Source organism: Cornus florida, unplaced genomic scaffold (genome assembly GCF_030987335.1).
Source record: "Cornus florida cultivar Cherokee Brave unplaced genomic scaffold, ASM3098733v1 CherokeeBrave_3.0.0_Hap2_Chr02, whole genome shotgun sequence".
Classification (NCBI taxonomy): Eukaryota; Viridiplantae; Streptophyta; class Magnoliopsida; order Cornales; family Cornaceae; genus Cornus; species Cornus florida.
The window spans coordinates 16,146,347-16,255,390 of record NW_026775572.1 but is presented as its reverse complement, the minus strand read 5'-3'; the positions used below and the strand labels follow the sequence as shown (position 1 = coordinate 16,255,390).

General features: G+C 35.7%; 6 protein-coding genes and 1 pseudogene across 6 annotated transcripts; all 7 read left to right on the top strand.

Moving 5' to 3' along the window:
- Nucleotides 1–11,679: 11,679 nt before the first annotated feature.
- On the top strand, nucleotides 11,680–18,321 carry LOC132293880 (translocon-associated protein subunit alpha-like). Its single transcript, XM_059791531.1, has 8 exons — nucleotides 11,680–11,914; nucleotides 13,216–13,371; nucleotides 13,495–13,545; nucleotides 13,790–13,878; nucleotides 16,505–16,582; nucleotides 16,723–16,923; nucleotides 17,541–17,612; nucleotides 17,811–18,321. Exons 1-8 carry the CDS (start codon nucleotides 11,854–11,856, stop codon nucleotides 17,859–17,861), a joined length of 759 nt encoding a protein of 252 aa, XP_059647514.1. The 5' UTR covers nucleotides 11,680–11,853; the 3' UTR covers nucleotides 17,862–18,321.
- Nucleotides 18,322–20,104: 1,783 nt separating this feature from the next.
- On the top strand, nucleotides 20,105–22,323 carry LOC132293879 (proline-rich protein 4-like). The gene is made up of 2 exons (XM_059791530.1): nucleotides 20,105–20,308; nucleotides 20,511–22,323. Exons 1-2 carry the CDS (start codon nucleotides 20,125–20,127, stop codon nucleotides 22,034–22,036), a joined length of 1,710 nt encoding a protein of 569 aa, XP_059647513.1. The 5' UTR covers nucleotides 20,105–20,124; the 3' UTR covers nucleotides 22,037–22,323.
- A 3,374-nt stretch (nucleotides 22,324–25,697) lies between these two features.
- Nucleotides 25,698–28,047, top strand: LOC132293876 (proline-rich protein 4-like). The gene is made up of 2 exons (XM_059791527.1): nucleotides 25,698–26,036; nucleotides 26,627–28,047. The coding sequence occupies exons 1-2, from the start codon at nucleotides 25,871–25,873 to the stop codon at nucleotides 27,769–27,771; spliced, it is 1,311 nt and encodes a 436-aa protein (XP_059647510.1). The 5' UTR covers nucleotides 25,698–25,870; the 3' UTR covers nucleotides 27,772–28,047.
- A 1,160-nt stretch (nucleotides 28,048–29,207) lies between these two features.
- LOC132293878 (uncharacterized) lies at nucleotides 29,208–68,913 on the top strand. Its single transcript, XM_059791529.1, has 32 exons — nucleotides 29,208–29,757; nucleotides 29,861–30,034; nucleotides 30,746–30,841; nucleotides 31,668–31,737; nucleotides 36,355–36,491; nucleotides 42,656–42,796; nucleotides 42,879–43,036; nucleotides 44,678–44,846; nucleotides 44,957–45,055; nucleotides 45,247–45,312; nucleotides 45,404–45,463; nucleotides 45,579–45,736; nucleotides 47,417–47,618; nucleotides 48,845–48,964; nucleotides 51,821–51,906; nucleotides 52,019–52,129; nucleotides 52,711–52,809; nucleotides 53,689–53,777; nucleotides 55,976–56,124; nucleotides 57,329–57,472; nucleotides 57,568–57,675; nucleotides 58,151–58,261; nucleotides 59,267–59,374; nucleotides 59,459–59,569; nucleotides 60,175–60,350; nucleotides 60,467–60,929; nucleotides 63,963–64,070; nucleotides 64,305–64,363; nucleotides 65,115–65,499; nucleotides 66,108–67,655; nucleotides 67,921–68,128; nucleotides 68,553–68,913. The coding sequence occupies exons 1-32, from the start codon at nucleotides 29,620–29,622 to the stop codon at nucleotides 68,651–68,653; spliced, it is 5,952 nt and encodes a 1,983-aa protein (XP_059647512.1). The 5' UTR covers nucleotides 29,208–29,619; the 3' UTR covers nucleotides 68,654–68,913.
- A 1,814-nt stretch (nucleotides 68,914–70,727) lies between these two features.
- Nucleotides 70,728–71,519, top strand: LOC132293877 (peptidyl-prolyl cis-trans isomerase). Its single transcript, XM_059791528.1, has one exon. It carries the CDS (start codon nucleotides 70,809–70,811, stop codon nucleotides 71,325–71,327), a length of 519 nt encoding a protein of 172 aa, XP_059647511.1. The 5' UTR covers nucleotides 70,728–70,808; the 3' UTR covers nucleotides 71,328–71,519.
- Nucleotides 71,520–75,201: 3,682 nt separating this feature from the next.
- Nucleotides 75,202–77,689, top strand: LOC132293875 (peptidyl-prolyl cis-trans isomerase-like; annotated as a pseudogene).
- Nucleotides 77,690–89,072: 11,383 nt separating this feature from the next.
- On the top strand, nucleotides 89,073–99,675 carry LOC132295709 (peptidyl-prolyl cis-trans isomerase-like). The gene is made up of 3 exons (XM_059794001.1): nucleotides 89,073–89,237; nucleotides 89,423–89,478; nucleotides 99,047–99,675. The coding sequence occupies exons 1-3, from the start codon at nucleotides 89,073–89,075 to the stop codon at nucleotides 99,489–99,491; spliced, it is 666 nt and encodes a 221-aa protein (XP_059649984.1). The 3' UTR covers nucleotides 99,492–99,675.
- Nucleotides 99,676–109,044: the final 9,369 nt, after the last annotated feature.

Sequence of the window (109,044 nt, the reverse complement as noted above, 5' to 3'; positions counted from 1 at the left end):
ATAACACTAGTAAAAAATATATTACAAATTCAATCAACAAATGTAAAATAAGAAAAAATTAATTTATTTTATTCTTATATTCATTACGCAAGAAAGTCATTTCATTTGCCCTTCAATTTCAATTTATTCCAATTACAAAAATTATAGTACCAGGGGATTTTTTTTTATTTTTTTATTTTTTATTTTTAAATTGTACTTCATTTCGTATCCAATCAGTTCCCTCTCTATCGAAATTTTAACAAATAGTAATAAAATCTCCAGTTTATTTTTATTTTCCCTTCCCCTTCTTCCAAACAGGCAAGAATTTTATTGATCAAGAAGTTAACAAAGAACATGAAAAGTGTTGCACTAACTTCTTAACTAATATCTTTACAAACTTTGAATATAAGCAATCACTGGTCACGTACTTAATTTAAATGCAGGTCTTATATTCAATTAAACTAATTAATAGAAGTACCTCCAAACAACTTCCGAATGGAGTTATGACTAATTCATAATTCATTTTAAATTTTATCTGTTGCAAGAATTTGGATCATTCCCAATGTTATTTTCGTCTTGTGTATGACTCATATTTAATACAACAACTTTAAATTAATAATCCAACAACTACACTAATACATTAAAATTTTAATTTGACAGAATTATAATATTGTTGTTAAATATAAAAGAGATAAAATGTAAATTAGTTGGAATACGGAAGCATAAGTTTGAAGCATAAGTTTGAAGGTTGATCGCCGCCGCCGTGACTATGATAAACTGGTAGATTGTTTAGCAGAAATTGAAAGATTTTGATACCATGTTAACTATTTTTTAAAAAAAGGGAGTAATAATCTTATAAGTAATTTGCAGTAGTTTCATCCAAAATAAGTGAACAATACACCAAATTAAAAATGAAAATCCACCCACCCTAGCACTACACAAAAGTTGGAGGGTTAAATCAACCAAAGCATGTACCAACAGTTGAGCAGAGGACAACATTCATGACACGGATAGAAAAAGTAAATGATCTTAATTTATATGACAAAACAAGCACAAACATTGGCCAAACACACCCGCTGATCGAGTTGCGTAATCTAATAAGATGATGAATGTTGCTCTAAGATGACATTGGCCGAGGGATCTATTCGAAACAGGGTTGCGGTTACATGATGGCGGGGAAAGGGTTCCCCGCAACGCCAGCTAGCAGTAGAGTTGTCAAACCCTGATCGCACCACACAAAACATCGCATCCCCCAAATAAAGGAGATTAATCATGTGATAATAACTACAATTGGCATTGGGATGATGGAGGCGCAGGAGTGGCAATTCCCCAATTTTGAGCATTTCTATGTTGGAGTCAAGATTATAACCGCACAAGTGAGAATTGAAATGGCAAAACCACATAGATATGTCATCAGCAAACATATGAGGTTGTCTTAGGAAGATAAGATTGGGTATTTCGGTCGTCACAATCCTCTAGTTATTGTTAGGAATGTTATTAGTAAAATACGACATTGACGTTGATAAAGAGAAGAAAACCATCTAACATAGTTACATGAGATATAACCTGACAAAATGGTCATAAAACTAAGAAGGAAGGAGCACCAATAAATTTACAAGGATCATCCTTATCTGGGTAGAAAACCTCTAAATCATGACCGCACAAATCCCCACTGAGAACAAAAACCCTGTCATCAAAGGGCGCTACAGGCTTAATGATGATGGGTAGTAACTTTGGAGTTCGCATATGTTGATTTGTAACTCCCAAAACACGAGTGACAGTATCATATATAAAGACACTACTAGACCGTTCATTTCTACTGACGGAACCAAGCATATAAATTATGGATCCGAAATAGAAAAAAGCCATACCAGGGGGAAATTCACTTCCTAAAAGGAGCAGCGGCTCATTTAGCAGGGAAATATTATTATTTGAAGAAGAATCTTCAGTACTAGTTGAGCTGTTCCAGTTATTAAGGGAGTTGGCATCCATCTTTATGCGGTAGAGCCCGTAACGATACTCTGGTGTGTCAACATAAACAACGATGTAGAGAGCCTTCTTTTTTTCCATGTCGATAACATTCTCACACCAGGATCACTGTGGAATGACTTGAGGAGGATAGAACAAGGTCCGTTTGGTGCTATCTTATATAATAGGATAGGATGGGAGAATGGCTTTGAGTCAATGATTGGAACTCTTGCCAAGATGGCAATTAGAAAAAACGTGCAGAACTGGGAAACCTAGAGCATGATAGAGAGATCTGTAAGTAACTGTATGTTGTATTTATATAAGAGATTATATAAAGGTCCTATATAGGAAAGGTGAGTAATGAACAAGTAATCTATATATATTATTATGATAAGTGTATTGATATACGGTAATTTGTAGTATATAAGAAACATCAGTAAATGAATAAATTTGTAATTTAATAATTTCAACACATCTTTATTACCTCATAATCCGAGTGGGGGTGTATCCAAACCCTTTCGAAGGGGGCAAAAAATTTTCCATGGTGGCAAACGGCAGTGGACAAAATTCAGGTACGAGCGTCTCCCATCCCTTTGTTATAACTGTGGTAGGGTTGGACACAAACTCCGTTTATGCCCGTGGAAGATCGAGGAGCCAATTAAGGAGCTTCAATACAGTATGTGGTTGAAAGCTGATGGTAAAGCAGGGCGGTTAACAAAAAACTGGCATTTTTCGGCTTTTAAAAGTTCTGCATCATCTCCCAGTTCTCCGGCGTTCCGTCTACTCCAGCGTCGTGAGGGCACATCGACGACGTGCACAGTGGTATAAGCGTTGATCTCAACAGTAGTACACAGCTTTTATCCACTATTCGACCTTCAAGTCAAAGCCCATCTTAGCTTACAGCAGTGCTAGATATTGGAGAGGGGCCAAGGGACGCGGTCCTATCTTTTCTTCTTCAAACGAGGTTATCTGACCCAGTTAGTTTCTTATACCAAGGTCCTGCAACCCAAGATAAGGCTACTGCGAGTCCTGTAGTCTGCGCTTCTCAAGATTCTCCCATGGGTTCTCACTTTGTCCCTTTCTTAGCTTCTGAAGCCACAGCTCCTCAAACATGGAAGCGAAGGGCAAAAACGAAGAAGGGGATTACCTATAAGGATTTGGGGTTAACCCTAAAGAGGGAATCGCATGGTAATGATCAAACTATTTTTTCAAAAAAAGTTAAAGTAATAGTTTTTTGTGAGGATAGCAACAACAACACGGCATAGATTGTTCCTCTCTTTTCCAATTCGGTGGTGGTAGCCAGGCTAAAGTGGCCCCAACCTCCTCAATGAGAGTTCTGGTGTAGAATTGTTAGGGTTTGGGGAACCTCTTCACAATTTCCCAGTTGAAGAGGCTTGTGAGCCTTCATTCCCCTCATTTGGTTTTTTTTGTCCGAAACAAAAAATGCTTGTGATAGAGTTGATAAGGTTAGAACTTTGTTGGATTCTTATGAATCGTTTATGGTGCCTTCAGTTGGGAAATCTGGGGGTTTAGCTTTTTTATTTTCCAAGGAGTGGCAGATTAAGATAATTGACTTATCAGAATCCCAAATTACCTGTGAGGTTATTGGTGGCAAGGGAGCTTGTAAATGGTTCTTTACGGGGGTGTATGGGTCTTGTACGGAGTGCGAACGGTGTCAACAATGGCAATATATCCATAGTCTGAAATATCAGTTAGTCCCCAATTGGATTTTAATGTTCTGCTGCATAGAGATGAAAAAAGATGAAGGATGTTTAAGTAAGGGTGGATGCTTAAGGATTTTAAACATTTTGTTGAGGATTGTAATCTCATGGACCTGAAATTTCGAGGGTTTCCTTTCACTTGGCAGAATAACATGGACTATGGTAAGCTTATTATGGCACGGCTTGATCGTGCTCTTTGTTCAAGTCAGTGGTTTCAATTATTTCCTCGTTGCAAGATTCACCACATTACGGTTCAAGGGTCTGACCATAATGCTCTTTTACTCAATCTCAATGATTTAATTACTCACATCAAGTGCAATTTCCACTTTGATGCTCGATGGGTGCAGGATGAGGAGTTCAGACATATTGTGGCTTCAGTTTGGGCATTACCTATTCTGGGTTCCCCTTTGCAGAGTATTCCCCAAGAATTATCTCACTGCCAAACGAAATTGAGGTACTGGAAGAGAGGTAAGGGTAATAATTCTCTTGCTAAAATCAAGATCTTAGAGGCCAGATTAAAGCTTTTAAAAGAGCAGGTGGATGGGTATGATCCAGTTGAAGGTCGCCGATTAGAACGGGAGTTGGGCATTGCTTGGAGAGATGAGGAATTTTTCTGGCTTTAGAAATTAAGGATTGTTTGGCTACAGCATAGTGACCAAAATACTAAATTTTTCCATTAGAAAGCTCAAATAAGACGGAAGAAAAATGAGATAATTGGGTTGGAAGATTCTATTGGGCGATGGCGGGATTCTAAAGATGAGATCCAAATGGTGGCGAAAGACTATTTTCACACTCTTTTTTATTCCATTCCTGATTAGGATGATACCAACTTCTGGAGCTTTATATAGCCCAAAGTTACTCTAGAGATGAATCAAGATTTATTGAAAGAAGGAACGAAAAATGAGCTTAAAGCAACTTCTGGAGGTGAGAGCCGGCTCCATGGAAGTGGGAGCCGGCTCCCACAACAAAGTAGAGCCTGCTCTAAGAAGTCCTAGAGCCGGCTCTAGGCTGGAAAAGAGCCTGCTCCAAATTCTGGAGCAGGCTCCCTTGTTCTTTTTGGTTTATTTTAATTTTTTTTAAGTGTTTCTACGTACTATGTTCACTGTTTGGCCAATCTGGGTTATTAATCGGTTTTAAAATTTTAGTTGGGTGTTAAATAATAATTTTAACTTGTAACTAAGGTCTTGAATTGCATAAATTTACCCCTTAGTTTAAATGGAATTAACAGTACGCTATTTAACAACTTTGCGTACAGTTAACGGCTGGAAGGAGATTTGTTGATTAATTTTAATCTGATGGTTTAGGGTGCTATAAAATGATTTTAAATTTATGTTTGATGCACGATGAAGTCTTTTAAAGTAATATATTGGACTTGTGGCATAGTGGGGGCTCTGTGCTAAATGTTACAACACAGTATAAGTATATGACTTAGTATTCTGTTACCGGATGGAGGGAACTAGATCGCTTAGTTTAATTTAGCGATTTATTGAACTATAATATTATTATAGAACTAATTTTAAATACATGATAGGGTCATTGTTTTTATTAAATTTGAACTATGCATGTGTTGGATGTTAATTGTTAGAATAGTTTATTCTCCGATGCAATTACATGGATTATTACTGGATTTTATTTGCTAGATTGTTAAGATTCCTTCTGCAAGTATTGGATGGTGGTTTTTGGACTGTAAATTATTGAACTGTGATATATGTGTTGTAATTTACATGGATATGGAGGATTGTATGTACCGGTATGGGACGGTGACATACTAGGGACGGTTTAGCTCAAAACGCATAAACCTAACCTAATGGATTAATGGAATGGATTGAAAGATATCGAATCCTAATTGTGACTAAGTCAGATCAGCTGTAACCAAGTTGGATGACTTCCTGGATTAACGGATGGTAGTTAAGTCATATCCACTGAATAAGTTGAGTGATTAACTAGTTGGTTTATTATAGGTCAGTTTAATAAATAGTTAAACTGCTTACCCTGGATTTGGACAGACTTTATATATATGTTTATGGTACCACGAGTTGAGCTTGAGTCTCAGACTCGTTGGTTAGGGTGCGTATATGCAGGGGATGCGTAGCTGGTTATAATAGGTTGAGGTGTACCCTGTTAGGTCTAGGTATTCATGCCCACATTTGGGTGCGTATTCGCATGTTGCCTTCTATTCAGGTTGAGACCCCTATTATAGACTAGTGAATGTCCCTTAGTGTGGATATATTTATACGTATGGACTAGATAGATATTGTGAGGTGTCTACGGTGTATCTGCGTATCGGGTCACTGTATGGATTGCAGTTAGATTAGAACTTGCTCGTGGGTCTGACCCACTCCTTTATTATTCTTTTCAGGTACAGGACGGTTCCAGCCTTAGCGCTTGATCGTGCTTGTCGAGGACAGTTTCACTTTCATCTGAATACGTAGGACTTCTCTCGATGTTTATAGTATTATCTATTTTCAGTTTCATTCTCAGTTGAACTTTTAGTTAGGGGTCCATCAGTGGATTCCCAAGTTGTAACTTTGAGGTTTTGGAGGATTGGAGTTTCAATTTTCAGTTGTACATGGAGGATTTTATAATTAATGTTTCTTTCAGTTTTATTCTACCTTTATTGTTCTTTTTGTCATCTGTGTTCGTTTTAAAATACTTCAATTGTTTGATATTCCCTCGGGTTCGGGCCTGGGCCTGATCAACCCGTGTCTCAGATCCGAGGGGTATCACAGGATTGCATTGGCTCAGTATCTTACTCGATGTTACTTAATAGGCGTGGTGATTTTTTTCCCCCTTTCAGAGGCATCAGATAAGCCGATCCGCTTTCCCCCTACCTTTTTCTCTTATGTACTGAGGGGTTGTCTCTTTTATTCAATGAGTTTGAATGAAAAAATCAGCTAGTGGGGCTCCAGATGGGGTGGGGCTATCCTCCTATCTCTCATCTCTTTTTTGCAGATGACGCTCTAATCTTTTGCTAGGTTAGAGATCTAGAGGTGCGGAGAGTAAAGTGTATCCTGGATAGATATGAAGCGCTTACTGGTTAATTAGTTAGTTTGGAAAAGTCGTGCCTCTTTTTCTCTCCAAATACTCATTCGTCCTAAAGAGAGTTTTGTCTTCAGTTTTGTCTCCCATTTATGCTGGGTAGATCAAAGGTGGCAACTCTACAGTTCGTATCTGATAGAGTCTCCAAGAAGATTAATTTTCTCAAAGGAATTTTGCTCTCCAAAGCGGGTAGAGAAATTATGGTGAAAACAGTTCTTTCAACCCTTCCTACTTATTCCATGCATTGTTTTCGACTTCCCAAGAAGAATTGCCAGTTGTTAACTAGTGGGTTTCTCAATTTTTGGTGGAGTGGCGTGGAAAAATCTAATAAAATTAATTGGATCTGTTGGGACAATTTGTCTCACTCTAAAGACACTGGGGGGTTGGGTTTCAATAATGTGGAAGCTTTCAATTTTGCTCTCTTAGCTAAGTTAGTCTAGCGGATGGAATTCGGGGATGGATCACTTTTGTACAGGTCTTTCAAATAGAAATATTTCAAGGCTTGTAATTTTGTGGATGCCCCTAAAAGTCCAAGTGGGTCTTGGATTTGGAAGAGTATTTTGTCTTCACAGGAAGTTATAAAGAGAGGTATGGGGTGGCGCATTAGTGATAGGTCTACTGTGAATTGCTGGAAAGATAATTGGTTGCCCGACATCTACAATCAATCGGTTTTTTCCAAACAGAATGGGGCTCTCTCTTTATCAGTGGCTGATTTAATTCTTCATGATGTACATCAATGGAATACTGAGTTGGTTAGTCGGTTATTTAATCAACGTGATCGAAATCTTATTTTACAAATTCCTCTCAGCAACACGGATGGCTTGGATGGAAAGATTTGGGATGCTTCAAAGAATGGTAGCTTCTCTGTGAAAAACGCCTATTATGTGGCGTATTCTCTTCTAAATAAAAAATTCACTTTTTCCCCTGAGGATGGAGGTAGTTTTGAGGCGGGGAGAGGTCTCATGTGGCGGAAGGTTTGGAAAATTTATGTTGCTCGAAAAATCCAATTTTTCTTATGGTAGAGCCTTCATGAGAGGATCCCTGTGAATGAAATGCTAGATTTTCATGGGGTGTCCGACGCCGCTTTGTGTCCAGTTTGTGAAGTTGAGGTTGAAACGGTGGACCACCTTCTATGCATTTGTCCGTTTGCATGCCTCGTTTAGAAATTTTGTCCTATTCATCTGGACTTTAATGGGCAAAATCATTCTTTTTAGCCTAAAAGGTGGGTTTCTTTATGTAATAATTGATCGGATTCAGCGGGTTCGGCTGAGTGCATGGGTTTGGCAGCTTACATTTGTTGGATGATTTGGAAGTGTTGCAATGACTTGGTTTTTTCGGGAAAGAAATGGGATCTGCATGAGGCTAGCATGCAGGTGCTCCACGATTTTCAAAATTTTTTGGCAGTAGTTAACTGTCCAACGTTCTTGGCTTTTCCATCGGTGTTAGTTTTGCCTTTTTCGATACGGTGGAAGGGGCCGGAAGTTGGATGTTTTAAAACTCAATTTTAATGCTTTTTTCAATTTTTCCTTGAGGCATTGTGGAGGTGGCATGGTCCTGCGGAATCATTTAGGATATCCAGTCAAGATGCGTCAGTGTTCTTTGACAATGTGTGCAACCCGTCTATGGCGGGGAGTCTTGTGTTAAGGGAGTCTTTAGCTTTGCTTCATTAATAGGGTTATCACAACGTCGCTGTGGAAGGAGATCGCTGTGGAAGGAGATTGTCTTCCGGTTATGAAGTTGCAGACTTCAACTGTGATACCCCTCGGATCCGAGACACGGGTTGATCAGGCCCAGGCCCAAACCCGAGGAATATCAAACAATTAATATGTTATAATGAACACGGAATACAAAAATGAATTAAGAAATGAAATTAAAGCTGAAAGGAACTAAAAATAGAATCCGCAAAATATTATAATTATTAAAATCCATCAAATCCAAACTCCAAAACTCCATCAGTTTACAACTCGGGAATCCATCTCTAGTGGACCCCTATTAAACATCCAAACGAAAAATAAAACAACTGTAATAAGCATCAAGGAATAAATTATGGAGAGAATCCTACATCGTCGGAAGAGTGAATAGAGACCTCTGCTCAGCACGAACACGTCTATGCTTGGAACTGTCGTGTACCTAAAAAATAGAAGTGGGTCAGGCCCACGCGCAAGTTCTATACTTCTACAATCCAAACAGAGGCCCGATACACATGTGCATCCTAAACAATTCAACAATAGCTAATAGTCCGTAGGTATATATATATAGTCACACTAAAGGACTCTCACTGGACTACAGGCCGGTCTCAACCTGAATAGAGGTAACGTGCTAAAATGCACACGAAGTGGGCATGTGTACCTAAACCTAAACAGGGTACACCTCTAACCATTGTATCCAGCTATGCATCCCAATGCATATACGCTCCCTAACCGTTGATCCTAAGACTCAAGCTCATATCGAGGTACCATAACCATATATTTAAAATCCATCCTGTATCCTAGCAGTGCCGCTCAACTAATCGTTGCCATGACACTACAATTAGTAGGACTTAACTTTTAGTTAGTCCAATTCTTAATCCAGAGTAGGTAGGTTTTGGTATTTTGAATCCAAACCGTCCCTAGTATGCCACCGTCCCATACCGGTGCATACTCCAACCATCCAGCAGTTGATAAAACTTACACTTAAGGTAAATATCAACTAAATCCATGTTTCCAACAATTGATACTGACAGTGATAATGGAAGCATGAAAACAAAATTATAGTATTTTCATAAATACACTTAATGTATAGTGTTTCATAAAATCCGGTATAGTACTAAGTTTAAATCTTAATAGCATATAACATCCAACTGTTGATATTACCGTCAATTAAGATAACTATCAACTAGATCCATTATTCCAGAAATCGATACCAGCAGTGACAAGATAAGTATCAACAACCGAACCACAGTATATACACATGCTTAGTTTAGGTAAAACCGGTATACTATTACGTGTAAATCTTAATAGCTTTCAACAGCCAACCGTTGATAGTACAAGTATTAAAGTAAATATCAACTAAGTTCATAACTCCAACAATTTATACATACTGTAATCATGAAAATATCAAAACAGAGTTACAGTGGGTATATAGACATGCTTATCCTATAGTGCTCCCGAAATCCAGTAGTGCTAAGTTTGATTTATAACCTAGGTCACTCGATACCAACTCATCCAAAATAACTATAATTCAAGTACATGATCATATTATGAAGTGAAACATGTTTTAATTATATTATCCGTCTCATAAAATATTTCTAACAGAATTTTTAAACTCTAAACAGTGTGTTCATTGATTTAACTATTTGCTGTCCAAGCTACCCAAGTAATTAATTTATTAACACCTCTTGAGACTTAAGTAGCTGTCTCTAAGCATCATCCACACACTCCATATACATCCCCAAACCCAACTGAAACCACAGAAACCAACCCCTGTAACCAAAACTGGCTGGAAACTCAAAAAAAATGAAAAATACATAAAGGAGATGTCTCCCAAAAGTGGAGCCGCCTCCTTTAGAACCTGGAGCTGGCTCCCCCACTTGGGAGCCGCCTCTACTCAAGAGAAGCCGGCTCTCTCCAAGGGAGAGCCGGCTCTCTCCCTCTCTGTCCCGTCTCTTCGCCTTCTGTCTCCGTTTTACGCCTCTGTTACCTCACGCCATGACTTCCAGAGGCTGCAACCCAATCCCAGTACATTCCCAATCCATCCTTAAATCTAGTTAACATTACATACATAGCTTTAAACAGAGATTTATGCAAGCAAACATCATGTTTTAACAGTTTTACAAAGCATAAAAACATACAGATAAAGTTCAGTTTAAGCACGAACAGAGAATGTTTTAATTGATTCAATTAATCCTAAAACTGTTTAAGAATGCAAATAACACGAAACCTAAGGGAGAGAGTGAGGATAGAACTTGCCTTACACCGACGTTCGTCTATAATTTTCGGCGAAACTCTCCTCTGTTTGCTCTCTGTTTTCCTGCCGTCTCTAAAACTGCTCTCAGACTTACGATGTTGTAAACTTCTTCTTAAAACCCTAGGCAGACATCCTAAGTGAGTATTTATAGGCCACATAAATCCTAAGTTCCCTCAACCCTAATCGGATTTGCTTGGCCCATACAGAAGTTTCAAGTTTATACAATGACGGTTACTGTGTATACCTAATGGAACGATATAACAGTTACGTTTGTTTTTTTTTTTTTTTAAAACAAATTAACCATTTTACTTTAATTACCAATTAAACTTTATACCAATTAACCAAATAAAACTAACTAAAACATTTAACAAATAATTAAAATTAAATAACACACGTAAGAAAATAAAGTTAACTCAATAAAACAATTTAAATAAATAAAGTCAACAACCAGGTCAACCTATCAACGAATTATAATTAAAACATTAAATAAAACAATTAATGAAAAAAAAATAATTAATCAAAATACCAAGACTATCCTTTTAAAAATTAGGGATATTACATCAACGGCTGCTCTGAAAGTGGTGTTTAACGATATTGGTATGTTACTTAGTTAGTGTTTGGGTTTTACTCTTATCTGGGTTCCTCGTGAAGAAAATTGTATTACTCATCTGTTGAACAAATTTGCTATTAAAACCAAATGTGACGATTTACAGTGGAGTTAATGGTTCTTGTGGTTGTTAAATGTTGTTCACCCCAATTTACAGTGGAGTACATGATTCTTGTGGTTGTTAAATGTTGTTCACCCCAAGTATGTTGTTTCTCCTTGATCTCTTCTATATTAGTTTGTGATAAAAAAATATATATCTATATTAGTTTGTGATAAAATATATATATATATTATTTTATTATAAACAATTTCATAAATAGACGCGCTAATATTTTTTTAAAATAATGTTTCATCGTTCGGTGGATATTAATATACGAATGAAATGCGGTGGGCACCAGTAATATAATTTGTTCGGATTATTGTTGTACACTAGAGCCCCATAAAGGGTCCTTGTTTGGCTTTGTGTCTCGCCTCCACGCGTTAATGATTCGCCACACCACACCGGAAAACGAACTGAAACTCGCACTCGCCTTCTTTGTTCACTTCAGCGCCGGATAGGATCGCCTTCGTTCATGCGCGCTACCTCTCCAAGCAATGACGATTAGGGTTTTCTTCATTATCGCTCTCCTCCTCCTCTCCTCTCCCTTCTCCCAAGGTTCGCATTTCATATCATAAATCCATATAGACACACAGATTGAACTGGTATTGATGAGAATATTATCTGCACGTATATGCCCTAAATTAGTAATCCATGATATGTCACTCGCATCTTCAAAATCTATCTTCATTGCAATCCTCTTGATCTATGACAACGAGATATAATTCATATGGTTTCATTAAATATATTAAATTTAATTCATGCGAGATTGTTAATTTGTGTCATTTTGATTATCGTTGATTATTTGTATTTGGTGGTGAATCTTTGTGTTGATTTGTATGTATTCTTTTGAATTTTGATACATAGTACATTCGATTCCGTTTTGATTCGGTTTCAAGATGTTGATGGCTCTTATCCATCGGTTATTGCATGCATTAAAGTTCATGTTGCATGCATGATGGTTCTCAGAAATTCCGTTTGTTTGACATTCTTGAAAAACTTCTCTTTATCTTAACTCTATGCTTGGTGTGAGTGAATGGAATCAAAGTGGGAATGGAATGCTTTTGTTTTCATTCCCTAGTTTGGTAACTTACTTTAAAGTTGGAATGATGATTCTTGTACATTCTCCGAGAATTGCGATTCTCACTAATTCATTACATTTTCCAACTAAAGGAATGACCATTCCATTCCCACTTAAAAAATAATAATAAAAAATAAATAAATAAATAAAGCATTTAATAAAATGTAGGCTATATACATACATATATATATATATATATATATATATACACATATTTATATATGTTTTACAAAAATATAATGTTTCTCTGTGCTGCAACCAAACATGGGAATGAGAATGATCATTCCATTCTCATTCTATTCCCATTCCATTCTATGTTTCATTTCATTCTCACTTTATTTCATTCAACCACATCAAACTAGCCCTAAGAGTAATGGTTTTTTTTTTTTTTTTTTTTTTTTTTTTTTTTTTGTGCTATTGGACTCTACAGTTTCTTTTTGTCAATGTTTTTTTTTTACAGTATTCTGGAAATGATGTCTATTTTTGTTAATAATATTTGTTTATTAATTAATTTCATGTTTTCTTTTGCTAATTGTTATTTGAGTTGATAGTTTCAGAATTGTGGTTTTTTTTCTTTGCAGAGATACTAATTTTTATTTAATTCATTGTTCTTTAACTTATTGGTTTTCTGTCAATGTGATATATGATATTGTCCTGGAAATACTACAGTTTCTCAAAGTAATTGTTCATTGAATTTGATTACTTGTTACATTCACGTGTTATTGATTTTTGGAAATGTTTTGTAATTTATTTAATTAGTTCTTATGTTAATCAATAGTTGCTCAGTGTCAGTCGGATTCGGATACTGAAGCTGCCGAAGAAAGCAGTGATGTTGGTATTATTAGTGAGGATGTCCAAGAGTTTGGCAGTGGGAGCTTCAATTCAGCTCCAGGAGTGGAAACAATTTGTGTTTTCCCAAAGAATCCTTCAAGATGTAATAATCTGATATGTTACATACACAGAGTTCTTCACCTCTGAGTGATTCCGTTGTTCTTTTTATTTTGCAAAATAGAGATACCTTTTGAGAGACACTTTATTTTGGTTTTTCCTTTTGCAGTGGTGGTTGCAGGGGAAGAGAGTGAACTTCTCGTTGGAATGAAAAATGAGGGTAATAAATTGGTTCTCTTTGCAGTCTAATTTGTTGATATTTTAATGTTTCATCCCAGGTTGGTAGAGTGGTAGACCTTGATATTATTGGTAGAGTGTTGCTGTTTAAGATGTGATTTTATGAAATTTCAATATTGTTTTTTATTGTGTAGTTGTGTTCTTACGTGCACTTTTGTAACTTTATTTAGTGTTATCAGGTACCCGGAGTGCTGATCTCACTTATTACTTTTTGATTGTTAAAACAGGGGAATCGAGTGTTAATGTCATAGCAATTAAGGCCAGTGTTAATTATCCTTTTGATCATCGTATGCTGATTCAAAATCTTTCTTCACAGGTAATTATGGTATTGGTCTACTGACAGTGCATGCCTGATTTTCGCATAGGGGATCTAAACAAGTTGTTTGATGCTTAAAATTTGATTAATACAACATTGATGACAAATATGTCTCAAAGTTGTTTATATTTGGCTTTTTATTTCCTTTCGTATTTTTGGTTCTCCTGAAGAAATTTGGAGGTTGTGTTTGTGAGCATGCTGACAACTCCCAACAAATTACCCGGAGCAGTCTAGGTTAATTTAGGTGCTAGAAGGGGGTGGACTAGGTATAGGCCTAGCATTGGGCATTATTTGCACAAACTATAGTTAAGGTAGGGGTTTGAACTCGGTTCTCATGCTTGACAGTGAACATTTTATGAGTGATTCAAGCAATGACCCCAATGAAAGTTCTAAGTGGCAACAATATATAGGGCTTGAAATGGATCGGGTTTTACCAAGATCCAATCTGAAGTCCAATTTAACGTTCTTGGATGTTAATTGTGAATACGAATTCTAAAGTGTGTTGAATATGGATATTCCTTGAAATATCCAACACGGAACCTGTTGGAATCTTGGTATTTTTAAGCATGAAACCAATCGGGATTTAACTGGTATGTAGCCCAAATAAAGCATAAATTATTAAATTCGATTAATATCTTGTTTAGATTATATGCGTCAGATGTCTAGATATGGATCCTATCCATAGGATCCTATCGGGATTTAAATCCAGTATCTGGATATGGATCTTGACATTAAAATATGAATTTGAATTCAGATTCACTAATTATCAACAGAAAGGTCATGGTTCAGCCTGAACTCACCTAGCAAGTTAGCCTGTGCATTTTTTTATTGTGTGGCAAAAACATCAGATGGTTAACCTTGTGCTCTTTTGTACAATGAATAATTACAAAAAAAAAAAATTGGGAGTTTTTTTTTTTTGCAAGATCTATGCATTATAAGCCGTCGAAGGCGGTTTGAGTGATTTATTTTGTCAAAAGAATGTCTTTTGGAGACTTAAAACAACTCTTTGCTCGGACAAGCATCAGTGTGGTGACTAATCCATCAATTTTGATGTCCATAAAAAGAACCATTGTTTTGAATATATTATTAATATAATTTAAATGCATAATGTATGTAAGTTATAAATGTGTACTTAGAAACTAATCTTGTAATAGATTTAGTATATAAGTCATAAAACTAATCTATATATATATATATATAAGAATATGTATTAGTTATAAACTTGTAAAGACTACTATGTAAGTTACTTATAAAAAAAAAAGACTACTATGTAAGTTATATATATATATTCTTTACAACTTATAAATTGTAAGTTTTATATAAAAATATTCAATAAGATATTAAGAAAGGGGGGTGAATGCCGAGAACTTTTTTACATAATCATGAATCCTGCTGGTGTGTTAGCTAAAAAATACCTGGCCGGCCTGCCCACCCGGCTAGCCAAGCTGGGCTTGGGCTTAGGATTCTCCTCTCTGGGACTCACCCTAACTGTTGATCATTCAAAGCCCAACAGGGCCGAGGCCCATTTTCCTGGGTTGGGCTGGGTCTGAACAACCTGTTGCCTATACTTAGGGTTCACATGAATCCGCTGCATTTCATCCTTTTGCCAGTAGAATTCTAAAAAGCATTTGGTCAAGACAGGTTTACTTCATAGAACAACAATAATATATTTGGGTCTGTGAGCAGATTGTGCCCAAATTTCCGCGAGAAACTGTCTTAACGGTTATAGGGAGCACCGGAGCAGTAAATTATATTACCTTTTGTGTTCCAGCAGTTGGTATAATACAGTGGTATACTGGTCCGATCTTACTCTTTATGTTGACTTCTCGTGAGAGTACTTTGTGTTCCTGTATTTTGAGTCTATGTGATGTCGTGTAGAAAGATTTGATATTCTTTGAACTAGCTGATTGAAACCATAGATCTAGAAGCTCACAAAAGAATTGGCCTTTTTCTTCTATAACGTGTTCAACCAACGGATGACACGCGGCCATGAATCGTTTGCCTTGCCAAAGTGCAAGGTGGTCCCCTTGGCCATACGTATATAGGTGGAAGATTTAACATGAGCTTTAGCATGGGTAAGCATTTCAAGATCTATACCCCCTCTAAAAGATTTGGTGCTCTCTCACTTTCAGCATTCGGACTTTCATGGGTTACAACTTAGAAGTCAATAATGTAGGTGGAAGACTCCAAAAGTAGGAAACTTCAACAGTGACAACTAAGACTATTCTATCCCCCCTAAAAGCTCCATAAAAGATCCTGTAGTGTAATATGACTGACATTACACAGAGTGGAATGCTACTACCGTCCATATCTAGCTAATGTTCTAAAATACTCTTGACTGAACACACACACACACACACACACACATATATATAAGAAAACATGAATAGAATTGAATTATCAGCATGTTAACCTTAAATAGAATCAAATTGGACTAAAACTTGAGTAGATTGAGGTCCACAAAATGCTCCATGTGAAATTCCTGAATTGCCTCTTTTCTTGTTCACACTTCACATACCTTGCAACAAACTGCCTTCTTGTTAATGTCAGTATAATGTTTGAGCTGTTACTATTATAATTTGGCTCAGCCAGTTGGTTACTCATTTATATGTTTTCTTTTTTCTAGGCGTTTAACAACGCATCAGTTCCTCCTTCAGGTCAGGCTGCTTTCCCATACATATTTTCTGTCAGCAAATTTTTGCAGGTATTTGAATTTCTGTGGTAATCCTTGCATCCATATTGTTTTTTGGAATACTCAGTATTTTAATTTTGTGCTCCTTGTCAATCCCAAAATCTTTTGCTTGAGCTTAGGCATTTACTATATAATTATTCTCTCTGTTGCAGGCGGGAACATTTGATCTTGTGGGCACCATTTTTTATGATATAGATCAGAATCCATACCAAAGTACGTTCTACAATGGTACCATTGAAGTTAGTGAGGCTGGTAGTCTTGGCATTGAGTCTATTATCCTGTTCGTCCTTGGAATCACTCTTGTAGCCCTTCTTGGGTTGTGGATACGAAGTCAGATACAGCATCTTTCCAAGGTACTAACTTTTTCCCATTCATATAATTTACCGTGTATAATAAAAACTTGTGTCATTTACCTACTTTTGTGTCAGTTGCTTTATGCATTTAATCTGACACCTGACAAAGGAAGTATTTTTAATTGGATAATCTAAATTTCACCATTACATTATTTTAACTTTTCCTTATCTAAAAATGCATCCGTTCATTCTTGGAATGGACAATTTGAAAGGAAAGTGGATTTCGGAAGGGGGGAAATCGAAGGGTATAACTAGAAATTTGTTTGTATAAATCTTTTTGTTTTATTTTTGTGTGGGGGATGGGTTTTGAAAGTGGTTTCTGAATTGCTGCTGGGGGTGATCAACATGCGCCATTGGGCTCAGATCCGGCAAAAGTTTAATTACCTGAGAGAGACAGGCAGCTTAGTTATCCATTTTTCATCTGTTCATGACATCATATATTATTCTGGACCCTTCTTCTACTCCATAATAATTTCTGTATCTTCTTTTTGCTGACACTTACCTGTTCACTTCTCGTAATGGTTTTCATTTTGTATTTAACTATGCTCTAAATATGTTTCCTCTTTGAAACAATTGCTTTAATTTTTTCGTCTTCTTATATTTATGTTAATACACAGAAAGCTAAGAGGGCGCCGAAGGTAGAAGTTGGAACTAGGACCACTGATTCCTCGATGGATGAATGGCTCCAGGTGTGTAGTTCAAGCATTATCACGCTTAATTTTTGTTGTTGTTTTCCTAATCTCATTTACTGGGAAGAGTTTTGGATATGAATTTTGTATTCTGATATTGGAGTCATGGGTTTAAATGATTCTTCAACTTGAAATTGAGAATTTTAGTAGTATTGTTATTGCTAACTGACATAGTTCCTTTTACCTCCTCCTGTTCAGGGAACTGCGTATACTCAGTCAGTGTCCATAAAATCGAAGAAGAAGAAGTAGGTCCGATGCTCTCCTAGTTTAATTGCACAAATTCCGGAGACTTTAACAATGTCCAAGGGGTGAAGTGGTTTTGTTTTTGAACAAACCCATACCAGAAAAGACTTTACTCTGTTGTAGCTTGAGGATGAAACTTCTACATTTCATTTTCTTGGAGATTATGAAAGTGGAGCCATCCTTCAAAGCGGAAACTAACAGAGATGTGGGGTAGGAAAAATTACATTTTTGTTCAGGTGTAAGAGTTTTTCTCCTAGTAGACACTGACTCTCTTTTTCAATTCAATTATTCTTGGTATGTTCTCTGAATGATGAGCTGTGGAGTTTGCGAGAGATTAAAATATATTGTTGGGTGATTTTCTTGGCAGTTTAAGTTTTGGGATAATTGATGTTCTAAGATAGGACAAGTTTTTTATATATACCATTGGTCAATTCTTTAATGGGGTAAGGTTTTGGAGATATTGCTATTCTAACAGTGTTATATATGATTTCCTAGTTCATATGACCTAATCTTATGCAGAAAAACGAAAATAGCCATTACCATTAAAGTTCATTTTGAGGTGACAATCTTGTGAGGGTTCAGGCTGTTCTGCTCCTTCCTCTGAAGTGCCTTTAGCGCTGTTTTGAACCTTAAGATTACGTTCCGGTAACTTAATTGTGTTGAGAGAAGCAGTTTAGGGTTTGATTGTGTGAAAGACTCCCATAACCCTGGAAACTCTATCTTTAACATTAGTGATGCTATTGTAATTGTGTTGAGAGAAACATTATTTGATGAAAAAATATTGTTATCAATGAAGTGATGCTACAGTAATTACAAGGAAAATCATATATAAGACAGATGCAGTTCCTTTTTTGGCTATAAAACATTAAGGATTTGTTTGGATTTCCTTTTGAATTGACTAACTCTTTAACGTAGGAAATTCATTATATTGATCGTCATCATATCCATCTTACAAATGAAACTTCTTGTTTTCTAAAAATATGAAAATGCCTTTGCCAAATTTTCGAAATGGCTTCATTCAGGTGACTAATGGAATTAAAAAGCTTACCTAAGACTTTAATGTTAGCGTTCAAAATTAAGAGAAGTTCAGACAGAAATCAATTTTTGTCGGATTATCTGGGCATCCTGCATAAGTAGTTTAAATGACTATAAATCACAGTAACTGTATATATCACTCAACCAACCAGCTCACTAAATCATTACCAGCAAAAGTTGCTTAATTATGACATAGACATCTCCAGTTTCCAAACCCATAAATGTTTGTCATCTTGATTCTTGAGGGTTACGTGTAGAGAGATTGTTCATATCTTGAGTCTTGACATAAAAAGCGTCACATGCCAATAATGCATAGTGCTTTAATTTGTTGGTAATATATTTATCTTTTGACTTGTATTTCTCTTTTTGCTGGGAAATATGGCCCTCTCGTGTCTTTATCGGTTAAATGGAACTATGGAATTGGACTGTGACCAACCCTTCCTAACACAGCTATCTTAGTCTCGGTTTTGCATAATTACGAGAAAGTGACAATTCACTCATTATCAACATTGAACTAATTATTGAAGAAAGGTCTGTGAAATTGTTCTCGGAAATGTTTTGGACAGTGTCACTATAATATGATCGCTTTCTCGTGTGGGTGATGATTCATATCATTTATTGAATGAGGTTAAATAGTGGTAACTACGCTAACAATTAGAGAAACAAGATTAATTGAAGATATTGTTTACTAGTGCTAGATATATATGAGGTGCATGAAATGGCCTATTAATAGTCATCTTAGTTTGGCATAGAGGTGTTATTTTACTTTGTTTATTCACGTGAACTTGATAGGTTACTTTATCTCCATAACTGCCTCTTAAATCCCAACTGTGTCACACCAGAACTCAATAATGGTGAAGGCACTAGTATTTGGTTCTTTAGGCAAAAGCATGGCATTTAACCAATTTAATTTTGTTTTTTTCTAAACCGAAGTAATAATGAGAGACCAGAGATTAATTATATGTACAGATGGATATACATGGATCAACATAAAAAGACGGAGCCGTGCAGTTGAGATCTCATTCAATGAAGATAATGCATATATGGCTATTTGACCTATCAAATTAATTTGATGCTTTGCCAGCTCTGAGAGCTGTTACTAATCTTCCAATGGGTCCCTAACCTCATGTGAGCCCCTTAAGTGCATGTGGTTGAGCCTCTTAAACCACTTCCCACCCTAAGACCATTATATATAGCAAGGTCAGCCTTTGGGAATGAAGCACAGAGCTGGCTTATGGGGAGTTCTCAAATGGAGGTTCATTCACTTCGTCGAGTGGCTCTTCTCGGGTGCTGGTTGTTCTTGGCATTTGCCATCGGCTTCTGCTATGGCGTCGATGATCAGATAGTTCATGTAACAGGGAATGTAGGCTGTTCAGATTGCGGTGAGGTTAATATTATGCCCACTCAGGCCTATTCAGGTATGTTAAACTGGTTTTAGATGCCGCATCTGTTGTTCTTGATCATATATGGTTTAGCTTAAATGCTCAATGTATGGTACATCGTCAGTTAAGCAATAAAAAGGTCTTCACTGTCTTGATTTGCATTCAAGCCAGTAAATGTGTCGCACTGACAATATAACAGTTAACACTATAGTCTATACGACTGCTTTACTCTGTGCAGGACTTGGCGTAACCATTGATTGCAAGCCCAAAAATGGAGAGTTCAAAACAAGAGCAGTTGGAGAGCTCGACGAAGGAGGGACATTCAAGGTCTCTCTTCCTCGGGAGATGTTAAAAGATGGAGAATTGAAAGAGGAATGCTATGCACAGCTTCACAGTGCATCGGCAGCGCCATGCCCTGCTCACAATGGCCTTGAGGACTCCAAGATAGTCTTCAAGTCTAAAACCAATGGAAAACACGCCTTTGGCCTAGCCGGAAAACTGATATTCTCGTCGGTTACTTGCACTTCAGCCTTCTTGCGGCCTCATTTCAAGCACCCTCCTTTACCCAAATTGCCACCTTTACACAAACCTCACCCATGGAAGAAGTCATTGCCCAAGTTTTACCTTCCACCAAAGAAAACCTTTGGTCCAAAGATTTTCCCTCCATTTCCTCATCATCACCTCCATCCAAAGTTCTTCCCCCCAATTTATGGCAAGCCTTTGCCTCCACCAACACCTATTCACGAGAAGCCACTTCCACCACCAACACCTATATATGAGAAGCCACTTCCACCACCTGTGCCAATATATGAAAAGCCACTGCCTCCACCAGTACCTATATACAAAAAACCACTTCCACCTCCTGTGCCAATATACAAGAAACCACTTCCACCTCCAGTACCAATATATAAAAAGCCACTTCCACCTCCTGTACCAATATACAAGAAGCCACTTCCACCTCCAGTACCAATATACAAAAAGCCACTTCCACCACCTGTACCAATATACAAGAAGCCACTTCCACCTCCAGTACCAATATACAAGAAGCCACTTCCACCTCCAGTACCAATATACAAAAAACCACTTCCACCACCTGTACCAATATACAAGAAGCCACTTCCTCCACGGGTACCTATATACAAAAAACCACTTCCACCTCCCGTGCCTATATACAAGAAGCCTCTTCCACCTCCAGTACCAATATACAAGAAACCATGTCCACCTCCCGTGCCTATGTACAAGAAGCCACTTCCACCTCCAGTACCAATATACAAGAAGCCACTTCCACCACCAACACCCATATACAAAAAACCACTTCCACCTCCCGTGCCTATATACAAGAAGCCACTTCCACCTCCAGTACCAATATACGAGAAACCACTTCCTCCACCGGTACCTATATACAAAAAGCCACTTCCACCTCCTGTGCCTGTATACAAGAAGCCACTTCCACCTCCTGTGCCTATTTACCAAAAGCCACTTCCTCCACCAGTCCCAGTGTATGAGAAACCACTTCCACCTCCAGTTCCAATATACAAAAAGCCGCTTCCACCTCCGGTTCCAATCTATGAAGAGCCACTTCCACCACAGGTTCCAAGTTTGGAACCAATCTCTAAGCCTCTTCCTCCATTCCCAGAAATCCCTCCTATATATAAGAAACCCTTTCCAAAAGTCCCTCATTTTCCCAAGTTTCCTCCTAAGCACTTTCATCACCCAAAGGTCGGATACTTCCCTCCCTTGCCACCTTACACTCCTCATTCTTAGATTACTCTACTAATCTTCCCATGTCTATGTTGAATATCGCTAGCTTTGGGTACCATTGAAGGGCTTGGAATGAAATTTTACGATTGAAATAAAGCCTTCAAGGTACATAGAGAAAGCTGTTCTAAAGAACATGAGACTGAGGAGAGAAACAAAGAGAGTATGAATTGATAAAATGAAGGTTGGCTTGTGTGAATTGATCTTGACATCTTCTCAAATGCATTTTGGAGCTTGTAAATTTCCAAATGAACTTGCCTACAAAATAATACTACGTCCAATATTTTATGTCACTACAAGTACTTATTTGTTTACAACTTCTATATGCAATCAAATTCAGATAGCAAACAGAAAAATTAAATTTGTTGTTTCATTTTATTGGAAAATGAAAATTGGTTTTTGGGTAATTATATTTTATAATTCAGATAATTCTAAGGATATGTTTGCCAGTACCGAATCGGCACTTTGAATTTTGGTTTGGAAAAAATTTAATACAAATTTTGAACTACATTTTCTTCAATTTCAAATCTAAGACACCGATTTAATATTCCAAAGCATAATATAAATATTTTTCTCATAATAATTCTAAAGTATATAGTTCTTGATCATGCAATTAAAGGGTTGGATGATCAGTGATGTTTAGACTGTGGATCCCATGAAGTAAAGAGTTGTGCAATACTAATGTTCTACCCAAAAACTTACTTCACCAATCATTGCTACATGGAAAGTTTGTTATCGTACTGTCTTATATAAATAGTTGTACTAAATGTAGTAGATACATAGATTTGATAGTTGCATTTTGAGCCTATAATAAAGCATGAGTGGTGATATACTCACTGAAATTTCAACAAAAATGGGGAGCCAAACACTTCATCCAGCTGATGCTGAGACCTATGTGAGAAGCTTTCCATTTCGGTTAAAAATGGGGAGGGGGAGGCAATCGCTTCAACACCAATTCCATGAAGTGATTTGTAGATATGAACTAGACTCACATGTGCCCCAAAATGTTGTAACATTTTAAGTGCCTCTTTCAAGAAAGAAACATTCGTAGAAGCCTAAAATCTGTGAGCGACTCCAGCCAAGTAAAATCTAAATGTGAAACTGTTGATATAGTTACATTCCTTATATTGCGAGTTGCTGAAGTTTGAGATATACTTAGGTCACTCTATATCATGATTGGGTTTACAAGATCTACTGGAGAGAAATTATTGGTTATAAAGGTTGTGCCAAGTTATTGGGACAACCGATCAATACAAACACTTTGTTAAAGTAAAATGGTTGGAATCATCACAATATACTAAACTGTTGAGAGAACATTTATTTAGTAGAGTATTTGTAATGATTGGTTGTGCCATTGTAATCAATAATTTCTCCTATTACTGAATAAATACCAAAACATTATGGAAGAATTTATATATAACTAGTTAACAAGCACTAAATAATGTTTTTTGCAAAGAAAATTTACATGCCCAAATCCTTCAGAGGGGTTAATTGAGGCTTTGAGAGGTTGTATGGTGGGGGCCCAAGTCCGCGATGTTTGGAGGATTACGCCTTTGTATGTTTGGTGGTGTATTTGGCTTGAGAGGAATAAGAGATCTTTCGAAAGAAAAAAGAATCATATTTCTATGCTTAAGTTCTCTATTCTATTTTACTCTTTTTTGTTGGATTGTAGGAAATATCATAGATCTTTAGAGGAGATGGTCGAATTTTTGGGATCCTTGAATGTTTAGAGGTCCTATTTGACCTTGTGTAGTTCTCTTGGAATGTGCTTCCCTTTGAGTGCTTTTATACAATTTTATTTATAAAAAAAAATAATAATAATAATTTCCAATAACTAGTTAATATTAATGTTGTAAAGGTCCAATTTAGCTCATTGTCAGGACAACCAGTAAGTTGTTTATAGAATTGAAAAAAGGAAAAATTAATGATGTATATTGTACCAAAAAAAAAAAAAAATCAGCTAGGGCAATTGCCCCAACTGAGTATAGATTGTATCCGTCTCTGCTCCTTAATGATGTATATTGTACCAAAAAAAAAAAAAATCAGCTAGGGCAATTGCCCCAACTGAGTATAGATTGTATCCGTCTCTGCTGTGAGATCTGAATTATCTAATTTTAATGTATGTGAAAATTTAAGGGATGTACGTGTCATTTAGCGATTCCTTAGAAAACCAACCTAATAAAATTTTCGAAAATGTTATTTAGAGCAAAAATTAAAACCGAAAATGCCAATCGAATTTATTTATTTATTTTCTTTAAACGCATTGAATAAATACCTTGAGAATCATTATTCCATAATTTTCCGTGTCAAAGACAAATGCTAGCAACAGCTCATGCTGTTTGATGCTAGCCTCCTGTAGGATCAATGATGTCTAGTGACCAATAATAACATGACTCGTCGGCAACTACCACCAACAATAGATCTATCCTATGAGCCTATGACTTCAACGACGGGCTTCTTTGGTTGTTTTCTTTAACCGATCTGGGCTTTTCTTAAACTTGGGCTGGGCCTCAGCTTGGAAAATCAATCTGGACCAAACAAGACCTCAGGCCTATGCTAAATTAATAATACCAAAAAAAAATGTTGGTCATGCATTAGCAATGCAAAATGCAGTAACTTAGCCGCTTTGGGTGGGAAGGCACCCTTCCGAATCCTCGAAAATTAGTCAGATTTTTTAGGAGCTCTAAGAGTTGGTGTCTTCGGGACACCCCGGGTTAACTAAAAAAAAAAAAAAACAAAAAGGTAATCACCTGAATTAATCCAACTAGACTAAAGTGGCTCTGACCAAATTTGTTTGAAGGGTTTTCAAGAAATGCAATTTTTCAGGAAATGTTTTCATTATATATATTTTTTCTTGTCTTGGTAATAAATTTTAATGAAAATGAATTATAATTTTAAATGACACAACTTAATTTTAGCCGATTAATCTATATGCAGATTCAAAATCGCACCGTATCACGTAGCAAGTACATTTGCATATCAAAGAATTAACACTCATTAATCAAAATCTATCGTCAAATTAAATTTTTTAAACTCAATAGGAACTTGTGAAATTAAAAATCAAATTAATGTTTCCTTTTTAAGCAATATTAGGAGAAGTAAATAATGGTTACACCCAACAACCACTGAATGTTGACATATGACCTAAGTATGTGAAAGACTTTATTTTTGTGAAAGCTACAAAAAATAACTGGTAGGTAGGCTTACAAATAATAAAAAAGAGATTCAACTGTTCATTTTAATGCCCATTCTCACTGTCCATTAACTTCTCATCAACTTGTCATCTGCTTGGGTCCCTAACTTCATCTGCTACAACTACTGCAGTGTTGGCAAGTTTCTGGGAACACCTTTTTATCATGTAAATTGTCTTGTGAAGACTCAAATTAATGAACACTCAAAACCCTAGAAATCAAATTACAGAAGCTTATAGCTTCATAAGGGTACTTGTTGATTCACCTAAATTGATGAGCATTTAATTTCTTAGGAGAGATGCTATTGAGATCTGGTAGGTATATAATATTTACAGATCATACAAAGAGATATGCACAAGCTCGTTTGAATGCTCATTCAATTTCATATTTACTTCTTCGATCAACAAAGCCGGTGTTCACTCCTTTTATTTAATTTCTCGAAATAAATTACATGCTTGGGTCCCTGTAACTTCATCTGCAACCATTAGTTTTGCATTTGCAAAGCCTCTTGAATCACTCCCATATCTTATAAATGTTGTGTCAGACTCATTTCATCTCTCAACCCATTGAATCACATTGTACAAACTTATAGCTTCTCAATTTCTTCTCTCTCTCATACTATTGAGTTGCTTAAAGTTTGGCACTTTTAATGAGGGTTCTTCCCATTTGCAGAGGAGCCATTTTGGGCTTCTGGGTGGCTTTGGTTTTGGCTGTGAGTTTCTGCTACGGCAACAATGAGACGGTTGAGGTGGTTGGAAATGTAGAATGTGCAGATTGTGCAGAGAACAACATTAAGGCCAGCCAGGCATTTTCAGGTACAATATAATGTTTGCAACATATATGCATTGTTCTTGATCTTGTGATGGTCGAGTTTGATAGTGACAATGCAGTACTCCTGTCTAATAAAAACTTATCATTTGCTTTATAAATAGAAAATAATTACTCACTATTGAACGGGTATACTACATTGTCAGTACTCAAGGGTACTCAATAATTTGTCGTTGTGATTAGTATGTTTAATTTTTAGCATCACAACTTTACTTACCATGCATGCATCTTGCATCATCAGAATGCCACATCATTTTTTGTTTATCCTTCCTTCTGTTGTATGGTCCTGCATTTGGAGAATATAATGAAACCATACTTTTGGGATCACATTGTGAAAGTAGCTCAAGTATGGCATCACATCATGATTTGTGATCCAAATTCTGGACCCCACTATTTTAAGCCAAATAAACTAAAGTATTACTGTATCATAATAGTTACGAAAATCCATTGACAGTGAAGAATTATAGTAACTCCCAGTGTCTGGATCTGAATTTATTCACTCATTTTTTGTTTTGCATTCGAAACACTGGTGGGTTTATAGATCTCTTCCTCATGATAGTCCATTTATTTTGTGCAGGGCTTCACGTTGCCATTAATTGCAAGTCAAGTGATGGAGAGCTCAAAACAAGGGGGATCACTGATGTTGATGAAGAAGGAAAATTCAGAGTGTCACTCCCTTACGAAATTCTAAAAAATGAAGAATTGAAAGAGGAATGCTTCGCACAGCTTCACAATGCATCAGGTGCACCATGCCCAGCCCACAATGGCGAAGACACCTCCAAGATAATCCTCAAGTCCAAAGCCAATGGGAAAATCACCTTAGGACTGGCTGAAAAACTTAAATTTTCCCCAGTCATATGTGCTTCCACAACCTTTTGGCCTTTCGTCAGGTTCCCACAATTTCCGATTTTTCCAGGAACACCAGTTGAATCTTCTCCACCCCCAACACATGAGGCTCCTCCTCCAGCTGCACCAGTGAATTCAATTCCACCACCAGCCCCGGTACCTGAGATGCCACTTCCGCCGCCAAGTTCAGTCCCACAGCCTAGTCCTATGCGTAAGCCACTTCCTCCCCCGGTGCCAATTTCTACGAAGTTGTCTCCACCACCTGTTCCTGTTTCTCCAAGTCTACTTCCTCCACCCGTTCCAGTTTATAAGAATCCAACTCCGCCACCAGCTTCAGCTCCAATCTACAATAACCCACTTCTACCACCTGCTCCTGTTCCTGAGGTGTCCCCTCCTCCAATTCCAATTTGTGAGAAGCCCTTTCCACCACCTACGCAAAAGCCACTTCCTCCTCCAGTTCCAATTTTTAAGAAGCCACTTCCACCACCTATTCCACTGCCACCTCCATATAAGAAACCCCTTCCACCACTTCCTCATAAGCCATTTCCTCCACCAATTCCTCAAGTTCCACTTCCTCCATCAATTCCAGCACCTAAGAAACCTCTGCCACCAGCCGGTCCAATATACAAGGAGCCACTCCCCCCTGCTCCGGCACCAAAAGCTAACCCACCCGTAAACTCTCCCATTCCATCTCCACCGGCAACACCTAAACTTTCATCTCCCCCTCCAGTTGTTACAAAACCAAATCCTCCAATTCCTAGAGCTCCTCCTATCCCTAAACTTCCTCCTATCCCCTCAGTTCCGCGGAAGTACTTCAACCAACCCAATCCCAGTCACAAAGCTCCTCCCATTTCACCCCTTTCTTCTCATGGTTAACTGTGGTACCTTGGGTTGTTCCCAATATTGCGTATGTGAATGTTGCATCGTCCGAAAAGAAAGATATTAATTGACATTCTAGGTGAAAAAGGGCATTGAAGGAACAAAGAGAAGCGAAAATGAAAAACATGCTTGAGAGAGTGATCATGATCATTGACATAGTGGAATGATTGTAATCGTGTGTATGAATTGTTCTGTATGTACCTTGCGAAAATATATATATATGTATGTATGTATGTTCTGTATGTGTTAATTTATTTTGGGCGCGGTTGTTAATTTTTTGAGTGGACATGTCTTTGTGCAAAAACACAGGAAGCACAACACTAGTTAACATTTTTCTTCTTACATGTTGATTTGTTTCCTAGCACGGAAACACACAGGAGGTGAAATTCCAAAAAGTCATAACTGTAATTTGAGGAGCCCAGACAGAAGATGAATTATGGCTAAGGTTATGCTCCATTGATACAAAGTATTGAAGTTGATCATGGAAGGTTACACACAAAGAATAGTATGGAACTGTTTGGCTGAATAGAGAAAAAAAAGATATTGCAATTTGACCATTATATCTTTTTAACAAATTTCTACCACATCAAATGGTTACATACAAATATACATGCTTAAATTTATTTTATGTATATTTATTATGTATGGAAAAGCAAATCTCTAGCACATTCAGGGAAGGTTTTTTATTTTTTATGAAAGGTCTCGTGGGAAGGATTATCTCATTCTTACACTTACAAATGAAAAGGCCCAAGATAACTCTATTATATAATTGACAAAATTATTTTTTCATGCTATTCAATTTGACTCAAGTTATGATTGCAAATGAACGGGGAGTCTACCTAATTATTTTTTGCTCTTATAAAGATTTAAATCCTTGACCATTTAAATTTTTTCATGCTATTCAATTTGACTCAAGTTATGATTGCAAATGAACGGGGAGTCTACCTAATTATTTTTTGCTCTTATAAAGATTTAAATCCTTGACCATTTAAATCAAGGATTTGTGATGAGATACACAATCTACACCGCCCTTGTTACTTAAGAAACTTGATTTTAACATTTTATTACCCAATACCATCCCAAATTTCCAATTGGGAACAAATCATCTTCAAGGGTTAAATGTCGTCATTCATTCCTTACTGAATTATGTTATGGTTTTGTGCACATTTTATTTCTCAAAAAAATGCGACATAGTCGATTTCTAATTTATATACATCTCAAAAAACAGAAAAAAAGAAAAAAAAGTGACATAGTCTATTTTTAATTTATAAACTTCTAAAAAAAAAGTGAAATAATCTATTTATAATTTATATACATCTCAAAAAATGTGACAGTCTATTTCTGATTTATATTCATCTAAAAAAAAATGTGACATTTTGTTTTAACAAAAAAAATGTGACAAAGTATATTTTAATTATACATCTAAAAAAAAGTTACATAGTCTATTTCTAATTTATATATATCTTAAAAAAATTGACATAGTAATTTATACACATCTAAAAAAAAATATGTGAAATAGTATATTGTTAGTTTTGTAACCGTTAATTTTCCAAAGAAGAAAAAAAAATAAAAAAATAAAAAACAACTTCAAACAAATTAAACCTAGGGTGGACTGCGGAGGCTTCATTGCTTAAACCCATCCGACTCCCCGTGGTTGGTCGCTTGAGCATTTTCAATTAGGCCTGACCAAAATATTGCTCATCCCTACTCGAGAGAGTTGAGCGAAGGCATTGTGTGTGCATTCTTCAACATTCGAAACGCAGAAGCGCGGGCTTGCGCTCTAGGGTTTAGAACTTGGAGTGGTCTCTTCCAATTACAGAGAGGTGATCAAGAGAGACTACACCAATGGCCACAACTTCCACTGCGGCCGATCAAACGGCGAACTCTAAATCTGTCGACGCCTCACTATGGTGGGACTCTTTCTCTCTCTTACTAACTGAACTCGAAAACGCTTCTCTCTCCTCCGACCTTTCTCCAAATCTGGTATAAGCTTTTCTCACTCCTCACATTTCAGTTATATACATGTGTATATACACACATATCTTTACACGTGTGTTTGGTAGATATAATGTATGTATTCTTTCAGGTAGAGAAGTTGAAAGAAAATCACTCGTGGTTCTTGGACACTGTTTCTCTTTTCAAGAGTCCAAACCAGAAATCAAGGGAGGCGTTGAATTCACGCCAAGTTAACATCGGGTCTCATCAATTGATTGTACAGCCTGAATTGAGAGAAACGGCACTAAAAATTAGTTCTATTCTGGTAAGCTTGTTGTAATCTTTAATTTACACCATTTTGGTTATAGTTTTTTATTGCATGTTTATTTTATTTTTGTAATCTTCATTTTTTTTTTTTTTTCTCTCTCTAATTGTGGGATTAGGATTCTAATTGCCAAATTTGAGTTATCAATTGCTCCCTGGATGTTCTGCAAAATTATACGAATAAAACATGGAGCCATCATTTGGTTAACAATTATTTCATCATCACCATGCAAGTAGAAGTACAAAACAATAAAATCTCACCGAACTACAATCATAAATTATGTTGTGAACAATCCTTAATTTACAACAAAAGCATGTAGAATAGAAGGGGAGCACACCGTAAACTCAAGAAGCTTGAAGACTTGATTGGAAAGAAAGGAATAAGGAAAGATTATAATGGGAAGGGTTGGAAACAGGAAATACATGGATAGGATTCACTATTATCAGGAGTTTGAATTTGAGAGATTATTATCAGCTTATTAACTAAATGCACGCGTCCTTGAAAGCATTCTTGTTTGTAATATATATATTTTAATGTATTGTTTGGAGAATTTAATTTCAGCTATTTTAACTAAATGCCCAAAATATTTGATGGCTGCACTCTATGCATGATGGTTTATTATATGAACTATGATACTAGGAAATCTTGATGTACAGTTTCTCAACTCAATTCTATTTGTGTAGAAACTAATAAAGTTTTCATTTGTTTCAGTGTTTGGATGAGGTACAGTCATATATTCTTGTAAAAAGATCAATTGAGTGCAACAGTCTAGCCGATGATCCTATAGTTCAGGAACGTCTTTATTTGGTTTGTATATTTCTTCCTTTTCACAAATTTACCCTAGCTGTACCTTACCTCCTGCACTCATTTTAATTTTGATGCCTAACTGGTTCAATGTAAACAGTTTTTTTTTTTTTTTTGGGTTCATTATTTGACTCATAATGATGTTATGTTGCCTGGCAAGTGCAAATTGCTCGACTCTCCTATCTACTCTGCACCCTCTCCCAACTAGTAAATTGCTCAGTATAGAGCTAGGCATAAAAACAGACGAATTCTATGCAGGAGGGGCCACAGATTCCAAGCAACTGGAAAATGCATCAATAAGTGATTCATCGACTTACCTTCCCTTTTGCATATGAAGGGTATGATTTGACACCTTTTAATCAGGTCAAAGTGGTTGGGATAATTCCTAGATTGCTTCCAGCCTAAAAAAGCAATTTTGAGAGGGAAGTTAGTACATCAAAATGGTTATCCTTTTATATTTACTATTCATTACACATAGTTGAAAAACTCGTCTGGTATTATATCTTTGTCCTTTTAAGGTATGTTAACATGGCAGCACTATATTGTAGCTTCTTCTGAATACCCATTTATCTCTGAATTGGCAGAGTTTTATTGATTGAGGATCCATTTGTTAATAATTCTTCCATCTTTTCACAATCTTCCCCTTATCACTTAGTATAGCTGCATGGTGATGGACACAAGTCTTAGTTTAATCAGGTTGTAGATTTGAAATATATGTTTACTGTCTTACCATATCAATTATCCACTGATTCTCTTATAATCTTATATCCTAAGAGCAACCTGTTTCCCTTTTTCATTTTTTTTTTTTTTTGCTTTTGTTATCATGAAGGTAGTGCTTCAATACTACATTGAGCGACAATGCTTGTTGAAGTGTACGCGGCAGATATTCATGCACGCATGTAAGTTCATTACGCAGCTTGCTTAATTCCATGTTATTTTTCATTTCTCTCTCTCTCTCTCTCTCTCTCTCTCTCTGTATTTATATATATATATATACGCGTGTGTGAGCGCTTGCGCACTTGCGCGGGCTTGCGTGTGTATATGAACATAAATTTATATATGCAAATTTTTGACAGAAATTAAGGAATCGGTATGGTCTTTTGAACCTTTTGCATAGGAATTAATGTTTTTGTTGTTGACATAATTTATTAAATTGAAACAGTAGTTTACTTTAACCCCAATTAGGATGTCCATTCTCTTGTTGTAAGAATAGATCATTTGTTTAACTCGATATTTGTATATCCTATTTCTTGCAGCTATCATAATATCTTTTCAATAGAAATTTGAGGGATAGATGCTTTTGTCAGTGAGGTAGAATACATGGATGAGCGTAATACAACATATGATTATGAGCCTAATGCAGTATTAGGCTGTCTCAGAAATCATTATTAGAAGTGGACGATGCCTGAACATGTGAATGAGGGACAATGATAGGAAAGAGTGAACTAGGAGACCAATGGGAAAAAAGAAAAGAAGTGTTTGATATGAGGACTAGAGTGTGTGACTAAATGCCTTTCCAAAGAGTAATAGGAAGCTCCTCAGAAAGAGGATCCTCTCAAGTCTCAATGCTGGGATACCTCAGGTGAAGAAGACTATTGAGAAGCGAGAGCATTTTGATCTCCATTTTGTTTTGATAAGTTGATCTCTATTGACCTTTGACCATCAATGATTGACTGCAATGGATAAGCAGGCCATGGTGGTTAACTGTTATCATCTTGATAATGGAAGACTGGTTTGGGATGTTCGATTCAGGCGTTCCTTTCAGGATTGGGAGATCGAGGAGGTCATTCGTTTCTTGGAGTTGTTATATCGCCAGAGGATTGTGGAGGAGGATTCAGACTGTTGGTCTTGGATTGCAAACTCTCAGGGGCGCTTTGAGGTGAGGTCTTTCTTCAAGTGCCTCTCTTTTGTTCCTGGAGTTTGTTTCCCTTGAAAGTCTGTTTGGCGATCCAAGGCTCCTCTTAAGGTGGCTTTCTTTGTGTGGACTTCGGTCCTGGGTAGGATTTTAACCCAGGATAATCTGAGAAGGAGAAGCCAGGTGGTGGTCAACCGTTGCTCTATGTGTCTTAGTGATGAGGAGTCTGTGAATCACCTTCTTATTCATTGCCCTTTGGCTAGAGAGTGTTGGGTTTTGATGCTTGGCTTATTTGGTGTTTCTTGGGTTATGCCTGGATTTGCTAGAGGGTTGATTGAGGCGTGGAGAGGTTGCCCTGTGGGGGCTCTCAGTCAGGATGCGTGGAGGGCTACGCCGCTTTGTGTGTGGTGGTGTTTATGGCTTGAAAGGAATAGGAGATTCTTTGAAAGAAAGGCTTTGTCGATTTCGGTGCTTAAATTCTCGATTATTTCTACTCTTTATTGTTGGGTTTCAGGAAGAGATCATTGTTCTTTGGAGGAAGTAGTTGATTTTTTAGCCTCTTTGAAGGCTTGAGGCCTTTGTGGTTTTTTGTATTTGCATGGGTTTCGCTCCCCTTCTAAGCATTTTTTTATAATATTTTTACTTATCAAAAAAAAAAAAAAAAAAATAGTAGGAATGGATGGTGTAATGTTGGGTCCAAGGTCACAAGCAATCGCAAAGGTACTGAAGATCGAGCTACTATAACACCATTGTTTAATGCCGAGTTGTTTGAGGAGAAGAATGGCGTACCTTAAAAAAAGGTAACATCGTTTCTTTAAATAACGAAGACGAATATCTGGATTCCAACACTTGGGTCCCTTTTAGATCTAGAATAACCCATAAACATACATTTCACAGCTCCTACATCTCTTCAGTCTTCATAGATGATATACACAGGGAAGCACTCCGCCAAATGCCCACCAACTAAAAATGAATGTGATAGAGCTTAGAAGAACTAACAATGAATATGTAAATAATTAGGAATTTTACAATCGTTGCTGGTAACATGAGCATATCTGGGCGAGCTTTTCTTGGTCTTCTAACTTAAAGGTTTGTATCAGTGCTCTACTCTTTGCGGGTCTTAAACTAGGGTGAAGCCTTTAGTTTATGTGATTCTTCTGCCTTCCAACGAACTAAGCAGGTGCACAAGGATTAATTTATTTTCACCTAATTAAAGAAGGAATGATTTCCTTGAACTTAAAAAAAGAATGGGAAGTTAATGGATTGTTATTCGAGGTCATCATTTGTTATTAGGAAAGATAGGGACTAGTGAACATCATTTGATAACATAAAGTGAAGGAAGGGACGTCCGGTTTTGGGAGGATTCTTGGTGCGAGGATCGTCCATTGTCTTGTTTGTTCCCAAGGTTGTTCAGGATTGTTGTTGATAGACATGCTTTGGTTGCTGACTGCTATCGTCTTGATAGGAGTAGGTTGTCTTGGGATGTGCAGTTCCGGCGATCCTTTCAGGATTGGGAGTTGGATGACGTCACTGGCTTGCTGGACCTTTTGTATAGACAGGAGGTGGATGGCACTGGTTCGGATTCTTTGACTTGGGTGCCTTCTTTGCAGGGAAATTTTCAGGTCTAGTCTTTCTTTTTTTGCCTCTCTGGGTTTCATGGTACCACTTTTCTGTGGAAAGCGGTTTGGCATTCGAAGGCTCCTCTTATGGTGGCCTTTTTTGTTTGGACTGCAACTTGGGGTAGGATCTTGACTCTGGACAATTTGAGGAAGAGAAGACAAGTCAATGTGAATCGGTTTTGTCTGTGTAAGAATGACGGAGAGTCTGTGGATCACCTTCTCTTGCATTGTCCTGTGGTTCAGGACTGCTGGAGCCATATTTTGGGCCTTTTTGGCGTCCAGTGGGTTATGCCCCGGACCTCAAGGGACTTGATTGACATTTGGAGGGGCCAAAGGGTGGGGGCTCATGTTTGCGATTTTTGGAGGGTGATCCCTCTCTGTGTTTGGTGGAGCCTTTGGAAAGAGCGGAATAGAAGATCTTTTGATGGGGAGGAAATCTCCATTGGGGCATTGAAGTTTTCTATTATTTGTTCTCTTTTTAGTTGGGCTATGGGAGAGATTGTATATCTTTAGATGAGATCGTGGACTTTTGGTGGTCTTTGGGTCCGTAGGACTTCCCCTTTCGCTTTTTTCAGTTTTTGTACAGCTCTTGTGACGCGTTCCCCTTTTGAACGCTTTCTAATACATTTTTACTTATCAAAAAAAAAAAAAAAAGAAAAAACATAAAGTGAAGTTATACAGTTTTATGAACATTAAGACTTTTACTAAAATTGAATCAATAAACCAATCATTTGAAACAACAATAAGATAGAAATTGGGCCCTTTGTATATACAATGGTAAAATAAACAAATAAAACATTTTTTAGAATGGTGATTTCCACAGAGTGAGTATCTTTCTTTAATGAGTGTTTGATCCACCTCCAATGACGAATTTATATGGTGGAAAAACAAAGGTACCCCTTATAATTTGATTCCCAAGGGCGACAGTGGGTCTCCTTTATAGCATGATAATTTGTGTTTCAGCCATTTTTTTGGAATTTTATGGTTACTTTTGGTAAATTTGTCCAAAGTTAATCACACTCTCTTTAAAACCACCACTATTGCTTGCTAATAAGGCTTGAATATGAAGGTCTGTGTTGTATTCAGTAGACAGTAGTTCATTAGCAAACAAAGGAAATCATTTTTTAGAATGGTGATTTGCACTGTAAATGAGTGCTTGTTCCATCTCCACTAATAAATCGTGTGATGGAAAAACAATGGTATCCCTATTAATTTAATTATGAAGGCAATGGTGGGTCTCATTTGTGTTTCACCACCCATTCTCCTGGAATCCATGGTTATTTTTGGTAACTTTGTCCAAGGTTGAGCATGCTTGCTTGAATACTTCCATGGTTGCATGCTTAATTAAGCTTGAATATGAAGGTCTATCCTGAATTTTCAGTAGTTCATTGGCCACTATGATTCTTGCTCAAGCTATGGTTCCTTTACTGTAAATACATTGATTCAATTTTATTAAAACTTAGTATTAGGTACTTTACTGGTTTGTTTGTTCGGTGTTAAAGCATCCTTACTGCTTCCTTAATTCTGTGTTATTACATCTGTTTGAACAAAAAAGGAGGGGTTTGGTGGGGTGGGGAAGAAAAACTCCTTTCTTCCCTTCATAAATTCATCTTGTTGTAGAAACAAAATGCTCGGTGAATTTTCTTTTTCTTTTTTATTATATTTTCCTTCCATTTTTGATCCATTTGTTTGACTCGATATCTAATTAGGCGTCAAATTATAAATTTCTTGGTTATTGTTCTCTCTTTTTGGGAGGCTTTCTAACTTTCTACCTTGCTTTATTGACTTGCTTGTTTCACATTTGTGATTTTCTTTAGTGCTTATGGATAATAGATGCCAGGCAAGTATAAGATGGACTTCGGACTTGGCATAGGTTGCATGTGCCAGATTGTGAACCATCCAAATCTGATACTTGGATACTAAAGCATACTTGCATGATTAATTCTAATATAAATGCTTATGGTCTCATTCAGGTGATACATGCATTTGTTTATTAGCTTTTTTATCATCTTGTTTATCTTAATACTGGTACCTTTGTGCAGTATATGTTGGAAGTGATTCCAAAGAAGAAGGCAGTGCCATAAAGGAGGAGGCACAGAAGCTGATATCTGATGGGCTAGAAAATAGATTACTATGTATTCTCGAGGACCTTCTATCATCCAGTCATCCTGAACACATGGTATGCTTGTATGATACAGGTTTTATTATCTAAATTTATTTACTCCAGTTCAACAATTAAGATTACACAGCTTAAAATAATGGATGTAAGATGAAAGTATTGGTCAACTGAGAGGTAGCTTTAGTGTTATCTCCACCATCTCTCCCATAGTAGGGGTAAAGGGTTTTAGCCTCAATCGGGACGAAGTTGGTGTATGTTTTTCTACCTATCAAAAAAAGAGAAAAAAGAAGATGAAAGTCTCTTAACTAGAAAATTTTGTCTATGGGGGATAGCAATTAGCTTGTTAAGGAGAGTTGTGGTGGCGATGCTTAGTCTATTAAGGGGTGGGTCGACTAATGAAGAGGCTAGAGGCTGGCATGGAGTTGGTTCATTGAATGTTCTTAGTGAGTGGTTTTATGTGGACCTCTTTCACATTAATTGTTGTGAATTCATGCATCTATGACCATTAATGATTTGCGATCCTTTATACACTATCAACGCATACTGTTACGGACTTTGGGAATGTGTAAAAAGGATAGGGAAACCCCCAAATTGTCAATTTATGGAAATATTTCCGCACACTGCTAATAATCTCATACAAAGCTCTCACTTCTTCATAAGCCCTAACTATTTATCTTCATAAGTCCTATCTATCTATTACTTGATAACTTATGCACTAGACTGTTTAATTAATTCTGGACTAGACTGTTTAAAAATACATCTAAATGCCTACTGGGTTGCCGAGCTCATTAAATTCTTCCATTGACATTTCAGATGAAAGAATTAACTAGCAAGATGGCATTCCGGATATGGGATTGTGTCATGTGATTATTGTCCTTTTTTTTTTTTCAGACTCTGAACATTTTTTTTTTAATGAGTAAATATTCATTAAGGAGCGCGGTGAGCGGGCAAGAGGGGAGTGCAGCCCAGAACAATTACACAGACCAAAAACAATAGCCTCTAGCTATCTACAAATGACAAAAGAATCTTCACAGATTTACAACCCTTTACCCAAAAGAATAAAGAAATAAGCACAACATCTCTAAATAGCCCCCGAGGAGATTTCCACCCCAACAAAGGATCTCCTATGTCTCTCCCTCCATAAGGCCCACCACAGACGGGGGCAGTCCTCCACGCTTCCGTAACTTTGGGCTGCACTGAATACCCTCCCCAAGCATCGATCAATCTCTTTGCGGACTCTGACTTGACACACTGGATCTCAAAATGGCACACTATATGTCCTAGCCATCCCTAGCCCCTGGGGCCTGGGCAATGTAAAAGGAGACGAGCTATCGACTCCCCATCCCTCTTGTACACACAACACCAATTGACAATAATTTGATGTGTCCTCTTTTGGGAACTTATGGTCGATTGAAGCAATTATTGTGACGTGGCGTTTTGGAATTTTTCTCCAACCTTGGTTTTATTTATGGATTATACTGATAATTATTGAGATATTAAATTAATCCTTTGGACAAAATTGATTGCAAAATAAATTGGTAGTGAAGTTAGTGTGGACATTAAATGCTGGGCTTGAAAAGTGTGCGCATTAATGAATTTTGCCACATGGATTTTATGCAATGGTATTGCGTTATTAATTTATGTTATTTTATTTTTTCCTGCTGTAGTTTGTTGCTTTATTGACTTGTACATTTAAGCAATAGGTTGTTAGAGCTCAACTTTGATCAATGTGTTTAGGCATATAAATTGTTAACGACTAGTTGGGATCAAGTATTTGTTGGATGAGTTGAATAACATGGTCCACATTTAGGATAATGTTAGGGGAACAATGAATAAAATATTATCATGGGTTGACATGGTAAATAAAGGACATTCATAGCATGCAGTTTAGTTGAAGTTTTGGTGCTAGACAGTGAAATGATGAAACAAGACTCATGAAAACAATCCCAAAAGTTGGGACAAGGCTTTGTCGAGTTAAGTGAGAGATGGCCAAATTATATCAGTTTAGATTGAAATATATGCTCTTTTATTTATTTATTTATTTATCTTTTTCTTCAATTGGCATCATTGTAGTCCATTCATATGGTGCATGCAACATGCTTAATTTGTGTCTTATGACTAGGGCTGCAAATGAACCGAGCCGTTCATGAACAGCTCGGGCTTGACTCGTTAAAAGCTCGGCTCGGGCTCGTTCGTTTAGTAAATGAGTCGAGCTTGAGTTCAATTTTCAGGCTCGTTTAGTAAATGAGCCGAGCTTGAACAATGTTAAGCGCGCGCGCGCACACACACACACACACACATATATATATATTATATTTAAAAGTAGCCCATATATATAATTCTAGCCCAGATTCATATTTATTTTTACTGACCCAATTAGTATTTGGGCATTTGGAAGCCCATTTAATTAAGTAGCCCATTTAAATCTAAATTCAACCCAGCCATTAAGTAGCCCATTTAAATCTAAATTCATATCAGCCATTGGATTCACCTTATAATATCTTAAGGGTAGATAAAAAAAAACCCTCAGAAACAGCCGCAACATGTCAAAACCATCTTCTCCAATCCCACTGGCATATCGCAACAGAAATCCACCGTCCTACTTCGTCCCTCTACTTCTCAGGTGACTGTCTTATACTCCTAAGCGACATCGATCAAGTTAGGTTTATCTCTCTCTCTCCTCCCCCCCTCTCTAGCTTAAAAATATTGGTATAGATCTGATATATCATTGATGAAATTGAAGTTGGTGAAGGAGATTCAAGAATAGAGAAGAGTGTTTAATATGTGAAGTGATAGTGGTGTTTTTCCAGATCCAAAATGGTTCTCTGATTTGATAGATAGTATATACATATATGTATATATATTATATACACAGCCACATACACGCCCGAACCGAGCCGAGCTTAAGCTTGTCAAAAAATTACCGAGGCGAGCTCGAGCTCAGCTAGGCCAAGCTCGGCCAAGCCCGAGCCGAGCCTGAGCCGAGCCTGAGCAGCTCTCTGACTTAGACGAGCCGAGCCTGAGCAGCCTAAAGCTCGGTGTAATACCCCTAATTTTAAAAGGATAGTCTCGGTATTTATTTATTTGTTTTAATTGTATTTTTTAATTATTTAATTAATTATTTGACTAATTGCTTATGTGTTTAATTGAATTAGGTATTACTTGATTATTTGATTATGTGTCTATGTATTATTTGTATTTGTCTATGTGTTAATTGTTTAATTAGATTATGTGCTTAAATGGTGTTTTGATTAATTGTAAATTAAATGTTTTCTTTTCTTTTATTATTTTATTTTATTTTTCTTTTATGGTTATGGTTAGTAGTAATGGGCCAACCAATTGGGTCCCATGGACTACTTGGATAGGAGGTTGGATGTGTATGGATTATTACCCATGGATAATATATGTATATATATAGATATATATTATATACATATATAAAAAAGAAAGTAATTTATTAATTATTTTTATGATAACTTGGGTAGTAATATTTAATCTGATGTATATGTTTTATATTTAAATAATAAAAATATACATAGATCTGATACGTGTTATGTTTTAAGTTACTTTATAATATTATGGTAACTTAAGTATTATTGGATAATCCATTAATAAATAATGGAATGTGTATAATTTATTTATTTAATAAACATATACATAAATTATATACGTAACATATTTTACTTACCTTTTTAATATATATATAAAAGAGAAAGTAGTTTATCAATTACTTTTATGATAATTTGGGTAGTAATATTTAATCTGATGTATATGTTTATTTAAATAATAAAAATATACATAGATTTGATACGTGTTATGTTTTAAGTTACTTTATAATATTATGGTAACTTAAATATTATTGGATAATCAATTAATAAATAATGGAATGTGTATAATTTATTTATTTAATAAACATATACATAAATTATATACGTAACATATTTTGCTTGCCTTTTTAATATTTTTATTTTCATTTTTTTTTTTTAAGTTGACTTGGATTGGGAAAAGGGTTAGGGTTATTTTATTTAGCCTATAAATATATAGCTATAGGTTGTAAAAGGGGGTTAGAAACATTCACGTGATATATACTAGAGAGATAGTGTTAGAGAGGGAATGCGGAAAAGGAAGGAATGAGGAGAAAAATCCTGTAGAGAGAAGATCAAGGAAGAAGAAGTTTAACTTTCGATTCGAAAGTTTAAGGCAAGTTCTTCTTCTAACTCTTTCCTTTTGATTCGTGTTTCTGTACATGCCTAGGAAATTCCAGGATTTATTAAAAACATAAAATTAAATAATTATGCATGTTTAATTGGGTTAGAACATAGGTTTTATGAAATTGGTTCATATCTGTTCTTGTGTTATGAATTGATAAAATGCATGATTTTGATTTGATTTCTTATGTGAATTTTTACATGTTTAAATTATGTATTTTTCATATCTGTGGAATGATGGAACGTAGAAACATGCCTAGGATTCCTGAACATTAAATAGGGACTAGGTTTGGGTTTTAATAAATTTAAATAGACTCAATCATAATGATGCTTGCTATTTGAATGTTTTAAACAAACGAATGGATTTAATCTTTTAAATATTTTAGCAATTGAGATTAAATGTGTAGGATGAATTGGATATAGAGAATCCTTATTTAACGGTATAATAAAATATCATCATGCATAAGATTCAGTTTGTGTAGGACATATGATATAGGAAATTTAAAGAAATAATAAGTCATTCCTATTATGTGATAACTTGATATCATATTTATCATAGTTATTTATGGAATGTTTGATATATTTCCTTAATTGTTACATCAATTGTTGGATTGTGTGGTTTAATGCACCGGTATGGGACGGTGGCATTCTAGGGATGGATTAACTTATCAGTTAAGTCCTACCTATTTTATATAAGGGAATGGATTAACTAAAATGTTAAGTCCTACTTATATTTAAGTCAGGTTAGCTGAACAAGTTGAATGACTTATGGAGGATTAATTTATTATATATGGGAATGGATTAACTAAAATGTTAAGTCATACTTATATTCAAGTCAGGTCAGCTGAACAAGTTGAATGACTTATGGAGGATTAATTTATACTGGATAGGATGGTTACTAGATTCTATATATATAAGTATGGTGCCATGATATGAGCTTGAGTCTCAGGATCAATGGTTAGGGCGCGTATATCGCCAGGGATGTGTAGCTAGATATAGTGTAGTTGTGTACCCTGGTAGGTCTAGGTACTCATGCCCACTATATGTGCGTTTGCATGTTGCCTACTATTCAGGTTGAGACAACCCTATAGTCTAGTGAGGTTCCTTTAGTGTGTATATATATATATACGGACTATTAGTTACTGTTGGATTGACTAGGATGTATACGTGTATCGGATCTCTGCTTGGACTGTAGTAGAGTAGAACTTGTTTGTGGGCCTGACCCACCATTATTTTTCAGGTGTTCGTCACGAGTAGAGGTTGTTCGTGCTGAGCGGGGATCAGTCTACTTCATTCTTCCGATGCTACATAGGAGTTCCTTTATGATTCAGTTTCCTGTTTTAGATTATTGTCATTTGTTTAGTTTGGATTTTCTAGGGTCCACACAGTATGGATTCCCGAGTTGTATTTTGGAGGATCAGTTGTATCAGAAGAGTTTATTAATTAATGGAAGTATATTATGAGGTTTATTATTAGATTATCATTTTAGTTTCTTGTCAGCATTTTATTTATTCTTCTTTATTCTTTTGTACTCTGTGTTCGTTTATTATCAATTTGTTTTGATATCCTCGGGTATTTGGGCGTGGGCCTGGCCAACCCGCATTCGGAAATTCGGGGGTATCACACTCGGCTCGGCTCATTTGCAGCCCTACTTATGACTCCTATTAACTAGATGGACATGCATATGCTTAGGATAAGAATCGTGGCTATATTTTTCATTTGTGATGAATACTAAGGTCCTTGGGGAACCGGAAATTTATCTTCCATTTATGCTTCTTCGTTGACTACGTAATTTTTTGTTTTTATGTAAGTCACACATGCACCCATTATCCCACTGGGAACTTGAGTTTTTTTTTTTTGTTCATGATTTGTGCAATATAAGCACTCTCTGTTTGAGGGGAAATGATATGACTACCTATCTTCCTATTAGTATTATCATATATTTTTATTTCTTTGTTTTTCTTTTATCACTTCCATTTTCAATCTTTGACATGTGCTGAAGGACATGCCTTGCAGGATGTCGATCTGTTCACTTTATGGGCTGAGGAAACACTGATTGAAGACAATCTGGTCCTGGACATTCTTTTCCTTGCTTATTACGAGTCTTTTTGTATTTGTAAAGGCAAACATTGGAAAAAGTTATGCTTACTTTATGGGGTAAATTGTTATCCTTCTATTGCATATTCGTTTTTACATTCTTTCTTTATTTTGCTTCTTGCTTAAGGATACCCCAATGCAGGGAATCATGTCCGGGACTTGCAACTTTGGGAAACTGGCAATATCTGCTGAAGCTATGCTTTCTATATATCATGCGAAAGTTCAGCTACTGCTTATTCTAATAGAAACCTTGGACCTGGAAAATCTTCTCCAAATGATTCATGATGAAATGCCGTTCAGGTTCAGCACTTTTTTTTTTCTTTCCCTTTCTTATTTTCTGTTTTTGAAGTTACTGTGGAATGATACTGATCTTTTTTGTTGTGGGAAAAATATTCTGTAAAACTTAGGTAAGGTTCTTCTATGAAGAGGCAACTTTTCTAGGATTCTAGTCGTTCAAACACACTAAATGACAGTATATCTGAATAATTTAATGGTTGTCTTAATCAAAGAGGAGGGGAGGGGTTCGAGCCCCGGCGTGAGTGCTTACCTTATTAAAAAAATGGTTTTCCTAAAAGGAATTTGTATTGAAGTTCATGAGCATAGCATTTTGAATATGTGAGGCTGTCCAGTCTTATTTTGTTATGGTGTGACAATATGTTTAGATGCTTTGAGGTTAATGACATGTATAAGTCATTAGTTTGATGCCTCATTTCTTGCAGGTTCACCTTATTTTTTGGGTTTTGCAATTTTACATTTGTCTACCAGTCTAATATAGAAAATTTCATCACAATATGATGGACTTGTACTTTGTACGCCACTCAAGGGACTAAAGGGGGCCATGGCCCACCCCCACCACCCCCACCAAACAAATTTGTAAAAAACTCAGTTATGTAGGCTTACTTTTTTTTAGTTGATAAGTCACCAATTTATTGGTACTTGAGTGTAAATTTTTAGATACTTAGGTTAAACACTTTATAATATATGGGGCGGTCTTTGGTGCAACTCCATTATGACTTGGAGGTTACTACAGGTTCGAAACGGAGTTTCTCCGCATGCAGAGGTAAGGCTGCATGCATACATCTGAAACTACTCCCCCGACTCCATAATGGCAGGAGTCTCGTGCACTAAGCTTGCCCTTTTTATGTTAAAAAATTTATAATCCTCCGCGACCCCCCCCCCCCCCCCCCCCCCCGGCGCGGCCCCCAAGATAAAATATTGAGTTTGAAACATGTGACATTTCTCTAAATTTCCAACCCCTTGTGTAGGCATCAATCATAATTCTACTAGGTACAAATTTTAGATTTTCTTATATACTAAGAAGATACACTAGGAGTTAAAAAAATCATATACAATACCTTTTATGGTCAAATCATTAAAATTGATTTAGACTGGCAACTAATTATACCCAATTAATACAACTATCCACAACCAGAGCATGAGAAACTCTTTTCTGCTACAATGGTTTATTGGTGCTATGCATCAAAACACTTGAAAATCAATTCTGATTTTTCTTGAGTCAGAAATGAGAAAAACCATGCCATTAATAGCAACTGGAATCTTAACTATCACCGAAGCTGAAAGCACAAAAACTAGGGTTTTATTATTTTTATAAAAGGAGGGAGCAAACTTTCACTAGGATTATGTCTGTCAATTAATATTATTGTTTGTAAAACTGAAATTTTAGATATACCCTCTAATGTGGTTTATTTCTCAAGGACGTTGAAGAAATAGACAGTCCTCCGTTTTCTCATTACCATGCACATCTAAATTATTTGTAGTTTAATGCTTTCAAATTACCTGCATCCATTTTATTTATTTATTTCAGATATCATTAGTTGTTATATTCATATATATGTTTATACCTAAAAAACCTTTAGCATTGCCTTATTATTATTTATTTCTTTATAATAATTAATTGAATGGTTGTTTATTTCTCTCCAGGCAGGGTTCCAGTGCTTTTTCTGTGGTTGATGTTCAAGAAATGGATGTAATAATTTCTAGTCTCAATGCTTTTGAAATGAAAGAAGCGGGGCCGCTAATCCTATCATGGGCAGTGTTTCTTTGTCTCGTTTCATCTCTTCCAGGAAAGCAGGAAAATAATGTGCTATTGGTACATTGCTTTGTTAATTTCGCCTATTATATCTGCATGTGAAATGTGTCTATTTTAATAACATAGCTTTTAAATTTTTGTTTTTGTTTTATTTTTTTTTTGTAACACAGGAGCTTGATCATGTTGGTTACGTTCGTCAAGCCTTTGAGGTTTCATCTTTGAGTTATTTTCTTGAAATTCTTCAAACTAACACACTGAAGGATTCAGATGTGAGTTATTCCTAGATTGAAGTTCTCGTGTATTCAAGGTTCCTCGTCTTAGTATTACCTTGTATTTAAATGCGCGCACACTCAGTTTACCTTTAGCTTCTAGGTGTGCTTGTATTGTTTTTACACTTCAATTTGACATGACATGTGGCATTTCTTTTCTTCCATTATACTGTGCAAATGGTTTTTATCAGGGTCCTGTAGCTGGTTATCGAAGCGTCTTGAGAACTTTTGTATCAGCATTCATTGCATCTTATGAGGTCAGTTTGAGGTAACTGTATTATGCACAATTGCATTTTTAAGGAATTCATGAAATGCCTTTTTTGTTTACCCTGTTCCGCTTTATTGCAGTTAGAGGACAATAACTTTAAACTGATACTGGATATACTCTGTGAAATTTATCGAGGAGAGGTTTGGATGCATAATGAGTTTCTTGATGACATTAAGGGATCACTTTTTTCGTTTTTCAATTATCACGTCCTTTAATTGTTTATTTATCAGGGGTTGTTGCTCATGAATGGTGCAGGAGTCGCTTTGTATTCAATTTTGGGATAGGGGCAGTTTTATTGATGGTCCCATCAGGTGTCTTCTTTTCAACTTAGAAAGTGAATTTCCATCCAGGACTGTGGAACTTGTTCGCTTATTATCAGCCCTTTGTGAAGGAAATTGGCCTGCAGAATGCGTGTAAGGAGAAGTTATAATACATTTTCTTGGAAATTCTCTTGCTTCAGTTGTTTTACCTTGTGCAACACGAAACCTTCTTTTGACAGTGAGTTGAATATTTTTAATCGTATATTATAATGTAACAATGTCTGATAATTGTGGGTTTGGTTGAGCAAAAGAACTGTGAAAATAGTGACGTGTGAATGTCATACTGGACTCTCTTAACTCAACAAAGTTTTCTACTGTCATTGACCTTCTACTTTGTCATTTGTTTGTAGAGGTTAGTGAACATGGCCCCTGTAAAACATTTTAGTTCTTTAGGAAGTATATGCATGATATCCATTTCGATTGACATTATGAAGAAAAAGTCTTAAAATAACAAATTATGAGCCTAAAACCACACACAAGCAAATATAAATAAATAAATAAATAGTAGAAGAAGAAAACATATAGAAATGTTACAACAAACATATAAAACATGCATTTTGGGACAAGCTCACTCCGGTAATATATATGAGAAAGTTGGACAAAAGGAGGAGCCCTCACACCAACCATACAATTTACAAGTCGTAAAGGTGTGTGTAAGGAGATCAAGGTTCAATTTATCAGATTCAAATAAATTGTGCAGACTGCAGATTTCCCCGCCCCCCTCCCCCAATAAACTGATGAAGGAGTGAAGAAGAATTGAGCACCAGCAGAATTGAACTTCTGAAACTGAATGAACAAAGAGGTTGAAGTTTTGAAGCCATAACTATATAGAGTTGAGCTACAGATAAAAAATGAAGTTGAGTGTTATCTCTATTAAAGCTGCTGGAGTTCATCGGAAGTCGTCAGAAGCCATTGGAAGTAGCTAGACTGTCAAACTGCACTGCCACTGAAAGTTTGAAAGTGGCCTGCTTGCACGCGTGAAGTGAGCGATGAACCATTCATCACTATGTTCAGTCATTCATATTTCACGATTTTGTGCGTTTGGATTTGGCTGTAAAATATGGGCTATAATGCATATTACTTGAAAAAGTCTTGGGGTTTTTAGTGCAAAAAGGGGCTGCGAGCCCCAAGAATGATAAATCATAAAAGAAACCCATTTAAATAAGTGGAATTGGCAAACTGTAGGGTTGGTATGATCATCAGGATCATAATTTTACAATCCTATGGATGTTAACAGATCCTATCTCTATGTGATATTTTTTCTTTTTCGTGTTTCAGATCAATTTAGCAAATTGGGATCGTAGGATAGTACAATCACACGAACTGGGCAAGATTTTCATTTTATAATTTTCTTTTTGTCATTTTTGGATCTGGAGTTACTAGATATTCTTTTTAATCGATGGTAAGCAGAGAGTATTTCAATGATTATTTGTCAGACTATGCAAAAGGTGTAAAAAAGGGTGTAAATGCGTGGGAATGACAACCAAAAGGAGTGGTAGGGTTGGGGAATTGATTTTTACCATCTGTTCAAAAAGGATTATGAATTAGACCATATATCAGAATTACAGAATCAATACAAACTTCGAGTGTTTTCTTTAAAAGTTAAGGGATCACTTTTTTCCTTAAAAATTTCAGTGCCTTTTCCCTTATTTTTCTTGAAAAATGTTTCGATTGGGATTAATGGATTCATTTATTTTATTTTATTTTGTCTTTGATATAATTACTTACTTGATCGGTTATCCACTAATATACTGTCTTTTACTCTGTCAACAGGTATAGTTATCTTGATAAGTCAGTTGGTATATCAACTTTGCTTGAGATGAATAGTGATTCTTTGGTGGATAATATCTCTCAGATTGTTGAAGCAGACCTGCCATTTCATGTTCCTGGGGTTGAGGGTTTGTTTATTCCTAGTAGAACACGTGGTCATGTGTTGAAAGTAATTGATGGGAATACTGCTCTTGTACGCTGGGAGGTAAATAGACATTTGTTTTTCTTTTGTATTCTTTTGAGCTTATAATTTCATTTCACTGTTATGTCCTTTTGGTGTTCATGAGTTTTCTTGACAGTGAAGTTATTGTTCTCTTTGGGCTTTTAATTATAATTGAGTGCATACATAGCAATTGAAATGCATTTTTATTGTTAGTAACTATTAAATGTTTTTTGTCCCCTCTTTGTATGTTTTATGTCCTTTTAGTTTAGTTGGAAGTCGTTTATCCGATTCAAGTGACTTCCTTTCTTGTGCTTCATCAAGGATGGAAATGGAAAATGTCATTCCTTAGATCTGAGAAATTCCCAATTCTGAAGCTCCAGGGTGATTATTTAGTGGGATGTTCTAATTCACCAATATGACATGTCATTCTGTATTTCCATTTTACCTGAAACAAAATTCCTTGTAAAATTTTAATAATATTGAGATGGTTGTGGGTCATCATAAAGAAGTTTGCATTTTTGATAGTAATCTTAAAATTTAATCAAATTCTTATCATTTTTTGAAATATTTTATTGCTACTTTTTCTATGAAAAAGGTTCACTTCTGAAAAAGTTATCTGATTTTAGTTATAGCACTGTGATTGTGTTGATCTTGCATGATGATAAAATATACTGCATCAAATCTGATTTTTGAAAGCTTTTTATTACAATCTTGTCAAAAATAAAAATAAAAATCTTGGTGTTATATATATTATAAAAGGATATAAGAAACCATTTTCATTCTTCTTCAATTGCAAAGGGTTGATGTTTTCCAACTGTTGTTTTCTCTGGTAACTTTGTGCAATTCCCAATGAATGAGATTACTTGAGTTGCAACTTACCACTAGAATTTCACAGTGAATTGAAGGAGAGTCTATTGTTTCTTTTGTTATACGTTTTCGTTGTCGCCTGCTACCTCAAATTCTCAGTACGCTGTTTTCACAGTGTTGCCATCATACATTGTATGTAAAAGCCTTGATTCTTCTGGCAGATATCTTTCCTTTTTTGGATTACTTGCACTACTTCTCATTAGATTATACTATTAGTATGGGAGGTCTTTTTCTCTTGGTGTAATGGTGTGGCTGGTTGCAACTAACTTGAGTTGCACGCTTTCAATTTATGTGTTCTTTCTTGGGTCAGTGAACTTTCGATGTCTTATTTAAATCTAGTCATCTAGTCCTCGAGCATCAACTTGTTTCTAATGATTGTTATATGCATAATTTTTTTGCAGTACACTCAATCCGGGGTGCTTGTATTGCTATTGCGTTTGGGGCAGGAGCTGTATTTGGAGAACACTGAGGAAGTCCTTGTCACTCTTGACTTGCTTAGTCGATTGGTATCCTTTAATATGGTAATTGGAAATCACTATTAGCCATTTTGACTCGTCGTCTATTGCATGTCTTAACTCTCGCCTTTCACGAACGTCACATCCCCATGCAATTGCATGTCTGAACTCCTTACTTTCACAACCCTCCCTTCCACATGCACAATCAGGTAGAACACCAAATGTGGTATATGGCCAATCTTTATTCTTTGCATTTTATTTGCATATTCATTTTCCATACTTCAGATAATGCTTTTCTTGTTTTGGTGTTGGCTGATTACTCAAATTTTTTTTTATCATGCTTTTTCAATTATTATTATTATTATTATTATTATTATTATTATTATTTTTTTATAATGACGGTTGACTTTAAATAACTATTTGAGTCGTGGCTTGTGAGACAAATGGGAGTGTGTTTAATGTAAGAGGAAGGGAGAGAGGTTACATCACAGATCGATGTACTGTGACACAAATGAAATAGTGCCTCTTGGTACAGTACTCGGATTTACGATGCAAATCCTATGTAATGTATTGCGAATCACATCTGACTTGTCCAATCATGGCAATATGCATCACAACCAATCAAAATGTCACGCCCCCAAACTTAAATACAAGAGCATCAATTTTAATACCTAGACTTGGTGCATGACTTCAAACCAACTTTAAATAAACTCATTCTTTGCCATTCTTCAATAAAAATCACCACCAACACACACCAAATCCCATTAAGTAACTATTGGCCCATTAGCCCTGGTGGTCTGAGCTTTCCTTTCCCAAAGTGGGGGTGGTAAGAGGATCGAGTCCCATCTTTGGCAGGCAATAACAAATTTGATATGGGCTGGGGATGAGCTATACTCTTTCCTACGTGTTGTCCCCGTGAGTGGACGGGGGCTACCAGGGCTTATCTTCTTCCCCAATTGCTTTCTTACCCCAGCACGCCTACCAGCCTTTCCTAATTGAATTGATTGAAGATACATTTTAATTCAGTTTGACCCAAAAGTGGGCCCAATAGGGTGGGATCGACATGTCGAGTCAAACGGGCTTGAAACCGACCCGAGATGGGCTGGGGATGAACTATACCCTACCCCACGTGTTGTCCCTGTAAGTAGGCGAGGGCTACCAGGGCTTATCTTCTTTCCCATTTTCTTTTTAGCCCAGCATGCCTACCAGCCTTCAACCATCTTGAACCAACCTGTTTATACACTAAACCCAGCCCCCAAACACCTTATAATTATACTTGAATTTTGGGTTTTCTTGTTCTAGATTTAAAACCAAGCTAGGGTTCAAGATTACGGTTATTCTGTGTGATAAATTGAAGGAAATGTTTACCTAAAGCATGAGTTTCTACTATCCTAGCATATATGTAATACATATATATTTATGGACATGTGATTAAGTAGGAAAGCCTTATAGTTTTATATAGGGTTAACCGCAAAAAAACCCCTTCAACTTGCACAGTTTTGCAAATACCCCCCTCAACTATTCGAAAAGTGCAACTTACCCCAACCTGATAGTGCCATTAACACACACCTAATTTACCATTTTTCCCCTAAAGAAATGAAAAATAAATTGTAAAATGACAAAAGCCCTTTATTACAAAAAAAAATTAGGGATGTATATATATGATACAAAATATGGATAACTCTTTTACATCACAAGTTGATTCATGGATCTAAAAATGATCCAAGGTCATTTTGATAATAAAGAAGGGTATTAATTTAACGATCTGCAAAAGGCAGGGGGTATCTACATATTTTGGGAATAGTATAAGGGGGTTTTGTGTACTCATCGAAAAAAGTATAAGGGGGTTTTGTGCAAAAATTAAAGTTCAGGAGGTTTTCTATGAAATCGTGAAAGTGGAGGTTTTTTTTTTTTTTTTTTTTTTTTTTCAGCCTAACCTTTTATATATGTATATATATAGGTGTGTGGTTCTACAACAATTATATATTATATTATTCAGATACATCATATTTATACAGCGTTGAAGATATAGTTCTAGGTTATCTGATTCCACAGATCAACTTCTCAAAGAATGTATTACTTTCCTGCAGTATATATTCTTCAATTCTGAATTTACATACAACCTTTAACTGCACAGTCTAATATACTTTTCAAGGTGATTAAAGAATTTAATAATACAATATATTTAAGACTTATAATATATAATTGTGTATAAAATATAACACAAAATTAACTTGCATGATAATATGTTTTCAGAGTAGGCTTCCTGCATAGGATTCCTGAATCTCCTTTCAGTTATATTCTCTCTCTCTCAGATGTTCTGGTGCCAAATATTTTAAAAACCCTAACTATAACTAATTGGGTTATTTATATTTATAGATATTAGGGGTCTGTTTGTGTCCTAGTTTATAATATCTCCAGTTAACAGGTCCTATACCTATATGGTTTTGAAATAACCTAATTTACTATTTAACCCTAACTATTCCTCCTCCTCCTCCTCCTTGCCTTAATCCCATATGAATGGGGTCGGCCACTTGAATTCTCTGTCTCCATATGTAACTTCTTATAGTCATTTTTTAATTATCTCATCCCATGTTGTTTTACTCTTAAATTATTTTTAAACATTAAATTGATTTCATGGATATTACATTCTCGTGACAAACATTGTACTTGAGTTGCTGCATCATCTTAGATCTCCTGATAGTAGAGATGACTTGATTGAGTCCGCTCCATATCGACCATGGTTTAAAATACTCATGTGATTTTATATACCCTTTGGGATGTCTTCAGCAGTTAATCCCTTCTTTAGGCCTGATGAATTTAGAGTTTTCATTCAATATAAGTTGTCTTTTGTTGCAATTATTTCATTTTTTTCTTTTCTTTTTAAATAAACCAAACTGTTCATGGATCTATTATTGGTAGGCTATTTGTTATACTCTGATGGAGATTGGCAACTCATCGCATGTTGAAGCCAGTGAAACGAGTGTGAACACGGAAAAGAATGTGTGGTAATGTACTGACTTGATTTTTTTTCTTTCCCGGCAGTGTAAATATTATTATTGTCAATGTGTTCAACTTTCTTGTTTCCTTTGAAGAATGTTCCATGACTTTTCACTGCAGGGTTAATTTGGTTGAGATTGTTTGCAATTTGGTAAAAAAATTGTCTCCTAGTTGCAGTGGTGCAGTACTGATGTCCATGGGTGTTACTATTTTGGCGAAGATGTTAAAATGGTAACCTCAATTTTGTTTCTGTTGGGTTGCTCATATGCGTTAATTCATCTCTCTTCTACTTATTTTGTTTTGATTTAATTTTATTATGTCCAATTGTATGTTTAAAAAAATCATTTTGTTGTTAGTTTACTTTGTTTCTTTACTACACTAACTTTCCTATATATGCCTGTATAAGATCGTTAGTGGTGGTAATGGAGAGCTCAATTTTTCAGAATGATTGTGGCATAGTGTGCTTCTTTTTTCTTTTTCTTTTTAATTTAATTTTTTTTTAATCCTGCATTGAAATCCTATCTTCTTGTGGCCCATGGGAATTTTTTTCATTGTTGCTGTTACTGGTAGAGATATGATAATTGACATTGCAGATTTTTTTTGTTGTAACAATTCACTCTTTTTTGTCCCTCCTTTTATTTCAAGCAACTCAATTTTGTGTGAAGAAAATGTTTACTCTCTCTGTTTGTGATTCATGTACCCAGATGGATGTAGTCTCATCTTATTTATTTATTATTTATTTCTCTTTTTTCTTTAATTCTTTTGGTTTGTATTAATTGATGCTTGTCCTCCTGAATATTTTTTCATTGCAGTTCTCCATCTCAAGTTACTAGAACGGCTTTAAGGGCAAATATTTTTGATGTTGCCTTGGGAATGAATCCTTTTAACTTCAGTTGTGACGGCTTTTCAAGGTGAATCTTCATTGAAATAGGCATTATATATATTGGACTATTGTAGTGCACATATGAGGTGTCCCAGTTACAAGGTGCATATTTAAAAAAAAATATGAATGGTTTCATCCTTATTAGGATAAAGAGCAACTTTTTCTTTTACATTATTCTCCCTTTCACCCTCTATACGCTTTGTGATATAAATTTCCTTTGGTCCCAGTTACAAGGTGCATATTTTAGGAATCATGAACGGTTTCATCCTTGTTAGGATAAAGAGCAGCTTTTTCTTTTACATTATTCTCCCCTTCTCCCTCTATATGCTTTGTGATTTAAATTTCCGGTGGTCACTAATTCTATTTTCTCCTGTCTTAATGATTGTATTTTTCCTATTCTGCTGAATGTATAGAAAAGTGTTCTTTTATATTAGTATTTAATTATGGAACTTATAATTGCTAAAAATTGTTCGTCTATCTTGTTCTGTTTTGCAGCAGTCTACTTTTTTGGTGATTATTAATTGTAAATGGGCACATTTCAAGTGCATCTTCATATGTTAGTTAATAATTAGTGAAAACATACTGGGTCTTTTGTATTTGAATTTTCTCAATTTAAGTGGAACACAAGTAAAGTTCACAACTCACCTCATGAGTCCTTTTCAAAAGAAGTTGGGTACTCCTATTTTTTCGCAGCAATACTTTCTGTTTCTTGGTCATACAAATTCATTCAATTTATGTTACTCCTACTGGACACTGTCTTGGGTAAAATTGTTGGTCTGCATTTCTCCAATGGAAATGGGTTTATCTATGTATGTTACATTTAAATGGAGTCGGCATGATTTGCAATTCACTTATATTGACATCTAATCTATGTGATTCTTGTTTTCTTTTTCTTTGGCCATTCCAGTGCCTCATGGTTGCTTTCAGGAAGACTTGCAAGGATGCTTGTGATAGACTGTGAGCACAATGACAGCTGTTTCCCATTGACTCTTTCAGGCATGTTGGTTGTTCTAAAATTTTCTTAATGAATTTTACGTCTTCTGTTTCCTTTTTATTTTTAAAATTTTATTGGCTAAGCATTATGAATTATCGGTGTATGCTTACGAGTTTGCTGCAATTTATATTGTCATTAATACTCATGAGTGTAAAATTCTTTACCATTATCTGTAGTAGTTTTGTTGTGGTTTTGCAATTACTTCTGTTTCAAACCATAGCCTTAGTCAAACCACATGTAATGAACTCGATCCCTGTTAGTTTGTCTTTCCCTTCCCCTAACATTATCCTCAATTATGAGCATATCACTCTTCCTCGCGGGTGTTTTTTTTTTTTTAGATGCTCATATCATCTTAATCTATTTTCGCTCATTTTATCTCCCACGGATGCCACTTCAACTTTTTCACAAATATGTTTATTTCTAATTCTATCTCGTCTTCCCACATTCTGTCTCGTAAAGAATGGCTGGTCTAATAGCAGTTTTATAGAACTTATGTTTCAATCTTAGTGGGATACACCAATTACACAATATTCCAGATGCACTCTTCCATCCAAGTAATTCTACCTTGATTCTATGATTAACATGACCTGCAACTCCTTCATATTGAATAATTGAGTCTAAATAACGAATATGTTTGCCTTTTGTAAAATGCTTTTAGTCATATAGTTTTTCTCTAAAGTTTCTATTTAGGCACTTACCCAATTCTGTAGTTTCATCAATTAAAACAAAATCATTAGCAAATTAAATACATCCTGAAATCTCATAGTGAATGTGTCTCGTTAGTTCATCCATAACTAAGAAAAAAATATATAGGCTTAATGCCGACCCTTGATTGCAAGCCTACCATAGTTGAAGATTCTCTTGTTTTTCCCACAGTTGTTTTAACTGTAGTAACGCTATCATAATTGTCCTTTAGCTAGTCTATATATCCCTATCTGGCCCATTTTTTCCCTGGGCCCCCTCCATATTAGGTCTCTAGATACCCTGTCATATGCTTTTTCTAAATCAATAAAAACAATATGAAGATTTCCTTCTTTTTTTTTATTTTATTTTTTTCATTAATGTCCTCAATAAGTATATAGCCTCTGTTGTTGACCTCCTTGGCATAAAACCTAATTGATTTGCTAACAGTTCAATATTCCATTTTAGACGTTGTTCATTCACTTTCTCCCAAAGTTTTGTAGTATGACTCATTATTATAATGCCACAATAATTATATCAACTTCGTATGCTTTCCTTATTTTTGTACAGAGGTACTAAAATGTTCTTATGCCACCCATTAGACATTATCGTTGTTGTCATTATGATAATATATTATTATTATTATTATTATTATTATTATTATTATTATTATGATGATGATGATATTTAGGACATTTATGCTTCGTTTGGTAGGCAAGAAAAAATTTGGATGGAAGGGAGAGAAGAAGGGATGGATGAGACATCCCTAGAGAAGAGATTGTGTACTTCCCTCGTTTTGTTCGGTTGGATGGAAGAAAAGAGAATTAGCTCACAATTTAATGTGTTCGTTAGGAGAGAAAGGAAGAGAGTTAAATTGTTTTTACCATTATATCTATCACTACCTATAATAGTGTAATTTATAGAGAATAGTATTGTTATTTAAAACTTGTGGACAGTATTGAAATATAGAACTTCTATTATTCTATAGTAGCCCCACTTATCTTCCCTCCTCTCTTTTTTGTAAAGGACGAAGGATGATTCATCCCTCCTATTTTTTTTCTCTCCTTGTCTTATCTCTACCGAACGAAGGAAGTGTGTTCCTTCCTTCATATCTTCCCTTCACACCTGTTCCTTCCTTCCTACCAAACAAAGCATTAAGTTGGTCTTCCTTTCATTTAATAATATTTTTGGATCTCAGGTTCTTACTTATGAAAAAGGAACAAAAGAGTAATATTATTAGATGTTTTATAGTAGGATTGGCAAAATTGGGAGTTAAATCAGGATCCCTATCCTATAGGGATTCCACATGGATTGGATTTTTCCCTCTTGGGAATTTTTACGGGATCAGGATCAATTCAGTACTTTCAGATCCTACAATCATGTAGGGTCATAATAATGATGTCCTTAAAGGGGAAGGTGCTATGTTCAAATCCTAGTTGGGACAGGTGTATGTTTACTCTTTAGATTATATGCTATGTGTTCAAGTGTTATGTGACTTGTATGACTTTCAACTTTGCAGTGCTGGACTTCACCTTGAAGCTTGTGGAGACAGGAGTGGAAAATGATGTTGTCTTGACTCTTGTTGTCTTCTCCCTTCAGTATGTTTTGGTTAATCATGAGTATTGGAAATACAGGGTGAAGCATGTTCGTTGGAAGGTTACATTGAAGGTACCTATTGGTTTCCTTTACTTTCTCGAGTATGCATCCTATTTCACTCAGTTAACTGTGAGACATTACATCAAGAAATCAAAGCTATCCCATACATGGGGAAACTCTCTTACTGATTGATCCTCTGAGTATACGAGTTGGCCAACTGGAAAGGCCAAATCCCTCTCTTCATTGATTATTGTAATTTGGAGATCATTGTTTTAGTGTTTGTCCTTTGGGCTTTTGCCTGGTAGCTAAATCTTGTTATTTCTGGGCTTTGTGACTTTGTGGTAAATACAGTGGCATTCCTGTTCCTCGGACTGCTGCCCCCTCTCCCCCTTTAATATCCTTAACTAGGAGCCACTTTACCTGTAATAAACTAATAATTGATGGATTACATTTGTTGATGGTCAGGCCATTAGTGCAAAGAATAGATCATATATCCCCCTCTCTGCTTTTTCTCATGATGTGATGTGACATTATATGTGCATGTAAAATGTCTATTTTTTTGCCGTATTTGAACCATTTACTACTTCCAATTTTTGTCTTGCTGTCATGTTTTTTATATAAAGAATGATGAGAAAACCACCGCTGACTTTGGCTGCAGGTTAACGTTTACATCACCAGTTTGTGATGAATATTTGTTATTCTCTTCTTGATGTGAAAATGTTTTATGTTTCCTATTTGTTAGCATCATTTTACCCATGGTGCCATTTGTCGGAAGGATCTTGCACCATGTCTTCATTACATATATATGCTGGCATTTAGAACTGTATTTACCGATAGGGATTGTGATTCTTGGTCAATTCCCTTTATTGAACCTGAATACACTTGGTTTTGGGCAGGAATTTAAGGTTATAATTCCTATTTAGGTCAATTGTTAACATCGCTAATTCTATGTGTTATTTAACTTAGTTCTTATGAATTCTTTACTAGTCAAAAAAAATAAATTGTGTTTTTTAACTTAGTTAAGGTTCTTTACCCTAAATTCTATTGTCTGATACTGTTTAAAAATGAAAACTTTGTTTTATAGTGGCTAGAACACCATCTTGAACATGGTAAGAGGTGTTACACTCTTCCTTTGTCTGCTTTAGACTTGAAATTTGGCTGCTATTACTCCAGGGACAAGAGTTTCCAGTTTTATTTCATACTGTGTTGTCATTCTATAAGTGATGGTGATGTCTGTTGAAAATATCAATTTCTTAAAATGCATTTGTTGTCATAGGTGCTCGAAATGATCAAGAAATGCATGTTGACAATCCCATACTCTAAGAAACTGGGTGTGGTTGTCCGGGATATTTTACTATGTGATTCTTCCATTCACAATACTCTCATTCGAATTATTTGTACAACAACACAAGCTTTAGAGGTAGTCTTGCTCCTTCTTACTCATGAATTGCATAATTTTGCCATGATTGCATGATCATTTTGATTTCCATATTAATGTCAGTTCATTTGTAGCAGAAACTCTATGTCAGCCGTCTTTATGAGCTAGAGGAGATTGAAGGGTTACAACGGGCAATATGTTCTGTGTTTAATATCCTTTTGAGCACTCTCACTGATCCTCGAAAGGTAGTCCTATAGGATAAACTTTTGATTAGTACAATCCTTGCCAAGTCTCGATGATTCTTAAAGCAGCATAATTTGTTAGATTTTTTTGATTCTGTGGCTAGTAATCTCTTTTTTGCCTAAATTGATGCATTTCTTATATGTGCTGCCTTTGTATTACAATTTTTTTTTTTTTTTTTTGATAAGTAAAATTGTATTACAATTTAACTATTTACTTGAAAAGTTTAATAGTTAGCCTTGAAAATTGCATTCTCATTTGGGGAAAGCTCTCTCTCTTCATGATTTTGGAGATTGATTTTGTTAGAAGTCCACTTCATGGTTTTAGTTAGACACTGCATACACTTGATGCATATACACTTAGTTGTTTGGGAATGTATGTTCTGCCATACATTTTTGAGCTCTTGGATATATTGTGAATGATTTTGCAAGATCTTGATAAAATTAAAAAATTTAACATTAACTTGTATTTTTTTTCCAGGATATTTTGCCCAGCCTTCCAGTCTTTCACCAAGCAATGCTGTCTCCGACAACCAAACCAGTTTCTGTTGTTACTGCAGTGATATCCTTGATATCATTTTTCCGCAATCCTGTATGCGACAACACCTCACAGTCATTAATCATTACTGCCTATATCTTGAACCTTCATTTTCGATGTACTTATCTTGTAGCTTCTTTGCCAGAAATACTTCTTTTTTTTTTCCTTTGTTTTTGTCATTCTGATATAGTACTGCATACCATGTTCCATAAGAATCTATCACATGCATAATCTGTATATGAATATTGTTGTGATTATAACATTTGGGCTGTTTTTTTATGTTATGCACTAACTTATGCCTCTTGATAATTTAAACAATTGCAGAACATGAATAAACATATGTGGTGCTTGTTAGTCTTGCTTCCGATACATATTCTAATTGAAAATTTTAAATGCATAAGAAATCAAAATATAAGCTTTGTGCAATATTTCATTAATTCTCATAGGCAACATGAAATTGCATAAGGATTCTGTGGATGATTTGCAATATTTGATTATAATTTATAGGTCAAGTGCAAAGTGGTGAGTAGAAGTGTTCTGTGTGTTTGTGTAGTGTTTTTTTTTTTATTTTTTTATTATCTATTTATTTCTGTTGGTAGGGGGTGGGCCAGTTTTTTTTTTTTTTTTTTTTTGGGGGGGGGGGGGGGGGGGGGGTGGTTGGTTTGTGTGGTGTTGCTTGTGCATGAGAATATCCTAAGCATCCAGTAGCTATAAATTTATAATGCCCACATAAATATTGAAGCTTCATTAATCTTCTATATGCAGTATGCTGTCTATGTTTTTGGTGTTTTGGCTGTGGGTGTTTTGGCTGTGGGCTTTACTCCTGGGACTAAAGAATTTTGTTTGTCACATTTTATGGGAAATAAGATTGAAAATACTTATGTTTGTTTTCTGTATGTTGTTGCATCTCCTATCAGGAAATTGTTTTACATGCTTTTGTTGTTTCCTTGAGAGTTCACAGCCCATAGCATTTTCAAAATAACTTTTCATTCTGATTCTAAATATTAGGCCAGATGGCTCGTTGAGTTTATTACTAATGATTTTTAAGTTGTCATGCAGGAAATACAAGTGGGTGCTGCAAGAGTATTGTCTATGTTATTTGTCATTGCAGATAATTCGCTACCATATGTGTTTGGGAATGCATGCTTTGGTCTTGATAATAAGCAGGTTTTTCATTTTTCTTTTTATTTTTTTTTACTTGTTGGTTCATAAGCGTAACTAAGTTTGTAATTTTAAATATACTTGGTCCAGATAACAGATTTTAGGCATTCTGTTGAAAGCATTCTGGGTGAGCAGTCACTGTGGAATGAAGCTCTATTTGTTGCCACGCTCCAATTACTTACTTCTGCTGCTCTTTATCAGGTTTGTTTCAGTTACAGTCAGGACTTAAATACATCTATTACTTAAAAGTTAGAAGTAAGTACGGGAATTATAATTTTACATTCTCTGATTTTGTCCTTAAATTATTAGGCTTCTCTGATTTTGTTCTTAAATTATTAGGCTGAACTTAATTTATTTCTTGTGATGTTGCAAATCAACAGAGTCTGCAAGTCTACCATTTGTCATGGAGAAACGATGGATTTTAGCGAATTATTTACATGTGTTTTCGTGATATTTTTAACTGGGTCTTACTCAATGTAATCCAAAATTTCTGTTATATAGATTGACTCTTGAAATTGGATATTTTAATCTGTTAAAATTACACTTCTTTCCCCTCTATTTATGAGCCAATAGTAGTTGGAGCCATACAATTATCATGTGGGTTGAAGCCCTGAATTATCCAATGCCATTGAAGGCAACAAAGTGTAAGCCCTCCAAAACTATAATTAACCCAAGCACGTCATGATACTTGTGTTCAACCCCGGCTGAGCACAGTTTATCATTGCTTACTCAGCCCCTTTTGTTACAACTGTTTTCATTATTTTTATCTTTTATTGGCATTGTCATTTTTTTTTCTTTTTTTGCAGCCTGCTTTTCTTGTTGCTGTAATTGGTGCCAAAGAGAATACTAATGTTCAATTAGGTGATGCTGATGGTGTGAAGCGGTTGAATGAAGCTACCTCTGGGTCACTGTGGTCCAAAGATGTGAATCTTATAGATGCACTTCTGCAATATATTGGAAGATCCGATGATCTTATCGAGAGGTACCGTTCATTATCAAAATTCTTGAGATTGTATGGGTTTGGGTTTGCTTTTTCTATAATAATCTTGAGATTCGCGCGGGTTCCATTTTGATTTGATGAATTTTCTTTGTCCCCAGCAATCCCCGTGTATTGCTGAATGCGCTAAATTTTCTGAAAGCATTGTGGCAAGGGGCTGGTCAGTTTACAATTATTTTGGATTGGCTGAAAAGCTCTAAAAATTTCTGGAGAAAGTTGTCCAGATCTATCTTGCTAATGGCTAATGTGCAATCTAAAATTCCTACTGATATGGAGATTGTAAGCCAGACATACAGATATCAATGTCAATCTGCTGTATTACAAATACTGGCATACGAAGTGTTCTTACAAAAAAAGTTACTGCATGCGGATTCCCTTTTAAAACAACCTTCTGAATTATCAAAGGATTGTATACAGAGAACTGATGGTACTGAAAAAACAGAAGGTGGTCTTCATGGTCTTAAGGATATTTTGTCAACCTGTTGTGAGAGCTCAGTTTTAGGCAATCTAATCAAGTCATTTGCTTCTTATGAATGTGGGAGTGACAAATATCTTCGTGTGAAGGTAAGCTTTAGTCCATTTTCTTATTGTTCTTAGACACTATTAGAATCATTTGTTGATTTTGCCACTTGCGGTTCTAAATACTAGTCTATAGTCTGTCCTTTATCGGGTTGGTCATTCATGATGCACTGTTCTTGCTTTTGAAGGTTGGCTACTCTGTTAAATACTGATTCACAATTGGAATTGGTGTTATGTATCTAATAAAGTTTGACATTCATTACATTAAATCATTGTTTATATTATATGTATGCATAAGTTTGCTGTACATAATGTGACAACTGGACAATGCTGCTTAAGTGAACGTCACAGTGCAAACACTACAATGAAGATCTAAAGTTGAAGCATATCCTCGTGCCTTGTGGAGCATCGAATAAGTTGATGTAATGGCTTCCATCATGAGATTAAACTAAAACTAGTATCGAAGCAAACGATGTTAGGAAATTGAGTAACATGTTGTTATGACAGATACGGAATCTCAGAGGTGATGGAATTCTCAATCATGCATTTAGGTTTCAGGTAATTGGACTATAGTATGACCCTAGCTTAACCTATTTTTATATTGGTTAGGTGTAAAATGTTCTGCATAATGTTTTTGAACATTGGCTTTTCTTAATGTTTCTCAAAACTTGAGTTTTAGATGAAAAACAGTACTTGTTGATTGAATGGTCGATTGATCGACACTTTTCTAGAATAGCCCTATCGAAGCGTAGGTCAATCGAAGTGTTGCCCAGGGAAAAAAAATCTAGAATAGCTCAATCAAAGCGCGTAGATCGTTCCAGAATTATCCAGAAGGTGTCGATCGAACCTGTCGGACCTACAAAATTTGAAAGCTTTCTTAAATTAGAGTTTTAGTAGGTTTTGACTACCATAAAAGTTTGGGACTTCTATTGGTTATAAATATGAGATTATGGTCAGTCTAGGAGTATGAAGAGAAAAGGGAGAACAAGTGAGGTTTTTTAGTTTTGAAATTGTCTAGAGAGAGAGAGATTCCTTCCATATTCAATCTAGGATTCTCATAAAACATTCATGGGTGGTTGAATATTCTTCAAAAAGCTGTTCATTCAAATCTTATCATTCAACCGGAAAAGCAGGAAATAGAGACAGTCGAGCAATCACTAAAGAAGTAGATTCGTGAGCAGCGGATGTTGTAGACGAGTGGAAGAATGGACGGAGATTTTTGAGGGTTACCAAAGGTTCGGTTTTCATTTGTGTCTAGAGGTAACTAGGGGTTCAAGGGTGTCTGTACTCATAACGTGATTGTATTCTCTTTCTTAATGGTGGATTGTGCCTTACCGGACTAGGTCTGGTTTTCCAAGTAAAATTCTTTTGTTTGTTCTCCTCTACTTTGCTTTATTTTTTATTGCTTCACTGCTTGATTGTGATTTGATTGCTTAAATTTGGGAATCTAATATTCCTTAATAATCGGACATCACATAAACGTAATTGGAATTAGTTGAATCCATTGAAATTCAAAAAGCTAGTTTAAAAGCAGAAAAATATCCACAAGACCCATTCAACCCCCCTCCCCCTCTTCTGTGTGTGTGTGTGTGTGTGTGTCCTTCTAGGTCTAATTTACGTTGTGCACTTTAACATATTAGTGCCTTGGGAAACAGTCCTGCAATTTTCCCATACGAAAGGATATTATGGAAGGTATGGTGCAAGCTTTTCGTGTTTTCCCATTGGTCTTTCGTATTCGTACTCAAGGATCACAAAAATCTTGTAAGTCTACTGTGTGCTTTTTTGCCGGTATTCAGATAGTCCCGTCTCTTCTGTCTATTTGAGAGAGAGAGAGAGAGAGATTTGAAAAATATTGGAAGAACATAATCGATAGGTGAAACATCAGTTCTATGTTTGGTAATTACAAATTTGCATTCAAGTCCATCAATCTAATTGCCTATTCTGAAAGATTAAGGGACAAATTGATGCATTTTATACTTCAGTCAGTCATGGTGATTCCAATACTACAGCTGAAGTGGTTAAAGTGTAAATATTATATTTAGGGTTAAAGAAAATCTTGTATTTTGGTTTTTGCCTGTGGGCATGAATTTTGTTGGCTGGAGTTGCAATATTTTCTCAAGAGTTGATGCTTTTCTATTGAAGTTGACTCTCGGTCTCAGCTTATTATCTATCTACAGCTTAATTGGCATAACAGTCATTTAACAGTCTCTTTTCGGCCAAAAGCCTACTAATTTATTTATTTAGTTTTTTTGCTGGTTACATAATCTTCATTTATCCTCTGTTTGTATGGAAGGGAGGGTAGGTGGATTGGAAGATGTCTCCCTAGGAAAAGGAGCTTTCTCCTCATGTTTTCTTTACCTTCTCCTCATGTTTTCTTTACCTCGGCAAGAAGCTCACACACCACTTTTGCCCCCATGGGGATTTGAAACCTCGACCTTTCTACTTTGGAAGGTGAGGAAGTTCCATTATGCTACTCCCCTTGGTCTTTCTCCTCATGTTTTGTTGAGCAGAAAGGAAATTGAGAAGGAAGGCATATTGCGTGGTTGGCCATTATACCCTTCAATAATTGTAGAACTTTTTGTGAAAGATTAACAAAATAAAAAGCGAAGGGAAGATGCTTTCCTAAACTCTTTTACCCAATTTTGGTGGAAGGCTTTTGGTGGGTTCACTTGGAGATAATCTTCCTCCTCCCTCCCTCCCTCCCTCTTGGCCCTTCTGCTCTACCAAATAAGGGAGTGATCCTCCCTCTTTTCCTCCGTTCTTTGTGCTACCAAATGTAGTTTTAATATCTTGTATTTTTAATTTTTTAATTTTTTTTGGCCTTTTCTATTTTTCGCCACCTCTTTATTGCTGTGATGATGATTCTTCTCTCTCTTGGACCTTAATGCATTAGCACTTGACCCATGAGTTTCAAGTATCATACGTACCCAGACAGAGGAAGAAATATTTCCTTCTTCAAAGCCTTTAGTATTGCCATGAGTTAGAGTTAAATCGTCGATCTTTTACTTGCATGCAATTCTTTTTTGTTATATTCTTTATATTCAAACGGTGCACGTTTCTTGATGAGCAATTTTGCAGATCGCTGCTGGTTTATTCGCTGTGCTTGTGATGGGAAAATTGAAAGATGGTGATATGGGGAGTTTGTCTGTATCATTGATTGAAAAGATTGATATCTTGTCAAATAAGGTTTGATCCTTTTCCGATATACTGGGTTTGTTTTTTCTAGACCTTTGTCAATTGCTTTGATAGCTGATGCTTGTTTGATCAGAAAAATAGGTATGCATGATTTTGTCATTTGTGGTCTTATTTTTTATTAATATAATCACAACAGGTTATGTTTTTCCGGTGCACTATTAAAAATAATTTTGAGCTCATTTATTTCCTGTCTAACTTCAGCTTTTGTCTGTTTTCTATCCACAGTTGAGCAATCTGCCTGCTTTTTCTGAATTGTTAGCTCAGTACACACAGCGAGGTTACAGGTATAATGCATGTGAAATTATGTTTTGCCAGAAACTATTCATGAGTGGCTCTTCTAAACAAGGCATCCATGTTTTTGTTAATGTCAATGTCAGGAAATGTGGAACATTGTCATAAACCACCCCAGATTTCCATTACTCTCTCTCCAAAAATGCGTCCATTTAATCCGTAGTTCGATAATTTATTACGACTGAAGTTCAATATACAGTTAGTACTCATTGATTTACCTTTCGTGATAACTATTTATCAAAAAAAAAAATTACCTTTCATGATGACTTTATCACTATTCTAGACTCAATGGAAAAATTAGCCTTTGCTTTACTATTTGCACAATCACACTCTTCGCAACCAGTATTCTCCTCATATGTATCGGGCCAGCACACTTCAGAATCCAATTCATGTGCTGATTTTGAAATTGATCATGACTGCAGTTTCAAGTGCTCTTAAAATATCTTCTAATTTGTGCTCAGAACACACTCTTTACGCTCAAACGTACAAGTGTTTGTTATAAAAAAAAGAATTCAAAATTTGTTGAAATTGAAGTTTAATAAAAAAATGCTGAGCAATTTTTTTCTTTTTCCTTTTTTTTTTTTTTTCCCTCTCATGTGTGTTATTACTTGTATATCTAAAACTCTGTAGACGACTGTTTATATATGTGTGTGTATAATTCTAGCCCAGGTCAGAAAACACTTGAAAAGAATTACTTCTGATTCTGTCTGTGGATCATTACTTCTGTTATTGTTTTTGTTTCAGTGAAGGAAATGAATTGAACCGTTTAATACTCAGTGATCTTTATTACCATCTACAAGGAGAGCTTGAAGGTCGTGAGATTGATCCTGGTCCATTCAAAGAGCTTTCCCAGTACCTCATTGATTATAATTTTTTGCAAACTTATCAATGCAAATATGAGGGGGACCTTTTTGCACACGCCAAGGATGTGTACTTGTTTGATTCCACACGTTTACAAGAAGATCTGGGATTAGATGTGTGGGATTATTCTGGGTGGAAAGCATCAAAAGAAGTTGCAGAAACTATGCTGCTATGGTTGCATGATGTGAATTCAACGGTGTTGCTCGCAAGCTCTAAGCTTTCTGCATTGAAAGCATTGACAACTATCTTATCAGTGTATGACGCAGATGTGAGTTCTTAGAATTCTAATTGCTATTCCTTTTCTTCTCATGTCTTGAATTTTGGATCTAAAGTTTTTTTTTTTTTGTTGGAGTCATCTGGAAGATTTTCAGAAAGTAGAGTAAGCTAATAATTCTTATTCATCAAATATTTATCTTCATTAAGATTATACCTGAAGTAAATGGCTTCACTCGAGCTTTTGGGGCAGCAATTGGTTGTCTAACAAGGGGTCGGATCTTTGGTTCAAGGTGGCCTTGAGTTCTAGTCCCTCTATACGCCTTTGTCCCATTCTGTTTGTGTTTTGTTTGTCTGCCTCTCCAAATGGTAGGAGGGGGTTGCATTGAAGAGGGTGTGATAGCTTGATGAGATTTGGTTCTAGGAAAGTACTGGGTTCAAGTCTCTCTGCCTACATTTTCTCTCCGTTGAGTCTTAATTTGAAATAAAAATATGCTGTGTAGTGGTGAAACCCTGTAGAAGAATAACACCACTCAAACATGAAAAACACAAACAGCGGGCGGAACCGAGGAGAGTGCCCGGCAATCATATCTATTATCAGTGTTAGGAACCATGAATGTTGAATTGTCTTTTTACAACTAACTCATAGGCTTGCTCATGCAGTCAACGGAGAAGCATACTACAATAGGCAGGAAGATTCCTGAGCAACTGCTTCTGACGTGCATTGATCACATTTGCCAGTGTCTACATGTTACTATAGAATCATTAGCTCCTGTTCTTGATGCTTCTGAAGATACCCTTGACTTCCTTGCAGCTCAAGCAGAACTACTCCTGCATCTTATTAGATCTGGATACAAAAAATTCCCGTTAGCCGCTTGTGTGCTTGTGTTGAAAACTTCAGCTTTTTGCCTTAAAGTGTTAAGTAATTTCAAGCGATCAGTTGCTGGTGTTAGAGCAACTGTGCAGCTTTTACTTGCATTGCTTCTCTCGTCTGTCGGTTTAAGTTGCATGAATTCACTTCTCGGTGGGGTGATGGAGATGGAATCTGTTGAAGCCTTTGCTGAGGCGTCCAACGCAAGTTTGGGGCTTTTACCCATTCTTTGCAACTGCATTGAACCTGCTGAGCATTGCACTCTCTCCCTGGCCATTATTGATTTAATACTGAAAAGTTTTTTGACACCTAACACATGGTTCCCCATTATACAGAAGCATCTCCAGTTGCAGCATGTTGTTCAGAAGCTTCAGGATAAGAACTCTTTTGCTTCAATTCCAGTAATATTGAAGTTCCTTTTGACCCTTGCACGTGTAAGAGGAGGTGCTGATATGCTTCTAACTGCTGGTTTTTTCCCATCTCTGAGAGTGTTGTTTGCTGACTTATCAGATGGTAGGCCTTCCTCAGTGATTCAAAAAGAGAAAAATCTCTCCTGTTCTGGAAAAATTGAAAATCCGCAGCACTTCTGGGGACTTGGCTTGGCTGTAGTCACAGCAATGATTCAGTCTCTAGGAGACAGTTCTTCCTGTACCGATCTTGTGGACAATGTAATAACTTACTTATTCTCGGAGAAAACAAACTTAATTTCTTATTATCTTAATGCTCCAGACTTTCCATCGGATGACCATGACAAGAAAAGAGCTCGTGCTCAGAAAACACAAACTTATCTAAGTGCTCTTAAAGAAACAGAGCACACCCTTATGCTACTGGGTGTGCTAGTGAAACATCGAAATTCATGGATCAAGGCCATGAAGGAAACGGATTCACTGTTGAGGGAGAGAAGTATCCATTTATTGGCTTTCATTAGCCGGGGAACTCAGCGGATTGGAGAATCTCCTAATAGGATTGCACCCCTTTTATGTCATCCTGTCCTCAAAGAGGAGTTTGAGTGGTATAAGAAACCTTCTTTTGTCAATAGCAGAAATGGCTGGTTTGCTCTTTCTCCTCTTGGTTGCATGTTAAATCCTAAGTTTTCTGCTGTGTTATCCGGAACAAATGCTCTTGTGATCAAGGATCAAGCAACTGAGCTTACTGATCCAGCTCCTCAAACATATTTCTCGGACATTACAGCAATTCAGATATATAGACTTGCATTTCTTCTTTTAAAGTTTCTTTGTCTACAAGCTGAAGGTGCTGCTAAAAGGGCAGACGATGTGGGGTTTGTTGACCTGGCTCGTTTTCCGGAGCTTCCCATGCCAGATATATTACATGGCTTGCAGGTAAGATGGCTACTTTGGTCTTTCTCAGTGTCAACTCTAGATAACATTTCTCCAAAGAGATTTTAGATACCATAAATTAGTTACACTACTTTTGAGTCAGCACCAATACTTCATCTAGGTAAATCATCTAATCTGCCAAGTTAAGATGAAAATGTTGACGATATGACGTTGATAATCTGTATGGCACTTATTCATTGCTGTTTAATCTGATTAAATTGCCATATCTCATGGCCTTCACTTGGCTCTTCATATTCTTGGAATGCAGGATCAAGCGATTGCAATTGTCAACGAATTGTGTGAAACCAACAAGTTGAAGCAGGTTTCGCCTGAAATCGAGGATTTATGCGTGTTAATGCTTCAAATAATGGAAATGTCGTTGTATTTGGAATTATGTGTGTCAAATATTTGTGGAATAAGACCCGTGTTGGGACGTGTTGAAGATTTTTTGAAGGGACTAAAATCACTGACGAGAGGTAATGCCCCTTTATATCTAAACAACCATACAGAACTTGCTTTCCAGTTTCCTTGGTAACATGGCTCTTCTAAATGCATGAGGTGCCCTTGTTGGAACACGACACTTGGATATAGGTATAGATACTCAACATGTTTGATCGGACATGTACCTGGCAAAATTTATACCGTAATTTTACTTGACAATTAAATAAAACCATCTTAAATTGTTGCTTCAATTTTGTTTTCACAACAATGAAATGCCAATATGGATCACTAGTAAATTATGCATATTTTGCTATCCTCACCTCCTCGAGTTTTCGGATTACATAAATTTGATGCTTAGACACATTTTTATATCAGCACACTTGATAGAGTCCATGCAATTTAAGCCTATCTCCACAACTTTACCAAAATTCTAACTATAATATTACCTGATTTTCGCAGTGACAGAGGGCCATGCATTTCTCAGAGCATCTGTGAAGTCATTGAAACAAATTATATCATTTGTGTATCCCGGATTGTTGCAGACCGAGGGTATCTTGTGAGATAATTCATATAAGTAGGTTAATTCAGTAGTCTTGGAGAAATGTAATTATGTAAAGATTGTAATGTAAGGTCATCTAGCTAGAATCTATGTAGGCGATTCTTTTATTGTATGATATTAAATATCAGATCCTTCTTAGTTCCAAAATATGCTTACCACCGCAGCAGCAGCACTCTATCAATTGTGTCCACATACAAGTGCTTGTGGTACTAAATTTTCTTCCTTCGGGAGAGAGAGCAGTCATTTTGATTTTCTTTTGCAGCATATGATTTAATTACCATTCAATGTATTTTTCATTCAGTGGATTAAAAAATTGGAATACAAATAATCAAGTCATGAGTTCAAAGGGAGAAGGTTTTCAATGTGCCTGGTGTACCGTGTCCCGGGCCATCCCAATCGTTCATATCCGCATATTATGCACGTGCTTTCATGACAGGAACAGAACTGCACATTGAATATCTTCTCGTTCATGAACTTGTGAAGTTACAAGAAAGCTTTTCCTGTGTTCCGCAATTAGGGAATTTTTTTTTTTTTTTTTTTTGAGGGTGTAATTTGCTATATGTGTATGGTTCAGTTATGAAATGTTCTTTTTCTGGTTTGTTAAAATGCAAAGCACAAAAGCCAAATTTTCTAATGACATTTATTCTCTTATCTAAATATGTTCTTTGTTGGAGTTGGTCGGAAAGAGTGTTGATTACAAATTATAATATTTGGTCTATGACTGCTAATATGAAAATTTTATCCAAGGATGATTACCGTCCTCGAATTGTTTTTGAAATTTTATCCAGGCTAACTTTTGTATTTTATACATCTAAAAATGCATATGGAAATGATTGTTTTTTTTGCGAATTCACTTTTTTTTTTTCTTTTTTAATTTTTTTTTTTTTTTAAATTAAAGAAGTTTCAAATATGTTTGTGAAAAAAGAGAGTGGAAAAGGCAAAGAATTATTGGCATGCCTAGCAGCAGCAGTGGCACTAGTGGCGGAGCTGATCCATCCGAGATATTTCTTTGTTGAAAGTTGTTAAGACTTGTAAGGGGACAAAAAGATCCATTGTAAATGTGAACTACTCTTTTTTATTAGTATTTTTCCATTTTGATCCTAACATTTTTCTATTACAATGAAAAAACACTTGTATCAATATTTTTTTATTAACAAATTGGCTAGAAGGAATAAAAGTGGGTTGGAAGACACATTCATTCTCTTTGTTTGGTTCATAAAGAAAGATAGTAACACTTACTTTGTTAAGAGAGAATGTTATAGTGAGGATGTAAGTATTGTTTTTGTTAATATTATCTAGTTATAAAAGATAATTTTGTAATTTACAATTTTTATAGTAGTCTTCTTTCTTTCTTTTTTCCGTAAAGATAAAAATTTATAAAGTATGAAAGATGACTTATTCAATTTTTTTTTTTTTTTTTCCTTTCTTGTCTCATCTCTATTCTCTAACAAGCTTAATTTTTCTTTTTTTGCTTTTTCATACCAAACCAATCATAAGAGTCCTTATTGGACAAAAAAAAATCGATAATACAAGTGTAGCCAGTTCATCAATTGAGATGGAGGATTATAATTGAAATACACAAAATACTCCTGTGTTTGTTTCATTTTTTAGCCTGCCAGCAGAAAATTCTGTATTGTCTTTTCCCAAGTTTACACGACTAGCATTACCAATAATAATGAATCTAAAACAGTAATGTTTAAATCCCAGATTTAAACCTCCACAATTTTTTTTAGTTACTTTGTAAATAAATCACCCGAAAATCAAGTGGTCCCAGGCTTAAGAAGGCCCCTCTAATTATGAAGCAAAACGTGACACATGTGTATACTGAACAATGGACCACCACAGAGTTGAGAGCACCTGATCACCTCCCCTCCCCACCGAATAATGAAAAGCATATACCACGTGATCCAATCGTGACTGAACCTAACCTAACCACGGTTCAGACTAATCCTGGTCACCTAACCCACATGTCCTTTTCATATCCAACCACCACTCGGTCTCGGCACGTGTCTACTTCAACGGCCAAGATTAAGCTTCCCATATATAATCCACCTTCACGCTCTCTATATAAACCAACATTCATACCGTAAATATCACGCATTGACGAAGTCACACGCATAGACCGAAAATCTGAGAGCGTGTTACTAGATCTGAACATGGCAAACCCTAAGGTCTTCTTCGACATGGCTATCGGCGGTGCACCGGCCGGACGGATCGTGATGGAGCTGTATGCCGACACCACCCCTCGCACCGCCGAGAACTTCCGAGCCCTCTGCACCGGCGAGAAAGGTGTCGGTAAGAGTGGCAAGCCTTTGCACTACAAGGGCTCCAGCTTCCACCGTGTGATACCCGGCTTCATGTGCCAGGGCGGCGACTTCACCGCCGGAAACGGCACCGGCGGCGAGTCAATCTACGGCTCCAAGTTCGCCGACGAGAATTTCATCAAGAAGCACACCGGTCCCGGTATTCTCTCCATGGCGAATGCCGGCCCTGGGACCAACGGATCGCAGTTCTTCGTCTGCACGGCGAGGACCGAGTGGCTGGACGGAAAGCACGTGGTGTTCGGGCAGGTTGTGGAAGGGCTGGACGTGGTGAAGTCGATCGAGAAGGTTGGATCCAGTTCTGGAAGGACCTCGAAGGCGGTGACCATCGCCGACTGCGGTCAGCTTTCTTAGACCGGCCTTGGTCTTTGATCTCATGAGTCATCGACTCTCTGATATATGTGATCCGGTGTCTTTCTTTGTCCGTTTTAGTTTTCAAGAGTCACTGTGATGTTTCTAGGTTTATATGTGGGGTGTATGGTGGATCCATTGAACTTTTGTGTTGAGATGGATAACCTTTAAATAAGATAGGTTTTACTTCGTCTACCCTATTTCTACTATATAAATATATATATATAAATATAAATATAAATATATAAAGGATATTTACACTTAAATATGTTCTTTAGGCAATCAGGTGAGAATGCACAATTTTTCTCTTCATTTATTTTCTTTTTCTGCATTTTCTCAGGTTTGATAAAAAAAAAATTATAACGGCTGATCTTTACATTTTTGGAACCAAAGAAATAAAGTTGGGAAACGAATTGGATTGTAATTAAAATATGCTTTCTATTTGTAAAAAGATAAGTAATTTGTAAAACATGACGGTTTGTATTATTTTTGTTCAATGGTTAGTTAACAAATCCTAATAAATTCTTTCATTCTTCTCCGAATTTTCTTACATTACAATTTTCCCTATCAAATCCCTTCAAATCCATTTCTTTTTAAAGTTACCTTCTTGCAAAGAAGACAAATCCATTTTATGTTTAAAGAAAACCACGCATATAATTTTTTTTCAACTGATTTATTAAAATATAATGTCACGTTGGGTTATGTATTTTATATATGTATTTTATATAACATTTTTACGCACAGGTAAATATATTTTCTTTTTCTTTTCTCTTTTTCACTTTTACAATCCTACTCCTTTTCACTCTCATTTCTTTATCTGCAACCGGTAATAAAATAAGAATTTTAATAAACATAGTTTGATTTATTATTTTATTTTTATTAGTGCTTTTTTAAATTTTTAAAAATTAAATATATTTTAATCACATTTTTATATAATTTTTGATATAATATTTTTGAGGCTTTGATTTACGTATTTAAATTTTTTATTATTATTATTCGTTATTAAGAATTTATTATAGAATATCTTTTTATATAAAAAATTGCTAAAATTAAAAATAAATAGTATAACTTTTTTGTATAAATTTATTCTAACACATTAAATTTACACAAAGTTACATACAGAACACGGGAGATGTGGTAGTCTTTTTCATTTGTGGATAGGTTTGACAATTTCCTTGAGATTGCGATTTTTATTTTCTTAATGCTTTTTTTTATTGAATATTGTTAATGGGCGGACGGTGTGGAATATAATAATCTTGAAATTAATATTGGAATATAGCGGAAAGAGTGTATGAGGAGGAAAGAGACAAAAGAGATGGGAATGAATAAAGTAATAGTAATAATATGTTTGCTTTAGAGGGATGTAGGCATCGATGAGACCTAGGCCTTAGGGCCCATCTCTAATCTGATCCTCAAATTTTTTTTTTTTTTTTTTTTTGGGATAATAGCTGCGTTACTGGATTCCCTTTCATTTGTACTGTTTTGGTGGGCCTGCTTTATTTGTCGATCATGTGATTGACATAGTTTGTGGGGGCTTTGGCTCTTTTCGTAATAGAGAGTGATTTATTAGATTCTACCGTGTGGACCTCTAAATGCACTCTATTTTTTGTAGTCACTAGAGCAAGCAGAGTACACGTCATTTAGTTTTAGAAAGAAAAAATATAAAAGAAAGTAAAGTGTATTTATTTACTTTGAAAAAAATAGTGAATTTATCATTTTCACAGAAACAAAATTATTTTTTAATTAAATAAAAATGATATTTGGGCGAGAGTTATAATTTTCAAGTGAAATTTACTATTATCTTTTAAAACATATCTAAAAGGTAAAGAAGCCCTTCTCTTAAATATTTTAGGTTTGAATCATGCACTCTCACATTTCCCCCATTATGTACTTATTCTTAGACCGATTTATGGAAGAGAAAATTAAGTGGGGTTCTCATTTCCTTATATTTTATATACATTGACAGATTGACTAATTAAAAATATTGTTCGAAAAAAAAAAAAAAAAAAAAAAAAATTATTGGGATAGGAATAAGCATCAATTATATGTTATATCTTGATATTCATTAACAACAATCTATGATTTTATCTTATATGGAATGAAATTCCAAGGATTCATCACGTAGTGATAATATTGAAGGAATAGGTATGAATTTGTAGTCAAGAAAATATTAAAGGTTGTTGGTTTTGGTCCATCGTTTGTCTATCTTCATAATTGAAGATATAGTTGACAATTGAAGTTTAATCCAGTTGAAAATATATTTGACAATAGAAGTTTAATCCACTTATGACATGGGAATCTAATCACAAATAATCGTATAGATAGATACACATTTTTTTTTTTTTTTTTTATGAAATATTTTATCCCTAGTTTCCAAAATAAAATGATAATTTTTAATGATATTATATTAATGTAACCATTTTTCAAAATAATTAGCCATATCAAATGTGGGTTCATTACATTAATTTTCCATGCTTTACCATGTAAGCATGGAGACATTGGGATGTATGGCAACAATAGTTGCGAGATGTTTTGAATCGTGATTGTACGTTTAAATTTAATAAATTTGATTTGCTACGTTTAAATAAATTCGATCGATCTGTTTTTGGATTAAAAATATGCATATATTATTTATTCCCTTAATTAAATGTCAAGATTGGTTCACAATCATGATAATTAAAAAAAGAAAAGGAAAAGTGGGAACGTAATCGTATATCGCGAAAAGGAAAACTAAAAAATTCTGAAGTCTTCAAAATTAGTGAAAACTTATCTTTATCTTTTTTTTAAGGAATTAACTTATCTTTATCTTGTTACATTAAATTAAATTACTATACTGGTTAAATTGCTGTTGGAGAAGAAAACTGATTCAAAGAGTAATGTTGTGAATACTTTCTAATTTTTTTTGCGTGATTCGAATATAAGATAATCGTATAATTCTTAAAATCAGTTCATTGAGTAAAACCTAAATTTATTAAAAAATTTGTATAAATTTTTTTTTGAATATTTATGATCTATTACCAACATATATATAATTGCATGTGCATATATATATATATATATATATATATATATTTGTATATACTCACATTCTTTCTGTCATTTTTACAGTGTCCATGGCTCAATTACTTTTCTTGTATTTTTCTTAAACAAAATTTAGTAACATAAACACGTGATGACTCTTTTACTCTTCACAATGTTGACCACGTTAGATTCTTTTTTTTCAAGGGGTACCATCCGCCCCTTATCGGTTGTTTTTTTTTTAAAAAATTTATTTTTGGGAGTAACCTAAGCACGTGATGATTTTTTTACTCTTCACAATGTTTGGTTTAGAGAATTTGACGTGACTTGACCACGTTAGATTCGGTTGTTTTTTTCGAGGTGTACCATCGGCCCCTTTATCATTTTCCTATTATTCATATGTTTTATTTCCCGGTTACTTAATTAATAGAACTCCACTCTCAAGCATGTCGAGGTAAAACCAACCAATTTTGTTGTAATTAAGAATATTAACATGCTCCGGTTAAATGATATATACCTTTTATTTTTCATTACTTACACTATACTTTATTTTAAAATAAACATGATATAATTTCTCTTCAAGAGTGAACTTTTAAGAGACAATTTTATTTTTTATTTATTAAAATATTCAAATGCAGTATAAATAAATAAATAAATAATGTATTATGAATATATTTTTCAAAAGTTATTAGCTATGTTGGGTAACATGGGATTATTGCTTTAAAGTGTTAAATACTGAAATTAGAGAAAAAGTAATTCAAATTTTAAAATAATAATAATTTTTTAAAAAAGTCTAATTTTAAGGAACCAATGGAATTCTCATTAGGGTTTGGTGAAAGAGAGAAAAGGAAGGAGCCATGAAAGAAATGATGTGTTAATTAAGGTTTGGAGAAAGAGAGAAGGAAATAAGATTTTAAGGGGACAAAAAAAAAAAGAAAGATAAGAAGAGATAGGAGAGCGTAGTTTAGGAAAGTTTGATTGGGTAGAGGGCTTATTTTGTCATTTCAATTTAATAAAAGAATGAATCGGCGCCGTTTTTGGAGCGCCAATATTTCCGATCATGTCAACGGAGAAGGATCAGACCATATAAAATCCACCTTCACGCTCTCCATATGAACCAACATTCATACCGTAAATCTCACGCATTGACGAAGTCACACGCATAGACTGAAAATCTGAGAGTGTGTTACTAGATCTGAACATGGCAAACCCTAAGGTCTTCTTCGACATGGCGCTCGGCGGTGCACCGGCCGGACGGATCGTGATGGAGCTGTACGCCGACACCACTCCTCGCACCGCCGAGAACTTCCGAGCCCTCTGCACCGGCGAGAAAGGCGTCGGTAAGAGTGGCAAGCCTTTGGCTTCCACCGTGTGATACCCGGCTTCATGTGCCAGGGCGGCGACTTCACCGCCGGAAACGGCACCGGCGGCGAGTCAATCTACGGCACCAAGTTCGCCGACGAGAACTTCATCAAGAAGCACACCGGTCCCGGTATTCTCTCCATGGCGAATGCCGGCCCTGGGACCAACGGATCGCAGTTCTTCGTCTGCACGGCGAAGACCGAGTGACTGGACGGAAAGCACGTGGTTTTCGGGAAGGTTGTGGATGGGATGGACGTGGTGGAGTCGATCGAGAAGGTTGGATCGTCTTCTGGAAGGACCTCGAAGGCGGTGACCATCGCCGACTGCGGTCAGTTTTCTTAGACCGGCCTTGATCTTTGATCTATCATCTCTGATATCTCTGATATATGTGATCCAGGGTCTTTCTTGGTCACTTCTGTGATGTTTATAGAGTTCATATGTGGAGTGTGTATGGTGAATAGGTTTTACTTCGTCTACTACATTCCTACTAGTCTACTCCTCCATTCCTAGTAGTCTACTCCTCTCACTTTTTATTTTATTTTATAACACTGTCTACTCCTCTCACTTGACAATTAAATTCTGTAGCAATTTGGGTGCTTCTATGATCCATATTAGAATGCACAAATTTTTTTCCTATATTTTATTTTCCTTTTCTTCTTTTCCCACTAATACAAAAAATTCCATAATTCATACCCGAATGCACAATTTTTTTTCCTTTATTTTATTTTATTTTCTTTTCTTCTTTTCCCACTAATAAAAAAAAAATCAACCTGGTAGTCTTTTTAATGATTTGACAATTCTTTTGTACTGTTTTGGTGTACCCGCTTTATTTGTTGTCGATCATGTGATTGAGGGGCTTTGGCTTTTTCTTAAAGGTGTACATAAGGACAAAAACCCTCCAAATTTTCTTCCATATTTTATTTTCCTTTTCTTCTTCTTTTCCCACTGATACAAAAAAAAAAAAAAAAAAAAAAAAAAAAAAATCAACCTCATAGGTTTGACAATTCTTTTGTACAGTTTTGGTGTGCCTGTTTTATTTGTCGATCATTTTTCTCAAAGGGTATACCATAGGGACAAAAATCCTCTTCTTTGGCCCTCTCTGAAAACTGTCCAGTGAGAGATAAATTGCTGAGTTGGCAAATGGGTTAAAGTTGTATTTACTTAACTTTGTATTATGCATGTGATTTAAATATATTTCTTTATACTATGAATTATTGCAAACCACTTGAAACTGTCCGGGGATAAATTGTTGAGTTGGCAAATGGGTTAAAGTTGATTTGCCTCACTTTGTCTTATACATGTAATTTATACATATTTCTTTATAGTATTTGAATTTCAATTTCAATCTCCCTCCAAAAGAAAAGTTGACATTTCCCTAAAACTAGAATATGAAATATTGAAATATCAAATAGTGATTTTCAAGAAGCCAATAAGTCAAGATTATCCCGCAAAGAAGCGGAACAAGTCAAGATTATCCGGCGAAGAAGCTGAACTGAGGACGAACAAATAAGCAAAAGGATCTCCTTGATCAAAGAAAGAAGGCTAAACTGAGGACGTACAAATAAGCAAAAGAAGGACGTACAAATAAGCAAAATGATCTCCTTGATCAAAGAAATCACCATACATTATTCCGACTGGAAGCTAAAATGTAGATTCCCCAAAAACATTCCTGACAGTCCGACGAGAAATTGAAGCTCCAATCATTATAAGTATTAGGTTATTTTTAATTTCTTGTAATTTTATTTATAATGATAAATTAAAGTTTATTTTATATGGCGGCAATCCGGTGGTGCTTATTGGTAATAAAAAAATTTGAAGGCTGACTTCATCGTCTACTTTTTCTAATAGCATACAATACAAAAGTCAAGACATATCAAGGTTCATCACCTCCTTTCCTTTTTCTAATAGCATACAATACAAAAGTCAAGACATATCAAGGTTCATCACCTCCTTTCCTTTTTCTAATAGCATACCATACAAAAGTCGGACATATCAATTTATTATAATCACAACTTATTTAGACATTTATCATGGATATTTTTTTAACTTTTAACTTGAACCACAAATGCTTTCAACATATATGTAGAAAGATTTGCATATTCCATCACCTACTTTTTGTAACAACATATAATATTAGAGTGATCAAATTATTATTATCACAGCTTTTTTAAACAATGTATCAACTATGAATTGCATAGCATCAACATATTTTCCTAACACATTAAAAAAATTAACTTTCACAACTCAATTTTACAATTCCTAAATTAATAATAAGAATAACAAATACTTTCAACATATATATAGGAAGATTTGCATATTCTATCACTTACTTTTTGTAGCAGCATACATTACAAAAGTTTTATACTATATTAGGATACTGAACTGTACCGATACATAAGATTTGTAATTTTACTGAAAAGGAGATTTGTAATTTTACTGAAAAGGAATAGAATAAAATATTTTTGTATATAATATACTGTTATACATATATTTATATATTTTTGTATATAAGAGCTGTATATATATTTTTGCATATATATAATGTATAAGTGTTTATTGTATGGAGATATGTAAGTTTACTAAAAAGGAATGGAATAAAATATTGTTGTATATAATATATTGTTATACGTATATTTAGATACTAAACTAATATATTTTTGAATATATATTTTAGTATATATATAATGTATAAGTGTATGTTATGATACTAAACTAATATATTTTTGAATATATATTTTAGTATATATATAATGTATAAGTGTATGTTATGATACTAAACTAATATATTTTTGAATATATATTTTAGTATATGTATAATGTATAAGTGTATGTTATAAGGGAATTTGTAATTTTACTAAAAATGAATGAAATAACATATTTTTGTATATAATATATTGTTATACATATATTTGGATACTAAACTGTACTTATATATTTTTGTATATAAGATTTGTATATATGTAATGTATAAGTGTATGTTGAATAGGGATTTGTAATATTACTGAAAAGGAATAGAATAAAATATTTTTGTATATAATATATTATTATAAGTATATTTGTATACTAAACTATACTGATATATTTTTGTATTTAAGATTTGTATATATATTTTTGTATATATATAATGTATAAGTGTATGTTGTATTGAGATTAGTAATTTTACTGAAAATGAATGGAATAAAATATTTTTGTGTATAATATATTGTTAATAACACCAATATATTTTTGTATATAAGATTTATATATATATAATGTATAAGTGTGTGATATATAGTTGGAGATCATATTGTTGATTTGGTTGCTGTATTAGTACATGTGATAAAAAAAGAGTACATCCGTAACGTTGTTGACTAAGTTGCTGATTGGGCGCTGAGTTGTCAGATGTCAAGAGAATGTGGCAAAAAAGACTGAGGTGGCGCTGAGTCCAATGAGAAGTGCACCGGAACAAATTCAGATCCATACCATAGAAAGTGATTTATTAGATACAAACGTGTGACCTCTTTGCTTAATGTAACATACTAAATGGCACTACTCTATTTTTTGTAAATGTATTGCGAATGACATTGACCAATTAAAAGTCTTCGGTTTTAAAAGGAGTGGTGAGCCGTTGTTGTGTTTTAAGAGTTTCTATTCTAATCTCACTTCTCTCTCTCATGTTTCCCATCTGTAACTTATTTTTTGTATCGTAATTCTAAATTCTACTTTTATCTTTTCAAAATTTAATGAGCTCCTTAAAAATTTGAATACAAAAAGGAAAAAAAAAAAATACAATAGAAAACAAGTTGATTTATTTGGATTGGCAAGAATATTTGGTCAATGTTGTATTGACATGGACAACGATGTCTTCAACAATTAGAGAAAACAAGGAGCCATGAAAGGAAGAAAACGTTAGGTAGAAAAAGTTTGATTGGGGACGAATGGCTTATTTTGTCATTTTCATTTAATAAAAGAATGAATCATAGTGCGCCAATATCACTTTTATGTACATTTATGCGAGAGTAGGGTTTTGGTGGGGTGGGGTTATCACCTTTATGTACATTTATGTTGAGAGTTTGGTTCGGGTGGGGTGGCATGAGGGTGTGAGTTCATTTGTTGATTTACTGTGTTATTTTTATTTGGGTGAAATGGTTACCTCACAATTCCTTTCGCGCTACTCGTGCTATCCTCTCTGTTGATGCTCATTAATGTCTTTATAGCTTTGATGAAATACCATATTTTATAGGTGGCTAATATTTATTTGAAGAGTACGAATTTGAATGTTTTCTTTCAAAAAAACGGAAAAAGAGAAGGGTACATAATACAAATGTGGATTTATGGGAATGTATTAGAGGTTAAAATTTTGGGATCCCGTTAAAAAATAATAATAATAATAAAAAGGTTAGGAATAAGCATCAATTATATGTTATATCTTCATATTCATTAACAATAATCTATGATTTTATCTTATATGGAATGAAATGCAAATGATTCATTAAGTAGTGACAATCAGTTTTGTTGATGCAAAAATCTACACAATCCGGAGTTGGTGACGATTTCTGCAAGACAAAAGAAAAGTGATGACCGGCGTGGTGTCGGTCCGGTGCACTCCGACGGTCAAATTAGTACTTGACGATTGAATCTCCAATAAAGGATTAAATATGGAATTTATGGCGTACCTTTTTAGGTTGACCAATGACCTCTTTTATAGAAGGATTTATTTTCCTTGTCCATTCCGAATTGTAAGAGTCATTGGATAGGGTAGTTGTTTTTATTTCTATCTCCTTAAGTTTATCCATACCCTTTGAGTCTCCAAGTCATGTGAAATTCTTATCTAGTCGAATATTCCGTATCAGTAGCCCCCATTCCCGTAATCTTGCTTGTCAAGCGTCGGGAATGCCATGTCCTTCCAAGCTAAGCATGCTTTATGATTACTTTCTTGCCCTTTTAATAAGGGAGTGGATTCGCTCGAGCTTTGTGAGCTTACCCTTTAATAAGGGAGTAGTTAACCCCTCCTCTCTTTATCGAGGGAAGAAGATGAAGTTGACCCTTCATTCCTTTATGGGGGAATTAATGATAGTCGTGTCCATATAGGGAGTTGATTCCCTTTACTCCTCCACCAAGGACTAGGAGAGTTATTCCATATAGAAGTCGATGATATCTCATCTACAAGTAACATATTTAAACTTGTTGGACTTTTGTGTCGGCTAGTCTTCCATTTGAGCTAATATTCCTTATCAGTTACCCCCCATTTCTGTGTGTGCTTGTCAAGCTTAGGGAATGTGAGCCACTTCCGTCCTTGCTTATTTTCAAGCCTATTGTAGAAGCACGGTTCAAAAGTAATTTGTAGTTTGTAAATCAATTATCTATTTTGAAAATCATATTCTACCCCCAGTAATTGTGCACAATTTAGATAATGTGTCTGATTTGACGTTGGTCTTAGCACGTATTATTCTTTCTTTGAGGGTTTTTGGTCTAGCTTTATTGTCTCCACCCTTTAGTAACTTTTAGTAAAGGAAGAAAGTTTTAATTGGCTCACCCTTCTCTATGGAAGGAGTAGTCGTTTTCTCGTTCCTTTAATGATAAAAGAAGGTGTTGTCAACCTCTCGTCCTTTTAATAAGGGAAGAAGGTGTAGTCGGTCTCTCATCCTTTTAATAAAGGAATGAGGTGTAGTCGGTCTCTCATCCTTTTAATGAAGGAATGAGGTGTAGTCTTAATGAGGGTGACCTTTTTAATACGGGAGGTAGTCGTCTCGTCCCTCTAGTAAATGAAGGAAGCTTGAATTATGTCACCCTTCTGTGTAGAGGGAGTAGTCGTATTCTTGTCCCTTTAATGACGGAAGAATGTGTTGTTGGCCTCTCGCCTTTTAATGAAGAAATCTTTAATAAGGTGTAGTCAGCCTCTCGTCCCTTTAATAAGGGAAGTAGATTAATATGAGTTTCACTCAACTCACCCTTTAATAAGGGAAGTAGATTAATACGAGCTTCACTCAGCTCATCCTTTAACAAGGAAAGTAGATTAATACAAGCTTCACTTAGCTCACCCTTTAACAAGGGAAGTACTTTCAGCCTGCCTTCAAGACTAATGAGTTGATCCATTTAATAAGGATGGTAGATTTTTCGAGATTCTTGTTGCTCAAACTATTCGGTTAACAGCGATGATGAAACAACTGCCAGCGGTCGGGTGGGGCTTTCCAGCAATTTTATCGGATTGAACAATTGTACCCTTGCTTTTGGCCACCCAATTCATGAACTGTTCTGTTTCTTTTAGAGACGGCTAGATTGTAAAGGGACTGAATTGCTTTTAAGTTTTGTCGTAGATTGATTTCCCTTGTACGAACCATGATTTCTTGGGATGTTTACGTTCCCACAGACGGCGCCAACTGTTGATGCAAAAATCTGAACACTCCGGAATCGGTAATGATTCCTGCAAGACAAAAGAGAAGTGATGACCGGCGTGGTGCCTGCCGGGTGCACTCCGACAGTCAAGTTAGTACTTGACGATTGAATCTCTGATAAAGGATTAAATATGGAATTTATAGCGTACCTTTTTAGGTTGATCGATGACCTCTTTTATAGAAGGATTTATTTTCCTTGTCCATTCCGGATTGTAAGAGTCATTGGATAGGGTAGTAGTTTTTATTTCTATCTCCTTAAGTTTATCCATACCCTTTGAGTCTCTATGTCACGTAGAATTCATATCTAGTTGAATATTCCGTATCAGGTTTAATTATGTGTGTCACTGTATATGAGCGTTCTGTTCTATTATGATATTTCATTTCTTATTTCTGAGGGCAATAGAGGGTTTTAGCAAGCATGCTGATTATAGTCAAATTTACAAAATCAAGTAAACTAATTTTACAAATTAGAGAAATGAATTGAATAAATTAGTGTGAAAACAAGATATCCTTATTACCACATATGATATATGTGTAAATTTTTTTCCTTGTGTAAAATATTCATGTAATTTTATTTATTTTTTTATATATATATTTTATCTTCATATAATGTTGTATTGACCTGTGTCAAAAACTTTTAAAAATAATTCATAAAAATTATTTGGATCTTTTTGTAGATCATCCAAAAGGAGAGATTTTTTTTCCTTCATGCGATAGATATTTTCTATTCCAAACCCTTCATATTGCAATCTGTTACAGAAAAAGCTAAACGTTTAGCCCAAACATAAGACTCCAATTATGAGTTTAAGGAAATCAATTTGGCTTCAGATTACAACAGGTGGTTATAAATCTTAAAATTTTGGATGCCACTAAAGTTATGCATATTTATTAATTAGAGGCTTGAATCATCTCTAAAGATTGGATGTAAAAGATTATGGTTTGGGAATGGAGGAGGTGGCAAGTAGTGGAGGTGGTGAAGATCGGTTCGCAGAAGAGGATTAATATTAGGGTTTTAGAATTGGGGAGATGGTGGGCATCAATGGGGATTTGGTGGGAAGAGAGTAGGAATCGTGAGTTAAAGAGAAGGAGAGCCCACTACCAGGTCTTACATACGCGTGAGAGAAAATTCTTTTTTTTTTTTGGATGACCCATGAAAAGATTCGAATGATTCATGTTTAATTTTTTATTTTTTTTTGACACATCATGTTGTTATTGATTCATATCAATATCAAAATGAGAGTCTTACTTACTAATATTAGGGTTTTAGAATTAGGGAGATGGTGGGCATTAATGGGGATTTGGTGGGAAGAGAGAAGGAATCATGAGTTAAAAGAGAAGGAAAGCCTGCTACCAGGTCTTACACACGCGTGAGAGAAAATCCTCTTCTTTTTTGGATGACCCGTGAAAAAATTCGAATGATTCAGGTTTAATTTTTTTTTTTTTGACACATGTCATGTTGTTATTGATTCATATCAACATCAAAAGGAGAGCATTGCTTATGCGGCCTAAAGTAAGCTTTTTTCAAGTATAAAATAATGGCTCGAGGGAAAGACTAATAGTCCAAAATTTTTGTATATATACATAACCGCCGGAGATATTCTTAGTGTCATAGACTGGGTGAAGTGGACCTTAAATATTGTATTTTTATATACTAATAATAATATAGATATATGTCGATGAACATAGATATTTATAAAGCTACTTTTGTTGAAGTTACTAATAGGTTGTTCGGTCAACTTGCGGAATTGCATTTTGTTGACGTGCTTTTCCTATAGGTAGGGTTGTAACTCTGACTTATTAGAGGTAAAACTCGAAACTTCACATTTTCATTGTTCAACATTAATCCAACCTTCAACTTTAATAACTTAACACTTGCTCAATCTATCTTTGAATTTTTATATTTGGATTTACAATTCGGTTTGTGATTTTGAATTAGAAAGTTGGGTCGAGTTTATTCGAATTATTCATATGACCAATTTTTATATTAAAATTTTTAAATGATCTTTAGTTAATTTTACATTAGATTATTTCTAAGGACAAATTTTACATTAGACTATTTCCTCAATTTTTTTTTGTTATATTCACCCTTAGGCGGCGGAATTATTTTCTTATTTTTCCCCTTAATTTACTACTCGTATCACTGTTCCACAAATTAAACATTTTGGAGGAATTCGTATGTTGGTTTTGGTCCATCTTTTGTCTATCTTTATAATTGAAGATATATTTGACAATAGAAGTTTAATCCACTTATCATGGGAATCTAATCATAAATAATCTTATAGATAGATACACATGTTTTTTTTTTTTTTTTATGAAATATTTTATCTCTAGTTTCCAAAATAAAATAATAATTTTTAACGGTATTATATTTATGTATCCATTTTTTCAAAATAATTTGCCACATCAAATGTGAGTTCATTACATTAATTTTTCATGCTGATAATTTGGGTAGACAAGTTTTACAATGTAAGCATGGAGAGATTGGGATGTATGGCAACAATAGTTACGAGATGTTTTGAATCATGATTGTACTTGGTTGATATTTGAATAAATTTGATTTGATAGGTTTCAAAAAAAAAAAAAATTGGATTAAAAAATATACATATATATTTTATTCGCCTAATTAAATGTTAAGATTGATTCACAAACAGACTTGGATCCTCTAAATTAAAATTACTCTAAGTTATCATAAGTTGAATTTTCTATAGAATGGCATGTGTCATTAAGATATATCTACCACCTATATTAAACCATATCAGTTAATTTAATAAAATTTAGAAAACTACACCATTTTAAAATAATGGCTTTACGAGGACGTAAGCATCGCTCTCTCCCCTATAAGATCTCTCATTTTTTCCCCAAAAAAAGATTACTCCATCTCTCTTTTTTGAAATTATAGTAATGGCTTGGATGAAGAAGGTGATTTGATTAAAGAAACTTGAATAATAGGTTTTCAAATTAATAGTATACATTATCTTATTAGATGAATTTTGTGAAATTTAAGTTTTGAGCATAGTTTGCCATGATATCAACAGAAAAGAGACTTAGAACAACTAAATCTTTGGTTAGTAATAACTAGATGCATTATTATGCATATTCAGATTCAGATTTAAACTTAAGTATAAATGGTTGAATAGCTATGTAATATTGGTTCTGCAATTAATAGCTCTTAAGTACATCATATATTAAGCCTATTAGAAAATAAACAGAGTTACCAAGCGATCTTATTACGGAGAAGAGACGGATAAGATGAGTTAACGTCGTTAAGGTATTCTAAAGGTTTTTTTAATCTTAAAACGGTGCAGTACTAAATTAGCTTAAGTGATTTAACATAAGCCATAGATATATCTTAAATGACACATGTCATTCTTGTAATGTTTGTGAGATATATATATATATATATATATATATATATATATATATATATATATATTAAAGTTATAAAGTTAGTCCTTTTTCTCAAAAGTTGGTGGGCCCCACCAACATATTAACACACAAAAGGCCATAAGGCTATTTCACGACTCAACTGTTTCCTCTCTCTCTCTGCTGCATCCTTTCCCCTCTCGGCATCTCACTTTGTTTTTTTCTTTTTGCAATCTCAAAAGCTTGATCTAGCTTTAATCTTTTGAATTTTGGTAGAACATTGTGAAACAAAGTTGTTGAGCTCGTTGAGGCCGTCAATTTGATAGGAGCCAATCATCATTTGGTGCACTCTAGGGAGTTCAAAATTCTAGGATTCTTGGGTTCAAATTGGGGGTTTTCACTTCCATTGAGGTAGGGGTGTTCTAATCCACTAATTCTTGCATTTCTTGTGAGTTTTTCCCCTTAATTTAACTTAAAAATGCTTACTTTAAAATTTTTGTGATTATGTTTATTAGGGTTATTTATATTGATGGTGAAAAATGTGTGTTATGTGCTAATTGGGCTTATTAGTATGATGATTTTTAACTTGTAAAGAAGCATGCTTAGTGTTGGTTTGTTATTCATGATTTTTAATTGCTAGGACAATTTATGTTATGAGCATGGAAATGAAATTGTGAATTGTATATTTAAATTACTAGTAAAATGTGAAATGAGAATATGAGTTGTCCATTTTTAGTAACTTATTAATTTATTGAAAAATGTATGTGGAACTTTATGGTTGAATTGATGAAATGAAGAATGAAGCATTCATGAATCCATTGGGAAGAAATAGGGGGAAACATGTTTTTTTTTTTTTAAAAAAAAAAATGAATTTGTTCTTGGAAATATATATATATATATATATATATATATATATATATATATAAAGGAGTTTGCGAAAACCAGACTCCTAGGAGGCGCCTAGTGGTCCGTGATGTTAGTGTAGTCTAGAAGGGAGCATGGTTGAACTAACTAGGCCGAATACGACACCTTGGAGGTGCCTTGTGGTCGTAGATAGTTAGTCAACCCTCCATTCGTGATGCCTTGAAGGCACCTTGGGTCGGATTACACTAACGGTTTTGGAAGTTGAAACGGAAATGTTTCGGAAAATGGGGAGTGACATTTGCACATTGCACTTCATGACATTGTGGTAAACTTGTGATTGGTTGATATCTGTTACATACTTGTTATTGTATTTGAGAATGTGCGTTTCCCTATAGCATGATCCCATTCACTTTTTATCTATTCATTGTATGGATGCACGGAGATATAAGAAGTGTGTCTTAGACACTTCCTACTGAGCTTATGCTCACCCCATTATTTTAAACATTTTTTCAGGACACGGAAAAGGGGTGGAGGGCGAAGATCCATCATAGGTTTAAACTAGCTTGGAGATCTATTTTATTTTGCTATCTTTTGTATTATAACTTTAATATATATTTTGTAAATGTAACCTTAAATATTTTGTAAAACTTTAGTTTAGTTGATATAATGTTGTAAGCTATGGACTTTAAAATTTTAGCTACAATTATGAACTGTAACTTGATGTAACGGATGTGTCCCTTGTTTGGATGAGATGGAGGAACGAGACTTTTGTATGTATGTAACCATTTTGGAAATGTAGTATAATATCTGAATTGTGCGTTAGGACAGGATAAGTTAGATTTAAGGCCCAGTGAGGCCATTGCATTTATTTTTGTATTTCAACAGGTTGTTGAGGGACATTTTCTGCGGAGGTCATACTAAAATTTTTATAGATTTTATTATTATTTTGGTATATTTTCGGGTCGTTACAAATTTGGTATCAAAGCGATAGTTCGAATACCATTAGGACAACGGGTAGAGGCCTACCTAGGATTGCATGAGAAGTTGAGTTATCTGTTTACTTGCTTAATTGCTTACGTGATTGCATGCTTATATGCCTATGTGTTAAGGTGCTTAATTATTTGAAAGGCATGCTTAATCGTTTAATTGCTTATGTGATTACGGTATTATTAGCATGATCATGTTTCTCATTAGTTGGGTATTCTGGGAGTATGGAAGGTGTTTATGTGTTTCCATTCTTGTCAAGTCATTCATGTGGGAACTCCGTTCTTGTGCGTATTTTAGTGTCATCGTAATTGATCCATTTCCTTTTCCTTATAGCATCATGCCACCACGAAGGGATCTCGGGGAAAGTTCTAGCTCTAATCCCATGGAAAGGGATCAGGAGCAAGTTGAGGAAGATATCTTATTGCGTGATTTGGTCCCACCAAGAGAGGGACAAGCGAGGGGAATCGTTGACCCACCTTTTCAGATAAATAGGGAGCAGTTGAGGTTAGCCGTTTAGGCGGCTATTTTTTATGCATATCGACAGACAGGTGCGTTATCGTCACAGTTTGTGCCACTACCAGCAGCACCACCACCACCACTTCCAAAGAAAAATGAGTTAGATGATACTCTTTACCATATTGCTAAGTTTGTGAAATTGATACCAACTCTGTTTGAGGGCGGTCCAGATTTGCTTGTTGCAGATAGTTTCATGGATAGAGTGGATAAGCATATTAATGCCATGAATTTGGCAACGGACAAGTTGAAGATTACATTGGCTACTTACAATTTTGTGGGCGATGCTGAGATTTGGTAGAAGACCGTTTTTCACACCCATAATCTGCATACTATGACATATGATACTTTCAAGAAGTTGTACTATGAAAAGTACTTTCCGGCGCTTAAGCGGAGGGAACTAAAGAAGGAGTTTGATGGGTTGAAGTAAGGAAACATGACAGTTACAGAGTATGAGAATAAGTTTACATTACTTTTGAGGTTTGCATCGGGGATTGTTAATGATGAGGAAGGAAAGATAGAGAAGTTTGTTGATGGTCTTAATCTCACCATCAGGCCAATTGTAGATGCCTCAGAACTGATAGAGTATGCAAAAGCAGTGCGAAAGGCCTTAATAGTTGAGGCTAAAAGCAGGGACAGTAAGGCTATCAGGGAATCCTACAAGCACAACAGGGGTATGAGTGCTTTCTCTGAGGGTCAATCAAGTAAGAAGCAAAAGCATGAGCAGTCAGGGTTCAGAGGACAGCAGCCAGTCAGATCCGCACCCACAACTTCAGTGTCCATGAGGTTTTCTAGACCGAATGTTACTTGTTTCAGATGTGGGTAGTTGGGACATTACAAGTCCCAATGCACTCAGACTCAGGTAGCTCAGGTGATTTGTTTTAAGTGTGGGCAGCCAGGGCATCACAAGTCCCAGTGTACTCAGATTCAGGTATCGTCTGGTGGATGTTTCGGGTGTGGCCAGCAGGGCCATAGGGTGAAAGATTGTCTACATCGGGACGGTGGTTTAGGCAGAGGTGGAGGTTCACAGCAGAGGCAGATGCAGTCTGCCATAATTCAGTCAAGGTTTCGACCGCTACCACCACCTCAGCCGTCTCAGCCAGTCATGTCAGGCCAGAGTTCTGGATCGGGTTGGGGAGCTTCTTCGAGTGCACCCACTCAGCAGTCTGGCTATCAGGCAGGTAGTTCTCAGGGGTAGAGGACCCAGGGTCGCGTGTTTGTACTTACTCCAGTCGAGTCACCATCCAGTCCTTCAGTTGTCAGGGGTATGTTTCTTGTGTCCCATTCTTGGGCACGTGTATTGTTTGATTCTGGTGCTTCTTATTCATTCATTACTTCATCATTTGCACGGGCATTGGCTTTGGAGGTCAGTCAGTTAGACAGACCACTCTGTGTTGACACACTTATTGGGGATTCAGTTACTCTTGGTAGAGTTTGTAAGAGTTGTTCCATCACGATTGCCGGACGTGTTTTGAGTTCGATTTCATCCTTCTCGAGATGACATGATTTGACGTCATTCTTGGGATGGACTGGTTGTCGTCCTTCAGAACTGTCATTGATTGCTTTAGGGGCAAAGTTTCAGTGTGTACCCCAGATGGGGATTGTTTCTGTTTTAAGGGAGATCGGTGTGATCCTCTCACTCATTCATTCTATGGTGTTAGGGGTCGGGATCGGTAAACGTTCTTTTTGGCTAGCCTTTTCGCCGATGATGACGTTGAGTTTTATGGGGTTAATTATCTAGCAGTTGTGCGTGATTTTCTGGATGTGTTTCCAAAGGACTTGACTAAGTTGCCTCCACACCGAGAGGTGTAATTTGCTATTGATTTGATGCCTGGTACCGCGCCAATCTCTGAGGCACCGTATCGTATGGCACCGATTGAATTAGAAGAATTGAATAAGTAACTTGACGATTTGAGAGTGAAAGGCTTCATACGACCGAGTGTGTCACTGTGGGGTGCACAGGTCTTGTTCGCTAAGAAGAAAGATGGTTCTTTGAGGTTGTGCATTGATTACCGGAAGTTGAATCATACCACCATCAAGAACAAGTATCCTTTGCCAAGGATAGATGATTTATTTGATCAGTTGAGGGGAGCCAGTTGTTTTTTGAAGATTAACTTGAGGTCAGGTTATTATCAGTTGCGGGTTAGAGAGGAGGATATTCCAAAGACTGCTTTCCGTACACGGTATGGACACTATGAGTTTCTTGTTATGCCTTTTGGTTTAACTAATGTGCCGGCGGCATTCATGGATTTAATGAATCGTGTCTTCCACGATTACTTGGATCAGTTTGTGGTAGTTTTCGTGGATGATATTCTTGTGTATTCACGGACTCGGGAGGAGCACGAGGTCCATTTGAGTATAGTGTTGTAGATTCTACGGGAGCACCGTTTGTACGCCAAGTATGAAAAGTGTGAGTTTTGGCTACAAAAGGTGAAATTTTTGGGACATGTTGTCTCGAAAGGTGGGGTTTCAGTTGATCCTTCAAAGATAGAGGCAGTTTTGAATTGGGAGCAACCCAAGAATGTCTTTGAGATCCGGAGTTTCCTTAGCCTAGCGGATTATTATCGGAGATTTGTGAAGGATTTTTCCCGTTTGGCAGCTCCTATGACCAGATTGACCCGGAAAGGGATCAAATTTGCATGGAATGAGGCATGTGAGTCATCATTTCAAGAGTTGAAAACAAGGTTGACTATGGCTCCGGCGTTGGTGATATCTGAGCGTGGCTTGGGTTATGTGATCTATTGTGATGCCTCACGAGATGGTTTGGGTTATGTACTGATGCAAGATGATAGAGTAGTGGCTTATGGGTCTTGACAGTTGAAGACTCACGAGCTTAACTACCTTACTCATGACTTAGAGTTAGCGGCAGTCATGTTTGCTTTGAAGTGTTGGAGACACTATTTGTATGGTGAGAGATTTGAGGTGTTCTCGGATCACAAGAGTCTCAAATACCTTTCTCCCAAAAGGACTTGAACAACAGACAAAGGCGATGGGTTGAGTTTTTGGAAGACTATAACTTTAATTTGCAGTATCATCCGGGTAACGCAAATGTAGTAGCTAATGCTTTAAACCGGAAATCTCATGGGACTTTGGCTAGTTTAGCCATTCGGAAATAGAAGATGCTGGAAGATTTGGCTGAAATGGGATTGTATTATTTTGATGATGATGATGATGGCAATGAGTCAGCATTCTTGTTTAGTCTCGTGGCTCAACCCACTCTTGTTAGACGGGTGATTGAGTCACAGAGACATGATTCAGATTTGGATGCCATTTACACTTTGATCTCCAGTGGCGAAACCGTGAAGGATTGGACCTTACATACAGTTGGAGGTCTACGGTTTAGGGGTTTGTTGGTTGTTCCCACAGTTTGTCGTGAGGACGTCTTACGGGAGTTTCACACTTCCCACTTTGCAGTTCATCCGGGTGGTACCAAAATGTATCACAATCTGAGACGTCAGTATTGGTGGAATGGAATGAAGAAGGATGTTGCACAGTTTGTAGCTAAGTGCCTTACCTGTTAGCAGGTGAAGATCGAGCACCAGAGACCAGCTGGTTTATTACAGCCATTGCCGGTAGCGCAGTGGAAATGGGAGGAGATTGCAATAGATTTTGTGACGGGTCTTCCTAGGTTACGGAGGGAAAATGAAGCCGTATGGGTCATTATCGATAGATTGACCAAGACGGCTCACTTCTTGCCTATTAAGGTAACAGATGACGCAGAGGCACTCAGTGTACTTGATGTAAAAGAGATTGTGAGATTGCATAGAGTTCTAGTGGCTATTGTGTCGGATAGGGATGCTAAGTTCACCTCAAAGTTCTGGGAAGGACTTCAAGCAGCGTTTGGCTCAGCGTTGCACCTTAATACTGCATTCCATCCATAGACGGACGGCTAGTCGGAGCGTATCATCCAGATCTTGGAGGATATACTTCGAGCCTGTGTACTTGACTTGGGTGGTAGTTGGGAGGATCACCTTCCACTTATTAAGTTTGCCTACAACAACAGTTATCAGACGAGTATTCAGATGGTTCCATTTGAGGCGTTGTATGGTAGACCTTGTAGATCTCCTGTCTGTTGGACTGAGGTGGGCGAGACAGCCGCCTTAGGACCCGACATTGTACTTGAGACTACCGAGAAGTTGAAGCTGATCAGGCAGAGATTGTTTACAGCTCAAAGTCGACAGAAGAGTTTTGCAAATAAGCGAAGACGACCACTATCCTTTGAGGTGGGAGACCACATTTTTCTTCGGGTTTCTTCACGGAAAGGGTTGATGAGGTTCGGGAAGAGTGGCAAGTTGTCGCCATGATTTATTGGACCTTTTGAGATCTTGGACCGTGTAGGAGAGGTTGCCTACAGACTTGCTTTGCCACCGCAGATGGACAGAGTTTATAATGTTTTCCACGTATCGATGCTACGAAAGTACGAGCCGGATCCGTCTCACATTTTGAGTTGGGTTGATGTGGACATTGATGAGGATGTTTCTTACGAGGAGGGACTAGTTCAGATCCTTGACACATAATAGAAATTGTTGAGGAAAAAGACAATACCGTTGGTAAAAGTTCTTTTGAGGCATTACGGAGTTGAGGAGGCTACTTGGGAGCTTGAACAGGAAGTCCGCTCCAAGTATCTAGAGTTGTTTTCTTCCTCAGGTATGACTTGATTTCGGGGATGAAATCTTTTAAAGTTGGGGAGAATTGTTTGTGAGATAAATATATATAAATAAATATATATATATTAAAGTTATAAAGTTATTCCTTTTTCTCAAAAGTTGGTGGGCCCCACCAACATATTAACACACAAAAGGCCATAAGGCCATTTCATGACTCAAATGTTTCCTTTCTTTCTCTCTGCTGCATCATTTCCCCTTTTGGCATCTCACTTTGTTTTTTTCTTTTTGCAATCTCAAAAGCTTGATCTAGCTTTAATCTTTTGGATTTTGGTAGAACATTGTGAAGCAAAGTTGTTGAGCTCGTCAAGGCCGTCAATTTGATAGGAGCCAGGGAGTTCGAAATTATTATTTGGTGCACTCCAGGGAGTTCGAAATTCTATGGTTCTTGGGCTCAAATTGGGGGTTTTCACTTCCATTGAGGTAGGGGTGCTCTAATCCACTAATTCTTGCATTTCTTGTGAATTTTTCCCCTTAATTTAACTTAAGAATGCTTATTTTTAAATTTTTGTGATTATGTTTATTAGGGTTATTTATATTGATGGTGATAAATGTGTGTTATGTGCTAATTGGGCTTATTAGTATGATAATTTTTAACTTGTAAAGAAGCATGCTTAGTGTTAGTTTGTTATTCATGATTTTTAATTGCTAGGACAATTTATGTTATGAGCATGGAAATGAAATTGTGAATTGTATATTTAAATTACTAGTAAAATGTGAAATGAGAATATGAGTTATCCATTTTTAGTAACTTACTAATTTATTGAAAAATGTATGTGGAACTTTATGGTTGAATTGATGAAATGAAGCATGAAGCATTCATGCATCCATTTGGAAGAAATAGGGGGAAACATGTTTTAAAAAAAAAAAAAAAAAAATGAATTTGTTCTAGTAAAAATCTTGGAAAAATATATGTATATATATATACATATATTTTTAAAGGAGTTTGCGAAAACCGGACGCCTAGGAGGCGCCTAGTGGTCCGGGATGTTAATGTAGTCTAGAAGGGAGTATGGTTGAACTAACTAGGCCGGATGCGACGCCTTGGAGGTGCCTTGTGGTCGTGGATAGTTAGTCAACCCTCCATTCGTGACGCCTTGGAGGTGCCTTGGGTCGGATTACACTAACGGTTTTGGAAATTGAAACGGAAATGTTTCAGAAAATGGGGAGTGACATTTGAACATTGTACTTCATGACATTGTGGTAAACTTATGATTGGTTGGTATCTGTTACATACTTGTTATTGTATTTAAGAATGTGCGTTTCCCTATAGCATGATCCTGTTCACTTTTTATCTATTCATTGTATGGATTCACGGGGATATAAGAAGTGTGTCTTAGAAACTTCCTACTGAGCTTATGCTTATCTCGTTATTTTTAACATTTTTTCAGGACACGGAAAAGGGGTGGAGGGCGAAGATCCACCACAAGTTTAGACTAGCTTAGAGATCTATTTTATTTTGCTATCTTTTGCTATCTTTTGTATTATAACTTTAATATATATTTTGTAAATGTAATCTTAAATATTTTGTGAAACTTTAGTTTAGTTGATATAATGTTGTAAGCTATGGACTTTAAAATTTTAGCTCTAATTATGGACTATAACTTGATGTAACGGATGTGTCCCTTGTTTGGATGAGATGGAGGAACGGGACTTTTGTATGTATGTAACCATTTTGGGAATGTAGTATAATATATGAATTGTGCGTTGGGACAGGATAAGTTAGATTTAAGGTCAGTGAAGCTATTGCATTTATTTTTGTATTTCAACAGATTGTTTAGAGACACTTTCTGCGGAGGTCATGCCAAATTTTTATAGATTTTATTATTATTTTGGTATCTTTACGTGTCGTTACAATTCTATAAACAATTCAACTTATGATAATTTAGAAAATTCAACTTATGATAATTTAGAATAGTTTTAAGTTAGAGAATCCAAATCCTTCAAAAACATGATAATATTATTAATATTTTTTATTTTTAGACATTTTTCAATAATCTAATTTATAAAGGATTTAGTTCTCAGAACTAATGTACCAATGTCAAATCACCCTCCTTAATTTGCCAAGAAAAAAAAAAAATGAGTGATGCTATACGGCCCGACTATTGTTTACCCGAAAAAAATCGACTAAACACGTGTGAGTCGTTGATTAGCACAACCTTGGGAACACATTTTCTTCAATCTCCGTACTCTTGATCCGGTATAATACACTAACAGAAAAAGTTTCTGCCTCCAGTAATGGTGCTTACAGCAAAAGACCTTGCCGATCTGATCGAGCGACCTCGTGTATAAGGTGTATTTAAGAGAATTTTACTCGTTTGGAGTTTGGAGCCACTGATCTCTGATGTAGTTCTTCCTTGCAGTCGCCGGACTCCTTGCTCGAAGTTCAGTTCATCGCCGCCCTCATCATAAGAATTGTTCTGAGGGATGGGTTGGAAAGGGACAGAAATTTAATTGGTTTCTTATACCAGAATTGGTTTTGAGGAATGAATTGAAAACAGATGAGCTTTGATAGACAAAAATTGAATTGTTTTTTAAGAAGATAGAGAAAAAGAGAAACCTACCCGGCGAGAACACTAGCGGTTGCGGTGGAGTTGGAGAAGACGAAGGCCGAAGCTGGCCGGAACTGGAACTGATTACCCACGTGATGAAAAAAATTAACGAACAAAAACAGGGAAAGCCATGATTCGGAAGAATGTGATAGAGTGAACAAACACAGATAAGAAAGTTTAAAAACAGGGAAAGCCATGATTCGGAAGAATGTGAAAGAGTGAACAAGCACAGATAAGAAAGTTTTAAAAAATTGAAAATTTGAAGATATAGGGGGAGAGAGAAAGCAGAGGAGTCAGAGAAAGGCCACGAACGTATCATCGTCGAAAAAATTAAGAAGGTAAGGAAAAAGTTTGGTCAAAGAAAACTAATAGTTTAGTGCCGCGTGGATGTCGGTTTTTTGTCGGTATAAACTTGTTGTCTGTGTGATGCCCCTCGATTCTAAAGCCACGGGTGATCAAGTCCGAGCACAGATCCAAGGGATACCAAACAATTAATATGTAAACAAGCAAGAATAAAACTGAATTAAGAATAAAATAATAATGTGCTGAAAGAAAACTAAAATAAAAATCCTCAAACCTTAAATAATAAATTAATATAATTTAAATCCGTACAACTCGGGAATCCACCTAGTGGACCTCTAATTCCAAATCTTTAAATAAATTTACAGAATTAAAATCCAAAACCAAAATAGAAAGGAAATCCTATGTAACTGGAAGAGTGAGTGTCTGTATCTGCATCAACACGATCAAACTCTAAACCTGGTACTGACGAATACCTAAAAAATAGGAGTGGGTCAGCCCCACATGCAAGTTCCAATCTATTACAATCCGCACATAAATCTGATACGCAGATACATCCTAAATAGCTTGGCAATATCTACAATAGTCCATATATATATATATACACACACACATACACTATAGGATGTTCACTAACTTATAACATAGTTCAACTTGGGTAGAAGGTGACATATAAAATACATTTTTCAACGGCCAAGTATCTAGACTTACCAGGGAACATTAGCTATATCTAGCTACTCAACCTTTGCAATATACGCACCCTAACCATGATCAGGAGGCTCAAGCTCGTATCACAGTACCATAAATATATATATAAATTCCTTCCTAGTGCAGAAAGATAAAACAAATATCCATTATGTCGTTCAACTGTTTTAGTTGATATGACGTGCATCCATGTAGGATTTAACTGTTTTAGTTAATTTATTCCGTATGTATGAAGGGGTAGAACTTAGCTTTTTGATATGTCACCGTCCCATACCGGTACATATAATGCAAGTGATCCACAAATGATGCACATTCATTAAAACATCAAACATATCCAGAAACCAGTATAACAGAAATCAGATATTTTTAAAATCCTATCATGTATCCAGTATATGATTATAATCATAAATCCTTCTTTTAAATTGTTAAAGTAATGATAAACAATTTAAATTATCCAATTCCATACAATTGATCGAATATAAATTTTAACAGTTCATCGATTAACATCCATAGCACAATATAATGACAAACAGAGTTATAACTGAGCACATTACGCTAGACTACCAAAACTACCTCCATACTAGTCCAGTTCGTTTGCTAAAACAAAACTAGTAATCACAACCTACACCATCCTTGACGGCATGACAAGTAATGCTTAAATTACATGACATCCCTTTAATCCTCACTATAGATCATGTGTTTGATATAACGACACTCAGAAATCTACACGGAGTACATCTTATGAACCCCAAAAGCATTCCCATACAAGTTCATTTAGTTCGCTAAAGTAAAACTAGCAACTAAAACTCCTACAACTCCTGTCGGCATGCAACCTATCAGTTAGAATTACATGATGACCCTAACCACAGCATAAACAACCTTCTTGGAACTGAAACATGTCATTTATATCATTTGGTATAAAATCCTAACACTGACCTTTATAGCAGTTCATTTAATTTGCTAGCCAACCAACGATTCCAGTTCTCCTTCCTTCTTGACAGCATTGAACATTCATATTTTAAAATTTGTGTTGTCCATTCCCATGACCTGAATTAATACATCCTAGGTCTTAAACCTGTTCTGTACACCATTTAAGAACCCCCATGAAACTCCAAAATTATCCTTTTGCCCCTGAAGTATCGAAAAAATACCAGAAATACCCCGGAGGGGTTTCTGTTCAAAGGAGCAGGCTCCCCGCCATGGGAGCCGGCTCTCCCTCATGGAGAGCTGACTCTACCTTCTTGGGAACCGGCTCCCTCACTTAGGGAGCCGGCTCTCTTCCCCTGAGAGCCGTCTCTACTCCATTGCTTCGTCTTTGCTTCGTCCAGTTGCCGTCTGTGCTTCCGGCGAAGTCCAGTGTTCTATCCCAAACCTTATAGCATTCTTAGAGTTCTATTTATGTTCCTAAATTCCTAGAAACCCTTCATAAACCTTTGTGATTTAATTGACTCAAACCTTACGGCATAACAAAACAATTTATACCAGAACCATAGTTTCAGTTAACAAAACAAATGAATAATTTAGGGTCAGATTACATGCATCAATATTCTATTTTAAAGTTTAATTTACATCCAAACCATCCCAAAAACTCCTCACATTCCTTTATGAATTAGTTTACAAGAGTTTAATACATAACCCAACAGTTTATGCAAGGAAAACAAACTTCAGGTATTTATACGTTAATCAGTTTACAGTCCGGCAAACATGCATCGAACATCAGTTTTTAAAAATTGAATTAATTCCTGGAGACTATATAGAATGTACAGAACACAAGTTTAAAGGAAAGGAGTAGACTGAAACTTGCCTCACGATTCCGATTTGAAACCTTAAGCGTCGTCTCTAAGTTTCAGAATTCTCCAAGTCTGTTTCCCCTCTGCTCTGCTCCCAGTTCCCTTCCTCTATTGCTTCTTGGTTCCATCCAGAAGCAACCCCTCTGTTCTTCCTCCAGTCTTCCTCCTTTAGCCTCACAGAAAACACCCGAGACCCTCTCTGTTTCTCTCAAGACCAGTCTAGAGCCTCTGTTTTCCTTCTCACAAATATTACGTGAGTAGGATTGTTCCCAACCCTAGCAGACTTAAAAGAATATATATATATATAGACGTCCCAAACCCTAATCTGCGTAACTCTATATCTAGCGGGTTTAAGTTAAAACCTAATATAAGTCTGCGTCCCTACTATATAAAAATAAAACCCTAATCCTATATCATATACAAGACCAAAAAAAAAATTTAATCTAGACAACTAAACAATTAAAATTAAACAATTACTTTAAAACAAATACACAATTAAAATTAAAAAATTACCTTAAAACAAATACACAATTAAAATTAAACAATTACTTTAAAACAAATAAACAGGTAACTTAGAATCAAGAACAAACACACAATTAATTTAAAATAAAGAAACAATTAAACAATTACGCAAATGAGCACATATATCACATAATGAAATAAAAATACAATAAAATTAAATTTAAATTCCCATTGTTTCCTTTTGAAAACTAGGGGTATTACAGTCTGGTCCGGAGAGAGTGCTAGCGGTTGCAGTGGAGTTGAAGAAGACGAAGGCTAAAGTCGACCGGAACTGGAACTGATTACCCCACGAGATGAAGAAAATCGACGAACAAAAACCGGGAAAGCCATGATTCGGAAGAATGTGGAGAGTGAACAAGCACAGATAAGAAAGTTTTAAAAAATTAAAATTTTGAAGATGTAGGAAGAGAGAGAAAGCAGAGGAGTCAGAGAGAGGCCACGGGCATATCATCGCCGTAAAAATTAAGAAGGTAAGGAAAAAGTTTGGTCAAAGAAAACTAATAGTTTAGTGTTGCATGGATGTCGGTTTTTTGTCGGTATAAACTTGTCGTCAGAAATATTATTTTTTTAAAAAAATTAATACGGATTGGTATTATTAGTATAAGTAAATAATAAAAAAATAAAAAAGAATGTCTCTTTTAAGAAAGCGTGACAGTTCAATTTGTGAGATTCACGATTTTTCAAAAGTGACACTTTTTTGGGACAAAGAGATTATATTAACTTCCAAGTCCTCTGCATCGGCGAGAAAGGCGTCGGTAAGAGTGGCAAGCCTTTGCACTACAAAGGCTCCAGCTTCTACCGTGTGATCCCCAGCTTCATGTGCCAGGGCGGCGACTTCACCGCCGAAAATGGCACCGGCGACGAGTCAATCTATGGCTCCAAGTTCGCCGACGATAACTTCGTCAAGAAGCACACCGGTGCCAGTATTCTCTCCATGGCGAATGCCGGCCCTGGGACCAATGGATCGCAATTTTTCTTCCGCACGGCAAAGATCGAGTGGCTGGACGGAAAACACGTGGTATTCGGGAAGGTTGTGGATGGGATAGACTTGGTGAAGTCGATCGAGAAAGTTGGATCCAGTTCTGGAAGGACCTCGAAAGCAGTGACCATCACTAACTGCGGTCAGCTTTCTTGGACCAGCCTTGATCTTTAATCGTTATCTGTGATATATGTGATCCAGTGTCTTTCTTTGTCACTTTTAGTTTTCAAGAGTGATGTTTCTAGGATTTATATGTGGGGTGTATGGTGGATCCATGGATCTTTTGTGTTGAGATGGATAACCTTTAAATAAGATAGGTTTTACTTTGTCTACTCCATTTCTACCATATAAATATAGATGTTGGCTTTTATATCAATATGATTAAATTCTTTAGACAATTAGGTGCTTCCATAATCCATACCATAATTGCTTAGTAGATTTTCTTCCCAAATTTTCTTTTCCTGCATTTCTTTTCCCATTGATACAAAGAAAAAAAAATCAAAGGCCTGATAGTCTTTTTAATTTGTGGATAGATTTGACAGTTTCCTTTTGAGATTGAATACTGTTAATGGGTAAAATTGTAAAATGCATTCTTCCAAAATCTGATGTCTCCCTGACTCCTCTAACTCATCTTTGGATATATAGGCATACTATTCCTTAGTAAACAAGTACAATCCAATCAAATGTAAAGTTAAAATTACTTCTCTAGAACCATACTACAAATTATCCAAGATATTCTATAAGAATCTATAAGCTTAGTAAACAATTACAATCTAATTAAATATAAAGTCAAGATTACATCTCTAGAACCATATAACAAACTATATTCTATAAGAATATGTAAGCTTATAGATATCTAAAGTTTCTATAATATTTTAGTGACAATATAAAACATCACGCCTTACATTCTTACATCATTTACATGCCTTACATTCCTGCATCATTTACATGCTTTCACTGTGCACTATGATCACATTAATATTCCACCACTAGTTTCAATAATCTCACAAAACCTCAAATTTAACTCCCTTATTCTCATATAATTAAGGGTAAAGTGCAAACCCCCCCCCCCCTAACTTTACTCTCTCTCCTAAAAAACCCCCCTGAACTTTTATTTTTCCAATAAACCTCCTTAACTATCTAATTTTTTGTAAAAAACACCAGGTAACACTGTTCCGGCGTGTGAATATCAGGTGACCTATAAAATAATTTCAAAATGACATAGTTACCCTTATTACTGTTAGGAAAATAAATAAATAAAAACTCCAAATTGAAAGCCCCAAATTGTCAATTTTTAACCCTAATTTTATTCACAAATCGCCATTGCCATCTGCGAAAACCAGTAAAGTGCATCCTAAAGCTCACCAGCGTCAATGTCGCCTTCCTCACATTGACCAAGTCCTCCGCCACACCCACGTTCACTCCTGTTTGGCTTGTTTCCTAATATTCCGTTTCCAAACCGTTTCTAATAGACTACCATAAGACCACCCACACTACCAAGTCTTGTCTCCAAGAGATGCTACCTCCGATCGTTTCAGTTCTTGACGCTGAAGATGAGATTTGTGCATTATAGAGGATGAGATCTTTGATTTCTCTCGTGACTGCTAAAAGAGTTTCCCTTTATTTTTTTCAAAACAATCAATCTTTGATGCGTTAAATTCATTTTTTAGCCCAAATTCTGCAATTTACAGTGAGAAAACGAAGGTGAAGTTCAAGTTGTGTTGTCAATGTCTCAATTATAGCAAAATGATTCTACAACACATTATATATAAACAGTAGGAGATGGATTCGTATGAATCAACAACCTTCTCCAAATCTGATTTTCACGATGGTGATTGCGAAAGTGGGGAAAGTCGTGTGTGGAGGTGATGGTGGTGTTGTGGCGGCGGCGGAGGCTGTGGTTGGAGGAGGAGATGGATCTAGTGGAGGTGGCGGTGGTGTTGTCGCGGCGGCTGTGGTAGGAAAAGAAGACGCGGATCACCGTGGACGGCGACGATTCCTGGCCGACTGCCATAAATTCCCCGCCACTGCTGTTGACGATGACTTCATCGTCGAACACTGCCACCACTTCAGCCGCAATTCTTCCACGGGCAGATTCAATCCATCACCGCTGCCACCACTTTAGCCGGTCGCTATCTCCAAATCAGAACCAAGTTCTGGGAGGTGGTGTGTGCAGAGCACGGGATCGAATCTGGGTGATCACGTGGTGTGCGCAGAGCACATGATGTGGACAGCGTCTGATCCAGACCGTATGACCAGGTCTTCCTCCCTGACAACTTCGTCTTCGTGTTAAAATGTTTTGGGAAAATAAATAAATAAATAAATAAATAAAAACCAAAACAGTAAGAATGGTATAAAACGACGTAGTGTATTACAAGGGCAAACTGGTCTTTTAAATTTTTCGGCATCAGAAGTTGACGTCATGGGTTTTTTATAGTTCACGAGGGTTTGTTGCAAAACTCCAATAGTCTAGGGAATTTTTTGCATTTAACCCTATAATTAAATATGTAAATGAAATGTGAAATATAATGAATATAATAATACTGAAATTAATATTGGAATCTAGCGGAAATAGCTCTGAGGAGGAAAGAGACAAAAGAAATGGGACTGAATAAAGTAAAAATAATGCTTGCTTTAGAGTGATGTAGGCATCGATGAGAGGTAGGCCTTAGGGGCTATCTCGAATCTGATCCTCATTTTTTTTTTTTTGAGATAATATCTGCATTACTAGATTCCCTTTCTTTTGTACTGTTTTGGTGTGCCTGCTTTATTTGTCGATAATGTGATTGACATAGTTTGTGGGGGCTTTGGCTTTTTCTAAAAGGGAATACCATAGAGAGTGATTTATTAGTTAACTTACGACCGTCCACTTTGATTAATGTAACATACTAAATGGCACTACTCTATTTTTTTTTTGGTTAATCACCACTCTATTTTTTTGTAAATGTATTGTGAATGACATTGACTAATTAAAAGTGTTTTGGTCAAAGAAATTTGCTAAACTCTTCGGTTTTAAAAGGGGTGGTGAGCCCTTGTGTTTTAAAGAGTTTTTATTCTTATCTTACCTCTCCCTCTGCAACTTATTTTCTCTCTCGTAATTTTGAATTCTACTTTTTACTCTATTGTTTCAAAATTTAATGAACTCGTTAAAAATTTGAATATAAAATCAACTTTATTGTTGTTCATATATATCATTTGCTAATACTTTATCAATTGTCTTCATAACAAATTTAAAAAGGCTAAGGTTCTTGTCAAATTGGATTTGGCTATAGAATTGGAAAGGAAAAAGAAAAAATCATGACTAGAACTTTAGAGAAAACAAATTGATTTATTTGGATTGACAATAATATTTGGTCAATGGTTGTATTGACATAGACAGAGCCATGAAAGGAAGAAAACCTAAACGTTAGGGTTTGGTCAAAGAGAAATGAAAGGTAGGAATTCTAAAGGTTTGGATAAAGAGAGAAAAGGAAAGAAAAGAATGATTTTAAGGAAAGGAAAGAGGAAAGAGGAAAGAGGTAAGAGCGTAGAGAAAGTTTGATTGAGGCCGAAGTGAATGGAGCATCATAGTATGTGTCTTTTAAAATCATTTTCCGTATTTGTATAAAGAAAACATTTATGTAAATGCATGTTGAGAGTTCGGTTCTGGTGGAGTGGAGTGGCACGAGGGTTTTGAGTTCATTTGTTGATTTACTATGTTATTTTTCTTTGGGTGAAATGGTTGGTTACCTCACAATTCCTTCCGCGTCTCTCAGTTGATGCTTTTAAGGACGTCTTTATAGCTTTGGTGAAATACCATATTTTGTAGGTGGCCACTGGCCAGTGTAATATTTATTTGAAGAGTACGAATTTGAATGTTTTCTTTCAAAAAAATGGAAAAAGGGTACATAATACAAATGTGGATTTAGGGGAATGTATTATAGGTTAAAATTTTGGGATCTAGAATAAGCATCAATTATATGTTATATCTTCATATTCATTAACAATAATCTTATATGAGCGTTATTATTTCACCAAGTAAATCAAAGTAAACTAATTTTACAAATTAGAGAAATGAATTGATTAAATTAGTGTGAAAACCAAATTGCATATGTAATTTTTTTTTCATTTCATTAACGAATCAACTTTATATTAAGTAACTTTGTAAAAGTTACGTGGGAGTTAATTTTTGTGTAAATTTATTATGACACATCAAATTTACACAAAAATATATACACAATTAGGAGTGGCTAATAATCCGTGAATGGTGGGCAAATAATCCGTGAATCCGTGAATCCAATCCGTACGGATCGGATCGGATTGCTACACCCACAGATTGGTGGCAAATTTAAAAAAATCAAATCCGTAACTCACTCATCGAATCTGGGGGGTTAAAAATTCGATCCGATTCGTGAAATTTATATATAAATTTTCAAATAATATATTAGTTAATTTAATTAGTTAATGATAATTTAATGGATTCTAAAGATGTATTAGTTAATAATTATTTAGATATATGAATTAATATAAATAAATTAAAATTTTATCTATTGGGTTATAGTTAAAAGACAAATAAATAATAATAATAATAATAATAATAATAATAATAGATAATTTAGATAAAATCCAATCAGCGGATTCAATTTGATCCGATCCATGGGATAACAGATCGGTGGCTGATTAGGATTTGCCTAATTAGTTGGGAGCAGATCAGATTAGGATTGATACTTAATCCGATTCGTGGCCACCCCTATGGTTGAAGATGCTCTTAGAGGCTCATGGAGTGTAAGCGATAAAAGTGGAGTTTAAATATTTTATTTTTATATACTAATATTGGAGATATATACCAATATTAGATATATATACCAATAAACAAGGGTATTTGTAAAACTACTTTTGTTGAAGTTACTAATAGGTTGTTTGGTCAACTTTCGGAATTGCATTTTGTGGACGTGCTTTTCCTATTGGTAACAGAACCAGGATGTAAGGTGGGGGGTGGGTAGGGATGGCAAATTCCCTATCCCGCCGGGTCCCCGCCCCGTTTATGGCAGGGATGGGGACCCTTTTATGTAAACGGGAATGGGGATGGGGATAAACTTTAAAAACCAGCCAGGGTCGGGGACGGGGCCTGGGTAAACCCGCCCCGATTATGGTATGAATTTACTAAGATACCCTTGCCCATGTTATTATATTTACCAAACTAGCCTATACTATATATATATATACCATATATATTAAAACTATAAAACTAATTCCGAAGTGAGATCCGCCTCTTTCTTTCCTTTACCATCTTCTCTCTTTCTCCTCCTAATTGACAACAACATCGGCTCTTCCCCATCCTTTCTTATTCCGTTTCCGGCATCGGCTCTTCCTTGTCTTTTCGAATCTATCTCCGACATCGGCTCTTCCCGCTCACTGGCATCAGCTCTTCCCCGTCTGATTCCATATCTAGTTTTGTTCATATGCATATGCAAGTGTGTGTGTGTGTGTGTGTGTGTGTGTGTGTGTGTGTATGTATATATTGATTCTGGAGTGTTGTTTTAGGATTCCAGATTCTGATATGGTTGGTTGTATATATATATATATATATATATATATATATATTGATTTTGGAGTGTTGCTCTGGGATTCCAAATTCTGATGTGGTTGGTTGTGTGTGTATCCACACACACACACACACACACACATATATATAGAATGGATATTACCAATTACTCCCTTATATACATATAAGGGGCGATTTTTTTTTTTTTTTTTTTCCCCCTGGAACTGTGAATCTGTGATATTGAGAATCAAGAAAACTTAATCAGGGGCGGGGCGGGGCGGGGCGGGACGGGGATGGGGGTGGGATTGAAATTTTTAACTGGTATAGGGGTGGGGACAAGGGTGAAAATTTTGGCCAAGTATGGGATGGGGAATGAAATCCCATCCCCGTTGCCATCCCTAGGGGTTGGGGCAAAAATGAATTAAGGGTCAATAGTGTATTTTTTTATAGTAATTTTAGGGGGGTAAATGTAATATTTTATGGATATATTACTGAAAATGAATAAATTATAAAAGTATACTATTAAAAAAAAAATTTGAGTGGGGACAATTGTTCCCACTAACTTGAATGTAGCTCCGTCCCTAGTTGCAACTCGACTAATCCGAGGTAAAACTCTTTAACTTCACATTTTCATTCTTCAACATTAATCCAACCTTCAACTCTAATAACATAACTCGAGCTCAATCTATCTTTGAATTTTTATACTTGTATTTACAATTTGGTTTGTGATTTTGAATTAGAAAGTCAGGTTTATTCGAATTATTCATATGACCAATTTTTACATTGAAAATTTAAAATGATATATAGTTAATTGTACATTGATTATTTTCTAAGCACAAATTTTACATTAAAATATTTTATTTTATTTTATTTTTTATTTTTTTGGTTATATTCACCCTTGGTGGCGGAATTATTTTCTTATTTTCCCCCTTAATTTTCAAAATAATTTGCCACATCAAATGTGAGTTCATTACATTAATTTTTCGTGCAGATAATTTGGGTTAATAAGCTTTACAATGTAAGCATGGAGAGATTGGGATGTATGGCAACAATAGTTACGAGATGTTTTGAATCATGATTGTACTTGGTTGATATTTCAATAAATTTGATTTGCTACGTTTCAAAAAAAAATAATATATATGGATTAAAAAATATACATATATATTTTATTAGCCTAATTAAATATCAAGATTGGTTCACAAACATGATAATATTATTAATATATATTTTTGAAACATTATTTAATGACCTAATTAATAGAACTCTTACATGCCGGTATCAAAGCACCATCTCTAATTTGCCAAGATAAAAAAATTAATACGTATTCTTAACAACGTGTTTGTTTGGTATTACTGTGTAAGTAAGTAATAATAATATAATAAGACAGGGCATATGATATATATTTATTACCCATCTTTTCTTTATTTTTAAAATTAATTTCTTAAAAAAATCATTTCAATCATTCTTTAACGAATTATTATTTTACTATTTTACCCTCAATTTTTAATTGACTTTTCTCTCAAGCATGTCGAGGTAAAACCAACCAATTTCGTTGTAATTAAGAATATTTGCTTATTCCATGCATTGTTTTCGATTTCCCAAGAAGAATTGCCAAGTGTTAACTAGTGGGTTTCTCAATTTCTGGTAGAGCGGCGTGGAAAAATCTAATAAAATTAAGTGGATCAGTTGGGATAATTTGTGTCACTCCAAAGAAACTGGGGGGCTGGGTTTCAAGAATGTAGAAGCTTTCAATTTAGCTCTCTTAACTAAGTTAGCTTGGCGGATGGAATCCGAGGATGGATCGCTTTAAACAAGTCTTTCAAACAGAAATATTTTAAGGCTTGTAATTTTGTGGATGCCCCGCAGAGTCCAAGTGTGTCTTGGGTTTGGAAGAGTATTTTGTCTTCACAGGAAGTTATAAAGCGCGGTATAGGGTGGCGAATTGGCGATGGTTCTACTGTGAACAGCTGGAAGGACAATTGGCTGCCAGACATGTACAATCAATCGGTTTTTTCCAAACAAAATGGGGCTCTCTTTTCATCAGTGGTTGATTTAATTCTTCATGATGTGCATCACGGGTGGCTTAGATGGAAAGATTTGGGGTGCCTCAAAGAATGGTAGCTTCTCTGTGAAAAATGCCTATTATGTGGCGCTTTCTCTTCTAAATAAAACATCCACTTTTTCCCCTGAGGCTAGAGGTAGTTTTGAGACGGAGAGAGGTCTCATGTGGTGGATGGTTTGGAAAATTTGTGTTCCTCGAAAAATCCAATTATTCTTATGGCAGAGCCTCCACGAGCGGATCCCTGTGAATGAAATGCTAGATTTTCGTGGGGTGTTCGACGCCGCATTGTGTCTAGTTTGTGAAGTTGAGGTTGAAACAGTGGACCACCTTCTATGCACTTGTCCGTTTGCATGCCTCGTTCGGAAACTTTGTCCTCTTCGTCTGGACTTTATTGGGCAGAAGCATTCTTTTTGGCCTAAAAGGTGGGTTTCTTTGTGTGATAGTTGGTCAAATACAGCGGGTTCGGCTAAGTGCATGGGTTTGGCAGCTTACATTTGTTGGACGATTTGGAAGTGTCGCAAGGCCTTGGTTTTTTCTCGAAAGAGATGGAATCCGCATGAGGCTAGCCTGCAGACGCTCCACGATTTTCAGAATTTTCTAGCAGTAATTCATTGTCCAACGTTCCTGCCTTCTACATCGGTGTCGGTTTTGCCTTTTCCGACGCGGTGGAAGGGGCCGGAAGTTGGATGTTTTAAACTCAATTTCGATGCTTTTTTCAACCTTTCCTTGAGGCATTGTGGAGGTGGCATGGTTTTGCGGAATCATTTAGGATATCCAGTTAAGATTGCTTCAGTGTTCTTTGACAGTGTGTGTAGCTTGTCTATGGCAGAAAGTCTTGTGTTAAGGGAGTCTTTAGCTCTGCTTCATCAATGGGGTTATCACAACGTCGTTGTGTAAGGAGATTGTCTTTCGGTTATGAAGTTGCAAGCTTCGACAGTTGCTCTGAAGGTGGTGTTTAACGATATTGGTATGTTACTTAGTTTGTGTTTGGGTTCTACCCTTCTCTGGGTTCCTCGTGAAGGCAATTGTATTGCTCATCTGTTAAGCAAATTTGCTTTTAAAGTTAAATGTGGCGATTTAGAGTGAAGCATATGGCCCCAGTGGTTGTTAAATGCTCTTCTCACCGAGTATGTTGTTTATCCTTGATTTCTTCTATGTTAGTTTGTGTTTAAAAAAAAAAAAAAATTGATATCTACCTTTTATTTTTCATTACTTACGCTATACGGTTATTTTAAAATAAACATAATATAATTTCTATTCAAACTTTTAAGAGATAATTTTATTTTTTATTTATTCAAATATTCAAATGCAGTATAAATAAATAAATAAATAAATAATGTATTATGAATATATTTTTCAAAAGTTATTAGCTATGTTGGGTAACATGGGATTAGTGCTTTAAAGTGTTAAAACTGAAGAGAAAAAGTAATTCAAATTTTAAAATAATTATTAAAAAAAAAGTCTAATTTTAAGGAACCAATTGAATGCTACTAACATAAAAATAAATTTAGAGCAGTGATATTGGCGCTCTAAAATAGTACTTTTGCACTCCATTACTATTGTCATAAAAATAAAATACAAAAAAAAGCCCTCCTTGTGTTTTAGATTTTAAGGGTTTCTATCTCTCTTGTTCCATTCTTATCTCACTCCTGTCTCTTCCTCTCCTACTATTCCCATATGCAACTTTTTCCCTCTCTTGTAATTCTTTCTTCTTCTTTTAACTCTCTATATTTTCAAAATTTAATGAGCTCATTAGAAATTTGAATGCAAAATCAGCTCAATTGTTGTTTATATCATTTACTAATATTTTATCAATTGGCATTTACATTTGAAGACAAATATGAAGTCAATCAGAAAGAAAAAAAATGCTCGGGACAAATTGAAAGAACAAAAAATTCGAAAAAAAAAGGGCAAAAAAAAACGCATCATGACTAACTTTAGAGGAAACAAATTGACTTGTTTGAATTGACAAGAATATTTGGTGAAATGACTATGTTGACATGGATTCTGTTTGATATGTTCTTGTTCATCAACAATTAGAGAAAGCATGGAGTCATAAAAGGAAGGAACGTTAGGGTTTGATGAAAGAGAGAAAAAGAAGGAGCCATGAAAGGAATTAAGGTTGTAGAAAGATAGTAAAG

Coding starts and splice junctions, on each gene's coding strand:
- LOC132293880 (XM_059791531.1), top strand. CDS start 11,854: ATGACGATTAGGGTTTTCTTCATTATCGCTCTCCTCCTCCTCTCCTCT. Junction 16,583..16,722: donor CTGTCAGCAAATTTTTGCAG/GTATTTGAATTT, acceptor TCTCTGTTGCAG/GCGGGAACATTTGATCTTGT. Junction 16,924..17,540: donor AGATACAGCATCTTTCCAAG/GTACTAACTTTT, acceptor GTTAATACACAG/AAAGCTAAGAGGGCGCCGAA.
- LOC132293879 (XM_059791530.1), top strand. CDS start 20,125: ATGGGGAGTTCTCAAATGGAGGTTCATTCACTTCGTCGAGTGGCTCTT. Junction 20,309..20,510: donor GCCCACTCAGGCCTATTCAG/GTATGTTAAACT, acceptor TACTCTGTGCAG/GACTTGGCGTAACCATTGAT.
- LOC132293876 (XM_059791527.1), top strand. CDS start 25,871: ATGAGGGTTCTTCCCATTTGCAGAGGAGCCATTTTGGGCTTCTGGGTG. Junction 26,037..26,626: donor GGCCAGCCAGGCATTTTCAG/GTACAATATAAT, acceptor TATTTTGTGCAG/GGCTTCACGTTGCCATTAAT.
- LOC132293878 (XM_059791529.1), top strand. CDS start 29,620: ATGGCCACAACTTCCACTGCGGCCGATCAAACGGCGAACTCTAAATCT. Junction 47,619..48,844: donor CTGCTCTTGTACGCTGGGAG/GTAAATAGACAT, acceptor ATTTTTTTGCAG/TACACTCAATCCGGGGTGCT. Junction 57,676..58,150: donor CTCTCACTGATCCTCGAAAG/GTAGTCCTATAG, acceptor TTTTTTTTCCAG/GATATTTTGCCCAGCCTTCC.
- LOC132293877 (XM_059791528.1), top strand. CDS start 70,809: ATGGCAAACCCTAAGGTCTTCTTCGACATGGCTATCGGCGGTGCACCG.
- LOC132295709 (XM_059794001.1), top strand. CDS start 89,073: ATGTTTCTTGTGTCCCATTCTTGGGCACGTGTATTGTTTGATTCTGGT. Junction 89,238..89,422: donor ATTCAGTTACTCTTGGTAGA/GTTTGTAAGAGT, acceptor TTCTGTTTTAAG/GGAGATCGGTGTGATCCTCT. Junction 89,479..99,046: donor GGTGTTAGGGGTCGGGATCG/GTAAACGTTCTT, acceptor TTTGGGACAAAG/AGATTATATTAACTTCCAAG.